The following is a 144,179-nucleotide window of genomic DNA, read 5'->3' as shown; positions in this document are numbered from 1 at the left end:
GAAAAAGCCTCCTCTACACAATGCTATATTTGTTTTCATGCATCGTCCTGTTTACATTTAGTCTGAACTAATTTAGGTATTGGTGTTAAGATAGAAATTACTACCAAGTATCTTGAAATTTTCACACCAGTCACCAGAAAAATATTTCAAGTGAGACTGTCTCATTTCAAGTGACTCTATATAACGCCCAACCACGCAAATGGCATATTAGCTACAATTTCTGAGACTTAAGTTTTTTTCTTCATTAAGCTAGACAATTTCAATTTGGATGAAAATATGCAAACATGCACAAGGGTAACCACTGATGCAGAATATACAGGTATGTCCACAGAAATATGTGCCTATTGCTTAATGTGTGGTTGGGTATATAATCGAATATATATGTTGGTAAATAATGTTCTTTGTGTATGTTTAGGATCTGAGTAATATTTATCTGTTGCAAAGATTATTTTATTTTGGACACGTGGCCGAAGAATGGTGTTTGGGCTTGCTCCACAGGGATCAGTGGACCACTACAGCAGTCACTATGCCTAGATATGATAATGATGGTGTCTGGGATGAAAGAAGAAATTCACATTTGCTTCTCTACTGTGGTAGATGACTGTGGGATCTTAAGCAGTTTAGTTGATACATGGTCTTGAACACATATTTTTGTTCACATTTTAAAACTGGGTCTTATGTAGCCCAGGCTGACTTGAATTAAGTATCTATTGAAGATGATTTCCATTTATGATCTTTTTGCCTCCCTTCCCCAAGTACTGGTTTAGAAGAGATGTGCCACTATGGCCATTTGATGGGGAACTGAGAATAAAATTCTTGGCTTCATAAAAGTTAAGGAAATACTCTATCTACTGAACTAGCATTTCCAGGTTTGATTCTGTCATTGAATGAACTAGACTACAGCTCCTTTAAATGTGATTTTTAGGTTTAGTTTTATTTTATATGTATGAGTGGTTTGCCTACATGTATGTGTATGCATCAAATGAATGTCTGGTGTCCCAAGATCCCAGAAAAGTGTGTTGTATATCCAGGAGCTGGAGCTACAGGTGATTGTAAGCCACCATATTGGTTCTGAGAACTGAAGACAGGTCCTCCAGGAGAACATCCCGCTTCATCCTGATCTATCTCTTCAGGACCCTCAGCTCTTTTACAAACTGGTTGAAAATGACATGACCACATACAATACCTAAAAAGTACCTCAGCTATCATCGGGACCCACAAATGCTTGTGACATCTCTGGGTGCCTGCCACTGCCATTTCTTCACTAACAACAGCAAGTGCTTCACTTAAGTATGTGTTTTATTCTAGTTATGATCCTTTTTTAAATAGGTCAAATAGTAGCAATGAGAGCCAACCAGAAGAGGGATACAGTAGTGATAACTGTTGTATTATGCAGACAGAATTGGGACATGAGTATTTGTAATTTCTAAAATTGTTTAAGCTTGTGTCAGGTACTGGTGACATCAGACTCAGAAACCTGCACATTTGAAGAAAAAGAGAAAGAAGAAGTAAGGGGAATGAAGGGAAGAGAAGAGGAGGAAAGAGAAGGAAGAGGAGGGAAGAGAAGAATGAGGTGAGCAGAAAGAGTAGAGAATGGAGATGGAGGGAGAAGGAAGGAGAGGACAGAGATATGCATCCACGTATTACCTTTTCATTCCTATTCCTTTGATATCTCTTGAGTAATTGTTCTGAATGACTGATACTCATGGCTTCCTGAACATTAGCTCTTAGTAGAGTTTGAGGAATAATTTGGACACCACAAGAAGACATACAGAGTCAAGCAACCTAGACCCATGAGAGCTCACAGATCCTGAAGTACCAACCAAAGAGCATGTGTGGGCTGGACTTATGCCTACACGTTTGTAGAAGATATCACCTTGGTTTTCATGTGGATCCCCCAACAATTGAATCCGGGGCTGCTCTTCTGACTCTGTTACCTGACTTTGAATCCTCTTCCCCTACCTAGGCAGCCTTATTATTATTAATTTTTTAGGTATTTTCTTCATATATATATATATATATATATATATATATATATATACATATATATTTTTTTTGTCAAGGAAATGGTTTATTTGGATTACATTGCCTGAGTCACAGTCACTGAGGGAAGCTAAGGTAGGAATTCAAGTAGGGCAAGAACCTAGCAGCAAGAGTCTTGAGGAATAAACCTGAAGGCAGGAATTGAAACAGAAGCCATGGAGAAATGCTGTGTATTGGTTTGTTCCCACTGCTTCTATTGGTACATTTCCTTTTTTTTTTTTTAATTAGGTATTTTCCTCGTTTACATTTTCAATGCTATAGCAAAAGTCCCCCATACCCACCCCCCCAATCCCCTAACCACCCACTCCCCCTTTTTGGCCCTGGGGTTCCCCTGTACTGGGGCATATAAAGTTTGCAAGTCCAATGGGCCTCTCTTTCCAGTGATGGCCGACTAGGCCATCTTTTGATACATATGCAGCTAGAGACAAGAGCTCCGGGGTACTGGTTAGTTCATATTGTTGTTCCACCTATAGGGTTGCAGTTTCCTTTACCTCCTTGAGTAATTTCTCTAGCTCCTCCATTGGGGGCAGTGTGATCCATCCAATAGCTGACTGTGATCATCTACTTCTGTGTTTGCTAGGCCGCAGCATAGTTTCACAAGAGAGAGCTATATCTGGGTCCTTTCAGCAAAATCTTGCTAGTGTATGCGATGGTGTCAGCGTTTGGAAGCTGATTATGGGATGGATCCCTGCATATGGCAATCACAATATGGTCCATCCTTTCGTCACAGCTCCAAATTTTGTCTCTGTAACTCCTTCCATGGATGTTTTGTTCCAATTTCTAAGAAGGGGCAAAGTGTCCACACTTTGGTCTTCTTTCTTCTTGAATTTCATGCGTTTAGCAAATTGTATCTTATATCTTGGGTATCCTAAGTTTCTGGGCTAATATCCACTTATCAGTGAGTACATACTATGTTAGTTCCTTTGTGATTGGGACCTCACTCAGGATGATGCCCTCCAGGTCCATCCATTTGCATAGGAATTTCATAAATTCATTCTTTTTAATAGCTGAGTAGTACTCCATTGTGTAAATGCACCACATTTTCTGTATCCATTCCTCTGTTGAGGGGCATCTGGGTTCTTTCCAGCTTCTAGCTATTATAAATAAGGCTGCTATGAACATAGTGGAGGATCTGTCCTTCTTACCGGTTGAGATATCTGGGTATATGCCCAGGAGAGGTATTGCTGGATCCTCCTGTAGTACTATGTCCAATTTTCTGAGGAACCGCCAGACTGATTTCCAGAGTGGTTCTACAAGCTTGCAACCCCACCAACAATGGAGGAGTGTTCCTCTTTCTCCACATCCTCGCCAGCATCTGCTGTCACCTGAATTTTTGATCTTAGCCATTCTGACTGGAGTGAAGTGGAATCTCAGGGTTGTTTTGATTTGCATTTCCCTGATGATTAGGGATGCTGAACATTTTTTCAGGTGCTTCTCAGCCATTCGGTATTCCTCAGGTGAGAATTCTTTGTTCAGCTCTGAGCCCCATTTTTTAATGGGGTTATTTGATTTTCTGGAGTCCACCTTCTTGAGTTCTTTATATATATTTGATATTAGTCCCCAATCCGATTTGGGATAGGTAAAGATCCTTTCCGAATCTGTTGGTGGCCTTTTTGTCTTATTGACAGTGTCTTTTGCCTTGCAGAAGCTTTGCAATTTTATGAGGTCCCATTTATGGATTCTCGATCTTACAGCAAAATCCATTTCTGTTCTATTCAGGAATTTTTCCCCTGTACCCATATCTTCGAGGCTTTTCCCTACTTTCTCCTCTATAAGTTTCAGTGTCTCTGGTTTTATGTGGAGTTCCTTAATCCACTTAGATTTGACCTTAGTACAAGGAGATAGAAATGGATCATTTCGCATTTTTCTACATGATAACCGCCAGTTGTGCCAGCACCATTTGTTGAAAATGCTGTCTTTTTTCCACTGGATGGTTTTAGCTCCCTTGTCAAAGATCAAGTGACCATAGGTGTGTGGGTTCATCTCTGGGTCTTCAATTTTGTTCCATTGGTCTACTTGTCTGTCACTATACCAATACCATGCAGTTTTTATCACAATTGCTCTGTAGTACAGCTTTAGGTCCGGCATGGTGAATCCACCAGAGGTTCTTTTATCCTTGAGAAGAGTTTTTGCTATCCTAGGTTTTTTGTTATTCCAGATGAATCTGCTGATTGCCCTTTCTAATTCGTTGAAGAATTGAGTTGGAATTTTGATGGGGATTGCATTGAATCTGTAGATTGCTTTTGGCAAGATAGCCATTTTTACAATGTTGATCATGCCAATCCATGAGCATGGGAGATCTTTCCATCTTCTGAGATCTTCTTTAATTTCTTTCTTCAGAGACTTGAAGTTCTTATCATACAGATCTTTCACTTCCTTAGTTAGAGTCACGCCAAGGTAATTTATATTATTTGTGACTATTAAGAAGGGTGTTGTTTCCCTAATTTCTTTCTCAGCCTGTTTATTCTTTGTGTAGAGAAAGGCCATTGACTTGTTTGAGTTAATTTTATATCCAGCTACTTCACTGAAGCTGTTTATCAGGCTTAGGAGTTCTCTGGTGGAATTTTAGGGTCACTTATATATACTATCATATCATCTGCAAAAAGTGATATTTTGACTTCTTCCTTTCCAATTTGTATCCCCTTGATCTCCTTTTGTTGTCTAATTGCTCTGGCTAGGACTTCAAGTACAATGTTGAATAGGCAGGGCAAGAATGGACAGCCTTGTCTAGTCCCTGATTTTAGTGGGATTGCTTCCAGCTTCTCACCATTTACTTTGATGTTGGCTACTGGTTTGCTGTAGATTGCTTTTATCATGTTTAGGTATGGGCCTTGAATTCCTGATCTTTCCAAGACTTTTATCATGAATTGGTGTTGGATTTTGTCAAATGCTTTCTCAGCATCTAACGAGATGATCATGTGGTTTTTGTCTTTGAGTTTGTTTATATACTGGATTACGTTGATGGATTTCCATATATTGAACCATCCTTGCATCCCTGGGATGAAACCTACTTGGTCGGGATGGATGATTGTTTTGATGTGTTCTTGGATTCGGTTAGCAAGAACTTTCTTGAGGATTTTTGCAGAGATATTCATAAGGGAAATTGGTCTGAAGTTCTCTATCTTTGTTGGGTCTGTTTGTGGTTTAGGTGTCAGAATAACTGTGGCTTCATAGAATGAGTTGGGTAGAGAACCTTCCGTTTCTATTTTGTGGAATAGTTTGTGAAGAACTGGAATTAGGTCTTCTTTGAAGGTCTGAAAGAACTCTGCACTAAACCCATCTGGTCCTGGGCTTTTTTTGGTTGGGAGACTATTAATGACTGCATCTATTTCTTTAGGGGATATGGGAATGTTTAGATCATTAACCTGATCTTGATTTAGCTTTGGTACCTGGTATCTGTCTAGAAACTTGTCCATTTCATCCAGGTTTTCCAGTTTTGTTGAGTATAGCTTTTTGTAGAAGGATCTGATTGTGTTTTGGATTTCTTCAGGATCTGTTGTTATGTTTCCCTTTTCATTTCTGATTTTGTTAATTAGGATGCTTTCCCTGTGCCCTCTAGTGAGTCTTGCTAAGGGTTTATCTATCTTGTTGATTTTTCTCAAAGAACCAGCTCCTCGTTTGGTTGATTCGTTGAATAGTTCTTCTTGTTTCCACTTGGTTGATTTCACCCCTGAGTTTATTTCCTGATTATTTTCTGCCTTCTACTCCTCTTGGGTGAATTTGCTTCCTTTTGTTCTAGAGCTTTTATGTGTGTTTTCAAGCTGCTAATGTGTGCTCTCTCTAGTTTCTTTTTGGAGGCACTCAGAGCTATGAGTTTTCCTCTTAGGAATGCTTTCATTGTGTCTCATAAGTTTGGGTATGTTGTGGCTTCATTTCATTAAACTCCAAAAAGTCCTTAATTTCTTTCTTTATTCCTTCCTTGACCAAGTTATCATTGAGAAGAGTGTTGTTCAGTTTCCACGTGAATGTTGGCTTTCTATTATTTATTTTGTTGTTGAAGATCAGCCTTAGTCCATGGTGATCTGATAGGATGCATGGGACAATTGCAATATTTTTGTATATGTTGAGGCTTGTTTTGTGACCAATTATGTGGTCAGTTTTGGAGAAGGTACCATGAGGTGCTGAGAAGAAGGTATATCCTTTTGTTTTAGGATAAAATGTTCTGTAGATATGTGTTAAGTCCATTTGTTTCATCACTTCTGTTAGTTTCACCGTGTCCCTGTTTAGTTTCTGTTTCCATGATCTGTCCATTGGTGAAAGTGGTGTGTTGAAGTCTCCCACTGTTATTGTGTGAGGTGCAATGTGTGCTTTGAGCTTTACTAAAGTTTCTTTAATGAATGTGGCTGCCCTTGTATTTGGAGCATATATATTCAGAATTGAGAGTTCCTCTTGGAGGATTTTACCTTTGATGAGTATGAAGTGCCCCTCCTTGTCTTTTTTTGATTATTTTGGTTTGGAAGTCGATTTTGTTAGATATTAAAATGGCTACTCCAGCTTGTTTCTTCCTACCATTTGCTTGGAAAATTGTTTTCCAGCCTTTCATTCTGAGGTAGTGTCTATCTTTTTTTCTGAGATGAGTTTCCTATAAGCAACAAATTGTTGGGTGTTGTTTGTGTAGCCAGTTTGTTAGTCTACGTCTTTTTATTGGGGAGTTGAGTCCATTGATATTAAGAGATATTAAGGAAAAGTAATTGTTGCTTCCTGTCATTTTTGTTGTTAAAGTTGGCATTCTGTTCTTGTGGCTGTCTTCTTTTAGGTTTTTTGAGGGATTACCTTCTTGTTTTTTCTAGGGCGTGGTTCCTGTCCTTGTATTGTTTTTTTTTTTTTTTCTGTTATTATCCTTTGAAGGGCTGGATTCGTGGAGAGATAATGGGTGAATTTGGTTTTGTCATGGAATACTTTGGTTTTTCCATCTATGGTAATTGAGAGTTTGGCTGGGTATAGTAGCCTGGGCTGGAATTTGTGTTCTCTTAGTGTCTGTATAACATCTGTCCAGCTCTTCTGGCTTTCATAGTCTCTGGTGAAAAATCTGGTGTAATTCTGATAGGCTTGCCTTTATATGTTACTTGACCTTTTTCCCTTACTGCTTTTAGTATTCTATCTTTATTTAGTGCATTTGTTGTTCTGATTATTATGTGTCGGGAGGAATTTCTTTTCTGGTCCAGTCTATTTGGAGTTCTGTAGGCTTCTTATATGTTCATGGGCATCTCTTTCTTTAGATTTGGGAAGTTTTCTTCAATAATTTTGTTGAAGATGTTTGCTGGTCTTTTGAGTTGAAAATCTTCATTCTCATCCACTCCTATTATCCGTAGGTTTGGTCTTCTCATTGTGTCCTGGATTTCCTGGATGTTTTGAGTTAGGATCTTTTTGCATTTTCCATTTTCTTTGATTGTTGTGCCTATGTTCTCTATGGAATCTTCTGCACCTGAGATTCTCTCTTCCATCTCTTGTATTCTGTTCCTGATGCTTGCATCTATGGTTCCAGATTTCTTTCCTAGGGTTTCTATCTCCAGCATTGCCTCACTTTGGGTTTTCTTTATTGTTTCTACTTCCCCTTTTAGGTCTTGGATGGTTTTATTCAATTCCATCACCTGTTTGGTTGTGTTTTCCTGCAATTCTTTAAGGGATTTTTGTGTTTCCACTTTAATGTCTTCTACTTGTTTAGCAGTGTTCTCCTGTATTTATTTAAGTGAGTTATTTAAGTCCTTCTTGATGTCCTCTACTATCATCATGAGATATGCTTTTAAATCCAGGTCTAGCTTTTCAGGTGTGTTGGGGTGCCCTGGACTGGGTGAAGTGGGAGTGCTGGGTTCTGATGATGGTGAGTGGTCCTGGTTTCTGTTAGTAAGATTCTTATGTTTACTTTTCACCATCTGGTAATCTCTGAAGTTAGTTGTTATAGTTGTCTCTGTTTAGAGATTGTTCCTCTGGTGATTTTGTTACCCTCTATGAGCAGACCTGGGAGACTAGCTCTCTCCTCTGAGTTTCAGTGGTCAGAGCAGTCTCTGCAGGCAAGGTCTCCTCTTACAGGGAAGGTGCACAGTTATCTGGTGTTTGGACCTCCTCCTGGCCGAAGATGAAGGCCCAAAACAGGATCTTTCCCAGAAGCTGTGTTGCTTTGGCCTGTCACAGAAGCCGTTGTTTCAGTAGTCCACAGTTTCACCTGTGTAGACTACTTTCTTTGGAGTCCCAGAACCAAGGTATCTCCTGCAGAACCTGAGGCAGAAGCCTCTCAGGCCGGGCGGACACCTGTGCTCTGACCAGGAAGGTGGATAGTTGTCTGGAGCCAAAAATGGTGCCACCTCAGAGGCTCTGTGGCTCTCACCTGTCCCAGAGACTGCTGGCCTCTGTATTCCACACTCTTACTTGTGCAGACTGCCCACCGCGGAGTCCTGGAACCAAGATGGCTCTCGTGGAACCTGAGGCAGAAGCCTCTCAGGCCGGGTGGACACCTCCATTTATATTTCAAATGCTAACCCAAAGTCCCTCATACCCTTGCCCCCACTTCCCTACCCACCCCCTCCCACTTCTTGGCCCTGGTGTTCCCCTGTACTGAGGCATATGAAGTTTGTAAGTCTAAGGGGCCTCTCTTTCCAATGATGGCCAACTAGACCATCTTCTGCTACATATGGAGCTAGAGACACGAGCTCTGGGGGTACTGGTTAGTTCATATTGTTGTTTCACCTATAGGGTTGCAGACCCCTTTAGCTCTTTGGGTGCTTTCTCTAGCTCCTCCATTGGGGGCCCTGTGGTCCATCCAATAGCTGACTGTGAGCATCCACTTCTGTGTTTGCCAGGCAGTGGCATAGCCTCGCAAGATACAGCTATATCAGGGTCCTTTCAGCAAAATCTTGCTGGCATATGCAATGGTGTCTGAGTTTGGAGGCTGATTATGGGATGGATCCCAGGTGCAGCAGTCTCTAGATGGTTCATCCTTTTGTCTCAGCTCCAAACTTTGTCTCTGTAACTCCATGGGTGTTTTGTTCTCAATTCTAAGAAGGGGCAAAGTGATCATACTTTGGTCTTCGTTCTTGAGTTTCATGTGTTTTGCAACTTGTATCTTGGGTATTCTAAGTTTATTATTGAGAGAGGATGAACTTAGTCCTGCTGGAACTTTATGTGCCAGGGCAGGTTGGCAGCCAGGGGAGTGGGGCTTCCCCTTCTCTGAGAAGAATGAGAGTAGTGATTGTGGGACTGAAAGAAATGGAGGGAGGGAGGTGCAATCAGGATCTAAAGTGAATGAATAAAATGAATTAATTTTTCAAAAAAGAGGCAGTCTTTTTATACTGAACAGCATGCTCAAGTCAACACAGTTTGAATACTTGGTATTTACTGAAAAAAATAAGAGCTGTTTTCCTCTTTGCCTAAAACACTCTGATGCTTATGCATATGCTTGCAACGATGCTGCACTTTGTTCTGGGGCATTGTGAAGTACGTTGGCTTCCATATACTGCAGACACTCCAATGCAATGAATAGTAGACTCAGGTTCTCTATCTGAGGTACTTAATAAAAATACAGACCATGTGTAGTGATGTCAGCCTTATAAAGAACTTGTTTTCCATATGTGTAGGATGCAAAAGAAAGAATGATATATTCATCAAAAATTTTTTTAAAAGCACTGAACAACTTACTTCATATAGCTTTATTTGGAGTTATTTTCCCCTTTGAGACTAGGTCTCCTGGTTTTCCTGGAACTTGCTAGGTAGACCAGGCTATCCTTTAACTCACAAAGATCCTACAGCCTTTGCCTCACAAGTGTTGGGATTAAAGGTGTATAATCACCATGCCTAGCCACCCCTTCAGGCTGAATATATTTAATTTGACTTTTATATTGCAGGAATCATCTCAGAAAACAGAGCACTGCAGCATTTATTGTACTTATATTTATAAGTATGTGTGTGTCCACAAGAAGGCATTAGATCTCCTGGAGTTTTGGGAGGTCATGAGCCACCTGACTCCAGCATTGGCAACTGAATACTGGGCTTGGCTGCTGAGCCATTTTATGGAACATCAGAGACTGAGAACATTTTTTATAACAACCTATAATGAATCACCAACCATTTCCTTCCAAACTAGACATGCAGAGAAAACAGAGTAAACAGGCATTAAAATAAACCCTGGCCTAACAGAAAGTCACCTAGATTTGCATTCAAAATCTACATCCAAGTCTTATTGCTGAGTAGAGCATGGCAAGGTATTTAACCTTTGAACTTAATTTTCACAGCTGCACAAGAAGGAGTCTACATGAAAATACACAGGACAGTTTAGAGTGGCATTTATTCTACAGCATTTCTTCTAAACCTGTGAATCTCGCCATGACTACTACAAACATCAGCCCTCCTAAATGACAAAGTATTTTTCTTGTAACTGAAAAAATTAATAATAATATTAATAATAATAATAATAAATCTAATGCATGTGATATATCTAAATTTATCAAGTGTTCCCTTCAACTCCATCTAATATCAATATTATTTTCCTTTTATATTTCTCAAACATTTTTTTCTGTCTGAAAACTCCTAGGAAGGAAAGAAAAAGACAAGTGAAGCCCTTTGCTGTTTAGTTTGTACATCCTCTTACTCAGTGCCTAACTTCAGATATTCAATAATCTTGCATTCTCTGCTCTGTAAACTAGCACTAACTATATCCTTATTTATTTATAATATTACAGTGATTGTAGAGAGAATCTCTTTTATACTGTATGGAAGCACTATCTGTCAATAAAAAGCTGATGGCCTATTAGCTGAGGCAGGAAATGGCAAGTGGGACATCCTGTAGGACTCTGCGATAGAGTCAGGAACAGGTGGAGATTTGCCATGAACTCTAAGGAGACAAACTCATGGAAGTGAGGAGTGGAGACCATTCACGTGGCAGACAAAGAATAGAATAAATGGTTTAAGTTATGAGCTGTTGGGGGAACAATCCCAAGCTTAGGGCCTAGGCACTTACTCCTAAATAACAATTTTCAGGGTCATTATTTCAGGAACTGAGGTACAGTTGAAAAAGACCATGGTTACAAATGATAACTTTCCTCTTCTGTATCTACTCTGGACTTGTTTTATTTTTCTTTGTTTGCTTGTTACAGGAGTCAATGTATCTCTTCATCAAGGGAAATGTAATTGGTTACCACCATTTCCAATGTGGAAATCAACATTGGAGAGATAAGATGTTGGCAGGATCACACTCCCTGCTACAAGTTCTAGGAAAGCATCTTCTTGGTCCTTCCCAGCTTCTAGAAGACCTAGGAATGTGTGTGTCCATGGCCTCCGTCACTGCTCTCCCTGTCATATATGCTTTTGCCTGGAACTATGTCTTCCTCTCTAACAAGGCCTTGTGACCCAATGGTGTAACTGAAAAAAAACGAAACTCAGCATGTGTAACTCAAATAACCTGGAATTCCAAGCAAGGAACATCTTCAAATTGTAGGGTTTATAATACATATATTTTAGAAGCCTATATCTAGTTCACGACAAAAGATAGCTGAATTGTAAGGTGTAGGACATGTGGAACCATGCTACCAGACAGGCATAAGAACTGGCAAGTCCTCTACCAGCATCATGCCCCAGTACAGGGGAACGCCAGGGCCAAGAAGCGAGAGTGGGTGGGTAGGGCAGCAGTGTGTGGGGGGGGGGGTATAGGGAACTTTCAGGATAGCATTTGAAATGTATATAAAATATATCTAATAAAAAATTTTTAAAAAAGAACTGGCAAGTCTGAGTGTGCTCAAACCCCAGGAATGTCAGAGACTGGCAGGAGTAAATCTGCTTCTTCCCTGTCTCTGTTCCTGCTCTGGAACATGTAACCACTCCATTGGGAATACCTTAGGCAGCCAGTAAAGTAGCACTTGGAGTTCTTCTCCATGCTAATGAAGTATCCTTAGATACCCAGGTAGCCTTAAGCCTTTAGCCAATGAATTTCTTCTCCTGGGTATTCCCTACCCCAAAAGGGATTTAATCCCTGGTTTGCCCCCAAATAAAGTGTATGCATTCACATCCACCATCGAAAAAAACAGTGTGAACAAGCAAGGATCATCTCAGAGAGCTGCTTCATTAAGGATTGATGCTGGGGAGGCTTTCCACCAAAGAGCCATGCCTAAGACTCTGGAGGAAGGCTTTCTCCCCTCCAGTCCCTCTGATACACTTAGGCCCTCACTCCCAATCAACCTGATTCTGCTTGCCCCATGCTCTGGCCCCCATATCCCCCTTGCACGGAGATGCCCTGAGGGGAAAGGTACATCCAAGATGCCCTGGTCCTTGCTTCTCCTCCCAGCATCATACCAGCGGCACCTGGTACCAGGGAAGAGATGAGGAACCATTGTGGACTCCCATTTTCAGACTTCGCCCTGCCTTGCCCTGGCAGTGTACTGAGGACATCCGGGAACCACCAGCAGACAGTCAGGGCACAGTACTACGACAGTATGGTCATGTCATGAGTGTTCCTAGTTGAAGGCATTACTATAAAAATTATGGAAATGAGGCTGAAAGCAGTTGCAGTGGTCACACATGCATAGAAGGGACCTTGATTCAAATCAGTAGCTGTTTCTAGACTGCTCTCTGTAGACACTTCATACAGTTAATGTGTGATAATATTAATGGATGCCAATATTTTCTAAAGGTTAACAAAGAAAGGGGGGAAAACCAAGCACTCTACTATCACACAAGGAAGAGAGGTCTCCTGTTGGGTAAGCAGTGTGAGGGAAGGGCAAGCTGCTAGAAGCACTCAGCATGTCCTTAGTGTCTGCTGCTTTGTGAAACAACCTGTGACTTATATGCCTTATATGGATGGCATAAGGAAGTATAATGAATGGAACTCACATACGTGCATTGTGTGTTAAGCAGAGTCTGAGCAGAAACTGGGACCTAACATGGAAGGATAATAGAATCTAACTCTGGGAAGAAGAAAGAGTAGTCACCAGGTCCAGAGAAAGACACTATCTGTATTGGCACGCAAGGTCAAGGAAATGTCATGTTACTCTTTTAGTTGATTGATTTTCAATATACCATTCAATTTAAATATTGAAATGCAACTTTATTCTGAGTAGGGAGTGAAAGAGAACCCTGGGCCATGACCCTTCTTGAATCCATGCCATCTTGTCTTGTGCTTCAAGTTGTTGTTTACCATTTATCTTCTCTAACTTTGCTTTTCTCAACCCTAAATCTCTCCTGTGGTAGTGGACAAGTTTAAAGCAAGAGGGTGGCTTTCAGCACATCTGGCATCAGGAGAGGGGAGGCCCTTGGTCTTGTGAGGGCTTGATGTCCAGCATAGGGGAATTCTAAGGTGGTAAGGTGAGTGGGAGGGTGGGGGAACAACCTCATAGAAGCAAGGGGAGGGGACAATATAGGAGGGTTGCAGAGGAGAAACCAGGAAGGAGGATAATATTTGATATATAAATAAATAAAATAACCAATAAAACTTTTTTTAAAGAATTTGAATAACAATAACCCATGAAGTTACCACTGCTGTAAGTAATAGAAACTACTGTTCTAAAAATAATACTCCACTAAGGCTAATATGTTTTCCTTGGTAGCAGCTAAGCTGAAAAGTGGTAAGAAGGAATAAGTAGAGAATGTAAATTTCAAGTAGAGAACTCACAACTGCTATGGAGATTAACTTTTTAAATTGTAAATACAAGACGACACTCGGTTCTAAGATTACATCTTTCATGAGATCATAGCTTTCGTTTCTAATTCTAAAATAACCCAGCGCCTTCTGCTCACACTATCCCATTTCAACCCGCTTCCTCTATCATCATGGCCGTGTGGTTGGCCATGTACACTTTCCCAGATTTAAACACACTGCTGCTAACAATTTTGAGTTTCTTATCCCCAGTAAAAGCCAAGAATTTAAACATCAATAAAAATAACACTGAGCCAAAAATATTGGTCCCTAATGAAAGTACACACTCAGGTGGTGGTTTCCAAAAGCTTCAGCCTAGAAACCAAGGACAATGTGAAGTGATTTATGGAAAGAGAAATCTTTGGTTCTTGACATTAAACATTTTAATTAGAATTGCACATGGGCCATATGTTAAAACTGTATTTTCATGTCTACCCAGAGAAAGAGCAGCACCTCCTAGGATATAAGTTGAAAAGGGGAGATAAGCTGTCTTTGCTTCTTTTAAAAATGTGCTGGAATCCCTAGAGAGGGTCTACATAGGCCAAGTAGAGTTGAGCTGACTAACTTGGATTCTTACATTTATATGTTATCTTAACCAGCTATGTTGCAAGGAAGACATTCACCCAGGTCTCCAGTATGTTGTCAGAGAAGACAGAAATGGAGTTTTATTCACATACAGTGGTTTCATGTGATGTTTCTGTCTATCAATACAGCATTCAAAAACATTAAAAATACACCAAGAAAATATCAATGATGTACTAGAAAATATAAAAACTTACAAAATGGCATTGATTGACATGCCAACATGGATGGAGGAATTCTCACAAGGCTTCACCTCCAGACGGAGAGCTCTATAGGCAATTGATGGTTGCAGAGAGAAGGAGAATCTCAAGTAGGTTAGTCAGTCCAAAGAGTCAATTCAGAACACCTATGAGCAACATTAAATGATCTCAGCACATGTGTTTATAAATGCATACACACACACACACACATGCATGCACATGTGTGTATGTGTGAAATAATTATGATCAAAGAATAAGAGGCCATAAATTTGAGCAATGGAAGAGACATGAAGGAGAGAGGAGAGGGAGGAGCATGATGATGCGCACTTAGGAAATTCTTCAAGATAAAATACATAAAGTCTTCTGCATATGTTTGTTAACAGTCACTAGAATTCATTTGAAGAGTCAGATCACTTTCCATGAGCGTGATAGTGACATTTATGGAATTCACTAACGTATTTTAAACTGAATTCTGTGAAGCCAGCCTTCTATCAGTTTGGTAATGTGCGAGTCAGGAGGCAGTAATGAGGACACAGCTTAGATTGTCAAAGGCACATCAAGGTGAGTGACTTTGAGATAGCTCACAAACTCTGGGTTCTGGCTTATGATCGTGAAGTGCATTATGATTATGTAGTTGTTAGGCAGGATTCATTTCTTCTAAACTTTCAACCAGGTTTTAAACATGAAGTCATGTTGCCCGTAACTATGAGTAATGGTCAATAATGATCAACTGAACTCAAATAACCTATAGTTATTGATAATATGCTAATTTATAAACCCCACCTCAAACATAACACATTGGAATCCTCAGGCATTACTTCAAGAAGCCTACATTTTATACTACTATTATCCACACTTATAGATTCTATTTATAAAAGGATTATCTGCTTTATGCCTTGGCGTTCTTTCTATCTCTTCTTCCTGTCCATCCCACTCCTTCTCAAATACACTCTCCTTTGTTCATCAATTGTAACTGTTACACACATAGGTCTGTCTCTATGTCTGTGTTTTCATGTATATATTGATTTGCACTTACAAGCACAGCCTGCTGAGATAACTTAATGCTGCCTTATATTATTCTGGGCTGGCTTCATGGGATTGGCTAACCTACCCGGCAGATTCTTCCTTTCTCTCCACACATTAGCTTCCTGTAGCTCTTCGCCTAGAGGTGAAAACTTGTGAGAATTCCCCCATCCACACTGGCAGGAATTGCATTAGCAAATTAGCAACAAATATTAAAATAGAAGCTATGTGTCAGGATTCTGTTCTTGAGATCTAATTTTGAAAAAGCTGTTGTTAAAAAAAAATACTTCTTTAAAAATTACTACAGGAAGATTCATGGGATGTCCTGTTCTGGTTAAAATCAGAATGAATATAGGACAGTAGGAAACACAAGGGAAAGATAATGTTATAACATTAGTAATAAAAGTGACAAATGAACATGAAGACAGGACTAAGTCACAGCAAGCAAGACTCCGACTCCCCAACTCACTTGGTTAAAAAACTCCATTGATTTTACAGTAAAGCACTAATCTCACAGAACATCCTGTATCGAGGACAGTTTGCACCACATACATTTTATAGTTCATGTGCAGATATGCATAATATCTTAATGTGAAAAATAGATCACTTTCTCCTGTTCTTCTGTCTTTGCTCTAAGCAAACAAACCTATTTGCCTCAAGTAATCTTCACAGATCGCCTTAACTGGTATGAAGTTGGTGAACAAACATCTCAGGCAGTGGTCACAACTGATTTTTAAAGTCCCAGAATTAAATAGGAAAATAACACTGAGCCTGAAGGAGACCCTTAGCTGTTCTGCAAGTGTGATGGACATCGTTGACATGGAGCATACTGAGGACGACGAAGTAGGAAACTGTTTGCTGTTTAAGGCATCCAGCTGAGGTCCTTGGTGAGTGAATCTCTTGGCACCTAGACCAGAATGCAAGACTTGTGACAATTTTCTCATGTGTCCTGGGGACAGTGAGGTAACCCAGCTGACTGTGATGGTGAGCTGTTGCCTTTTCTCGATCCACCCTAGCTGCTGTGATCACAAAGCCCTAGCCCATAGTAGGCACCTTACCTCCCATGTTCCCGCTGCCTGCCTCATCTCCACTTTGGTTGTTTAAGAACACAAATGTAAGGATGTCTCTCCTCAGAGCTCCTAGACTTGCTCTGCTTTGTACCTGGAATGCTTTGCTCTGAGATTTTCCAAAGGCCACTTCTCCTCACTTTTACATTTCTGCCAAATATTTCCTCTGCAGAGATGTTCAGTTTGGTTGGCTCTGCTGCCCTGATTATTTTACTTATTTATAACGATTTTCCTGTCTGATGTATTGTACTCACTGGGCTGCATATATCCTCTTAAACCCTCTTCCACAGACATACAAGTGCTATTTTCTTATTCATGGCTGCTTCTAGTGTGCATATTGGTGGCTATGGCACGCCTTCCTCATTATGTGCTTTTAGACACTGGCTTAATAAATTTAAGAGAATGATAAAAGCAGCTAAAACACTGAGCATTTATCTTGCTGTCCCTGGGCTATTAACTTAATTTCAGTGTATCTTTATTTGTAACCCACAGAAGGGATCTGCATACATAAGAAGCTTTTAATATTGAATGGCTCACACGAAATAGTATATCATAGCTGGGTTTGTAATATGGTAAAAAAGTAATGAGTCTGCATGCATGTTTTATAAGAAATAAAAACATCATTTTCTTTTGCAATGGTTCAAAATTACCTCTATGGTTAAGGAGAGGAATCTGCAGAAACCTTGAATTTCTGTGATTCTAACTGCTTCCCTTCATCTCTTACTCCCATTGCCATGATTTCCTCTGTTGTTCTGAGGACAAATCTGACTTCAAACATCATCCAGGACTACACACAATGCTTTTGTTGCTGTTCTAAAATTATTATAGTAACCAAGAAAATAATGCAAATTATATATAAATTATGGAATTGTTTGGGATAGCTGTTTCTGCACAATTCTCCCAGCTCTCTAGGAAGCAGGAAAACATGATTCTTATCATTGGAATATAGAAAGACCTGCAACAGCATTAGTGCCACCTGTGCAGACCCACACTTTAGGCTGAAAACTCAAGATTAAATATTTTTTACTGTAGAGTTACAGTTTTTTAATTGGTGGAAGGGAAGCTGCTACATCTCTGTGTGAAATTCACATTTCATGGGTGAATAGCAAACAGGCCAGCCTTTCAGCTTTCATTATAAAGTAGCCCTGATCGAGTCATATATAGTCACTTCAAACATAGATGGCAGAATGTCACCACTGTCAGGCACCTGGGGCTTTGTCGTCAGGCTTTGTGGGGCATCTGAGATTAATATATGGTGCATTATTTTCAAAATGCTGAATTTTACATTTAGCTTAGCTAAAAGTTTTGTATGTTCACTGACAATTCCACTGTACGTATTGACAAATTTCTTTTCTTCCCTAAGAAAACCATTTATTTTTCTGAAAGAAACAGATATATTTCTACAGTTTAATCTCTCTCTCTCTGTCTCTCTCTCTCTCTCTCTCTCTCTCTCTCTCTCTCTGTGTGTGTGTGTGTGTGTGTGTATGTGTGTGTGTGTTACAGCTGAGGTTGTAGGAAGAAGCAAACCAGAGACAAACTTCCTATGTACGTGCGCACACATCATACATATATTTATACTTACAAGTACACAGTGTCCAGTATATATGTTTTACATTAATTTACAGTATAAGTTTAAATAAATCCAGTACATTTAAAACAGACTTACATGTTTTTATTTTATGTTTGTGAGTGTTTTGTCTCTGTGTGTGTGTGTGTGTGTGTGTGTGTGTGTGTGTGTGTATTTCCTGCATTCCTGGTGTCCAAGGAGGTCAGAGAGGATAGTAGATGCCCTGAAACTGTAGTTTAAAATTATGTGACCCACTATGTGGGTACCAGGAGCTGAAATTTAATGCTTTGTAAGAGCAGCAAGTACTCTTAACCACTGAACCATCTCCCCAGCCCCAAATCCTTTGCATTTTAACTTTTAGTTTGCATTTTCTATCTTTTTCTCTAGCTCTAACCAAAAAGCAATCCAAAACAAAAAGTTAAAAAAAAGAGTTCTATTGATAAAAATTGGGCCAAATAAATACACTTATGAATTTATTTTACCCCTTGCTCAGCCATTGCTAAAGTCATTAAAGTTTATGTTTATAAAAGAGAAAATTTTGTTTATTTATAGAGACTATGCTTTTCACATATTCACCTTGGAGTTGTTAAGAAGTAAGTTCAAAGAAAGAAAGGCAAATAACAACCCATTATATGTGCACATTAATCCAATCTGTGTAAGAGTATCCTTGCTGAGAAAATATATTCCTTAAGTATGACCTAAAGAATTACACATAATTAGTCACCATGGCAAGGTTGAAAAAAAATTCTTTGGCTGATTAATCTGGACCAGTTTTTCATATTTCCTCTGCAGCCAGTCCCATAACCAAAAGGAAGAATGCACGTGAGATAAACACCCCAGGAGGGAGAAAACATCCCATCTCAGGGTGTCAGAATTTTTCACATCTATGATCTTTCCTTGGCTTCATGATTGACGATGACTTACCAATTACACATTCATCCTAGTATAGTAGGGTAGAAATGGATAAGAAGCCCACTCCTTTGACAATAAGATTCAGAGTGTACATGCTCATTTGATCACTTCTCATTGTGTTTCAAATTACTGACATGGGTTTAAATAGCCATACATCAGATTGGTTGAATGGTTCCGCTTATTATAATGAAGAGATGTTGTTCTACATATTTTACATTGTGCAGTTTACACTAGTTATAGTTTTAGATTTGTAATAGTTGGCCTGTGGGAGGTTTAAAAACAATATTACTTTTGTTCTAATCTATGAGGTCATGAAGTCCACATTACAAGTTCCAGTGGACAAAGGTGCCACAGTCTCTGGATTTTGCTTCCTTAAATGTCATTTAACAAGTATGACAAGTTCAGATAAGGAAGGGTATTCTCAGAAAGGCACCCAAAAAATTCATCTAACTTTAGAAAAAGAGAGCTGCAGAAGTTCATATCATGAAAATGTGGTTTTATTACGCAAATAATACAGTAGCTGTAAATAAAGGTGCTTCTTTTTTATTTTTATATTTGCTTATTTTATATATTTATATTTCAAATGTTATCCCCCTTCCCAGTTTCTGCTCCATAAACCCCCTCTCCCCCTCCCACCTCTGTGAAGGCATTCCTCGCCCACCCACCCACTCCTGCCTCAGTGCTAGCATTCCCCTACCTTGGGTCATTGATCCTCCACAGGACCAAGGGGGTTCCCCTTCCAGTGATGCCATATAAGGCCATCCTCTGCTACATATCCAGCTGGAGCCATGGATCCCCCCTGATGTGTACTTTTTTGTTGGTGGATTAGTCCCTGGGAGCTTTGGGGTGTCTGGATGGTTGATATTGTTGTTCTTCTAAAGCAGGAATGCTGAGCACTCTGTACTAATGCCTCCTTGTCCATTTCTTCTTTTTTCTCACCTGTTGTCTAAGAATTTCTGGTTCTCACAGACTGCATTATTAACTCCTTCCTCCTTACTCCATTCACACTCATCTCTTCTTGCAAGAAAGAATCTCAGTTCTGTTTCTATGGCTACCCAAACACATCAGTGGTCCTCACCAAGTATGTAAATATTAGTATAGATGAGTAGTGGATCCTTGTGTCTATTTTATATTCTGTTATTTTTCTAAATGTCTGCTAGTAGTAGAACTTTATTTTATTTACTATCCTACACAAAATGACAATATCTCTGCAACTGAGGGTTTTTAAAAATCATCATCCCTATTTTACAAATGAGGAAATGTAAGTTTGAAGACTAGTTATCCATTCCACTTGTATAGAACTTGGAGATACCTCTGTTTCTGATTAATTAGCATTGTTTTACATGGCCTATCCTGTAATCTATTCTCTCTATTTTTTGCTCTTTTTCTTACAACTTGATGATAACCATCATTCTCTGTCTCTTTTAGCCTAGCAACAGATTCTTTCTACCTTGTCTTTCATTCATGATGTCAAACCTGACCAGATTAATTTAAAATACTCACCAACTACAAGTTTTCAAATTCATATCCTTTTTTCTTTAACGGGCACATACCTAGAGGGAAATGTATGTCAAATTGAACGTGGCTAGGGTCTCAACTCTTATCTGACTCAGGTCAGACTTGCCACTTTAAAGTCAGCCCTGGCTCAAGTTAAGGCTTTTGGGAAGACTGAGACAAAAGGCACATGTTTTGTAATTGCAAAGAACAGGGACTTGACAGATGCAGGGCATCATGGCTAGAATGTGTCTTAGGGAGTCACATAAAGTTTTATCTCAGAATGGAAGTGCTGAGAAGTCTGGAGGTGCCATCCAGGTCCTGAACACATAGCTCTCATGAATGAACTTGTTTTTATAAAAGTGTGGTGCTTTTAAAATTATGTGATACATTTCTTGCATCTCTGTCTTATGCTTTCTGTGGTCATCAGCCACGAGCTGACATAGAGAGAAGGACATTTCCAAAATTAAATGTCTCAATTTCCCAACATCCAGAACTCTGAGGAAGTAATCTTGCTCATTAGTCAGTCACCCTGCAGCATATTATTACAGCAGCTCAAGTCACAGAAAATGAATGAAGTCAAATTATGTCATGCCTTTCAATATTTATTTGTTTAAAGTTGTTTATTTTTCATGCTAAAAGTCACTGGAGTAAAAGTCTTTATGATATTATTAAAATATTAGTCAATGGCTGACAGTTGAGTTATATTTACTTATGTTGGAATGGGTTTATCTACTTTGGTTTTTTAGTTTATGTGTTGAAAGACTCTGATTATATCTACTCTTTTGCTCTTTAAAGGAATTCCATAAGGTGTGCAAATTTTAATCATGAAATTTAAAAATATATTATTTAAAGCATTCAAATCCTTGGAACAAAATCTTAATGTAGCTTTATTTCTGTGACTGTCACACTGTCAAAAAACAATATTTTAAAAAGTAAAACAAAACAAAAACATTTCTTTCCAAAAAGCTGTAATACACTACAGTTAGAATCAAATCTAAGCAAAAGTCCATCAGAAAGATCTTTATAGTATATACTAAAGACTTAGCCAAGCTCATACAGCTAGCATCTAAGACATTCCAACTGCACTATCCTTAGTAAAGATGACCTGAACCCCATTTCTTGCCTTCACTGTTTTCTCCAGTCTACAGCTACATTTCCAACATGAATAGCTTTCATTTGCAATGCAAATCTTTTCACGTATATGGCTGAATTATTTTCTATGCAGATGAATGACACCGCTGTATAGGAGGTATCAAACCTCACCCAGTTTTAAGTACACTTCTCGTATTGAAAGCTAACAGAGCTGAAAGTTGAATGTGAGAAAGCTTGGGCTCCAGTATTTACTCTTTTATTTGTGTTCTGAAAGGGCTGTGTGGAAGAAATCTCATAGAAATGTCAGAGCATTCCTAGCAGAGGGAAGTTAAAGGTAGGAATAGAAAAGACTGATTTGCTCCTGCTTTGTGGCTTCATAAGCAGTGGATGATGCTTTCAATAGGAGGGCCCGAGGCTATGTCAAGTCTTTAACTCCTCAGACCCTGCAAAGGGCATCCATCCCCCTCTCACTGGTCCCCAGAAAAAGTCTTATAAAGAAATCCCCTGTTCCAAGAACACAGATCCCTCCGCAGGATGGCAACAATGTCATAGGAAGTCTCAATTAAAGCCTTCTCTAACCCCACAACTAGGATCATACAATAATCACGTGAGATTGGGCTGAGTACATGTTCTGTTCACGTGAGAGCAGGCTGAACACATGTTCCGTGGTGTGGATTGTATTACCTGGTACTAGAGGTTCTGTCTTTAAAGTTCATGATCATTAGACAGATGCATCTCAGGAATGTACTGATACAAACAGGACACTTGCAAATCATTTCTTGTCAGATGCTCAGGGTTAAGTTCTGTATATAGAAAACACTCAGAGGAGATTCATCCCTCTCTGTCTTTCTACTGAAATTCACTCAGCTCTGGTGTGGATGATGACATGTACCGTAAAGACTATTACTCCTACTTTTCTAAACGAATGATGACTCTAAGATTTATATTAGTTCTATCATTTCAATATTTATTTTATATTTATTTACAATGTGGGTGTATCATGTGTGTGTATGTTTGTGTGTATCTGAATGTGTGTGTGTGTATGTGTGTGTGAGTGTATCTGCTTGTGTTGCACATGTATGTGCCAATAGAGGCCTAAAAAGGGTTTCAGATTCTCCTGGAGCTAGAGTTACAAGCAACTGTGAGAAACCTCCTGTGTGTCTAGGAACCAATTTCCTTTTCTCTGTAAGAGCAGCAAGTACTCTTAACTTCTGAGCCATCTCCTCAGTCCCTGCAGCTGCATTTGCCATATTTAAAATTATTTATCGTTACAGAATATTTATTTTTAGTGATTACATAAAAATAAAGATAGTCCTAAAAGTTCAGATCCTCAGAAGTCCATGCTGAGCCTCACTCATCCCTTGTTTAATCAGCAGAGCAACAGGATAACAACACAGGCATTAATGCTAAAATGACCTTTCACTGGACATTAGTATCATACAACACATATAGGATATAGCATAGATAATAAGATGAGAAAACAGTTTATGTAAAAGAAACAGAACTATGGCTTTCTCATAAAGTTAAGTAATAAAAAATCAAGAGTGATATAGACATGAGACATAATGTAGGACCAGTAAGAGAAACCATGTCCTTGGATTCTTGAGAGGATCCTAAATTTCATGTGAAACCCTCGGGCTTTGTCAGTAGAGCCTGACTCACTTTCTAAAGAGCTCTGCTCAGGCTTGGAGGCTGCTGGCTGAGATGGTTCTTAGGCAGAGGGCTCTGAGTTCATCCTCAGCACTGAAGAAAAGAGCAAAGCAATGCAGTAAACAACAAGACCCAAGTGCTGTAGGCGGCCCATTCTTAATATTACTCAAAATTGAGTTGTGACAAAATAAAAAACAGACAAAATAAGACATTTCACACACTAAACTGGCCATTTTTCTGCTGGTCTGTCACCAGAGCACTCTCGGGACAGAAGGACCATGAGCTCAAGGCCATCTTTGGGCTACACAGAAATGAACAGAAGGTCACTGAAGCACTGGTGTATAACACTTTCATAAGGATCATGAAATACGCTCAGTTCCAACAGATGCTCACTTTCTCCTTTAAAATAAATACAAAATTAACCACTAAAAATATTTTATACTTTTAACCATGAAATCAGTACAATTTCACAGGTCTGTGATATTCTTTTTTTTTTTTTTTTTGTACTGTATTTACTTTATCTTTAACATGGGCCAAAGGTTAAGAACAAAAACAGAATAAGAAGGGATAGTAAACGGACCCTTCTAGTGAGGCTTGAGGGTCTGGGCATGATGTAGGTGTACGTATCTCTGGCTGGAACTGGTGAGATGTCTTTTGGGGTACCCAGCTTGTTCGCTGTAGCCAATTGTGACCAGACTTTTTTTCTGCACCACCTGCAAGCTTTTTAACTTAACATACAGATTATTATTACAACAACATGTAGGTTTAAGCACATCATTTAAGACAGTGATGGGCATAGGGAAGGAGCACCAAGTCTGCACCAGTCTCTTTGGTTAATTTTGTCAATGTATCTTTTAGAATTCTATTCATCTTTTTTACCTGTCCTGAGCTTTGGAGCCTGTATGCACAATGTAACTTCTAATCAATCCCCAATATCTTGGCCAGTCCCTGATTTACCTGGGCAACAAAGGCAGGTCCATTATTGGACCTGATTACCTTGGGTATACCAAACCTCTGGAAGATTTCTTCTAGGATCTTCTTGGCTATCACATTGGCCGTCTCAGTCCTTCAACCTCGAGGCTACTGCCATCCATGTACCAGCTCGAACTCTCAGGCCAAGGCTGATCTGATCCTTCAGATCATTTCGAGTACCAGTTTCTTCTGCCAGAACATCAGTGCAGTGATGAGTAGGTGAAGTCTCAGGCAGTAGGGTAGCTCGTCATCTATCAGTCAGGGGGCTTTTGGGTAATGCTTTCAAAAGTGTGGGGTGCCAGTTGTTTGCTGTCCCAGAGTGAGCTTATTAGCATCCTTGACAAGCAGAGCTATGGCAGCAATGGCTTTCAGGCAAAAACCACCCGCTGGCAACAGGGTCTAACTTCTTGGATAGGTAAGCCACTGGCCTTTTTCAAAGTTCCAAAGTTTGAGTAAGGACTCCTCTGGCGACCCCTGATCTCTCTTCCACATAAAGAGTGAAAGGCTTGGTTAGGTCAGGCAAAGGCTGGCCATCAGTAGGGCCTTTTTCATTTCTCTAAAGGCTTTCTGGTGATCTGGGGTCCACACAAACACTTCCCCTTCCTTGGTTAGGGGGTACAACGGGCAGCTAAGGTCAGCAACCCAGGTATCTAGAGTCTGTAGAAGCCAGCGGTACCCAAGAATTCTCTTACTTGCCTTGGTGTAATTACAGTCTTTTTCTGGCTTCTTTTAGCCACTGTTTTCCACCTCAAAGGGTATATCCCAAATAAGTAACTTCATTCTGACACAGCTGAGCCTTTTTAGCTGAGGCTTGGTCTTCTGCTGCCGAGATTTCCTGTCTAGATCTTGTCTTTTTCTTTCTCTCCTATCACTGTGGCCAAGATTCTAGTCAAATTTCTCTCTTGTCTACGATCCCTCTTGTCTTCTCTTTCTTCTCTCTCTCTCTCTCTCTCTCTCTCTCTCTCTCTCTCTCTCTCTCTCTCTCTCTCTCTCTCTCTCTCTCTCTCTCTCTTTCGTAATACACCTTCTCTGCCTCTTACTAGTTCTACTCTAAATATTTCTCATTCGGAGTATCTCTCTCATCTCAGACCTCTCTAATCTCCTTCATCTCTATTTTCACTGTCTCTCCTGAGTCTGCTGGAGCTTTGCTCTTCCTTACAGTCTAAGCTCACCTTTTTCTAGACCTCTATACACATTTGTCAGAGCCTGGTGATTAGGGTCTCGAAGGGTCTCCTTACCTGGGACAGAAGTTTTAAGTGGGCAGATGTCTCCCTTGATGGTTAGCAGCTTAGGGTGGGGCCGCCCTAGAAGAGAAAACATGTGGGGCAGGGAAGGGAAGGCAGCTCTCACAGCTGGCTGCACCAGGCCAACTCTAGTAGGCCCCTCCCCAGCAGGCATCATGGCCACTCTAGGAAGCCAGGCAGGCCTGGTGTGGGGGGCCCCCGCAGGCCTCACCCCTCTTTCTTTTCTTGCCAGTCCCACATGTGGTGAAATGTGTGGTGGTGGTGGGGCGGGCATCCCGGGGAAACCTCCACATCAGTGTTCCCCCCTGGGCCAAGGTTTCCCACGTGGCGCCTCACCTCGGACAGCACATGCTGCTGCTTCTGAAGTCGGAAGTTCTCAGTCTGGCCCTGCAGCCAGAGACGTGCACCGAGTTGTTTTTCTTAACTATCACTGACAAATTCTGTCCTAACATCAGTCCAAGTCCACAGTTGGCACCACACACACAGTCTGTTCCATGACGAAAACCACAAACACAAACAAGACAGCAACAGAGAATAAAAAGAACCAAAACACCAGTATCTAAACACACTTGTAACTCATTCCTCACTCTGCCAGATGACAGTCAAACCTGTCTGACTGTCCCTCACCCTTGGAAAGTCTTCCAGGGGTCGCAGCTTGAGGGGCCTCTGGACATCTCCCTCCCACAGCTACTGGGTCCTTATGGCCCACAGTGGCAGCTGCCAGAATACAGAATACCAGAACTGGGGACCCAGGCGGTGGGACTCGAACCCACAATCCCAGAACTGTAAACCAAGGCACAAGGTGGGACTTGAACCCACGATCTCAGAACCGTAAAAGCAAGGCACAAAGTGGGACTTGAACCCACGATCTCATAACTGTAAAACCAAGACACAAGGTGGGACTTGAACCCACAATCTCAGAACTGTAAAACCAAGACACTGAGGTGGGACTCGAACCCACAATCTCACAACTGAGAAACCAAGACACAAATCCACAATCTCAGAACAGAAAAACCAAGACACAAATTCAGCAGTGCCACACTTAGACAACAGACAACATGTAAGACACACACAAAAAAATGTACCTCCAAGGGGTCTTTTGGGGTTCCTGGGTGTCACACAGATCTCCCTGGGGCCTCCAAATGAAAGAACCTAGTGGGGAAACCCCCACTCAACTCCCGATTCGGCGTGCACCCACCCAAGAATCATGAATAGAACAGAATGCCTTGATGTAAAAACATGAGGTAGTTTAATGGCGGAGCTCCGGACCAACACGTATCTCCTGCAGGAGACAGAGGTGTCGACCAGTCTGTGATATTCTTGTCATAACATTATTTTAGTTAAACATCACAATAAGTTTGTGTGAAATGTTAAAATAAGTAATCATATAAACTTCCCTAACTTTTCACTAAATAGTTTCTAAATTGGCCATGAACTCATGATCATTGTGCCTCTAGAGTGGCATGGATTATCACAACAAGGCTATTTGTAAAATATTTTATTTTGTCCACTTTCTAGTTTATTGTAACTGGATTTTCAGTCAGATTTTTAAAAATAATAATAAAGTTCAAAGAATGCCACATACTTCAATATTTTGGTTTTTTATAAGTAAGAAAAACAGAAAAGAAAGGAGAAGGTAATTTTTGTGGAATCAGGAAGAATATTTAGGACAATTAAGACCATTCTCCAGAGAGGGCAGAAAAGCAATTAGTGAAACAAAGTTGAGATAACAATTTGTTTACATTTTAATGTGCCATTGACTTTTGAACCATGTTAAAATTTCATATCCTCCAAAGTGAAACAGTATCTTAAAAGGTCAACTCCAAGTTGCATCTAAACATTAACAAATAAATGGCTGTTCCTCAGACTTCTCATAAAAACAACATAGAAACAAAAATACCATTGAATTCAAACAGCCTCAGAAAGAGTGGTCTACTTGTGTACATTTAGTGATAGGTAGCTGATGGTTAGTTATGAATACAGAAGGCTCAATGGCTTTGTTTATAATTGGGGTATCAACACAGTTATCTCAGCCTTTTATATTTAGTATAGGCCAGAGCTTAAAGGAAATTGATGTTAGGAGCTACAGTATTCAGTGTAGAAGGAAATACATGGAAATTGATAAATAGATATGAGGGTGAATATGGTTTTGTATGCCTTTAACCCTAGCAGGGTGAAGCTGAGGCAGGGGGATAACAAGTTCCAGGCCAGTCTGGGCCTCATAGTGAGACTTTGGCAAGGAGAAGAAGGGAAGAGGAGGGAAGGAGAGAGGTTAGAAGAAGGAAAAGGCTAAATAAAATAAACTACAGGGAACAAAGTGTGAAATGCAAAAGAGAGAGCAAAAACAGACTCTGTGTGTGTGTGTGTGTGTGTGTGTGTGTGTGTGTGTGTGTGTTTCTGTGTGTGTATGAGTGTGTTCATGGGTGTGAGTGTAAGAGAGTTTATTGTACTGTATTTTCTAGATTGTCCCTGAAAAGTCTACTAATTATGACATCCCAAGAGCCACATGTGTGCCTAGAACTCAGACTTAGGACTTGGAAATGTCATTTTATATTAAAGAAGACTAAGACTCCTTCAAAAATAGATAATTTGGAACAATAATTGAGCAGTTAGAATCCATTGGTCTGAGTTTGAATTTAAAGTAGATGTTTTATGTCACGTGACCTCAGCAGATCCACTAAAGTTATGCCAGAATCTCCCCATCAGGAAATCAAGATCCTCTCATTGCTCACGTTGATGCAGTATCAGTTCCCCGCCAGGAAGTTTCTTTTTTTTTTTTTCTTGTTATTACATATTTTCCTCAATTACATTTTCAATGCTCTCCCAAAAGTCCCCCATACCCTCCCCCCCCACTTCCCTACCCACCCATTCCCATTTTTGGCCCTGGCGTTCCCCTGTACTAGGGCATATAAAGTTTGTGTGTCCAATGGGACTCTCTTTCCAGTGATGGCCGACTAGACCATCTTTTGATACATATGCAGCTAGAGTCAAGAGCTCCGGGGTACTGGTTAGTTCATAATGTTGTTCCACCTATAGGGTTGCAGGTCCCTTTAGCTCCTTGGGTACTTTCTCTAGCTTCTCCATTGGGATCCCTGTGATCCATCCAATAGCTGACTGTGAGCATCCACTTCTGTGTTTGCTAGGCCCCGGCCTAGTCTCACAAGAGACAGCTATATCTGGGACTTTTCTATCCCTTTTGCACTGGCTTATTAGAAGTTGCAAATAAGAATTCAGAAATTATAAAATTTTGAATGTTTTACTTTCACATTTAGATATCTTGAAGTTAAAGGTAAAGCATAAAAATAAAACCCAGATATGTATTTCCTTATTCTTCTGAAGAAATTCTTCAAACAAACAAACAGAAAAAAACAAACAAAAAAAGATAACATCCTGAGATAACATCCTGGAGTGTTGGTTTGCCCTGGGAATCTGAGCACTTGGAAGGCTGAGTTGGAGGCCAGAGTGGGGATTCTATGAACTTTGGATTCTAGAACTAGTGAAAGGTACACTGGGCTTCAGAACAAGGCCCTGTCTAAAAATGAATGAGAACTGAAATTAGAGAAAAAGGTATCAATGTCCAAGAATGAAAGGGGCATGGTCCAGCAGTAGAGTCACCATCTCAGTAAGATGATGTAATGTGCGGGGCTAAGATGTCATTGAGATGAAGGCCCACTCTATGCCTTCATCTAGGGTTCACCAGCAACTCATGGAGACAGGCAAACTTTCTAATCCATTTGGCGAAGCCCCATAGAATCAGACTTAAGATTTTGCCATGATAATACAAACCCATGTTTTCCATCTATGCCAATGTCTCTACTTACTTTCAGTAGCTAAATTAAAATTTCTTTAATAAATACCCTTTTGTTTAAACTCTTTGCATTCTATGGCATAGCCTGGCAACCTCTGATCTTTAGTGCCTTGTAAATAGCTACAGAAAGATTCCTAGGGATTTTTAATGTTTACAAGATTTTCATTGCATCTTACTGCCCCTGTAATCCTGGCTATTGTTTACTATTGTTTATCATAAGAAAAGTAATTGTATCTGAAACCAAGGTTTTGTCTTTTTGATTGGTGCTTTTTCCGTGTCATTGGCTCCTGCTGAATAGAGCTCTATTCACAGCATTTTCTCTCTCAAACCATAAAAAGAGGGGATAGATCAGAGCTCAGTGCTTCATAGATCTGTATCAGGTTGTGAAGTGTTGCTAACATCTAGCTCTTAGTGCAAACTCCTGGGATTGACTCGTGGAGTTGAGATTTAAAGACTGAGCACATAATACTTTAATGTCCCAGATTTTTGGAGACTATTTTCACTACCACAAACACTTCCATGAAATGCATGAACATCACCCAGAGATGCTTCATGACAGAGAGCTGCTGCTGGGGCAGGAGGTATAAATGCAGATGCAGTCACTGAGAAGAGGACTTTCTAGAAGATTCTATCTGGTTTATAAATTATCCTGGAAAAGAACAGAATGGTCAGCAAAAAGATTCCAAGGTTTCTTTTCAAACTCCCATTGATAGTAGCAAAAGCAATTCTAACTAAACAACCACATTTTGACATATTAAATGTGTGTTTTCCTTAGAGTGAATAAGGGACTGAATTCCAACAAAGCCATATTTATAACTCTAGTAGCCAGACTGGCGGTAGTTCAACTAGGTTGTGATAAGAGCAGAAGATAAAGAGTCTTCATTTTCCTGTACTCATTTTTTTTCTTTTTCTGGAATGATTGGCCTATTAGAAAAACATCATTATAAGGCAAACATCTAAAACACTGCAGGATTTTCAGATAGTAACTAGAGCATAGTTAGTTAGGAGAGAATGGATTTCAATGATAAAGAATACTAATGGTTTCACTAGATGCTGGAGAGAAATTTTTATACAATTTTTATGTGACAATGATCCAAAGATTGTTTGACAGCTAAAGAATAACATAAGTTATAGCAAACACAGAAGAAAAGCTTGCTGTCCCTCAGTGTCAAGTACCTCTGCTCTCTTTAGAGAAATCATTTTAAACACCCCCTAGCCCACTTGTCATTGATGGAAACAACTTGTTTCTGTGAACTCTGATTGGGTGAAAAATCAAAATAATTTAGAAATGGTTGGATCTTATTTGATTTGATTTGATTTGTAGTATTTATTGTTTTATTGACATTTTATTGGATTAATTAAACACGTACATCTGGACAGCTCTAACTGAACTTCAGGAGTTATAAAAAAGTATATGAAGTTGAGGGGAGGGAATGTTGAGATCAACATGAGAGAACTTGGAGGGAATAAATAGAGGGCAGATAAAAATAATACTTTGTTGTACACAGGTATGAAAATATAAATTATAATTAAATATAAATTAGATAACTAGGTTTTATTTCCTTATACCATACTTAGCAATTCGTTAAGTGAATGACAGAGAGGGAAGTGGAAAATTAAATCTGGTATTCAATTATATGCAGTATTTGCAACAGTCACGTCTATGCATAGAGCACAAGGCTCTATCACAGCATGCTTAAAAATGTCTGACTTCTCTCTTAACAGTGTAGGGTCTAAAAACCTGACTCAGCATTTCCTGTGCACACAGCCAACTGAGAAAATCAGAAATTATTGGAGTTTCTTAAACTTTTATTTTGATTCACAAATTGTTGAAAAAAACTTGAAGGGATTACTGTCACAGCCACAGCAGGCATTTCTTTGCATCCTTTCCTCTCAAACAGACACTCTGAACAATTACTATGAATAGAACAGTGTTTCTCTGGTGACCACAAACACCCTGAATGGGCACTCAAAGCTATCCTAGAAAACAATAGTAACAAATAAGAAACAATCATATATGCAACTTAAAAGGCACAGTTCAAAGAGCTGTCTTTACTAATTTCCTAAAAGAATTTCCCCCCCCCCATATATATATATATATATATATATATATATATATATATATATAGAGAGAGAGAGAGAGAGAGAGAGAGAGAGAGAGAGAGAAAACATAAGACACACACACATCATTTTAAATAACACTGTAGGATATCAGAAAGATGCAGAGCAGACCTGATGGCAATTTAGCAAAGAAATATACATGTATTATTTTTAAAAATAATCATGATTTTCCTACCTTATAGTGGGTTGTGAAAACTCTTTGATCTTCACTTACATAACTAAGGGCTGTGCATATAAGGATAAATGCTATGAAAAGATCATTATTTCACTCCTTTTGTTCTTAATTAAAAAATAAAATGATCGAGTGACTACAGTTTCACATGGAAGTGGCCCACCAAGATGCTGTTTCAAATTAAACCCAAAGTATTGCTGGAGAGGCCATAAGAGTCATTGCCTCAATGAGAGCCTCTCTCAGAGAAGCCTCCTTTTTGTTTACATGCCAGCTACGGGTTCCCAGCCACCAACATTATTTCACTCAATTTAATTCCATCCCCATTCTCCATGGCTCATTGAGCAATTCCTAGGCATGGCTATTTGCACTCCTCTGGAGAAAGTGGGGATTTATAAAGACAAAGCAAGGGCTTTTAGCAATGGTCACTATGCTTCAGGTTCATAGTTCTCCTTAGGATCACATGTCTTTGGGGAGCTAACTTATTTATTTTGAGCTCTCAATAACCAATGCCAAAGTATGTCATGCAATAAATTGTTGACTAGGACCCAGACCAGGTTTCCAGGTGTCAGGGTTAATTACAAACAATGCCCAGAACATCTGTGCCTGCGCTTCTGATTCTACATCCGTGTCGGTGGGTTTAGTTTGGCTTCCAACATAACCTCCAGTTTCCTCCTTATTTGCTAGCCACTTACAGAATCAAGATGGTTCTAATCATCTAAAGTTTTCATTTTGTACTCAAGCAAGACTCTCCTGTCATAGTAAGTAGATGTGGCGTGGTTAATCAAAAGGTGCTGTTGATAAAACTAACCTGCAGTATCAGAAATCAACAATGTATGACTTGAGGAGGACTTGGGGAGGGTCCTGTGGATGATTCTCTGGTGCTGTGGCTGTTCAGATTCTCCTTCAGAGTACTGACCTCACAGGAGTGCTGGAAGAAGGTGCATCCTCTAGACTCAAGAATTGTCATGTGTTTGGCATCTGTGTTTGACCTTAATAAAATGTGAACTTAAAAATCAACACCTATTGAATTCTCCTTGGAGGCACAGGCCTATAATCCAGTTCTAGGGCAGCACAGACAGAAGAACCATCCGACATTCAAATCCAACATGGGCTATGCTGTGAGTTCTAGGCCAGCTAAGGTTTCAGAGTGAGGATTTGCCTGGTCATCTTGCCTGTTCTCATGCAGTGGATACTTTTACTTCATTCTAGATTCCCTAAAACAGATTCTGCAAACTCGGAAGCAGCAGTGTGTGCTGTGTACCCTGAAACACCATGGAAGCAATGATGAGAACAGGCAAGAACTCCAATCAGTTCCCTTTAATTGAGATAGGGAATGTTAGAATCTGGACGCTTGTCTGATTGCAGAAATATTCATTTCTTATATTTAGTGAGGCAATTATGGTATGTAGCATGCATATTTTATGTATCAACTTATTTGTGAGTTGCAGACACAGGCGTAGGTTCTGCTTGCTTCAGTCAAAGACACTTCACCTAAGTTCCCCTTAACCCTCTCTCAGCCATTCAGCTCAGATTGAAAGTGAGGAGCTAAACAGAACTCAAAATTGAGATCAAAGTTATCACCAACTGAAGCCCAAGATCTATGGCGAATGACGTGCAGTTTCCCCCACAGCCTGGTCTACAAAGTGAGTTCCAGGACAGCCAGGGCTATACAGAGAAACCCTGTCTCAAAAAAAAAAAAAAAAGAATTTCTTTATACTTTCAAGAAAATATAAAATGAACATCTTTCTTGATTCAGAAAATGATGTTTGGAGCAATTACAATCATTTGCAAGGAATATTTGACTCCAAGATTTAAAAATTAGTCATGTCATTTCTCATCAGTCCAGTATAGATACCTTTCAAAAAATCTACTTTTCTTTTTTATAACTGTATTAAAACTTTTGAATTTTGTTTAAAGACATTTTCAAAAATATTCCAAATCTTTATTAAGAAGGGATCACACAATGAGATATGTTAACACTTCATTTCTTTTATTAAGAAGGGATCATACTTCATTTCTAAGGTTTTAAATACCAGAAATAATACACAAAACCAATGTATAAAAAAAGAGTTTTGATTCAAACTCAGAACTTCTATGTGGCTGTGGAGTTAAAATAAAAGCTTCAAGCAACAGTAAAGTCAGAATCCATTAGACACATTCCTTACAATGAAACAGTGTAATGTGCTAATTAAATCAATGTAAGAGAAAGTACCACAATAAGCCTTAACCCGGGAATTATATAAACACTACATTAAAAGGCACTTGAAATATACTTGTTAATTGGCTGTATTTATTCCCCAAACACAAGAATGAAATATAATGAAATCATTATGGGAAAGAGAATGAATGGAAGTGACAGCTGAGCTCCGCACACTGCATGCTTAACTGCATGGAAAGACCACATTCACCAACAAGCCATAAGCGATGATGCTCACATACTAAGGAGATTCCTAAGATGAATCTTGTCTTCAAAAATTATCATTAATGTTCAGTGTAAATTTAGTAAATCTGTGTTTTCGAGTGTTCTCTGCAGCTCGATAACAAGACCTTAGCCCACCCTCAAAAGCAAAGCTTTCAGATTATCTTACTTATGGCTAGAAAACCATCTGGTTTGTTTCTCTTGCATAAAGTCACTCAATGGCTCACATGGTGATATATTGTTTGGTAACAAGCAATTATTAACACCGGGTACAGAATAACAAATGATGCTTCAATACCTTTAAATCAGCCTGTTAAAATGGTATGGCTTGCCGGGCGTGGTGGCGCACGCCTTTAATCCCAGCACTCGGGAGGCAGAGGCAGGCGGATTTCTGAGTTCGAGGCCAGCCTGGTCTACAAAGTGAGCTCCAGGACAGCCAGAGCTATAAAGAGAAACCCTGTCTCGAAAAACCAAAAAAAAAAAAAAAAATGGTATGGCTTGAATCTCCTTTTTAACTCAAACATTGCAGACACTAATAATAATTCTTGAGACCTGATACATTTTTGTGCATTTATTTTGGTTTTGTTTCAGTTCGGTTTTGCACAGATCTCAGTTCATCCTCATAACATCTCTGGGGTCTAGACTATTACACACGTACTGGTCTAGATCAGAACACTTAGAACTGGAGGACTGGGTTTTAAAACCTGGTGAGTGTGACAGTCTGATTTGAAGACAGTGTGTCAACCTTTACAACTACAGCTTCAAGATGCGTGCAGACGCTGCTGTAATTGGAACATGCATACTACAGAAGAGTTGCCTGTTTCTCTACACCCAGCACGAAAAATACTCCAGGAGAGTGTGCGCTACACTGTGTTAAAGTCAAATAACTATTAACAGCAGGCTTGAGGAAGCTCAGTAAAATAACCCAACAGAGTCCTTTAGTTACGCAGTTCTTGTTTCTGTTTTATTACATGCTCAGAATGCTGTACCTGCGTGTCACTTCTTGTCATTTTTATACAACCAATGCACTGAAGATGAAACAGGCAAGTAATTGGAAGTACTTTCTACTCTTAATGTGGTATAAGAAAAAAACATTTTGAATGTTTTAAAAATCCATATTATTCTGTAATTCAATGAGAGCTAAACTAAAGAAAATAATGAGGGCGAGAAAAATAGGAATATTTCCTGAGGGGAGAAAGAGAATAACAAGTGTCAACTCTCCTAAGACCAGAGAAAATCAGTAAATTGAGGAAGAAGATAAAATTAAATAAAAAAAAAACCTCCAGGTAATGCAGATGCTCTAATTTTTGAATGTTCATCTTCTAAATACTTGCTTTGATGTTTCTCACGTGTATCTTAGATTTAATCTGAAGGAGAAAAAGTAGGTTTTGGCTGATTTGAAAATCTTATGGATCTGTTCCCTTTTTTGGTAAAAAAAAAAAAATCATGTGTTTTTATTTGCAAGCTACAGATTTTTCTGAATCAATTTATTGTTTAATTTTAGAAATTGTCAGCATCAATAAACATGAGTGTAAGAAGCATTCTTTTTCCATAAATGAACATTTCTCTAGTTCCCTGTCTGTGAGGCACTGGCTAGACAGAATGGACACCAATCTCAGTAATTTTTATTTCTGTTAAATATTCCCTATAGATCTCCACATGACAACACTGTGGAAAGAGACAGAAGTGTGGTACACATGCCTCAATCCCATTTAATCTGGACATTGAGAAAAGGAGCCAGTCAGAGCTACAGAGCAAGTTCTGGACCATTTAGGGACAATTAACCAGGCTGAGTCTCAAGTGAATGATTTTTAAAGGTCTGGGGCTAAAACTCAGTAGGGTAGCACTTGTCTTATGGGTGTGAGAGTAACAGATAAAAGGGCTTTCTGTAGGTTACCCAGGATCACCCAGTCTTGCCAGCTCAGAGTCAAAGGTCCAGAGAACCTATGTTCTTGCCTTGGCGCATTCTCAGAGTTTAGCCATAGACTGTACATTCAATGACTGACACTACCCATATGCTTGACACATTCCAGTACTTTTGACGAATTCCAGAATGAGCTGTCAAACCAAGCTCCCAGGCCAGGGTGAAGAGACTTGAAATCAGAGGCAGCCCAGGCGCTGCTTCAACTACTGCCAACCAACCATCTGCTCACTGCTGTGGTCTGTGCACCCTTGCAGTGTCTTGAATTTGACAGTGTGCCACAGCCATCTTTCTCTTATGGGTACTACCTTCCTGGAGAGAATGTTTGCCTGCCCATCCTCCATGAAGGTTTGGAATATGCAACAACATATTCCTCTACCAAGCCCTACTCCCTTTGACTATGGCTTCCTGATGTTTTAGATTTTGTTGTTTTTGTTGTTGTTGTTGTTTTGCTTTGCTTTGCTTTGCTTTCATAACATGTTGCACCTGGGGATGATCTATGGTAGACTCTCTAATTTAATTTTCACTACTACCTAAAACCCACACCCTTATCCCGAAGTGCTCTCTAAACTTTTGTGATACACATTACTTTTTAAGATTTTTCAGATACAAAGGAAAGCTTAGCCAATCAATCTGAGTCATACTTGAAGAGGCATCTGTGTCACTATGCAAGATAAAACACGGATGTTTTAGTCTCTGTTTGTACAGCTTCCAACTTTAGAAACCCTGATATAGTCTTAGAAATAAATTCTCATGCATTAACTTAAGTAACAAAAATGTCATAATTTTGGCTCATTATACAACTCAGGCAGACACCCAAGGGTGACTTTCACCAAGATGGACAAGGTATCGCACCCACCATTCCTTGTCTTAACTGGACAATAAATGCTAGCTTGTGGTCATATGCAAGTTCATGGCCCCCTCTCCTGTGCCGAAATGTTCTTGGATACAGTTGAAAGAAAATGGCCACATATGGCCCATTAGTTTAAATGAGGTTGGGGAAGAACGGACTGGATTATTAATGACAGTAACTCACCCTTGCTCTGTGTCTCTGTGCTGTTGCCTTGGCGGGAACCTGGCAGTGCTCACAGACAAATGAAGTCTAAGATTAAAGGTTGAACCATGTCAGATGCATGTTTAGTTCATAAAAGGAAAATGATGTAAATTGGGCTCTTAAGGACTTCCTATTTGTACTTGCATAGTACAGCCTAACCTTTAGACTAACATTTCTTACATGGCTTCAAAAGTATCAAAGAAAAATTAATTTGGATAGTCTTCACTGCCCTTTTATAACATCCTTACCAAATGCCTTATCATGATGATGGATGTAAAAAGCTGTATGTTTGAGGCTGTCTATCAATTGTCAAGGCAGCTATTGATGGGGCTGTAACTTGGACAACTTCTAAATTAATGAGCAGTTGGTGTGGAGTAAGAGGAATTCATGAAAGTGTGTGCGGGGCTCTTGAACCCTGAATGGTGGAAAGACAGGAACTGGTGGGTTCCATGTGGGGAGCTCAAAATCATCTCCTCTTAGATTTCTCAATCCAATAAAAAGTTCTGAAAGTCTAAGGATAAGTCCCCACAGTAATGTCATATGCCCCTTCACTTGACAAGGTAATCCTCAAGATCAGTTTGTTTGTTTGTTTGTTTGTTTGTTTAAATACTCTTTGAAGGCTGGAGAGACAGCTCAGTGGTTAGGAGCACATGCTTCTCCTGCAGAAGACCTGGTTCACAGCATCCCTGCCAGGCACCTCACAAGTGCCTGTATCCTAGTTCTTGGGATCCTGAATTCTCAGACCTCAAGGAGCATCTGCAATCACATACACTTATCCCCACACACATGCATGCAGATAATTAAAAATAAAAATGAGTCTTCTAAAAATAACTTACAGTGTGTGTATAAATAAAAACCCACATCATGGATTGGGTTCAGGTCTCTAAGCAGTAAGTCCTTGTCACTTACAGAATGTCTCAAATCTCCAACATACACAATTTTTATGAAAGCTGCAGAAGTTAACTACAAAAAATTGGATAATTGGTTGCACAAAGGTTCAAAGTTTTTGTTTCGGAAAACCCTTAGTTATTGTAAACCACTATCTAGTTACAAGAGAGAAAACAGTTGTATTAATTCAGTGTGTGTGTGTGTGTGTGTGTTGAATCCCGTAGAGTTGAGTCATACGTGGTTGTGAGCTGGCTACCTCCATTCTGGAAACCCCAAGCAGGTCCCCTGGAAATTAGTAAGTGTTCTTGACAACTGAGCTATCTGTCCAGCTGAGGGCTGAATATTTTGATACCACTAATGTGAAAAGAAAATGCTGAAAATCAATTTTCTTGAAGAGTAGCCCTCCTTCTCACACTGAGTTAATACTGTCATTGTATTCTCCTTCACCTTGCATGGAGGTGAGAATTTGGTTTTTCAGAGAGGCCTGTGGAGCCCAGAGAAGGCAGCAAGTGTCCTGGCCACATACCCATGGAAGACTATAACTGCTGAAGCAAACTGTTCTGAAGTCCCAAGCATGTATGATTATTTTTTTTACTCCTAGTAATTTAATCATAAAATCTTTGGAATTTTTTCCAGTTACTTAGAACTTACTAAACATTTGATGCAGATACAGTTCTTAAGACAACTTTTAAGCAATGAAGTTGTGGATGGAAATGGAATGTGTTTTGCAGATCTGCAGATGAGAAAACAAAACCTAAGACCTGGTGGGTATTATATTTTCAGTCACTTTTCCCTCTGAGGATCATATTTATCTGGGTCATAAAATAAAATTATAGAAATGTTAAGAGGGCCAAATTCACATTAACAAAATAATCAGAGCTCTTAAACCCTTCAGTAATAGTCACTAATAGCTATGCGAAAAATAAATGTTTCCCTGACATATATCAATGCTGGGGAGACTATATGCAAGGTCTTGTTACACAGTTAATGCTCAGGCATTCTAGGAGATACGACCAGAGTTAATATGAAGTTCTTGTTTTGCATACAAATTTTATATGGAAAGGGCTTAGAAAATACAAGAAGATAGCCTCTGATCCTTTGTTTATCCTAACCAATCCTGTATCAGCCATTGAAGCTGAAACTGGTTAACAATTATTTATGTGACGGTGCCTTAGTCCATTTTACATCGCTGAGCTATGGAGGAGAGAGATTTACTTGGCTCCTGGTTCTAGAAACTTAGAAGTCTAAGACTGAATTGCTGAATCCACAGGAAGAGTAATATTCAACCTGGCAGGGCTTGAGTCACTCAACTTGGAGACTCAACTCTGGGTGTTTCTGTGAGGAAGTTTCCAGAGAGGTTTAACTCAATCCATCAAAGCAGTCCCATCCTGAATCTTTATGCAAGCACCCCATAATCTGGGGTTTCGAGACTCAATGCAGACAGAAAAGCAAGCTAAACACCAGCTTCCATCCCTCTCTGCATCCTCTCTGTGGATTCAGTGTAACAGACTACCTCATGCTGCTGCAGCCGCAGCTTGGACACCTCCATGGCCATGATGATCTGTTTCCATAAACTGTGACCCAACCAGAACCCACCCTTCCTTAAGTTGTTCTCATCGAGTATTTTGTCACAACAGCAAGAAAGCACAGTACCAATTCATGCTCAGCACACAATCAAAGTTCTTAGAGTCAAAATGCAGGCAGAATTTGAATCCAAATATGTGTTCAAAGAAAGGGAGGATTCCTGTTAGGCAAGCAACTGGTTGTAGGTAAAACATTTAAACCAAAGTATTTGGTATTTATTAAAGTCATCAATCTATGTAAAACTTTGAATGTCTTAAGTTGTTGGCAGCGTGGTCAGACTTCTTCTGGCGGAACTTAAAACTATTTTTCAACCTTCTGACGAAAGTGGCTGATTATTTTTTGATTAAATGAAGACTTAGGCAAAATAGAATGAGAGCAATAAAATAAAACCTTCTAGAGACCATGACTCCATCCCTCAGAACCACAGGGAGGAAGGCAAAGAAGTATGGACAGAGGAAGGGAGAACTGAGAATCTAAGAATGATGTTTTGATTAACAACCCCTGAGAAAAATAAAATAAGGCAATGATTGTTGCACCAAATTACCATGAAATTACAGATAAGACACATAAATGCTAGCATACTTCTTTATCATTTCAGTATTGATCAGACATGATTTTTAAATGTGGGTCTGGTGCTCAGAGAAAGCTGTCTGGAGTCAGCTCTCTCTTTTGATGGAGCCCCAGACACTGAATTTATTTTGTCATACTTACTGACCTACACCTTTGCAGGCTGATCCTCTCTCAGGAGGCCAGACCTGTTTCTTAAACAGTATTATATTTATATTTTAGTTTCTTAACACACTATAGAAAGTGGCTGCTTGGAAATGTCTTGCATAAGCACACCTAATAGACAACTTGAAAGATGGTGTTCTCCCTAATTATTCATTAGTGGAGAAAAATAAATAAGTCAAATTTAAAAAAGAAAAAGATTAAAGTACAAACAATGCCAGAAATGTTTTAATGATTACTTTCGTTACAACTAAGTATACAAAATAAGCAAAACCTGCTACAGCCTGCTATGCTACGCATCAGTACGAGGCTCTGATTTGCAGTTACACAGAATCTACAATTAGATTAACCATGCTATATTTCAGTCATGACATTTTCATTATTTCTTTGCCAACACCCAATTTATGTCATCTGAACAAGAAGGCATACATTCCCCCATCCACATTATATATGTTGGTAAACTCAAAAACACAGAAATCACATTAGTAGTGGGTCTTTGATCACATCTCTGTAAATCAGATTTTACAAACATAAGACTCATGCAGAAACTGGCTAATAACCAACATGCTCACTGTCAAATTAACCGGTCCCATCTGAGGTGATAAATGGTAGGTCCATAGCTGCTAGCCAGAGGGTATGAAAAATGGATCCTTGACATCTGCTCTTAACATCTGGCTTAGCAATCTATGTGCCCCTGTGAATGGAACATGGAATTCCATTTTGCCCCTCAAATATTAGCTTCTGTGATAATTTGTGTCTAAATTATACACCCCTGTAACATCCACTACATGAAAGGATTTACTGTTAGATTAATAAAGACCAAGTATTTGGGATCAGAAAGGTTTTACCCTCTGCATTTATGCAGCAATAATTCAGAACCAGTAACCTTGGGACAATATTCATACAAGCCTTCCTTCATGCACACACATACACACATTGCCTCAAATGGTTCTGTATAGGAAGGCTCCTTTAAAACCAACTATGAATTTCTTTTCAAAGGTACTGGTAAGAGACATTTCTATGAAGTTTTTCAAGGACAATGGCAACCATGTATTAGATATGAGTACATACTGATTGACTCTGCTACAATATCTCTCATAATTAGGATAAAATACAATATACAGACCTATGCAAAGAAAAAACAAGTTAAACAAAGTGCTGAGCACAAATGCATTGGCAGCTAATATACTAGGAAAATTCAATGGATGTGGGGACAGATCTTAAAAAACTCAAAACAGCACTTGCTTCATAAGGCACATGAGTAATATGATTAATACACATAGATGCAGTTTGTATAACATTTTAAGTGATACAAAGCGTTGATTTTATTCATCTATGGTTTTGCGTAACAGCTTGTATATACTCTGAAAATAGACTATGGGGCTTTCAAAGTATAACTTTGTCAAACAGTAATGTTTGGTCTAAGTGAGGCTAGAAAGAGCACTGGAAGTGTGGCATAGCCAGAAACATGGGATTTTTGTTAGATCTGCTCTCATCCACCAGGAGAATTAAGTGACACATACATCAAGAATTTGCAGAGCACAGAACTTTCCAGTCCACACACCCACACCTAAGACCTTACAGGATAGAGATCTAACAGAATTGAAAAAATATTGAGAGCAAGAGCAAGCCTAACGTCTAAGGTAACAATAGGTGAACACCCAATAGTACCCAGCTCCAATTAGAGGGTTTTAAGCACTGCTAACAGAACTAGCTCTAAGGGGGAATCGAATAAACAAGAAGTCAGGCAAGGGGCAGAATGGTATGTCCTAGGTACAGGGAAAGTGTAAGATACCACTAAATCAGGAAACAGCACAGTAGGAAGAGACAATGCGAAGTACTCTTGGATGGCATGTCTTTTGGAAAAAGGAGGTGGCATGATGGGAGCTAGAGGGGGTGCGGGAAGAAGTAGAACACAGAAAACTGTGTGAGGCCTGGACACAGGTGAAAGGATTCATACTTCATCTAACAGAACAGGGAAAGGTGGGGCTGCTGAGTGAGTGCTGTGCAGAGAAGGTCTATACTCAAGGCAAATACTGAGTGGCCAAATATATACAAATACAATCACGCCCAGATTTAACATGCACTATGCATGTTTTACATTATGCAAAGAATTGTTATTTCATTTTATTTATTTTTTGTTTTATTATTCTATTTTATATTTTGAAACAGGCTCTTATTAGATAACTATGACTACCGTGGAACTACATAGGCCAGGTTTGCCTCAACCTCATGTAAAGTGTTGAAGATTTTTTGTTGTTGGTGGTTGGTTGGTTGGTTGGTTGGTTGGTTGGTTGGTTGGTACATGTGTGTGCATGCACAAACACACACACACAGAGAGAGAGAGAGAGGGAGAGAGAGAGAGAGAGAGATCTGTGTGCCTGTGCACACAGAAGTCAGAGGAAGATATCAGATGATTTCTGTTGTCACTGTCCATCTTACTCCCTAGAGACAATGTCTCTCACTGAAGCTGGAACAGAGCTGGCAGCCAGAAAGTCCTAGTCACCCACCCATGTTCCCTCTGGGACAACAGTATATTATTAACAATGTTTGCTTGTCATATTCCTTAGTCTTGATACCTAACATATTGTTAAGAAAGTGGTTTATTATGAAAATACACTCTAGCTCCCACCATGCCACCTCCTTTTTCCAAAATACACTTATATCTAAAATGTTTCTTGTATTTATTTATCGCTAGTGAGATCTTTCTTGGAATGGACAAACAAGGGAGGAAAAGAGCATTGGAACCAGTACAATGAAAATGAGGTCTGTGGAGATCAGTGGAGTGAACATTCAGGTCTAAGTCTTTGAATTGACAGCTAGTAGAAACTGCATGCGCAATATTAGAAACTAGTTTAATCCACAAACTTTTTCAGGTTCAATCATAACGGAGATGTCATTGTAGATCTTCAGGTCATTAACTTTTATACACCTAATTTTTCAATTTGTATAGGCGTGGGTCTATGTCTGGATGCAGCATGGAATGATGCAAGTGTGGAGATCGGGGAAATCTGAAGGAGTTGCTTCTCTCTGCCCACCCTGTGAGTCTTAGAGAGCGAGCTCAGGTGGTGGTGCCCCTTCCCACAAAGGCATTTCAGGAGCTCATGTATGATTCTTAACAACGTGTTCTTTGAACGCTAACTTCACTCTGTAATTCATCACCATAGCTATGCAGAGGATGTGTGAGCCAGCCACTCTCTCCAAACTCAACTGTTAAAATTTTCATTTTCTTTAAGTGCTACATATTTTGAAGACTGTTCAGATAGGAGTCAAGGAACTTTGGGCATAGTAAAGTTGAATACAAATTCATTAGCAGCAGCAATATCTGACAGCAACTTGAATTGTTCAGTTGGGGAATATTACTAATGTAGAAAGCTGTGCAGGCCCAGCCTTATGGGTAAGGACTGATAAACGTGACATCTTTAACGTTAATACTTAGGGGAAGAGATTTTAATCAACACAGTAACTCAGTCTAAAGTGCTCTAAAATTTGTCATTGTGAATCTCATTGTCTAGTGGACCCAGGGAGCTGAAGTGTCAGCTTGGCCTGGCTAGCTATTGCAGGAATAAAAGGCTTAAGCTCCTTGGTGATTTGTAATCTTAGTGAGTGGGACAGGACTGACTCCCTACTACAGCAAAGTGTCCTTGAAACTTCAAAGATGAACTTCCCAGGAAAAAATAAACAAGCAGAATAAAGGAAAAAAAATAAGATAAAATGCTTTTAAGACTGCAGCCAGTCATGTGACTTTTATGCTTGAGAAGAATATACTACATAGGGAGACAGGCTCTGTATTTCTTTTTTTTTTTTTTTTTAAGATTTCTTTTTTTTAAATTTTTAATATTTTTATTACATATTTTCCTCAGTTACATTTCCAATGCTATCCCAAAAGTCCCCCATAGCGCCCCCCACTTCCCTACCCACCCATTCCCATTCTTTTGGCCCTGGCATTCCCCTATATTGGGGCATATACAGTTTGCAAGTCCAATGGGCCTCTCTTTCCAGTGATGGCCGACTAGGCCATCTTTCGATACATATGCAGCTAGAGACAAGAGATCCGGGGTTCTGGATAGTACATCATGTTGTTCCAACAATAGGATTGCGGATCCCTTTAGCTCCTTGGGTACTTTCTCTAGCTTCTCCATTGGGAGCCCTGTGATACATCCAATAGCTGACTGTGAACATCCACTCCTGTGTTTGCTAGGCCCCGGCATCGTCTCACAAGAGACAGCTATATTTGGGTCCTTTCAGCAAAATCTTGCTAGTGTATGCAATGGTGTCAGCGTTTAGAAGCTGCTTATGGGATGGATCCCTGGATACGGCAGTCTCTAAATGGTCCATCCTTTCATCACAGCTACGAACTTTGTCTCTGTAACTCCTTCCCTGGGTGTTTTGTTCCCAATTCTAAGAAGGGGCACAGTGTCCACACTTAGGTCTTCATTCTTCTTGAGTTTCATGCATTTAGCAAATTGTATCTTATATCTTGGGTATCCTAAGTTTTGGGCTAATATCCACTTATCAGTGAATACATATTGTGTGAGTTCGTTTGTGATTGTGTTACTTCACTCAAGATGATGCCCTCGAGGTCCATCCATTTGGCTAGGAATTTCATAAATTCATTCTTTTTAATAGCTGAGTAGTACTCCATTGTGTAAATGTACCATAATTTCTGTATCCATTCCTCTGTTGAGGGACATCTGGGTTCTTTCCAGCTTCTGGCTATTATAAATAGGGCTGCTATGAACATAGTGGAGCATGTGTCCTTCTTACCGGTTGGGACATCTTCTGGATATATGCCTAGAAGAGGTATTGCTGGATCCTCCGGTAGTACTATGTCCAATTTTCTAAGGAACCGCCAGACTGATTTCCAGAGTGGTTGTACAAGCTTGCAATCCCACCAACAATGGAGGAGTGTTCCTCTTTCTCCACATCCTCGCCAGCATCTGTTGTCACCTGAATTTTTCTTGGACATTCTGACTGGTGTGAGGTGGAATCTCAGGGTTGTTTTGATATGCATTTCCCTAATGATTAAGGTTGTTGAACATTTTTTCAGGTGCTTCTCTGCCATTCGGTATTCCTCAGATGAGAATTCTTTGTTCAGTTCTGAGCCCCATTTTTTTAATGGGGTTATTTGACTTTCTGGAGTCCACCTTCTTGAGTTCTTTATATATATTGGATATTAGTCCCTTATCTGATTTAGGATAGGTGAAGATCCTTTCCCAATCTGTTGGTGGTTTTTTTGTCTTATATGGTGTCTTTAGCCTTGCAGAAGCTTTGCAGTTTCATGAGGTCCCACTTGTCAATTCTCGATCTTACAGCACAAGCCATTACTGTTCTATTCAAGAATTTTTCCCCTGTGCCCATATCTTCAAGGCTTTTCCCCACTTTCTCCTCTATAAGTTTCAGTATCTCTGGTTTTATGTGAAGTTCCTTGATCCACTTAGACTTGACCTTAGTACAAGGAGATAGGAATGGATCGATTCGCATTCTTCTACATGTTAACAACCAGTTGTGCCAGCACCATTTGTTGAAAATGCTGTCTTTCTTCCACTGGATGTTTTTAGCTTCCTTGTCGAAGATCAGGTGACCGTAGGTGTGTGGGTTCATTTCTGGGTCTTCAATTCTATTCCATTGGTCTATTTGTCTGTCACTATACCAGTACCATGCAGTTTTTATCACAATTGCTCTGTAGTAAAGCTTTAGGTCAGGCATGGTGATTCCACCAGAGGTTCTTTTATCCTTGAGAAGATTTTTTGCTATCCTAGGTTTTTTGTTATTCCAGATGAATTTGCAGATTGCACTTTCTAATTCGTTGAAGAATTGATTTGGAATTTTGATGGGGATTGCAATGAAACTGTAGATTGCTTTTGGAAAGATAGCCATTTTTACAATGTTGATCCTGCCAATCCATGAGCATGGGAGATCTTTCCATCTTCTGAGATCTTCTATAATTTCTTTCTTCAGAGACTTGACGTTTTTATTATACAGATCTTTCACTTCCTTAGTTAGAGTCATGCCAAGATATTTTATATTATTTGTGACTATTGAGAAGGGTGTTGTTTCCCTAATTTCTTTCTCAGCCTGTTTATTCTTTGTGTAGAGAAAGGCCATTGATTTGTTTGAGTTAATTTTATATCCAGCTACTTCACCAAAGCTGTTTATCAGGCTTAGGAGTTCTCTGGTGGAATTTTTAGGGTCACTTATATATACTATCATATCATCTGCAAAAAGTGATATTTTGACTTCATCTTTTCCAATTTGTATCCCTTTGATCTCCTTTTGTTGTCGAATTGCTCTGGCTAGGACTTCAAGTACAATGTTGAATAGGTATGGAGAAAGTGGACAGCCTTGTCTAGTCCCTGATTTTAGAGGGATTGCTTCAAGCTTCTCACCATTTACTTTGATGTTGGCTACTGGTTTGCTGTAGATTGCTTTTATCATGTTTAGGTATGGGCCTTGAATTCCTGATCTTTCCAAGACTTTTATCATGAATGGGTGTTGGATCTTGTCAAATGCTTTTTCTGCATCTAACGAGATGACCATGTGGTTTTTGTCTTTGAGTTTGTTTATATACTGGATTACGTTGATGGATTTCCGTATATTGAACCATCCCTGCATCCCTGGGATGAAACCTACTTGGTCAGGATGGATGATTGTTTTGATGTGTTCTTGGATTCGGTTAGCAAGAACTTTATTGAGGATTTTTGCATCAATATTCATAAGGGATATTGGTCTGAAGTTTTCTATCTTTGTTGGGTCTTTTTCCGGTTTAGGTATCAGAGTAATTGTGGCTTCATAGAATGAGTTGGGTAGAGTACCTTCTGTTTCTATTTTGTGGAATAGTTTGTGAATAACTGGGATTAGATCTTCTTTGAAGGTCTGATAGAACTCTGCACTAAACCCATCTGGTCCTGGGCTTTTTTTAGTTGGGAGACTATTAATGACTGCTTCTATTTCTTTGGGGGATATAGGGCTGTTTAGATCATTAACCTGATCTTGATTCAGCTTTGGTACCTGGTATCTGTCTAGGAACTTGTCCATTTCATCCAGGTTCTCCAGTTTTGTTGAGTATAGCCTTTGGTAGAAGGATCTGATGGTGTTTTGGATGTCTTCAGGATCTGTTGTTATGTCTCCTTTTTCATTTCTGATTTTGTTAATTAGGATGCTTTCCCTGTGCCCTCTAGTGAGTCTGGCTAAGGGTTTATCTATCTTGTTGATTTTCTCAAAGAACCAGCTCCTTGATTGGTTGATTCTTTGAATAGTTCTTCTTGTTTCCACTTGGTTGATTTCACCCCTGAGTTTGATTATTTCCTGCAGTCTACTCCTCTTGGGTGAATTTGCTTCCTTTTGTTCTAGTGCTTTTAGGTATGTTGTCAAGCTGCTAATGTGTGCTCTCTCTAGTTTCCTTTTGGAGGCACTCAGAGCTATGAGTTTTCCTCTTAGAAATGCTTTCATTGCGTCCCATAAGTTTGGGTATGTTGTGGCTTCATTTTCATTGAACTCTAAAAAGTCCTTAATTTCTTTCTTTATTCCTTCCTTGACCAAGGTATCATTGAGAAGAGTGTTGTTCAGTTTCCACGTGAAGGTTGGCTTTCTATTATTTATTTGTTATGGAAGAACAGCCTTAGTCCATGGTGATCTGATAGGATGCATGGGACAATTTCAATATTTTTGTATCTCTTGAGGCCTGTTTTGTGACCAATTATATGGTCAATTTTGGAGAAGGTACCATGAGGTGCTGAAAAGAAGGTATATCCTTTTGTTTTAGGATAGAATGTTCTGTAGATATCTGCCAGATTCATTTGATTCATAATTTCTGTTAGTTTCACTGTGTCCCTGTTTAGTTTCTGTTTCCATGATCTGTCCATTGGTGAAAGTGGTGTGTTGAATTCTCCCACTATTATTGTATTAGGTGCAATGTGTGCTTTGAGCTTTACTAAAGTTTCTTTAATGAATGTGGTTGCCTTTGTATTTGGAGCATAGATATTCGGGATTGATAGTTCCTCTTGGAAGATTTTACCTTTGATGAGTATGAAGTGTCCCTCTCTGTCTTTTGTGATGACTTTGGGTTGGAAGTCAATCTTATCAGATATTAGAATGGCTACTCCAGCTTGTTTCTTCATACCATTTGCTTGGAAAATTGTTTTCCAGCCTTTCATTCTGAGGTAGTGTCTATCTTTTTCTGTGAGATGAGTTTCCTGCAAGCAGCAAAATGTTGGGTCTTGTTTGTATAGCCAGTTTGTTAGTCTATGTCTTTTTATCGGGGAGTTGAGTCCATTGATATTAAGAGATATTAAGGAAAAGTAATTGTTGTTTCCTGTTATTTTTGTTGTTAAAGTTGGCATTCTGTTCTTGTGGCTATCTTCTTTTAGGTTTGTTGAGGGATTACCTTCTTGTTGTTTCTAGGGCGTGGTTCCCGTCCTTGTATTGGTTTTTATCTGTTATTATCCTTTGAAGGGCTGGATGCGTGGAGAGATAATGTGTGAATTTGGTTTTGTCATGGAATACTTTGGTTTCTCCATCTATGTTAATTGAGAGTTTGGCTGGGTATAGTAGCCTAGGCTGGAGTTTGTGTTCTTTTAGTGTCTGTATAACATCCTTCCAGGATCTTCTGGCTTTCATAGTCTCTGGTGAGAAATCTGGTGTAATTCTGATAGGCTTGCCTTTATATGTTACTTGGCCTTTTTCTCTTACTGCTTTTAGTATTCTATCTTTATGTAGAGCATTTGTTTTTCTGATTATTATGTGTCGGGAGGAATTTCTTTTCTGGTCCAGTCTATTTGGAGTTCTGTAGGCTTCTTGTATGTTCATGGGCATCTCTTTCTTTAGATTTGGGAAGTTTTCTTCTATAATTTTGTTGAAGATGTTTGCTGGTCCTTTGAGTTGAAAATCTTCATTCTCATCCACTCCTATTATCCGTAGGTTTGGTCTTCTCATTGTGTCCTGTATTTCTTGGATGTTTTGAGTTAGGATCTTTTTGCATTTTACATTTTCCTTGATTGTTGTGCCGATGTTCTCTATGGAATCTTCTGCACCTGAGATTCTCTCTTCCATCTCTTGTATTCTGTTGCTGATGCTCGTATCTATGGTTCCAGATTTCTTTCCTAGGGTTTCTATCTCCAGTGTTGCCTCATTTTGGGTTTTCTTTATTGTGTCTACTTCCCTTTTTAGGTCTAGTATGGTTTTGTTCATTTCCATCATCTGTTTGGATGTGTTTTCCTGTTTTTCTGTAAGGACTTCTACCTGTTTGATTATGTTATCCTGTTTTTCTTTAAGGATTTGTAACTCTTTAGCAGTGTTTTCCTGCAATTCTTTAAGGGATTTTTGTGCTTCCTCTTTACTGTCTTCTACCTGTTTACCAGTGTTCCTTTGTATTTCTTTAAGTGTGTTATTAAAGTCCTTCCTGAAGTCCTCTACCATCATCATGAGATATGCTTTTAGATCCGTGTCTAGCTTTTCCGGTGTGTTGGGGTGCCCTGGACTGGGCAAAGTGGGAGTGCTGGGTTCTGATGATGGTGACTGGTCTTGGTTTCTGTTAGTAAGATTATTACGTTTACCTTTCGACATCTGGTAATCTCTGGGGTTAGTTGTTGTCGTTGTCACTGTTTAAAGATTGGAGCAGAAGCTGTGTTCCACTCACCAGCAGTCTCAAAATCCTGTGGCGGGGGTCGTGGGTAGCTGGCGGGTGTCAGCCGACCCTGCGCTCTAGCTACCTTGGTGCTGGTCCGGCCGGAAGAGGCCTGTGGTCCTACTCAGGCAGGTTTTCTGCTTCCCTAACTAATGCAGTCTCAGGTCCCTCGCGAAATTGGATTGGAGCAGAAGCTGTGTTCCACTCACCAGAAGTCTTAAGATCCTTTGGCGGGTGTTGTGGGTAGCTGGCGAGTGTCAGCCGACCCTGCGCCCTAGCTACCCTGGCGCTTTTCTGACCAGAGAGGCTTGTGGCCCTGTTCAGGCCGGATTTCTGCCTCCCCAACCAAAGCAGTCTCAGGTCCCGCGTGATTGGACTGGAGCAGAAGCTGTGTTCCACTCACCAGCAGTCTCAAAATCCTGTGGCCGGCTCTGTATTTCAAAATAAGATAATTTTTATCACTTCTGAGCATACATTTAGATCACAAATGCTAGTGGACATCCTGGATGCTTTAACTACCAGAAATACAAATAAAAGAATCCAGAAGTGATTAAGTACGTCCACAGCCTCTTTCATTATAAGACATAATTGCAGCTTTATTTTTTTATTTATCCACTGTCTTAGTTGTATTGCTCTAAAAATGATCATGTGATCAATGATAAAATATAACCACATTCCTTCATCTAATATAGATCAATTCATTATCTGATAGTCAATGTCTATTTTATTCATTGGTATTATTTGTAAAACATAAAAATAGCTTTTATAGTTGGTACATTGATAATACTCTTTAATGGAGGGACTGAAGGCAAATATACCAATTCCAAAGATACCAGTAAAGAACAGCTATGTTAAGGACGTTGAACAAAGCAGGCATAGCCAGAATACATTTTCATTTTATCTCACTACTCCCTAAGAGTGACTACTTCAGCACAGTACTTAACACTACCAAAAGTGATCAAACTTACATGTTCCCTGCCTCTTTTGCCTTTATGCTTTAATATAAAGATTTATTCTGGCAAGTTCAGGGCACAGTAAAAGCATTTTGCTTTCAGTCATGTTTGTTTTAAACTCCAGCCATCGACTGTAGAAGAAAGAATAGAAGTATTCTTTGTGTCAAAGATCACTTCAAAAGCTGCAGTCAATCTGTATATTAACATGTTAATAAGTTCTGACTTACAGTACTTCTAATCTCTGGGGCTATATTAACAGGGTACTTCCAGGGCATTGCTCAGCTGGCTAGCAACTTAGTAAAGAAATAGGATGTTATATCAGTGGTGCCAGAGATGACTTCAGATAACAGAGAGACCAATAAGAGAAGTATGATTTTAGTTATTTCTTTGACAAGAACAAATACCACATTTCTAATAACTGAAAGAGAATTCTAGGTATTCATGAGTACCTATCTAGTTCTACTGTTTTATATATGTATGTATGTGTGTGTGTGTGTGTGTGTGTGTGTGTGTGTATCAACCATTGCTTTCTTCCAAAGCAATTGCTATGCAAATGTGATAATTATATTTGTTCCCCCCAAACTTATGTTAATAAAATATATAAAGAAATTGATGGAGAATCTGGGAATGGTCACAGGCTGGCAAGTCTCAGCATGGGAGAGGTACAAACAGGCAAATTGTTAGGGCTCAGTTAGCAGCCAGCCTGGTCAAATCAGCCAGCTTCAAGACAGTTAGATGCTCACATCAGAAATCAAGATGGACAGTTGCTGAGAATGACAGCTGAGGTGAGACTCTGGTCTGCACGTGTGTGTGTGTGTGCGCACACACACACACACACACACACACACACACACACACACATACACACACACTGAAACTGTTTAGTTTAAGGGCATAAATGTGCATAATTGTAAAATTATCACCTTATACAAAAGACATGATTTCAAAGCCAGAACAGAGTTCAGTGTTACTGCTATTCACACTGCACACGGCTGGTTACAGTCTTAAGATGTGATCTAGGGTCATTCATAAGATGTTGCTGGAAATCCAAATCGTTTCTCATATTTCAATACTATTGATAAAGTTTCACAAGAATTCTCAATAATAATGATCTGGATGCAAATAGAAAAAGAAAGAAAAGAAGGAAGAAATGCTTGCTACTTTTCCAGAGAGTTGGTCAGATCTGAGTGTCGCATCCTATTGTGACGAGGCAGGTCTTCCCACTAACTTGCTGAGAGTGACTCACCCAACCTACAATAATCAGATGTTAGATTAAAACAAAAATAGGAAAAATACTTTCTTCTTTGTGCCCAGCTTCAGAGATGTTCCAATATTTTTTCCCAAATATTAGGCAGCCTCATACCTGCCCCACCAAAGGCAGGCACATTTGCATGATTGTCTAGAGTCTGTCCATCTTACATGCATAACAATAATTAGGATTTTTGACATCTCAGGAACTTTCATGGATTTGGGTTTAAGTGTCTGTCTTCCAGCTATTTCCCAGATATAATGGGTTAGCTCAACGATCTGTTTTTGTTGTCTCTTATAACATGTTCACAGTCTCCGGATTAGGGCAAGGACATCCTTGGAAGTACATTCCACCATCCATGACTTCTAAAGAAACCTAAGAATATTACATGAATAAATAAATTAAATTAGTATAAAAATTTGAGAATATTTTTGTCATTTCTGACATAGTACAGTACTACTTATAGGAATACTATTTGTAATTTGTCTAATTCCATCTTCAGTGGCACCTTTCTTCCTTGTCCTAATGTAAAATTAGGGTGGAATAAAGTTCTTAAAATTAGAAGTTCTCCAATGGGTTGATGAACGTTAGGATGATATGAAAGACAATGCCGTTCAAAATGCTCCAGAAGAACCCTGCTCACCACATTTCCTAAATAACTGTGCCTTAAACATATGTGTTCACAGAAGAAAGAAAAAAAAAACACTTATTCAAAACCCTCTGCATAGGTAAAGATAAAAAATGAGAACTGTCATCAACAAAAATAGTTGAATGGGAATGATTTTTTTGGACTATGTAGCCTAAACAAAGATAAAACCATTGTGAAACTTAGAAGTTGGGGAAAATATGATTAAAATTTGGGAAATCATCCTTAGCCTCTTTCCTTTGGCTTTTGAAAAGACGTTTGTTCAAGATGCATGAACTGGTGCCAAACAAAAACAGGAAGCGCAATGGAAGCCACCCAGACTTTCCTCTCTCATGACAGCTCAGAGTTGATAAAAGCAAGTGTACAAAACAAGGCCAGTCCAAAGAGTCGGAGAGCCAGAGAGCCAAAGCTGAGCTGGCCTCCTTTTGATCTCCCCAAACCAAATTCCCTCTTCTGATTTAATATCTACTGAAAACTGACATGGAACAAAATGTTGGCATCTGTTTATTTCATAAGGACGTTTTGCTAAAAGCCAAATAGTAAATGCTTAGTTCTTGCACTCCAATGCTAAAGGAAATAGTGACAACCATGAATCTTTTCCCAGCAGTTCTTACTCCACAGAAGAGCATGCTCCCATAAATCTACAGTGAAAAATCATGCTAATCACTGTATACTTTGAAGTATTAAATGTGCCCAAATTGGATACATAGACATTATCTAACATGACTTCAAACAGCAAACTGATCTTGCAATACATTGAAAATGTGCTTAATGGATGTAGGTAAAAAGGACAAAAACTTCTAGAAACAATTGTTTTGTTTTGGTCAAGTTTAGACTTTCCATGAGTGAACACAGATGAGCAAACTCTACTCTTGAGACTCAAATTCAAGAATGAATACAGAAACATTTGAACAAGACCCATACAGCTCTAGTACCTCACTCATTACCTTATGGAAATAGTCAATCATAGCATTTATTGAATATGAATACAAAGATTACAGATCAATAATTATTCTGGAGGTTTCACTGAACATTTACCACCTAAACAGCAATACTGCATTACACCTGTAGTGTGTGTGTGTGTGTGTGTGTGTGTGTGTGTGTGTGTGTGTGTGTGATGTATTTTCATGTGTTAAGTGACAACAGAATCTATTAGCCATGGGGACATGTAACAGTGACTTCACTAGAAGTAGGTATTAGAATGCCATAATCCCTAACACACTGAATAAGAGGGTAGCTATTTCCACTGAAACAAACTTATTTTCTTGGCCTAGTAAACTCGTGACTTTGTTGCCACAGCTCTTCTATGCAACCATGACTGTGGAGTCATCTATCTCACAGAGATTCTTACTGGCCTCCTCCATTTACGTTATTTTAATTGAGATTTTCCTAAACTTTATTTCTTCCAGAAACAGAAACCTCTGATTCTTTACCTTGAGAATAGCCATCTAGGCCCAACCAGATAAGCTCCAGTCACAACTGGAGTTAGCTCCCATCACACGGTTCTCTGGAGGACTTTTCTGACCAGTATAGATCGCATTCTGCCATCTGGCCTCCAGCCCTCCTCAAGAAGACTCTGAGCAAGGCTGCTGGGTAGATTTCAGAGCCAGAAGGCAAACACACAAGCAGCAGGCGGCACGGGCTTTGCTTTCCAGGAACACAGATAAGGAATTAGATTTTAGGTCTGAAGGGAAGCTGAAACTCCTGAGGCAATTTGTTATAGAAAGTGAAAAGAAAAATAGACTTTCTTCACAGGACTACACAGGGCTTCAGAATGCAGTAATAAAGCAACCTGAATTATAAGGAGAATTCTGACTATATCTTTGAGGTTTGACTGCTGATAGCCATTAAGCTCTGTTTCTTCCTCTCCTTCATGTGCTCTCACCCACCAAGCTGAGCAGAGCCCTAGCTTCTCTATGCCTTTCTCTATTACTTACATCATCTGCACTGAAACTGCTCAGCAGCCCAGACCTGAAAACTTTCACTCATGGCCGAGCCTGCAAGGCTAAAACCTAAGCCAGTTTCCTCTGTCAGCTCCCTCAGGTCAGGCTTCAAGCTTCTCTATCCTCCTGAGAAACCTTGATTAAAGATGTGACCAACTTTCCGCCATTTTTGTGTGGATATGTATCAGTCTCAGCATGAGCCAACTGTGCAGTCTGCTTCTGAAACTTTCTCACTTCTGTAGAGTATCCATTTAGCTTTAACTGTCAACTTGACACAATCTAGGGTCACCTGAGAAGGGAATGTAAATTGAAGTAGTTCCCAGATCAGAATGTCCTAGTTGGGCATGTGTGGGGAATTGTCTTAAATGATAATTAATAAAGGGAGACCTAGTCCACCATGGGCAGCACCATTCCCTTTAGATAGTTTTCTTATATATTCTTGGAACCACCCAAGCTGTCCAGGGAATTGACTTAGAGTGAGTCAAAAACAGCTTTCCATCATCAATTTTACATCAAGCTCTGGCTTGAGTTCCTGCACTCACCTCCCTAAATGGTAGACTGTGACCTGGATGCTGAAATAAAACTTTTCCTCCCCTAAATTGCTTTTGGTCAGATTTTTTTAAAAATTAATTAATACACTTTACATCCTGATGACAATTTTCCCTCCCTCCAGTTCACCCCCACTCTGTGTCCCTCCCCTATCAACTTCTCCTCCCTTGGATATACATATCTATTGGATATCCCTTCCTTGGATAACCACCAGCTCCATCCTCCCTTGGATAGACTACAAGTTTCAAGTTGCAGTAAGACTAGGCATATCGTCTCCTCTTGACACTAGAGAGGCACCCTAGTAGAGGAAAAGTGTCAATGGCATTCAACAGAGTCAGAGACAACCAATGCCCCTGCCATTAGGAGTCCCACATGAAGACCAAGCTACAAAGCTGTTACATATGTGCAGAGGACCTAGGTCAGTCCCATGCAGGGTCCCTGGTTGGTGGTTCAGTCTCTGTGGCCAGGTTAGTTGATTCTGTAGGCTTTCTTGTGGTGCGATTTTGGTCTGATTTTATCACAGCAACAGAAAGGAACTGGAAACCAGTGACTATAAAGTATGGTTCCATCTTTGTCTAATTGGTGATGACCCCCACACACACACACACACACTGCTGAAACTCTTCCATCTTCTCTTTAATCCCAGTCTTAGCCCTGTTTGTCCCTTTATCCCTTATTCAATACACTTGGACATTTAGCTACAACACATTCAACTCCCCTTATTGTCAGTGATTGGTCACTGAACAAAACCTAAAACAGTGCTCAAAATAAGGGAGCCAAGTCTGAACAGCACATCTCAGCCTACTGAGCTCCATGTGTCCTATCAGTTGCACTAATAGGTCATCAGGTAGTTCTGAGAACTCAGTCAGAAACACCCCACAGAGAAATTCCCTGACTCTGCCTCTTCTAATTCCCAATGCTTTTTTGTTTTTCAAAAGCCTGTTTGAACTCCACCCAGCATCTCTTGCATCTTTGTTCTAGAAGGATCCGTCAGCTCACTTAGCTTTGCTTGAGTGCCCATTTGGATGTGAGAAGCTTCTCGCGGCATGGAACACTTCGAGTTTTACACCTCCCCAGCAACTGTATCACTTGCTGCAGTGATTTATTTACAAGGGGCACTTTATTCATCAAGATTTTTCTTTTTTGTGTAATTTAATTTGTTTCAATGTCTCCCCAAAATGTGTTCCTCTCTAAACAAAATGTTAACAGACAGAAATTACAGTCGTTACGGAGTCACGGTTTGCCACTTGGTTCTCTTTTGCAGATTTTGCTAATAAGCATCTTCTATACAGAATAAAGACATTAAGCAGCTTGGGAAAGCTGACGCATTAGGACAAGTGTATAAAAGGCCTGGGAGAGGAAGAACTGTGATGTGATGAGTGCCATTGCTTTTATGTAAAGGTGTGATTTTCCTTTAAGGGGAGCCACTGTGGCACAGCAACGGCATCCACTACACACAGAGTTGCTGGTTTCTGTTCTCCCCACTCTCTCCATTACAAGGCCCACTGCAGATTTCTAGCAGATACGAACACTTCCAGCCAGGTTGGCTCTACCCCATGACCCTCATCTGACCCACCCCTCCAAAAAAATAAAAGTCCTTTTGCCTTTATGATTCAGAGGTAGCACGGCTTTCTTCAGAACGCCAGACCAGCCTAGAGCCAGTAATGGGTTGTTAAGATTTAATGAGAAATGTAAGGGGACCATTAGAAGGTTAAAGTGGCTTGGCTGAGAAGGGGGTAGAATACAAAGTTTAAGAGATTGGAAGTAGCCACGTCAGAAATAATTTTAACAATCAGCTTTAAAAATAGAGTTCATTAAATATAGTATGAGAGGGAAAAAAATCTTCTAAATCTCAAATTGTTAATTGTGTATTACAAAAGTGAAACTTGCCAGATAACGTTAAAGCACCTGACCAAAGCCCATTCTCCTGCACTGAGGACCTTATCCCAGGCTGTAGATATTCATTGGCAATAACTAGCTGGTCCTATGACCAATTTAGAACATTTAACAGAATGTCTATCAGCCTTCATGATGTGCATACTGACACCATCACTTTTGTCTCTTTCTACCAGGGTGACATGAATATAGTTTGGGAGGGAAAATATGAAACCTGGACTTTTGAATCTGCAGCTCCCCTGGGCACTCTATGCCTAAGCCAAAGAGCTTGCTCTATTTCAGCAGAACTTTAATAGACATTCCAGACTTCAGTATTAATTTTTAATGTTTTTGTGCTAGTTAATTCAATAAATTATAAAATTAACGTGCATCAGAGATAGTCCCTGTGAAGATGCTCAGGTCAGCAATATGTCTCAAACGCAACCTGAAATGTATATAGTCTTTAATTAACATTTAATCCACTGCAGAAAAATCCCTTTTTTCCCCCAACATAGTTCTGCAGGTTCTAACAAATCTATGTCTCCTTACAGCCATTTTCCTGGTGGAAGCGTGAATAACTCAGTCACCTCAAACTTTCTTCTATAGACCACAGGTCATTCGAAACACTCTGAAGCCCTGATCCATGACAGAGTTCCATATGTTGCTGTGTTTCCTTGGTCTTTAACTAGCACAACACATCAGTTAGGATTAGACTTCACCTCTCTTGACTTTTGTAATAAGGATTACTCTCTCCCCTCCTCCTCTTTCCTTTTTCCTCCTTCTCTTTCCCCCTCCATCTTCCTCCTCTTCCCCTTCTCCTGCACACCCCTTTCAATCCCTCTCTAAAAAAAATATGTTCCTTCTTCATTCCAAAATAAATCAGTATATGTGGTTTTATTTATTTTTTTCTTTTCTTTATATAAACAGCCACTCTACTGATTTGTATTAGCGAGAAAGAACGACTCTACAAAACAAAAAATGACATTACCTCACAAGCAAGAATGTAGCACTACATTAGTTCTTCAAAATGGGATGAAGCATGTTTAAGCTAAATTTGGACATCAGCAGTTTTAAGCTCCAAGCCTGATGCATCTGGCTCTTTATCGTCTTGGAGGAGCCATCAGTGGATGCTTAAAGTCTTTCTCCTGGCAGCAGAAGTCTCCAGTGAGGTTTTTATATGATTTGTTAAGAAATGCTTGGTTTCAGAAGTCATTCATTTCAATCCCTAGGGAAGTCTGTCTGGAGGAATAACTCTGCCCTCATGCTACCTGTTAGATGGCTCCGGGAAAACTTCTCCACACAGAAGCAGAATGTAAATTTAAAAAGACAGTTGGAAAAACCTGTTTTTACTTTGTGTATGATAAGAGTTCAAACTCACAGTGTTTGGTTAGCTGATAATTGCCCCTGCTCTCTGTTTTGTCTCTTGTGGGTTTTTTCAACTCATTCTGAAAGTTGAGGGTGGGGAAGAAGAGGTGGGGGCTGTTTGGAAATAATAGTTTCTTTCATTACAACCCTGAACAGCGTGACCACTCAATCGAGGTGCTTTTCCTAAACTGATGAAGTTTTATGCATTTGACAGAGAAGAGGATCTACCTGCCCCCCACCCCATATGGCTGAAATTCCTATATTAGGAAGGGTACCAGAGAACTGGACCAACCACACAGGGGATTTGAGCTGCATCCGTGTTCCACATTCTATACATTTTTACATCTTATATTAGAACCAGACTCATTTACATCAATTCCTTTTAATACCTTTTGGACGAGAATGCCAACTCATTTCTGCTTTAATTCAGTCACCGACCTTCCTGCTCTAAGCTATTATTCTGCAAAATGCAAAGCCTTTCTGGCTCATTTCCTTTTAATTTCTTCACCCTGCCCAGCTATTCTTGGACAAAATCTCCAGTCATTTTAGATTCAAGTAAGAGCATATAAAGCTTTGAGCCCATTTTCCCCAAACTAGAGTCCAAGTAACATCCATGGAATATTCTATGCAAATCCTTTGCACGCATGATTTTCCAGGCAGTGTCCATCTGAATCATCTGGGTAACATAATGAAATGAGATTCTGGCACCGCCAGCCTTTGATTGATGGATGTATCTAAGATTTCACCTTACACCATGACCTGCAGCTGCTTCTGAGCAAAAGACTCTTCTCCAAGAACCATGAGCCACCCAAACCTTTCTCATAACTAATTATAGATGACGGTTGGTGGCATAAAAGACACCCTTTTGTGTTTTTCCCCCTTTCCTCCAACCCAAGATGGCCATTCACTCTTTGTTCCCTCACTACTGTAATTTAAGTATATCGTAGTATGCTTTCTAAATTCATTTATCTTGGAGAAGGTACCATGAGGTGCTGAGAAGAAGGTATATCCTTTTGTTTTAGGATAGAATGTTCTGTAGATATCTGCCAGATCCATTTGATTCATAATTTCTCTTAGTTTCTCTGTGTCCCTGTTTAGTTTCTGTTTCCATGATCTGTCCATTGGTGAAAGTGGTAAAAAGGACACATGCTCCACTATGTTCATAGCAGCCCTATTTATAATAGCCAGAAGCTGGAAAGAACCCAGATGTCCCTCAACAGAGGAATGGATACAGAAATTATGGTACATTTACACAATGGAGTACTACTCAGCTATTAAAAAGAATGAATTTATGAAATTCCTAGCCAAATGGATGGACCTCGAGGGCATCATCTTGAGTGAAGTAACACAATCACAAACGAACTCACACAATATGTATTCACTGATAAGTGGATATTAGCCCAAAACTTAGGATACCCAAGATATAAGATACAATTTGCTAAACGCATGAAACTCAAGAAGAATGAAGACCAAAGTGTGGACACTGTGCACCTTCTTAGAATTGGGAACAAAACACCCAGGGAAGGAGTTACAGAGACAAAGTTCGTAGCTGTGATGAAAGGATGGACCATTTAGAGACTGCCGTATCCAGGGATCCATCCCATAAGCAGCTTCTAAACGCTGACACCATTGCATACACTAGCAAGATTTTGCTGAAAGGACCCAAATATAACTGTCTCTTGTGAGACGATGCCGGGGCCTAGCAAACACAGGAGTGGATGTTCACAGTCAGCTATTGGATGTATCACAGGGCTCCCAATGGAGAAGCTAGAGAAAGTACCCAAGGAGCTAAAGGGATCTGCAACCCTATTGTTGGAACAACATGATGTACTAACCAGAACCCCGGAGCTCTTGTCTCTAGCTGCATATGTATCGAAAGATGGCCTAGTCGGCCATCAATGGAAAGAGAGGCCCATTGGACTTGCAAACTTTATATGCCCCAATATAGGGGAATGCCAGGGCCAAAAGAATGGGAATGGGTGGGTAGGGAAGTGGGGGGCGCTATGGGGGACTTTTGGGATAGCATTGGAAATGTAATTGAGGAAAATATGTAATAAAAATATTAAAAATCAAAAAATAAAAAAAATAAAAAAAATAAATTCATTTATCCCCACTCTGTTAAACCATCTCTACATGGCAAAGACTTTTTTAAAATCTACTAATATTTCATAAACCTGCCAGAAAGTCTCAAGTTCCCCAAATGTTTAAATGCAAAGAATAAGAAAATGCTATTGTTTTCTAGTACCTTTGAGGAATGGTTGGTGACACACATAGGAAACCAATGTGGCATTTTAGCTTTCTAACACAGATACTTTGGGGACAGAGCACACACTCACTGGTGGCTTTTCTGTGATCTATATGCATCCATTGGCAATGATGGCACCTTTCCTGGCTCTATCTACCATTATACCCGAGGTCCTGGGGCTTTAGTATGGCTATTGCTTTAAAATAATTTATACAAGAATTACATAGGTGGCCTGCTTCATAGAGCTGACCCATGTTACATGATATAAGCCATTGTATCTGGGAGAAAAGTGAAATTCGGAAGCAGTTGTTGATGTGGGCTATTATGGCCTCCTACAAACATGGTAGGTATAAAATAAAACCTTACAGCTTTTTCCCCTTTTACACACATCAAATTTAATCCTGTGATGAAATTCTTCTGTAAATCAGGCACTAAAGAATGTAGATAACCCAAGAATTGACAGTTTATATTGCCTGAGTGTGTAAGAAACTAAAAGCTGTATTATTAATGCAGATATGAAGCATATATTTAAAAGGTTTTCACTAGCATATACTAATTACCCACAATGATAGGATTTACAGCATCTCATACATGCATAAAATACCTATCCTGTAATGTGTCTGTTCTAACTGTTGTAGAAAAGAATCTTTATTTAGCAAGCCAATACATTCTGTTGAAAACAAACAACAACAAAGCAAGGAACACCTACACTTCAGCAAGTCCAGCTTTGATTTTTTTAAAGAATTGACTCCCAGGACCTATGACCATTAGAAAGCCCCAGTGTCTGCATTGGCAAGCCTGGGAAAACTAATGTTATGTTCTATAGAGTACTCTAATTTGAAAATGAAATATCTGCTGGTCCAAGTGCCTGCATGGTTGCAAAAGGCTTTCCCCTGATTGGAAACTTGTGACTGAATAAGAAAAAGAATGTAGCCCAAAGTCAGATCATGAAAAGATATTCCACATGTCCATATTGTATCCACAGGTCCACTGCCTCAGGTGCTGCTAGGGTCCTCACTGTGTCCACACATCCTGTGCACAGATGTTCTAAGAGAGACCTCAGATCTTTTCTTGGCTGGCATTTTCTCCATCAGTAATATGAAACCAAACCATAAACTGTCCGCAGGACTGCATAGAAACTTAGCAAGCATAAGATTAGAAGATGTACAACAGAGTGGTCTTTAACTCTGTTGTCTTTGCCATTCTGGGCTTTGTGGCATACTCCATTAAGTTGGCACTCTCCATCCTGAGGAAAGAAAACTGGGGCTGTGAGGCTAGCTTGGGCTACATAGTAAGACTGTCTAAAATAAATCAAAACCTTAAGACATTATTCCAAATCAATCCCTCTTGGAGGTCAAAGTACGGAGCTCAAGTCTGTGATTAAATTTCTTAGAATTTAAACTGTTTCTCAGATCATTACTTTTTGTCTAAATTATAGAAATAATAAATTATTTGGAAGAGAAATCTAAAGACATTTCACTAACAATGCAAAACACACACATATACAAACAAACAAAATTAATTCAGTTATTTTACAAAAGGTGTCTTTACATGATAAAATGTTTACACATATATGTGGGGCAGCAGTCATGGGGGAATAAAGGGGATAGAAGAGAACCCACTTCCCACCAGAGTTCCAGTATTCTGGGCAGGCAGACACAGAGGACCCTAGCACACTCTCCACATGGCCCCGGTGGGTGTCTGGCTGTGTGCAGCCACTGAACCCCAGCCCTCAGGGGTGAACGGGGGTACTCTGAGGTCTCTGGGCCTCACGGAGGCCAGAAATAACAGGTTCCCAGTCTCAGACATCCCAGATGCTGCTGGACACCACGGAAGAGCTGAAAACAAACTGGGGTATCCAGGAGTGACTCAGCCAGCCTCGGGGTCGAAGGGAGGAGAGGGCAAGGAGAGAGAGGGTGCTGGGTGGTTCCTACTTGGGCAAAAGTCTTTATCCTGACCCGTGATTGGAGCGCAAGAAGGACTTCTGGCGGGAGGTTAGATGCAGCTCTTTAGAGGAAAACCTATTCCATCGGTTCAAGTACTGCAGGTCTTGATGAGCAGAGACAGTCTATGATTTTAGAGCTTTATTGTAGAAAGACAGAGAGAAAGAGAGAAAATAGAAAGAAAGAGATTGGCCATGGCCACGTGGAGATGGGGAGAGGGAGGGGGTAGAAGGAAAGCTAGAGATAAGAATGAGGGGTCAGTGCTTAAGAGGAGGGGCCTAGGAGCTCCTTTTATAATAGGTTGGGCTACCTTGCTGCTGCCAGGTAACTGTGGAGAAAAGCAAAACTGGCTATTGTCAGGTAAGTGTGGGGGTGGAGTCTAGCCAGAATTCCAGGAGCTTTGGACATTGTCTGAGTGACTTACAGTCAGAGAATTATGGAATTGGAGTCTCCGTGGTGTCAGACGCCTATGTCTGGGAATGTGTCTCACTGTTCCATCCCTTGTAGAGTTCTCTACTGGGTCTCTAGAGCAAGCTTCACTCAACCAAAACAGGCTGCCTTTCATGGTCATATATATATATATATATATATATATATATATATATGATATTTATTAAAAACAGATCCTTTCATTACCACAAATTGAAGCGACAAAAGGTTGATGCCCAAGTTGTGAAATCAACAGACACACATGCATGACACCCTCCACAAGCTCCTTTGGGGCTTGTCAGTTGGAAGTTACTTGAAATCTCTACCTAAGCCAGTAAATAATTAAAAGTGTTTTCATCTTGGGACCAAGAATTCCATATGATTTGATACCAAATTAACACCATAAGGTAGAAAAAGGCAAAGCAGGGGTGAAGTGGATGGTCAATTTCAATGTCTGCTTTCCTAGTGTGTCCACAAAGACTCATCAGATACCCACTGGGAATCCCAGGCCAGAAGCTCTGTTGTGCTTCCATAGCTCAGCATCATGAGGGGGTGTTTAGAGACAGGTGGCATGCCTTCATTTGCAGTGTTTGCTTTTCTGAGCACAACACATACAGTACGTGCCCCGGGTACCAGGAGTCCTGTTGCTAAAGTCCTTACATATAACATGCCCTCGAACTGCCCCATCTGTGGCCACAACAGCACATTGCTCTTCAGCTATGTGTTTAATGAGCATTTACTGAAAATCTACGAGGTACTTGGTGATAATTGATGATGATGATGTCAACAAGGACACTCTCTCAGCCAGCAGTAGAAAGTTTAAATGGCAGAGAGATGGCACTTAGCAGAGAATACAGCATAAGTCATGTGGGAAGAAATAAAGCCAGGGAATGTTTTCCAAAAAAAGAAATCCCCAAACTGCTCTGAAATAAGGCTTGCTCAAAGGAGGAGCAAACAGGGTGAAAAGCCACTCCTAGTTAGAACTCTTAGAGGGGGTACTGGGAATGGGGACAACATTTGGAATGTAAATAAATAAAACAATTTTTTAAAATTATGATAATCAACCCCACATCGCTGGAGCCCAGGGACCAGCGGAAGCAAAGAGCAATTCTGCTGGAGCCTCCTCAGTCACTGCTCACCAATGTTTTACCCCAAGGAAGCACCCAGACAAGGATGTGGAAATGCAATCACACACTTCAGAAATAATGCCTCAGAATCATTCCAGGTCATACCCAGAGGATCAGTTGTAAAGCAGTCTGGGTAATGTAGTATTACCAAGATGAGAGGAATGGATGGCAGAAGGCCTGCTCCTTCACCAGATTTCAAAGTCTTTGTATATTTACATTACATTTATATAATGTCCTTTTTAATATATAACTTAATACATAACTATATATTAAAATAGTAATTTTAGAAATATCAGTTTAAAGTCATGCTACCATTAATGCCACATATTCTTTTTCTTGTTAATTCCGCTGCTAATAGTTTGTAGCACATATTAATCATCAGTTAGACAACTTTGTACACACACAGTGGGGATGTTTGAAGTGCTCAGTCATTGGTGAAAGAGTTACAAAATATTTGTATATCTCTAATGTGGGAAAAAATGATGGCCTGGGCATGCATCTTAGACTTTGATTAAAAACAAGAATTAGAGAGATTGATTTAAGCCCAGCAGTTCTGGAGGAGGTAGATCTAGCCTGGTAGCACAGCCCTTGATTTTCACTGAGTGCAGCTGAGTTCTAGCAAGCTGCCCAGCTCCTCAGAGCCATCAGGCAGCAGAGACTCAGGCCTCATCAAGTAGAGGGTGCACAGTGTTACAACTGAAATTGAGGATGCATTCATTCCCTTTTTTGGGTGATCTTTGAAATAAGCCACACCAAGAAACCACATAACAATTTCCTCACAGAATAAAATCCTTAACCGAAGCACCAAAGAATCTTGCAAAGTTGCAGAATTTAAATGAGCAAGCAGATGTCATCAGAAGAAAAATGGAGTCTCTTAGAAACCTAAAGAGGAATTAAACCAGGCTTTTCAGGCTGCGTAGGGAAATTTTCTTCAAAGTAAAAGTACAAAATTGTCAAATCAGGCATGCTAGAAAAGAGCTATATTTCTAATATACATTAAAATGTATGATTATACAGGAATTCAAAACCAAGATCTTTCAGGGAAAAAAATTCAGCAACAGTAAAACGGACTAAAATCTGTCACCCAACACACCCTGGCTCATCTTTCAACTGGAGAAAAATAATCAAGAAAAGAAAAGTGAAGTGAAGTGAGATTTCTATGTAGCTGGATCCCAAAAGAAAAAGTCAGGGATGAGCAAAACAAACATGGAGTGTGATCAGGTCCAGACACACATTCTCTCAGAACACTGCCCCTAGGCTGGTGTATCTGAACAGGACACATTGTGCACAAGGGTGGGGGTTTTGAGTGTTCTGAGACCAGTAGCTCAAGCAAGAAGACACTGAATTTATTCTTTTCACCCCTGTAATTATGCCAGTCCCTGAACTGAATTCTTAGGCAACTTAATAAGTGAGGCAAGAGTAGGAAAGTCAACTTTATAAAGAAGAATCATTCAGAAGGCTTGGATTATGCAAATTGTTTTTTATACAGTGTAGGTTGCAATAACCCTGGTGTTTGATGGGATCTGTGCTATTCTGGTAAACTCAATGGAGGCAGGGAAGTAAATTCAGTCAGCAAAGAGAACATATCTTGAGCAGAGCATCCGTGCCCATCTCAGCCATTGCTTAAGCATAGACGGTGAATGCAAAGCTAAGCTACCACACCTGGGGGTTGAGTACAGCTTATTTATAACCACTTTAATTTTACTTTTTAATGTCAATTAAAATAAATCACAAGTGTTAGCATAGAAATACACAGACTCATAGTTTCTCACTGGAAGGACTTGGGGGTAATCACATGCATGGGCCTTGTAGTTGTAAGCCGCTTGCGGCCTACAAGAACCGGGTACTCCTGAAAGGCAGGCTGGGGCTGAAAAAGAGACTTAGACTGCGAGAGAAGAATGAGGCCAAGACAATTTTTTCTCTGATCAAGGCCCGAGAGTTTACTAAGAGACTGTGCTTATAAAGGGGGAAGGCCCATCCCCCCCACCAGTCCATCCTTGGTGCCCGGAGTCAGCCCGAAGATGCAGCGCACAACGTGGATTGTCTCAAAGGTGTCTCAGCATGCAGCAGGATCTCTGAGAAGAGCAGGGCAGTTGACACACCAAAACCCAGCCAAGTAGGAAAGCTGCACCTCAGGTAGCCCCATCTTAGTGGCAACAAGGTCTGCACAAGCCTGCTTCAGGCTGGGGGAGGCTACAGGGCCTGCTGTCTCCCAACAGGAGACTTGCAAAGTATCTTGTAGAGGATACTCTACACTGACTTTTATTTGGAGGCATGAATACTAACAGATGTTAAATAGATATTAGCATATTTAGATATAAGCATATACCTAGAAAAAATTGTCATGTGATTTAAAGGTAATGGTATGCTAAGAATATAAACCAGTAATGTGGCCTCCTCTTAGCAAAAGTCTTGCAGTATTGTGTCTACAATAACTTTACCAACCAGCCATGCAGAATGGCTGCTGCCACCATTACTCAAGTAGGTGAGCGCTGAATTTTGTATCTCCTTGCAATACTATGATGTCACTGGTGACACAAAGTTCTCGGCTTCTTTAAAAAAAAGTTACCCTGGAGAAACAACCCGAGACCATGGTCATCTCTGAGCATCTAACTATGTAGGGTTACAGTATTCTAAGCATGGAAGAAGAATGTTGGGTTTCTGTTCCTACTTAACTAACACAATGATTAAACATTGATAGTTCTGGGCTCTGTATTCTATCTGTAAAATGTTACTCTACCTCATCCTAATTTAAAAATATGAATAAATAAAAGTTTAAAATGTGTAGTAAATAATTTAAGCTCTGAAACATAGCATTTCTTATTTAAAACAAGGAATTTAAATCAAATTATAAACTGCTTTTCAATAACAAATAATTAAAGTATTGATTAACCCCATTTGGGGCCCCAAGTATAAAGTCTAGCAAAATAAAAAGACCACTTTAAAGTGTTGGGGTTTTTTTTTGTTTTGTTTTTTTTTTAATTATTGTTAACAGGGGGTTTCAGTTCAGGGCAGGCTGAGTCTCCATCTTGTCATCCTCCTGCCTCTATCTCCCTAGTGCTAGTATTGTAGATGTGTGCTACCACACCTTGATAAAAATTCCTTTTATAAAACTTATACACTGAGATCAAGAAACTATGAAACATACTGTTGCCGTTTGCATACATATAATTATTTTATAATAGCGATGATAAAGGATTTATGGTTTTTAATAAATAGCAAGAATCATTTTTAAACTTACAATTTTATGTTCCAAATTATCTCTTAAAAATGTAAAGTCTCTTAAATTCCCATTATATGTAACTCTTCTAAAATTGAACTTGAGTGTAATTTGAAGTAATTTACAACATTTTACTGGAAACACCATCATTTATTACTTTCCATATAAATAGACCATAAAATCTTCTCATTTAATGTTACCTTTCTGGTTTAAAATATGTACTCATTTTTTAATTTTACCAGTGTCCAAAGGAAAAAAATCTTTCTGTAATAATTTTATTGGCCTTTTGCATAATTTTGAAACCCTCAGCAGTCCTTCTTTCCAAGAATAACACCTTACTGCCATAGTATTCAGTTATGGCCCAGATACCCTATATCAGTGCCAACAAGCCTGCCTTATCAGGTGAGGAGTGCAGGGGAACCAGCTACCTCTGAAGGCTCTGTCAATGATAATGGGAATTGGAGGTCACAGGAACTGCCTCCTCTCTCTCCAGCAGTAACTCTGAGAATATTCTACAACTCTTCCAATGGTCTTCAAAGTCAGTCTTTCCTCTTGCAATGGTCTTCAAAGTCAGTCTGTCCTCTTCCAATGGTCTTTAAGTCTGTCTTTCCTCTTCCAATGGTCTTCAAAGTCAGGCTGTCAGCCCATTGGGTAGGAACTCATCATGTCCTGCTATGAAAACATTGCCTTCCATTGTGTCGGGGGCTGACTCTCAGATACAATGCTTACATTGATACTGCTGAAAGGAGAAGATAAAGTTGAGATAAAAGCTTGGATTTTTTTTCCTCTGCAAGTGTAGAGAACCATGTGTACTGGAAAAAAACCAAGGTGGAACTTATGTAACACAACAAATATATATTATAGAACAGTGGATTGGAACCCCCTAAAGAGATTTTTCTTATCTACAGTTACAGTAAGACAGAAGAACAAAAGGCATTTGTCAGCACATCGTCTTGCTCCTCCTCCTCCTCTTCCTTTTCTTCTTTTTCTTCCTTTTATTCCTTCTTCTTGTTCCTTCTCCTCCTCCTCTTCCCCTTCTTCTTCTTTTACTTCTCCTTTTATTCCTTTTTTTCTCTCCTCTCCTCCTCTTCCTTCTCACTCCTCCTCTTCCTCTTCTACCTTATTTCATTTCATTGTATTTTAATTTCCTCACACATAATGGAGTTTCAGACGGTTCCGCATGTATCCTAGTTTCTGTTAACCAATCCCTATCCCCCCTTTTCCCTATTTCTCTGCCCCTAGCCCTACTTAGACCTTTAACTCCCTTTATTCTGCACCCTTGTTCTTCCATATCATATGTATTCTGCTATCTCCTAGCTATGTTTTTCACTTGGACTGCAAGATCTCCAAGTGACTACACACACGTTATTTAGGTTCCTGCTTTCCCTCATTACAGACACTCTACTACGAGCATGACTCCTTTGTCTCCAAGATGCCCCTTCTCCACTTTTACTTCACCTGTATTCTATTATTCCCCTCTCTAAGTACACAATCCCCAAAAAAACCCATTTCTAGCTTCCTAACTGTTGCACGTATTCCAGAACTTGAAACTAGGAGCCACATACAAGAAAGCCTTTAATTTTTAATTATTTTAAAGCTTTTTGATGAATGGATCCATAAAATAAAAATGTGTAATAGTGGTATAAAATAAAGTATATTGTATGCATAAATTATGCATTTATTTTAATTTAATTTCCAGTGTTTTATATTTTACTAATATGTTGTTAGCTTGATATATAAAATTATTGTATGCTTATGACAAAAGCAGGAAGGGTGATTTTGAGAAATGTGACTCCTAGGTATTTTAGTCATATTCTTGTGATTAAAAGTATAATTTTATTACATATTACAGTGTACATTAAAAATTATTCCTTGGTGTTGGAGAGACAGATCAGATGTTATGAGCATTGGCTGCTTTTCTAGAGTAACCAAGTTGCATTCCCAACACCCACCTGATGATTTACAATAATTTTTATCTCTAGTTCCAGGGGATCTTTTTTTTAATGTTCTTTTTTTAATTGGGTATTTATTTCATTTACATTTCCAATGCTATCCCAAAAGTCCACCACACGCTCCCCCACCCATTCACCCACCCACCTATTCCCACCTCTTGGACCTGTTGATCCCCTGTATTGAGGAATATAAAGTTTGCATGACCAATGGGCCTCTCTTTCCACTGATGGCTGACTAGGCCATATTCTGATACATATGCAGCTAGAGACATGAGCTCCGGAGGGAGGGGGGATACTGGTTAGTTCATATTGTTGTTCCACCTATAGGGTTGCAGATCCCTTTAGCTCCTTGGGTACTTTCTCTAGCTCCTCCATTGGGGGCACCGTGATCCATCCAATAGCTGACTGTGAACATCTACTTCTGTGTTTGCTAGGCCTCAGCATAGTCTCACAAGAGACAGCTCGATCTGGATCCTTTCAGCAAAATCTTGCTAGTGTATGCAATGCTGTCAGCATTTGGAAGCTGATTATGGGATTATGGATCCCTGGATATGGCAGTCTCTAGATTGTCCATCCTTTTATCACAGCTCCAAACTTTGTCTCTGTAACTCCTTCCATTGGTGTTTTGTTCCCAATTCTAACAAGGGGCAAAGTGTCCACATTTTGGTCTTCGTTCTTCATGAGTTTCATGCATTTAGCAAATTGTATCTTATATCTTCGGTATCATAAGTTTCTGGGCTAATATCCACTTATCAGTGAGTACATATTGTGTGAGTTCCTTTGTGATTGGGTTACCTCACTCAGGATGATGCCCTCCAGGTCCATCCATTTGCTTAGGAATTTCATAAATTCATTCATTTTAATAGCTGAGTAGTACTCCATTGTGTAAATGTACCACATTTTCTGTATCCATTCCTCTGTTGAGGGGCATCTGGGTTCTTTCCAGCTTCTGGCTATTATAAATAAGGCTGCTATGAAAATAGTGGGCATGAGTCCTTCTTACAGGTTGGAACATCTTCTGGATATACCCAGGAGAGGTATTGCTGGATCCTCCAGTAGTACAATGTCCAATTTTATGAGGAACCACCAGACTAATTTCCAGAGTGGTTGTACGAGCTTGCAATCCCACCTACAATGGAGGAGTGTTCCTCTTTCTCCACATCCTCACCAGCATCTGCTGTCACCTGAATTTTTGATCTTAGCCATTCTGACTGGTGTGAGGTGGAATCTCAGGGTTGCTTTGATTTGTATGTCCCTGATGATTAAGGATGTTGAACATTTTTTCAGGTGCTTCTCTGCCATTCGGTATTCCTCAGGTGAGAATTCTTTGTTCAGCTCTGAGCCCCATTTTTTAATGGGGTTGTTTGATTTTCTGGAGTCCACCTTCTTGAGTTCTTTATATATATTGGATATTAGTCCCCTACCTGATTTAGGATAGGTAAAGATCCTTTCCGAATATGTTGGTGGCCTTTTCGTCTTATTGACAGTGTCTTTTGCCTTGCAGAAGCTTTGCAACTTTATGAGGTCCCATTTATTGATTCTCGATCTTACAGCACAAGCCATGCTGTTCTATTCAGGAATTTTTCCCCTGTGCCTATATCTTTGAGGCTTTTCCCCACTTTTCCTCTATAAGTTTCAATGTCTCTGGTTTTATGTGGAGTTCCTTGATCCACTTAGATTTGACCTTAGTACAAGGAGATAGGAATGGATTAATTCGCAGTCTTCTACATGATAACCGCCAGTTGTGCCAGCACCATTTGTTGAAAATGCTGTCTTTTTTTCCACTGGATGATTTTAGCTCCCTTGTCAAAGATCAAGTAACCATAGGTGTGTGGGTTCATCTCTGGGTCTTCAATTCTATTCCATTGGTCTACTTGTCTGTCGCTATACCTGTACCATGCAGTTTTTATCACAATTGCTCTGTAGTACAGCTTTAGGTCAGGCATGGTGATTCCACCAGAGGTTCTTTTATCCTTGAGAAGAGTTTTTGCTATCCTAGGTTTTTTGTTGTTCCAGATGAATTTGCATATTGCCCTTTCTAATTCGTTGAAGAATTGAGTTGGAATTTTGATGGGGATTGCTTTGAATCTGTAGATTTCTTTTAGCAAGATAGCCATTTTTACTATATTGATCCTGCCAATTCACGAGCATGGGAGATCTTTCCATCTTCTGAGATATTCTTTAATTTCTTTCTTCAGAGACTTGAAGTTCTTATCATACAAATCTTTCATTCCTTAATTAGAGTCACACCAAGGTATTTTATATTATTTGTGACTATTGAGAAGGGTGTTGTTTCCCTAATTTCTTTCTCAGTCTGTTTATTCTTTGTGTAGAGAAAGGCCATTGACTTGTTTGAGTTAATTTTATATTCAGCTTCTTCACTGAAGCTGTTTATCAGGCTTAGGAGTTCTCTGGTAGAATTTTTAGGGTCACTTATATATACTATCATATCATCTGCAAAAAGTGATATTTTGACTTCTTCCTTTCCAATTTGTATCCCCTTGATCTCCTTTTGTTGTCTAATTGCTCTGGCTAGGTCTTCAAGTACAATGTTGAATAGGTAGGGAGAGAGGTTCAGCCTTGTCTAGTCCCTGATTTTAGTGGGATTGCTTCCAGCTTCTCACCATTTACTTTGATGTTGGCAACTAGTTTGCCTGTCCCAGAAGCTGTTAGCTTCTGTAGTCCACACTCTCACCTGTACAGACTAATTTCAGAGGAGTCCCAGAACCAAGATGGCTCCCACCAATGCTGAGGCAAAGCCCTCCAGGGCCGGTGTTCCAGGGGATTTTATGACATTTTCTGACTTTCACAAGCACCAGGCACACATGTGGTACACAGATATGCACGTAAGTAAAATGTTTAAACACATAAAATAATTTGTTTAAGAAAAATACTTCATCTTGATCCAACTCTTAAATGTTTGATGCTGAATTCATCAAAGTAATCAATTCTATTAATTTGCATGATTGTTCTTCACATATAATGAATCTACCAGTGTCTTTGCTAGTGAAATCAGTTTACTTAGGACATAGATGCATGAAGACAATGAAACTTTTGTTTTTTCATCATGAATATTTTTTAGGGTATATAAAGATTTCATTCTCTTCAAATTCAAACAAAATCTTTATTAGAGATTTTGTTGAAAGATTGCTCTTAGAACTAGAAGTACTGTTGAGGTACTCCAATAAAATCTTAAGTTTTTAACACTATGTTTCTTACTACTACATGTTTTATGAAAATTAGTTATAAAATTAACAATCATTGGCTATGAAACTAATAGTAAGTATTCATTTGAAATTCAACATTAAATACCAAATGTCCCAAAAATCATATAGAAGTCCTCTCTTTATTTTGATTTAATTTTATATGACTTTTCATTATAGTATTTAAAATAATTTGTTTTAAGTTTTTGATGTTACTGATAATTAGTAGATAATTGAGTTATACATTAGTATGATATGACATATTACTTTGAAAGGACTTTAATTCTTTTTCCACGATTATAAAATTTATAATCCTATTAAATACATCTTTATAATATCCTTGCTGTAAACCCTGTTAATATCATATACTTCTATTTTTTCCACAAAAAATTTTGATTTATAATCAATGTAAAATTTTAAAATATTAAGATATTTAATAATTTTCTGTCTATCTTAATTTTTATCCATTAACTTCTCCAGTGTCTCTTTCTTTTTATTCATATTTGTACCTTTAGTTGACTTGGAAATTTAGGCATAATAAGCTTCAAGTGAAAAATTAAGCAATATTGAAAAGATCAATTCATTGGGCTTAAGAAAAAAAAATCTATCAGGAGACCATCACAATTCAAAATGAAGACAGACCAAAGTCAGCTCATGATATTTCATAATAAGAAAGAAATTAAAAATAAAACAATCTTATTCAAATTTCAAAGACAATTTCCCAGAAATAGAGTGAATGGATGAAGTAAAACGCCCATACAATAAAAAGATAAGTATTTAAAAACAATACAAAACAAACTCTTAATTTTATTCATCAAAAAAGAGCTAAGAACAAATGTTTAAAACACATTAATATGCATGGCTAGACACTAAACTAACACAAGAATGCTTTACAATAAATCTTACTCCTTTAAATGATATAGGTCATTTTGAGTATTTTAATGTAATTAAGGAAGTTAGTAAGGACAAAAACAGCAACCAACAAATTGAGAAAAGATCTCTACCAACCCTAGATCTGATAGAGAGCTAATATCAAATATTTACAAAGATCTCAAAAAGTTAGACTCCAGAGAAGCAGATAACTCTATTAAAAATGGAGTGCAGAACTAAACAAAGAATCTTTAACTAAGGAATATCAAATGGCTGAGAAGCACCTAAAGACATGCTCAACATTCTTAGTCATCAGGGAAATGCAAATCAAAACAACCCTGAGATTCCACCTCACACCAGTCAGAATGGCTAAGATCAAAAACTCAGGTGACAGCAGATGCTGGCAAGGATGTGGAGAAAAAGAAACACTCCTCCATTGTTGGTGGGATTGCAAGCTCGTACAACCACTCTGGAAATCAGTCTGGTGGTTCCTCAGAAAATTTGACATAGTACTATCTGAGGGTCTAGCTATACCACTCCTGGGCATATACCTAAAAGATTCTCCAACATATAACAAGAACACATGCTCTACTATATTTATGACAGCCTTATTTATAATAGCCAGAAGCTAGAAAGAAACCAGATGTCCTTCAACAGAGGAATGGATACAGAAAATTTACACAATGGAGTACTATTTGGCTATTAAAAGCAATGAGTTCATGAAACTTTTAGTCAAATGGATGGAACTAGAAAATAACATACTGAGTGCGGTAACCCAATCACAAAAAAAACACACATGGTATGTACTCATTGATAAGTGGATATTAGCCCAAAATCTCCACATACAACTCACAGATCACATGAAGCTCAAGAAGGAAGACCAAGTGTGGATGCCTCAGTTCTTCTTACAAGGGGGAACAAAATAATCACTTGAGGAAATTCAGAGACAAAGTGTGGAGCAGAGAATGAACGAAAGGCCATCCAGAGACTGCCCCACCTGGGGATCCATCTCATATACAGTAACCAAACCCAGACACTGTTGTGGATGCCAACAAGTGCTTGCTGACAGGAGCCTGATCTGCCAGAGCCTGACAAGTACAGAAGCAGATGCTCACAGCCAACCATTAGAATGAGCATGGGATCCCCAATGGGGGAGTTAGAGAAAAAAACTAAAGTAGCTGAGGGGGTTTGCAACCTCATAGGAAGAATAACCATACTAACCAACAGACCCCACCCCAAGAGCTCCCAGGAAAACCAACCAAAGAGTAAACATGCAAGGAAACCATTGCTACAGCTGCACATGTAGCAGAGGATGGCCTTGTCGGGCATCAATGGGAGAAGAGGCCCTTGGTCCTGTAAGGCTTGATGCCCCAATGTTGAGGAATGCTAGATCAGGGAGATGGGAGTGGGTGGGTGGGTAGGTGGGTGGGGGAACGTGTCATAGAAGCAGGGTAAGGGGTATGGGATAGAGAGTTTCAGGGGAGGACTGGGAAAGGGGATAACATTTGAAATGTAAATAAAGAAAATATCCAACTAAAAAAAAGAAGAAAAGAAAGTTAACAAAGCTGTTAAGTGGGAAAAAAGAGAGAGAACAACACAATGAAAGGAAAGGAGAAAGAATAAAAGAAAGATAATTGAATTGATGACACTAGAAGAGAGAAAGATCTTGCTCATAGATTGTCAGAATTAATATTGTAAAATAGTTGTATTACCAAAAGTAATCTAGAGTCAACACTATCCCCATCAAAACTCCAATGGCATTCTTCATTCATGTAGACAGAATTCACATAGACAAGACCCCCCGAATAGTCAAAATAATTCTGAATAAAAAGACCAGAGGAAGAGGCATGCAAGTTATTAGTCATGGTTACAAGAACAATCCAGTAGGGGTACAAAATTAGAGAGATGAAAACAGACATTTGAGAAGAGATAGCCTTGTCAACATGTGGTACTGTGAAATCCCTATTTCCACATGGAGAAATCTGATAGTGGAGTTTGTCCCTCACCTTGTACAAAAAGCAATACAAGCTACATCAAAGACCTCAAAAACTGAAAACTCGGGAGCTAGTAAGCAGTGCAGATTACTTTTCTGCCAACCTGGTATCTACATTCAATCCCTAGAACGCACATGAAGAAAAAGGAGAGAACTACCTCCATAAGAACCTCTAGAGGCACATGTAGCAAATGTACCACACATACTTAATGTACATGCATGTCTGCACAGAGAGAGAGAGAGAGAGAGAGAGAGAGAGAGAGACTGAGAGAGAGAGGCAATGCATGCCTATAAACTACACCAGAGGGGAAACTGGGGAAAGATGGAGCCTGGCATAAAGAGAGAAAGGGGCTGCTCTGGCATGCACACTAGAAGTAGGAGTCGGGGGAAGATGATAAATATACTACAAATGTACGATAAGGTTTAAAGTAATGTACTTTGTTAAACCCAACACTATGCACAATAAAATGTTCTTAATGCAAACAAAAGAAATGTGGGTGCCACATATAAAGCCGCATGACTTAGAGGCTGGTATAAAGAGAAGGTAAAACCTGAACAGCTATTTCTCCTGTTTCTGGCTTGTTTCGAAGGTGAAAGGGAGAGAGTTGAGAGAGAAAACAGATGATCCAAACCCTTATCTTAAGTTCAAACCTGATGAAAAGAGATGCTGCATTATTGTGGTCTAAGTGGAAGACCTTGGAAGAGAGAAGACAGCTCCGTTTTATGGGTTCCTTGCTGCATTGTTCATGGAAACTCAGGCTCATGTGTTATCTTTATCTTTAGGTTTTTCCTAATCTGAAAACCTTTAGTTGTCTGCTTAATATTTCCTTTTTATGGTTCACATAAAATGCAATCAGAGGGAAAAGAGAATATGCTTTCCATTATCTAGTTGTTGCCTGTGTTGATGTATAAAAATGGAAAACATCTTGAATTCCACACACTCAGATAATCATGTAGGACAGAAGATAAAGCATTGTTGTGTCTACTGGTGGTAAAGCCACAAAAATTAATAAATGATTATTAACCAACATCAGAAACAATCTCACTCAAAACATATGTGCACAACCAAATAATGAATGCAATTGAAAGTATATTAAATTGGAAAGTAAAATATTTGCATGTGGGATAATTGAACTTGAAAGGCACTTTATGTATTAATGACTAAGGGTTAAAGGTTAAGAAAAATGCCCAATTAATGGTACCTTAGAGCTGAACTTCTATTGAGCTCAAGTTAATTCAGTCCAGATCAGCTGGTGCTTAGAGAAAGTGAAAGCAACATCCACTGTGGTTTGGGCAACCTCTGTGATGGGGTTGTGTTGGAATACCTGATGCTCAACTCCACGAAACCATGGGTCAGGAACACCACACCTAAAATTTATTTTCATATTTATTTATTTTATTTCGTATTGATTTTTCTCTCAAACTTCATTCTGACAGTACAGGACAGAATTTGTGTTAGGAAATAAAATCACTCCTCATCACCACACTGTGTCTAACAAACATATGAAATACAGTTTTCTCTTCTTCCACGCAAGCAGTCCCATTGTCACTACGCTCACATGGTGACTAACATTTGGGCTTGCTATGCACCCAAGGAAGCAGTCCTTACATATAGGCCCAAACCTGAACATGCAAAAACAAAAACTCCATTTTTCAAAATGCTTAGTACACATTCAGAATGACACAGGTCTTTACAATTTATTCAGGAATAATTAACCTTTGGTCTACCCAAAAACAATCAAGGAATTCATCAATATTTGAAACAACTGTAGCTAATGGGATATTGGTGCCCAGTAATGTAGAGGTGTGAACATAGGGTGAGGTCAAATTGGGCTATCCACGCCCTCACTCCCCAGGGGTTCTAGACAGAAAGTGTGCTTCAAGAGTACCCATCAGTCTTCGCTTTGGTGCCTTTCTGAGACCGTGGGGGATATTTCCAAGTCTCCCCACACAGTGAGAGTCGTCGAGCTATTAGAGCTTCTACTAACATCACCACCTGTGCAGCAACTGAACACAAACCCCTTGAAGGCAAAGAAATTATTTTGTAAAGGAACTTGGAATGAAAAAATACTTTGGTGCAGAATTCACTTTCTGTGCTCCCTAATCACTCTCAACCTTTTGATCTGTATCAACCTATTCCATTTGATGCTTCCTGCTGAGCACTCTAAATGCAGAGCAAGCTATTTGAAAACCAACAAGGCTAAGAGTACAAGTCCACACGTAATAGAATAATTTACCTGTACTCATCAGTTCTCTGGAGCAAGTTCTAACTCAAATGCTCAAAAGCCTGAGGCAAACCAAAGGAAGACCCCAGGCTACAAGGCACCACTTGGGGAGGCATGTGTGTGTGTGTGTGTGTGTGTGTGTGTGTGTGTGTGTGTGTGTTTTCTATGGTGCTTGTTTAATGACCTTTAGACCACTAGGTTCTTGGGGCAATTGATCCTTTTCCAAAGACTTGATGAATAGAGGTTAGTCACAATAATAGAAATAATATTTTAAAATGTAAAAGAAAGTATTCAAAGTGCCTACAAAGAAGGTTTTGCTCATGCACTTTTAAAGGCTTTGCCAAATCACACTGAAAGAGCTGAACTAATATACTGAACTCAATCTCACTGGCACGGATATTAGCATGTGGTGATGACACTCAAGTTATATAAGAGCTGTATTTTAGCATGTTCTAAATTAATACTCAATCTTATCTTTTTATTAACAGATAAATGGTTGCAATATTAATACAAAGCTACAGAAAGATTTAGAGAGAGATAATGCAAATGCTGACATGCCATTTCAATGACTAAATTGTATGACTTCATGCAATAATTTCATAAAGCAGTTTAAACCCATAAAATTTTTCAATAGTCTAAAAGTGAACACCAACTTCTATTTTTCTGAACAGTATTTTCTAAGACAACTCATTATTATCAGGGTTGAGTGAATCAAAGTAGTTTTACTCTGGAAACAAGAAATAAAACAAGTGAGATTATCAGTAAGATTGCTCAAAGCCATGTATTAGACAGAACAGAATCAGATAGCTCTCAATCACACATTAGACTCCAGTGTTTTGGGTCAGTCATGTAAATGATGGGACTCCTTCATATGTAATACCACTACTGAAAATACGTATGTGTTAAATAAAAATTCTCAAACCATACTTATCTGACTACAAATAAAATATCTTGGCAGCTTTCACAGGGTGCTTATGACAAGATTTCTAAGATCATATCAAATAGGAATTTCTTAATATTTTATATATAATCACATGCATATTCTTTGTGTATATTTGCATGTACAAATAACTATATGTGCATGGATGTATTGTATAATTAGGACAGTACCTAACAAATGATACTGAATTACTTTTAAGAGCTAGAGTCTCTGGAATGTCAGGAAGTAATGTGTTCACATAAAAGTCTAATTTTAACTATTCATCACATGACAACTCCCAGTCTCTCTTCCCCTCCTGCTGAAAACATATTCTTTCTTATGCTTGATGTAAAAATGAAAGGTCAAAGCTACAGGCAAAGGAGCCTGTAAGGAGAGACATGTTGGAGGCAGATAGCTTCCTAGGAAGAATGCAGGTTTTAGAGCCTAAGTTACTACCTATCCTAGCGATCACTCCACAGCTAAGTCTCATTCTCTTCCTTCACATTCTAGAAGAACTCTAATTCCTCCAGCTAACACTCAGCTCAACCTAGCACCAGATGCCACATCTCATATATGGTCTCCTGGATACACACGATGGAACTGGGTGCCCACTGAGGGTTACTACCCAGTCCCAAGACCCTACTGTTCCTAACAGGTACTTTTGTAATTAACTTCAGAGTACATTTGGGTGAATTAATTAATATATGAATAGGACAAAATGATAAAGAAAACAACAATAAACCAAAGAAATGTCATCTTTTCTCTAATTCCTTGTTTAAAGGACTTGACAAGATGCCCACAAGATAAACAGACCTCTCACCCTGAGAAGGCCACTGTGAGACCTGGTCTCTGAGAGATGTATCAACTGACCTCTCTGAGACTTGACCTTGATCAAACTGGCCTGAACTCACTGTGAACTTCTGATCCTCCTGTCCCATCTTCTACAGTAGCTGGGATTACTGGCCTGTGTCATCCTGCATTTCCATGCCTTCTTTATAAGTAACTTTGTCATGTGACTATATGAATTTGTTAAATGTATATGATATCATATGTTGGGAACAAAAAAAAGGGAGACCCCAGGGAGGGAGCCCTGGGGAAGAGGGAGAAAGGAAAAGGGGCCTAACATCAGGCCAGAGTTCCTGTGCTGGGGAGCTGCTGGGACACTTTCCACACAGCCCCAGGTGAGCATCAAAGCCTCTGACCCACACTGCGGGGGGGTGGAGAAGGGGCAGCCACCAACCTGGGGGCCCCAGGGCCACACCCTGTAGCCCCATGGGTATGGGAGAGAGGGATAATGGAAAAGAGGTTCCCAACACTGACCAGAGTGCTCAGAGGAACTTGAAGGTGCAGAGACTGTCTATGGTTTAAGAGCTTTATTATAGAAATGCAGGGGGAAAGAGAGAAGATAGAAGGGGAGTGAGAGAGAAAGATAGAAAGAGAACGGAGAGAGGAGAGAAGACAAAGAGAAAGGAAAGAGGAGAGAGAAGTGAGAGGGAAAAGGACAAAGGAGTGAGAGAGTGTGGTGGGGGCTGAGCACCCCTTTTTATGGTCTTCACTGGTGCTAGGTAACTGGGAAGGAGTTTAGCCTGAAGGTTAGAAGCTTGGGTCATTGCTTATGTGACTACTGACCATGCTTCTCTTGTGGGGAGTGTGGGAGGGGGTACCTTAGGCAGGGGCCAGAGCTCCAGGAGCCGAAGGGAGCGCCTACCATGTCATGTAGGTGAATTATGACCATTGGGGTTCAGACCTCAACTCGAATGGAGACCAGCCTGCAATTCCCCACAATCATAATAAAATTTAAAATTTAAGGTGGCAATATGAAAAATGTAGAAGGGCTTTTGGTTTTTTGGTTTTTTTTTTTTTTTTTTGGTTTTTTGAAACAGGGTTTCTCTGTGTAGCCTTGGCTGTCCTGGAACTCACTTTGTAGACCAGGCTGGCCTCAAACTCAGAAATCTGCCTGCCTCTGCCTCCCAAGTGCTGTGTGCCACCACACCCAGCCTAATTTTTTTTTAATTTCACCTCAAAAATGGTTTATTTTCTTACTTTTGTCACAATATTTGACTATGAAGGACCTGTGTTTGGATCATCAGTAGGCACATAAAAATTCAGGAGCAGGGATATACAACTGTGCCTTAGGGTCTGGGAGGCAGATACAGTAGGATCCCAGGAGGCATACTGGCCAGCCAGTCAAGCTACCCAGTGAGATCCTGGTTCAGTGAGGTACCCTGTCCAAAAGGAAGGAGAAGCATGATAAAGGACCACACCTGCTTGGCCTCTAGCCTCCACACACATGCAAGGATCAGTGAACATACATGCACACATGAAACATAGTGTCAAGTATCACATTCACACCTATCAGAGTCGATATAGTTAGTGTCTATGACTGTGCATGTGTGTAGTCAGCAAGGGTCCATGGCTGAAATCTGCTTCACAATGAAGTATATTAAAACTAATTTAGCCAACATTCTGTAACAAAGATGAGAGAGACAGACAGAGAGATACAGATAGACAGAGAGAGAGAGACAGAGACAGAGAGAGAAAACATCACTGAGAAGGAAGAGTGGACTGATTTTCAGGAAAGGTTCTGTCTGCTTCTCTGCAGAATGTACTAAGGCTTGGATTCAGTGGGCGAGGGAAAATCAGAATGAACACTGTCACTGTTGCTGGTAAAGCCTCCAGCCAGGAAGACACCCAGGACATGCTTTGAACCAACAGTTCAGCAGCATGTATATGGCAAAGACAATGCAGGATAATGTTAAGAGATCTTTGCCATAAGACTGATACAAGTCTTGAAAGAATAAAAGCACTTCAGGGCAAGTTTCAAAAAATATATATCCATTAGCTACATAGGAACACAGGTTCATAAAGAGGTAGAAGGTATGGAGAAAAGAAATAAAAGGCAAAGAAACTCAGGTAGGTACAAAGATAGTTTAGACTCAGACTTAACCACAAAGATATCCAGGAAGCTGGCAGGACTGGGCACACAGTATCTGGGCTGTGGAGGAGCCACCCCACCCAGACACCACTACCCCATTGAGAAGAAATGCCACACACGAAATATGTTTGTGACTTTACAGTTCACAGTGTCTGTAAAAGAGTTCTTATTACCTTAATTTCCACAGGAAACAGCAATATACATTTCAAAAATACTACATTTGTAAGTGGCCAGAAAGCCTAATTTATGTCATCCTCAAAAATGTCCTGCAATAAAAGATGAGAAAGGGGCCTTCCTGGGGTGTTTAGAAACAGATGAGCAGCAGGGAGAAATTTTCCTTTTCCTTTTAAACAAATTAGAAAATGGGCTTCCAACTCATAAAAGGATTGTTTACGTCTCCTGGGCCTAACCCAAAGATCTGGTTACATCCCTGGGCAAAGCCTCCTCGCAGGGATAGTGTACACCAATCAGAACTACTGATAAGCTAGGCAGGAAACCTTCCATGCACATAAGTGCAGGGCACTCAAAACTATTACCAAGCATGGCATGTGCCTTAATCCCTCAAAAAAGCTCTTTTACTTGGAGTAGGCGAAATTAATTAAAAGCAGCCTGGTTAATACCAGCAAGTCCTCAAAAAATAAGGATTCATGACATCATCAGAAAAAAAAGACCCTGGGCTTACTTCTTACCGCTCACTGTATTAGTGGCCACTGGTATCAATTTAGGGCATCAGGAGAGATCAGTGAGTGAGTCTGCAGAAACCTCTTTGCTGCCATCTACCACATTCTGTTAATTAAAATCTAATACCCAGGCTCAGGATGAAATTCAGTAGTATAGCTTCAAGTTTAGAATTCATAAGACTGGGAGAAAGAAGTAGAAGAGAGATGGATCAAAACCAGAAAGAGGCAGAGAAGGAGGGAAAAGAGGAATCACAGGAAAAGGAGGGAGGAAAAGAAGAGGAGGAGGAAGGAAGATAGGAAGAAGAGGGGATAAAAGAATAGAGGAGAAGAGAGAATTCACTATTTATGTGTTGTGTTCTATAAGAATAGACTGCAGTATAGACCACAAGTTACATGTGTTTTAGACCTAGTCTTAGCTCTAGAGTTTGTGTATAATTATGAAGTGCTTTTAATCATAAAATGAAGTGGGGGAAGCGTCGTCCTTCATTTTCCTCCCTAAGCATGTAGCATTTTATCAAGGAGATCCCAGAAGGAGTCCTATGTGCTAAGAGGACAGCTCTTTCTCCTCTCTGACCCTCTTTCTCTTCAATCTAATGATCCTAAAAATCTCTTCTGCAAAACTTGGGTCTCCTTGAATACAAACCCCATTTGTCTCCCGTACTTCTAAGAAATCATCAGAAGCAGCACAGTGGCTGTGTGAGCACACACCCCGACCTAGAGAACATCACAGATTTGAAGTGCCCCAACAAGCAGCTAAACGTCTTTATGCTTCCTTCTGCATGTAGATGTGCAGTCTCAACACCTATGAAGTCTAATTATAAAGCTCCTAGGCACTGCCATGATGTTTTAAAAAGTATTCAAATCCCAGCGCCTCAGCTTGCTTGCTACCACTACTTTTTAATGTGTGTTCAGTCTTTCCTCCTAAGTGTGCCAGGCAGACTTGTTGTCATGTGACACCCATCGAGAAACAGTTTGGAGGACGAGCGTGTATTTGGATAAATGGTCTTAGCCCCTGGCTCTCTGGCTGTAGAATTTTGGGCCTGACAGGAAACAACACATCACAGCCAAGTTCATACAGTGGAGCAAAGCCCCTCTCATCACAGTGGGCAGGATGCAGAAAGACAAACATGAGTCCATCAGTCCAAAGTGTACTGAAATTAAGAATCTATCAGGATCTTAGTCCGCTGTGGGGAAGAAAGCCCAGCTGACCATCCATTTCCCAAGTCTGTCACTGCTTTACCTGGGACCAAATCCTCCCCAGAATGTTAATTTCGTATCCACACATCCGAACCATGACACATAAGTAGGTAGTCACACTGCCCAGCCTGCTTCTCTGAAATCTCATGTTTGCTAAGGCTGCTTTTATAATGGAGGTTGTATAATGGAGTCTTTCTCTTTTTTTGTCCTGTAATCACTTGGTAAACAGTAAAAAAGTGTTAAGCCAGATTAATCTAGGCTGGTGAATCCATGTGTAAGCACTTGAAGAAAATGCGAAAGATTTGACAGTAACCTCAGGCAGAGCTGACTCAAAGGCACAGTGAAACAAGGAAAGTGCTAGGAGTCCTGGAAATCCAACACATTACCTGCACAGGGTCTGTGAGCCAGGAAGTGTCGTTGGCCCTCCTGAAATCTTGCCATCTTGTCATGTATTCTTAACCATGTTTTCTCATTAGGAAGTTTTTGTTGTTGTGTTTGTTTGTTCATTTGTTTGTTTGTTTGTTTTTCTCTAGGGCCTTAAAAATGTTTATAACAAGAATGTTTTCCTTACCCCCTAGCAAGGGGCAAAGAGACACCTTGGTGGTGGTGGTCAGGAGCAGAGCAGATGGCAGTCCTTTGTTCATTCTAGCTTGATGCCCCTGGTTGATGCTTTATGCCTAGGATTCATAAAAATCAAATCAAATCAAATCAAATCAAACCAAACCAAATCCAGACATCATGGCACACACAAGAGAATAAAGACAGACAGAGACTTGTGGATTTCCATGCCTCCCACATACCTGACAGGTAGGTTATAGGCATCTGCCTGCTGTACACCACACAGTGTATATAGAAAATGTCACCTAGGGGCCTACCAGCCACCTAGCCAGCCCAAAGCTGTTGACACCACAATGAGCGAGTATGTAGCTATCAGATGAGAGAGAGAGAGAGTTAGAGCAGTTTAAGCAGTATGAAGAAAGATGTAACTTCAGACTCAAGGGTAGAGAGGAGTACCCTACTATGAGTGGCCAGCCCTGCCACCTGGGGCCACAGTGAGGTCCCAGCTCAAGCTGCTGCTGAGGGCCATGTTCTAGTCTGTGGCTACTCAGTGGCAGGGGTAGGTATCAATGACCTTGGCTTATCTTACCACTAGAGAACATGAGGATGTACCTAGGCAGGGCAGCTGGCAGGGACCATGTGGATGTCGAGGGGCTATGCAGAACAGGCCCCGCCCCGTACTGGATGTGGCATTCTGGGAAACTGACCTCATCTCTCAGAACCTGCAGCACTCAGGAGAACAGCCCCTGCACCTCACCCAGGCAGCACAATCGAGCTGGCCCTAATCTTTTGGGAGTGGGATGGGTAGGACTGCCCCAGAACATTAATATGAGAAAGCTGACCCTGCCACACATCTGCCCTGGGTGGCACTGGTGTAGAGGTACCCCCTCACCAGTAAGCACACACACCCCTCGCCATCTCGGGCCATCAGAAAAGCTGCCCACAGCGTTATGAGCTTAGGAGAGCCCCTCACCAGCTGCAGCACTTGAGAGAGCAGGCCCTGAACTTAGGCAGGAAAGCACAGCAGAGCCGACTCTGGTGGTGGGAACACAGATGAACCATCCCTGAGGGTAAGAGTGTGAGTGAGTTGGCCCAGCCCTGCAAAGGCTGCAGCACTAGGGAGAGGAGGCACTTCACCTTGACTGGGCAGCACAGTGGAGCTGGCTATGGAGGTATGGGTGCTGGTGAGCAAGCCCTAGGAGCATGAGAGCAAGAGAGCTGACCCTGCTTCCAGTGGATGGAAGCATTGGGTGGCCTAGCCAGAGCATTGCTGAAGAGATTGCCCTGGTACTGTGGATAAGGGAGGGCTCCTGGACTGACCAATTCTGATACCACCTATCCCCAGATTCAGAACTCTGAGATCGCCCACCCCAAAATCTATATCATCTGCAAACAGTTGAGACACCAGAAAAGGCCAGTCCTGCTGTTCTAAACACATGTCTCCATGACACAGTACAACAACAGGGTAACTAGAATGAATCCTAATGACTATAATATTGAAGGTGTCAGAGAAGCCAGAGGCCTAGAACTATTGGAATGAGCATTTGCAAGCGAAGATGTGTGGACAGAGGGATACACTGTGAGACACACTGTAATACACTACAGCTTCTACAATGAAACGTTTTCTATGCTTTGTTATTATTGTTTATAGGCTTTTGTATGTTTTTCATCTTGTGGGGAGAGGTTGCAAGGGTAAAGGGTGGATGTAGGGGGAGGGGAGATGAGTGAAACAGGGGTACATGATGTGAAACTCACTAAGAATCGATCAAAAGTTTTTAAAAAGAGAAATTTTTTTTCTTGATATTTTTATTATGGTATAAGGCCAGGCTCTGCTATTTTCTTGCTAGGTACATAGACATCTGAATTTTCTGAATTTTCACCCTCTTTTCTTATCATTGACTCATTAGGTTAATTAACTTGCTATTGATAAGACTTGTCTAGTTTATATTGATATCAAACTGAGTCAAAATAGCTAGAAAAAAAACCATATTCATGTTAATGCTATCTCTGACCAGTAATGAATTATCTATAGTGAAGTCAACCTTAGGGTTGAAAAGATCCTATCAGGTTACATAGATTTCCAGGGTAGCAGCTGGAATATAGCTCAGTGGTAGTACACTGGCTTACATGCCAAAGACCCTGAATTCCATCTAAGCATCAAAAAGACAACAAAATGCAGAAGATTAGCCAAATAGGTCATCCGTGCAGGTGTCCAATGACAGCAGGCCAGCAGGTCTGAGTAAGAAATTAACTTAAGTTGTCACAGACCAGTCAGGTGTTGTAGGAAATATTAAAAAGAATGGCAAGTTCCTACACTTGACCCAACTACTGTCATCCCCAGGGGTCTCACTGGCCTGTTCTTATCTTGTGGAGACTCTTTTACTCAGAGCTCCAAAATCTCTCCACCCAGTTCACTAAGTTCCCTCTGACAGATTGCTTCCACACTAGTCCCATGCTTCAAAACCCCCATGACCTTTGTAGTGCACATCTGCCAAACTCACTCTTTGCCATCATACCTTTCTCTCTGGAACCCAATTGAGGCCCTTGTGAATCACAAACTTAGTTCAGAAACAATAGTAACTCAATCTTTGGACCCAACAACTGGAATCCTAATCTTGTAAGCAATATTAAATCTAAATCCTCTGGTGGAAAATTCTAGCAGATTCACCAAAAGCTGGGAAACACTAGTAGCTACATCTTGACCTCAGGCTATGCCCATCCCAAAGGGCCTTGTCCCTTTCCTACTTCCTCTCTTCCTCTAGCCAACCCAGAAGTCCCTCCTACTTGGCCAGTGATTGATTCCTTTATTCATTAGGGGATGGTTTACAAGAAGTCACCTGAGTATGTGGCTTACTTTATGTCTGCAACCCCTCCCAGGAGAGCAGAATTAACATTAAAATACAAACAGCACCAGGCCCATCCACAACACTTCTCCCTTATTGTTTACTTAAAAGACTCTTTTATCTTAGATATAAATTGAGCACAACTATTACCATTTTGTAATTTATAGAGTACAAAATAGACCTAACACCCAGTCCATCATTTTTGTCGACAAAACAGAACACTGTCATTTATTCTAACTTAAAAGACTTATAATTCTATACCTGACTTGTGTCCTGGCTTTAGATTGTATGCCATCTGAAAACCATCCTCTCAAATCTGTTCTCTCAATGTAAATAGCTGGGGTTGGCTATAAGACTATAAGTAGTCTTTCAACCTCATCAGAAATCTGAGAATGACCAACATTAACCAAAAAATATATAGGAAGCATAACACAGCTTCCAGAACTGAGACAAATTGTAGAGACAGCTACCTTCCTATACAGCCTCAGTAATTTAGGAAGTTGGAGCATCTGTCTTCAGGCTTCTGGCCCAGGATCATCTGACAGACTTTTGAAAAACAAGAGTTTTTAAGGACTAGCCTATTCTGTCTCAGCATAACTAAGCTGTCATAACCTGTAAACAGTATCCTTTCAAGAACAGTACAGGTCTGCAGGAAGATTGGCAATTTCTGCCTAGTGGTGACCTAGCTACAATGTACAGCCTCACCTAAAAGTATGGATGCTCAGTTGCCCCTCTGAATCCATGAATGGGAAGCTATTAGGAGCAGATTTGTCTCAACAACAAGTGAATAAATGACATGAAATGTCACATTCTGTGGATTTCTGATGTTTTTGAAAACAAACTATCTATGTAATCTGGACTGTTCTCCATTAACTACTCTCATCTATTTCTAACTGAAAGACCCCCATTTTGGGGAGACCCTTGCTCAAGTCCCAGGATGACCTGACACCCCAATAACTGGAGAGAGACAATTCTTGATGCAATATCACATGAGGTTTATACCACAAAGAAAGGGGAAGCTGAGTAAACATCATAAGAATGGGGATGATGAATTACAACTCATCTCTTACAGAAAGGTTACAAGCTATCTTTGGCAAACATTCTTGGTCCCTTACACAATGAGTCAGGCACCTGGGTGGGTCAAGATTGTGATGAGCCAGTCCTTGAAATTAGGTGGGTCACCCAGTGGTCATCAGTTTTTCAGGCTGAAGGCGAAAGAACAAAGAACTCCATACTGGGCTTTGTTTCTAAGGGTCTAAGAAACACATTGAGTTGGCGTCTTACATTCCCCACTCCTACTTGTTAGTAGTTCTAATCTTAGAACTAGACACTATCTTCTCCCTGATGCACTTGATCTTTTAGGGCATGATACTGTTGTCTCAAAACTAAAGGGGCACTGTACTAAGTCTTGCTCTTTAACACACATGGACCTATAATTAAAAGCAGAAGCAAAATCAAAAGGGGTCCCATAAGGGTAGAAAGTAGGGTGGTCAAGAGTACAAGCTAAGGGACTTTCCACTGAGTCTCAAGGTTTCCTGCACAGTGGCATCTAATGTAGACCAAATCTCTAACTTGGAAGTGATGTGAGGCTTGCAGGTCTCCTTCTCTTGAGTAGGCCTTCTGGAGCCACTTCCATGCTCGCTGTCTCACCCATTTGAGCGCCTTGAGCCTAGAGAACAAAAGCTGGGAAAGCAGCATGTCAGCACTATGTACAGAGGCTATTTTTGCCAGTGGAGAGGGCCTCCCATAGAGTAATTTATACAGGGATCAATCCAAACTGTCCAGGGGTCTTTCTAACCCTGAAGAGCACAAAGGGTAGGAGAGCTATCCAATCATTAGCACCAGTCTCCACTGTCAATTTGGTAAGGTCTCCTTAATGGTTTTATTTATCTTTTCTACCTCTCCTGAGCTTTGGGTCCTGTATGCACAATGTAACTTCTAATCAATCCCCAATTTCTTGGCCAGTCCCTGACTTACCTGGGCAACAAAGGCAGATCCATTATCAGACCCGATTACCTTGGATATCCCAAATCTCAGGAAGATTTCTTATAGGATCTTCTTGGCCATCACATTGGCCATGTCAGTCCTGGTAGGAAAAGCTTCTACCCAGCTTGAAAAGGTGTCTATAAACACTAATAAGTACTTGTTACCATACTTGGCTGGCTTCACCTCAGTCTTCTCTCAGGAGGCATTCTGGAAGGATTAGCATTAACCAGCTAGCAAGGCACACAGTTTGATGACTGAGTCAGCCACTCCCGGTAATCTCAGAACGTGATAAGGGAATGTTCTAACCAGTTTCTGCAGATGTTTAGCTCTTAGGTGGGCTGGATGATGCATCTGTTGGACATATTCTAGTCCTTTCTGTAGGGTAAGATCTTCTTCCCTTCTGAGGTTTAGCAAGTCCTCTCTGGGATCCTAGAGAACTGGTCTATCTTTTTATTTCTTGCCAGTCTTCCAGGGTGTACTGCTGCTCAGTTCCTGGGGTTTTGGCCTTTTCTGCTACAGGCAGAAAGTAAACACTCTGGGCTGTCTGCTTGGCAGTTAGGTCTGCCATCTGACTCCCTTTAGCCATGGCATCTTAGGTCTTTCTCCTCAGATGTCAACAGCCCTCTTTGTCTGTATATTGCTTCGTGCAGTGTCAAAAGCATACCTGCTGTCAGTGTGTATGTTGATAAACTTTCCTTTTGCCATTCATAGATCTTGTATCAAAGCCACAAGTTCAGCTTTCTGGGCCGATGTCCCTTCAGGGAGGCTACTAGCCTAGATTACTTGCTTTCTGCCCACCACCGCTGCCCCAACTTCCGCTTACCTTCAACCACAAAGCTACTGCCATCCATGTACCAGCTCAGACTCCAAGGCCAAGGCTGATCCTTCAGATCATTTCGAGTACCAGTTTCTTCTGCCAGAATGTCATCTCAGTGATGAGTAGGTGAAGAATCATCAGTCTCGGGCAGTAGGGTAGTGGAATTGAGGACAGCAGGTGGAGTGAAGGTCACTCAATCAGTCAACAAAAGCTCTGGTAATGTGTCATACGAGCATTGGTCATCCATTGGTCAGGGTCTGTCAGATAATGCTTTCAGGAGCGTGGGGTGCCACTACAGTTATTTACTGTCCCAGAGTGAGCTTATTAGCATCCTTGACAAGTAGAACTACAACAGCAATAGCTTTCAGGCAAGAAAACCACCCACTGGCAACAGGGTCTAACTTCTTCAAAGGCTTTCTGGTGATCTGGGGTCCACATAAACACCTCCCCTTCCTTGGTTAGGGGGTACAACATGGCAGCTAAGGTCTCAAAACCCAGGTATCCAGAGCCTGCAGAAGCCAGCAGTATCCAAGAATTCTCTTACTTGCCTTAGTGTAGTTAAGGTGGGGATCCGAGTTACAGTCTTTTTTTTTTTTTTTTTTTTTTTTTTGCTTCCTTTAGCCACCGCTTACCATCTCAAAGGGTGTATCCCACAGCTGAGCCTTTTAAGCTGAGGCTCGGAACCCCAACTCGCCTAATTCTGTTAATCACATTGGTCTTTTGTTGCCCAGGTTCCCTATCTGTCTAGGTCCTGTCTTTTCTTTTTTCTCTTACCACTGTGGCCAAGATTCTAGTCAAATTTCTCTCTTCTCTAGGATCCCTCCTGTTCTCTTTCTTCTGCCTCCCGCCTCTCTCTTCTGTCTCCTGCCTCCTGCCTCCTCTCTCTCTCTCTCTCTCTCTCTCTCTCTCTCTCTCTCTCTCTCTCTCTCTCTGTCTGTCTCTCTCTCTCGTAATACACCTTCTCTGCCTCTTTCACTAGATCACGTAACTCGGCCTCCTGTAACCCTTCAAATTTCTGAAGTTCTTTTCTGATATCCATGGCCAACTGCCTTATGAAGGCCAGGGCCACTGAGGACTTCTGGGCTTCTGAGGTAGGATCAAAGAGAGTGAAGCACCTGAAGGCTTCCATAAGCCTTTCAAGGAACACAGAAGGAGGTTTGGTCAGCTGCTGCATTACCTCTTACCTTAGCCAAATTAGTGGGCCATCTAGAGGCACCTTGGAGACCAGAACCTGGCAATAGATTTCAAGCTCTCCCTACCTTTAGCCATGTTGTAGTCCCAGCCAGGCAAGTCAAAGGGAATCCCATATTGATCTCATTTTGCAGCTGTGTAGACCGCCCATTGGCTCCTGGGATATTTTTCTAGCCTCTAACAGAATTCTCTCTCACTCTTTGGTTGTGAAGAGCATCTACAGCACCTGCTGACAATCATCCCAAGTAGGCTGATGAGAGAACATAAGGGACTCCACCAAACCTGTGAGGCATTGTGAATCCTCTGAGAAAGGGGTGTATGTTGTTTTCCAGTTATAAAGATCAGCAGAGGAAAATGAACAGTACTGAAGTTGTTGAATGTTGGGCAGGTCCACTGGAGTTCGTCTGGACTCTGCACTCTCCATCTCAGTGTACCTGCAGTGGGTCCACCTCCTACCTCCCCAAGGGGTTCGGGGTTCCCTGTTGGCAGTTGTTGAGGCTTTAGATAAGGGGGAGGTAGTGAACGAGGCCACTCAGGAGGCTTCAAAGATTTTTGGAGGAGCCAATGGATTTAGCGGGTGGCTTAGATTTGGGAGAAGCCTTCACTTTTGATTTCTCTTGTAACACCAGAGCACAATCACAATTTTGGGAAGCAAAACCCAATTCAGGTGTATCTTTAGAAACCTGTTTCCTAGGGTTGTCTCATGCCACATGTTATAGTTCTAAATTACTCCAATCCAGAGTTACCAGCTTTAAGCCAACTTTCTGTTACCAATGGTACAAGTTTTTAATCATAATCAATAACTTATGAGCCAATAACCTATAACCAAGACATATAAAACATATTTATACCTTTAAAACTATTCAGAAACAAACATGAAATGGCTGAATATATTTGCTTATTAAAACCAAACAAAATTCTTAATTTTTCTAGCTTTAATTTCAAGAAAGGAGCACCCTGTCAGCTGATGAATTCAATAATCACAAGCACAAAGATTTTTGTAGGAAAAACAGCCAACAGTTTCCTTACCATAGAACTTGAGAAGCTGCTGATCCCTTTAAGAGCAGCATTTACAATCAGCTCCTAGCAGGGCTTCTCCAGCCACACTAGACTCCTAACTACAGGTGCACCAAATCCCTTTTTGACATCTACAGATAGATTGTGAGCCCTACTCTTAATTTCAATCCAATGGTCAAGAGTCAGTCCAAGGGGAGTGCAAATGGTCTGTCCAAGGGGAGTGCAAATGGTCTGTCCCATCATCTGAGTCATGTACAGGGAGACAAACAAAACACACAAAAAGATTACGAAGACCGAGACCAGGACCTGCCTTCTGAGGGACTTCCAACACCAAGAAACAGAATCAGAAGGCCAAGTGGGCACAAAATCTCTCCTCTCCAGGAGGGATTCAGTTTCCAACTTGACACCCATATGGGAAATCTCTAGGCATCCATGGAGCTCCTTCAGACCTCCTGGGATGTCTGCCAGGGTGGCAGTCAGTTATCCCCTGACACATCTGTTGCTAACCCTCCATTCCATCCCAGACAAGTAGGTTGTTGCTCTCATGAGCACGGAGGACTGGAAACTGAAAGTACCAAATTCAGACACAGCCAGCAAACAAAGACATAGACAAAGACAGAATCTTACCTCCATGAGGGGGTCTCTGAGAATTGGGGTGGCCGCAAAATCCCGGACGAGCCCCCAACTGAAAGACTCTGTTTAGGGAAAACCCTCACTCAGGATGAGCCGATGCCCCAATAACTCGAGAGAGACAATTCTTGATGCAATATCACATGAGGTTTATTAGGAAATCAGCATACTGAGGCCGGGCTCATAACCCACACAGGGGCAGAGGAGATTGACCCTCAGCAGTTGCAGTTGGGGGTTTTTAAAGGAAAAACCCACAAAGAAAGGGGAGGGTAAGACCACAAAGAATGGGGAGGCTGAGTAAACATCATAAGAATGGGGATGATGAATTACAACTCATCTCTTACAGAAAGGTTACAGGCTATCTTTGGCAAACATTCTTGGTCCCTTACACAATGATTCAGGCACCTGGGTGGGTCAAGATTGTGATGAGCCAGTTCCTGGAATTAGGTGGGTCACCCAGTGGTCATCAGTTTTTCAGGCTGAAGGTGAAAGAACAAAGAACTCCATGCTGGGCTTTGTTTCTAAGGGTCTAAGAAACACATTGAGTTGGGGTCTAAATATCTTGAAAACCCCCTAATAACAAACTCAGAGTCATGAATTTGCTAATTTCCCTTAACTCACAAGCTTAATCATCTCAGAATTATAATAACAGTTATAGAAGGACTGGGTCTAAACCTTGTACTTTTTTTTTTTATCAATAGAAGAAATTTATACCAATGAAAACCTTGATTTTGCATCAAAATAAATTCTGTAACAAAATAAGAAATTATGACTACAACTTAGTAATAACTATAAAGATTTCTCCCAAATGAGATTATGGCTATACAATCAATTCTAGATATTTCCTTTCTGTTCCAATTATGACCATTTCTAAATTCCCTATAAATGCACTCTTAGAACAACCACCTCCAGTACCAAAGCCCAGGGAACAGGGACAACAACTCTTCATAATTTCTTCAAGCTGAATATGGACATTGAGATATTTTAGAAGGGGAAGTAGAGTTGGGAAAAAGGGGGAGTTTGTTGGCTTTAAGAAGACCACACCAATGATTGTATAGTCTCTAATATCTACATCTTAACTGGATCTGGCTGAAAGTCCAAGACATCAGGAATTCAAGCAGATCAGTTCAGCATGTTTGATGATGAGACTCACCAAGGCTGTATATTCTGTAATATACAAATCTCAAAATAAAATTTTAGCATCATCAAGGTAACTTTTTTGTTTGATTCTCTGGAATCTAGTTCTCTGGGAGTATCCCTCTATCAAATCTGATCAATATTACTCTGGAAGGTGTATAGACACCAATCACCTTTTCTAAAAATGCAAAGACAAAAGCTTTCTCCCAAATCAGCATATCCTTGAGCCAATAACCAGAAAAATCTTTATATTGACATTTCTCCCAGAGGAATAATATAACCACAAAACTCAAAATCATAACCATTTTGAAAGCTAAAACAATCCAAAACAAATGAAGTAAACTAAAATAATGTATGTGCCTATTCTTAGGTCTTTTCTATTTTGCCATGTGTGATAATAACCCAGAATTCCCATGGAGACCACATTAGACAGAATTTGAGTATCCTGTAAGGCATATTTGAAAAAGCCTAAGAATAGGCCTCAGGTCTCTAGATGGCGATATTCTCTACAGAGTCACTTTGTCACAGTTCAACACCACTATCATGACTTCAGTCTTACCCCCTCTTCTTTTTTTTTTTTTTTTTTTTGCTTTTACGAGACAGGGTTTCTCTGTATAGCCCTGGCTGTCCTGGAGCTCACTTTGTACCCCCTCTTCTAAAAGCCCTCAGAGGGAATGACGGGACTCTGCTACATTCCCAGGTGCATCACTCCACACCTCTCTCCATTCCTCAGACCTGAGCACACAGATGTCCCTCTGTGTGGTTCACACCCTCCCTCACACTTCCTTTTTCTTGTCAGTGATTGTTCATCACACTTGGTCTCAACAAAAAGCACTTCAAACAAACCTCCAATGACCTCTTAAGAAAGGCTTGATGCTCTTCCAGAATCCACTGTTTTCTTGCTTTCCATCTTTCATGTGCTCTTGTAACATAAATTGGACCTGGTGGTTTATTTAAAAGATGCAAAAGGAAGACCATGAAAACCAGAAAGGAGGTGACTGAGTGAAGGGTGGGCTTGTGGGGAGGGATTACAAGGAGGAGTGGGAAGTAAATATAGTTAAGATACATCCCACAGAATTTTCAAAGGACTAACAAAATGTATAGTAAATGACAGTTGTGCATCCTTTATAAATAGATAACCCAAAGCTGAAAAGCTAGCTCAGCCATGTTTGATAGGCAAAGGAGAAAATGGGGGTTCTTTGCTCAAATTGTCTTAGCTTAGAGCTCTTAACAATGTGTTCACTGCCCCTAAAAGGATCAGAATGTGATTTCTACCTGTGCAACCTTGGTCCTCCATGCAAATAAGTAGATCACAAGAGAGCTTGCACTGTGATCCAGTGCCAGGACAATTATCCAAAGTTAATAAAAATTTCTTTAATGCCCCTTCCATAAATTGACATAAATGCTGTAGCTTTGGATCTAGTCCAAATGGTTTTTGAAAGGGAGTCCACAACCCTAAAAGCTATGAATACTAGAAGTGACAGATGAAATAGATGTTGCAACACTGTGAATCTGAACATCTCACCAGTCTCCAGTACTTCCTCAGATGCTTATTTAAACCCCAGGACCTTGAGGGAAATAAGGACGGGATGAGTTTTTATTCAGGTTGTCTTAGCAGTTCAGTTCAGAAACCCCACCATGGCCTATGGGACACCAAAAATTAAGTTTCAACAGTAAAACAATTGTTAACAGACCCTGTGCTTCTGCGTAGAAATAGAATCCATGGAGAAGTAACCCCTGAATATTCTCAGAGGGATCTACAGTAACACACACACACACACACACACACACACACACACGAGAAGTAGGGTAAAGGTGACCCTGGGGCCATTACCAAAAGCAAAATGGAACTTTATAGTTTGGGCTGACTGAAATATACCTGTCAGACTCAGGTGCCAACATCTCCCCACTAGAGGAAAGCCCTAAGATCTTTCATTATGCCCTGAAACAAGTAGGCATCAGGAATGTGTCAGGGTTCATGCTTCTAGTAAAAGAAATAACATTCATCAACACATCCTAACTTAACCGACACTTCCAAAGTTGGAATAAAGTATGTCATTCAGCCTACAAGTTCTGTGGTCCAAGTTAAACAAACCCAGGCAGAGAGCCTGGTTCAGAAAATGCTTATTTTATCTCTAGTAGAACAATTCTCTCAACAGTTGAACACCCAGGTGCTAAATTCACTTTGTTATTTTATTTTGAATAACTTAATTAAAAGGCAAATTTATTCATATAAGAAAAACATGGTATCAATATTGAATATCAGGCACATACACCATCACACCATGTGGATGCTTATTTTCATAATAGACTTTGCTACTCAATTACATACTTTGTGTCTGAAGCATATGTTTCAGATGAGTTAACAGTATAATAGGTAGTTGTAAAAGGGGATGGGGTATCATAAAACTTGAGAGATGGCTGTGAGCTTAAGAGCATGCCTACTCTCTTGCAGAGTCCCACATAGAAGCTCACAATTATCCATAACTACAGTTCCAAGGAATCTAATACACCTTCTGACCTCTGTGGGCACCAAACACATATATGACGTGTGTGTGTGTGTGTGTGTGTGTGTGTGTGTGTGTAAACAAGAGAATTGTAGAGAAAATATCTTGTGTATTGTATTGATGCATCACCTGTCAGTTTAAAAGCCTATGGCCTATGGCTTAGACATGAAATAGAAGGTGGGACACATCTGGGACACAGAAAGACTTCTTGGAGGGAGCCACAAAAGAAGATCCACCTGGAAAGATGTGAGGAAACAGACATATGGTACCTGAGCACAGAAAACCAGGCATGTGGCAGAATGTAGATTAAAATAAATGGATTGTTGTCCCTCCTATGGGGCTGCAAACTACTTCAGATCTTGAAATCTTTCTCTAGTGCCTCCACTGGGGACACTGTGCTCAGTCCAATCGTTGGCCGAGAGCACCCACCTCTGTATTTGTTAAGCACTGATAAAGTCTCTCAGGAAACAACTATATCAGGCTAATGTCAGAACCAACCAATACCCCCAGAGCTCCCAGGGACTAAACCATGAACCAATGAATACATATGGAGGGAACCATGGCTCCAGCCACATATGTAGCAGAGGATGGCCTTGTCGGTCATCAATGGGAGGAGAGTCCTATGAAGGCTCTATGCCCCAGTGTAGGGGAATGCCAGGACCAGGAAGCAGGAGTGGGCAGGTCAGTAAGCAGGAGGAGGATCCCAGGAGGAAAAGGCACTTACAAGGAAGTAGAGAGGAAGTTTTTGCCATGCATTGGAGGGAGAAGATGCCAGCAGCCATGTAAGGTCTCTAGAGGAGCTGGGGCCTTTGGCAACTACTACAAGCAAGTGTGGTCATGGATGTTTGGCATGGGTTACGTGGTACTAGCCACTGAAGTTTAGGGCAGGTTGGAGGAATGGAGATAAAAATATTATTAAGGGCACACTTTTCTAGGTAGGAGATAGTAAACCCAGCAACTGTGTCCTAGGGCAATTAGTAAAGGAACAAACTGTATGTATGTCTTTTGTCTGAGGACAAAAGCCAGGTAGGAGCTGGTAGTGTGGTGACGTCCCAGAGTAAAAGTAGTAGCATAAAACTACATAAAGCATACACATGCTCAGAACAAACTGAAGAACCCTGAGGTTCCCACTTTCAGTGACTCTGCAGCAACACAGAAGCAGAAGAGGCTGTCTGGTTGGCATTGTTTGCATTCTCAGTACTCAGTCACATGGGCCTTAAGCAGTTAGGAAAACTGTTTTCGGGTCTAAATATTCAGGAAAGCTCCATTCACACATCACCTTGACCACTTCCTGATATAATTAGAGACTTTAAGTCACAATAAAGAGCAATGTTTGCCCAATTCGTTCAGAAAAATTAAACACTGATAGCTGTAATAAGCAAAAGGAATAAGCATGGAAACATTCAAATGTTTACTTTCAGGCAAAAGATACTACCTGCCAAAATAAAACTGAAATTCGAGAACCCTGGACAGCTACCCAAGGTGGGGTAAGAAAAGGCAGCGTGAGCACAATAAACTATCCATCTGATCAGCATTTGATGGAAACTGTAGGTAATGCTGACCTGCAGTGTTTCTCAGACCATACACTTGCTTTTTTCATGTCATCAGTGTTACTCTTCATGAGGAAATATCTCCAAAGCATAGAAAAATGACAAGATGCATTTGAAGTTATTTATTTGTTGGGGAAGAAGACTGTAATAAAGAAATTAGAGAATAGTATAAAAGACAGGAAGCACACAGGTAACAGACATCTCAGGAAAGAAAGAAATTCTTTTCGACAAAATAACATTAAATATAAGCAGATTAAAATTTCCAATAAAAAAGCATATATTGAAAGGTGGGTAATGAGATTTGAAAATATTAAACATTTGCTTTAGACTTAAAGAAATAAAATGGTTGAAAGTAAAAGGGTAGGAAAGTATACTCCATGCCAACTTATTCAAAAGATATCTGAGGTGACATACAAATGTACAAAATAGACTTTAGAGGGAAAGTCATTTAACTCAAAGAAACCTACTATCTAGTAATAAAATCAAAACTCCACCCTAGAAGACAAAACAATTTTAAGTATGTATTCTCCTAACAACATTGCTCCCAATTTCATAAAATAAACTTAAGAAACTTGAAAGCAGAAATTGACGGTTCCTTTGCAACATTTAAATATTGAGATGCCCTATGTTCAGTAACTCATACAACTAGACATGAAGTAGTGAGGAAAGAAAAGATCTGCCAACACCACCTCCCATCTAGACACAGCAGATGTGTACTAAGCAGGCTGTGTACCAGCATATCCAGGGCACAGAGAGAAAATGGTGGCAGGGCTCTGGTGAACTCAAAAGGAAGCAAGATGTGTGTATATGTGCATGTCTTTCTGTTGTGGCCGGCCTGCAGCTCTCATGTCTGGGTTCGAGCCTGGAAGGCATCTTGGAACTGGAAGAGAAGAGGGAGCCTAGGCAGGTTGAGAAATAATGAAACCAAGACAACTAGTCTGCTCAAGGTTCAAAGGTTTAATGGCGGACACGCTTTATAAAAGAGGGGGGAAATCCATTCCCGCCAATTCATCCTTGGAGCCTGGAACCAGCTGCAGGTGATGTGCAGGATAGGGTGTAGTCTCCTGAAAAGCTCCTGGGGCCTCTCAGCAGGTAGCAGTATCTTGAAGAGGAACAGCGACAGTGGCTGAACAATAGAGTGATCTAGGGAGGAAGGCTCCACCCTAGATAATCTCCTTAGTGGCAGCAAGGTCAAGTTCTGGCTCAGCCTGCTTCAGGCTTGTGGGAGGCTACATTTTTCCATCCTTCAAACCATCTGCCTGTGTGTCTGAGTTTGTCTGTGTGTGTATGCATGTACATGTACATGTACATGGGTGTTCATGTGCATATGTATATGCATGTGCCTATTGAATCCCAAAGTGGGCTTAGGATCCCATGTTGTAAACTGAACTGAGTCTGTTGCAGCAGTATGCATTGCTAACCACTGCACCATCTCTCCAGCCCCCTGCTACCAGAGTCTGCTACTAGAGTTATTACTTACAAGTTATATTTTGCATTTTCTAACTGAAATTTAAATATGTTTGCCAGTAAAATTACATTCGCATGATTCACTAAGAAAGTATTAAAAGGTATGCAGAAAGAGTCTCTGTCCTTTTGCACAGAGATCTCTCTAGACCCCCATAAACAGGATCTCATTTTCTATACTTTCTACTGTCTGCTTGCTCATTCTGTGTTCTCTTTCACACACACACACACACAAACACATGCATACACACGATGCTTAAATTGTCAAGCCATAAAATTTAATATAGTTCCTCTTGCTACATAAAATTCCCCCTTTTATACGTGTCCCTCAACTTCTAAACCAAAGCACAATTGTGAAGCAATTTTACCTTTTTTTCTAATTTATTGTCTTTGCTCAGATTCAAAAGTAATCTTTGAACTTTATCATTTTCAGTGGTATGAGGCAATCTGCATATGAAATTTAAAAAGAAAACTGCTGAGTTAATAATTGACAATGCAGATGCACAGATGCCATGGATGCATACTTCCTTAGTTAGGTTTCCATTGCTGTGAAGAGACACCATGAAAACATTTGTAACTCTTAAGAGGACTTTTAATGGAGGCTGGCTTACAGCTTCTGAGCTTCAGTCCATTATCACCATGGCAGGAAGCATGGCAGCATCCAGACAGGCATGGTGCTGGAGGAGCTGAGAGTTCTACATCTTCATCCTAAGGAATCCAGGAACCAACTGGTTCCAGGCAATTATGAGGAGGGTCTCCAAGTCCACTCCCCTCAGTGACACACTTCCTCCAACAAGGCCACACCTCCTCATAGTGCCACTCCCTGGGCCAAGCATTTGCAAACCAGTAAGTGAATCCTTTTTATTTAACCCCATAATTAGAATCTAATCAATTTAGACTCTAGGAAACCAAATGTGTGAAATACAGTGCTATGGTATAAATTAGTGAAAAATCAGCATTTCCCTCTGCACTTCAGCTAGAACAAGTAAACAACATCAAAGGAAAACTGTTCCAAATAATTGTTAGCTGAATCTACGAAGAGCTGTGACCTCTGTACCTGTCCACTCCCAGCCTCTGGAGATCACCAAGCTTCCTGCTCCTAATGCACACTGCACTTCATGCACAGGATACAGCTGAGCAGATCACACTCTGTTGAGAACAAATCCATTGGTCAGCAGCATATAACTCTTAGACTCTTAGGTTACATGGTCTGCCTGAAGCTGAGGACACATGCTTTCCTTGCTGTCCCTCCATTGGTTGAGTCATCCCATTTTCTTCTTCAGCTAGCCATGCGTGAGTGTTCATCTTTCCACATTTCCAAGCCAGTTATAATTGAATTTCACCACACTGTACTATAACAGATCATAGAGCAGAACCCTGTGTAATTGTCTGTAGCTAATGTTTGGACATAACTGACTTACTTAGAAGCACAACATAGCCTGTGCTTAGATCATTGTTGGCCTACACAAGAGCCCCTGTTCCCTTTTCTAACTCTGAACTTGATGAAGTCACTCTGGGATCTTAAATCTCAGCAGAGCGGGGCTCACAGTACACAACGTGTAGCTGACCCTGCTCTGGTGCAACCATCTCAATGTCTCCAGAGCCCTGGGTGACAGTGTGGCAAAGTCCCACATCACATCATGTTATGTAGACCTTCTTCTGGCAGTTCCTGCCTCTGCACTCTGTGATGTGCTTGTCCCCTAAGTCCTATCCCATCCATTGGCTTCAGCATGTAAAAACTTTAAAGGTATCTTGGGAAACTCAAACTGTTCTTTCAACACAAATCAGTACATTATAACATCTTTAAACATGGGAATCTTGCATTTCTAAAGCTTGCAAGGCAAAAAATGCTGTTAGAAAAAAAAAGATTATTTTATTCACGTTTCTCTATGGGACTTCACTTTATACATGTAATTCCTGAAGATTCTGGTACATATTATAATATTGTGGACTTGTTCCAGGTCTTAATTAACTGGCTTCAGTTCTCTGAGAATTTGGGTGCTTAAAGTATTATTGGAAATAACCTTCTGAGGCTTAGGGACATGTCTCCGTGGTTGCACTACTCAGGGTTGCCTACAAGAAAAGACCTGCTAGAATGAATGTGGATAGAGGGGAGTTTTTTCAGAATGGTGTGCAGGCTTTGGTCCAGGTCAAGGGCTGCCTACCAACCGAATGTCCAAGAATCCTGTAGTTGTATCTCAGTTGGTATTTACTACACTCCAGAATTCTGAAGAGGTAAGCTAGAACCATAACACCAATGAAGGGATGGACTTCCCAGCTAAAGCAACAGCAAGTAAGTAGGAAAGGGACCAAGCTTCTTCTTCCATGTCCTTTGTATAGGCTGCCAGCCGAAGATACGGCCCAGATTAAAGGTGAATCTTTCTACCTCAAAAGATCTGGATTCAAAGTGGAGCTTCCCACTTCAAAAAATTTAATTAGGAAAAAGCCCCACACAGACATACCTAACCACTTGGGTTTTGTTAATTCTAGATGAAGTCAAGTTGAAAAAACAAGACTAACTATCACAGTGGTTAAGAACACTGGTTGATCTTCCAGAGGACCCAAATTTGTTTCCCAGCACCCATACATTGGCTCAAACTTCAGTTTCAGAGGATCCAATGGCCCTTTCTGACCTCCATGGCCATCAGGCACAAACAGGGTACATATAAATACATCCAGGTAGACAATCTTACACATATGGTAAAAACAAAACCAATTTTTAAGAAATAAATAAGTCTTTGGATTTCAAATGGAAAAACAGCTAACCTTATGAGGGACATTTTAAAAATGACTACTGCATACCAGACACAATCTTGGACATTGCATCATTAAGGACCTATCACACAGCATCAACAATACTTTCAGACTCACTATTAGTTGGGTGCTGAAAAACATTCAGACTGATAAGAGCTTAATTCAAATTTTTCTATAACTTGAAAATTTAGAGTTTGCCAGTTCCAAATAGTTCTGGCATTATAGAGAAGGCTCATGTCAATAAAGTAAGATCTCAGATGCTCTGTGTTTCTGTTTTTAAATTGTTAATACAAATTTTTCTTTACTGTGAAATAATGAACACTCTACAGTTCATCTTTGAACTACTATAGCAAAATACATGAAGACATAAAAATTTATTAAGAGAAAAGGTTTATTTTTAGCTCATAATTCTGGAAGTTTCTGTGCAACATCAAGTAGCCCCATTGTTTTGGGTGTCTTTCAAAGACAGCATGTTACAGCTTGAGGATGTGACTGGCAACAAAGGATACATCCTAACCCTGAAGTGAGATAATGACTCCAGAGTAATATAGTCACGTGAGAGGACACATGACCAATAACTGGAAGACCTCCCACTAGGCCACCCTGAGAGTCATGTCTTTCCCCCACAGACCTTTGAGGATAATAAACATTCAAAAGACAGCAATCCATTTAGTAACTGAATAACGTGTTACAAAGGAGCTCTTGCCAAGAGTAACTAGAAAAACTGGGGCATGGTTTTAATGTTCCAAATATCAGAGAGCTGCACAAACCATAGTGATTTAAAGGGCTGTGACTGAAAAGAAAAAAGGAGAAGAAGAAGAAGAAGAAGAAAAATAGCTCAGAGAGATGAGATTGACATCATGGTCAGTCTTGATGGTTCTTCTAGATGGTTGTCATTTGCCTTTTGGCAGAAATGTAGTACATATTTTCTTTTCTTCTTCTTTTTTCTCTCTCTATGACTCTCTGTCTCTCCTTGCCTCAATCTGTTCTTCCATCCCTCCCTCCTCTCTTCCCTCCCTCCCTCTTATCTGTACTGTTTCCCACATAAGCTTTAATGATTCATATATTTCTTCTAAGATTGGGCTTCCTGATTCGCTGAGTCACCAACCTTCGGTGCTATGTGCTACTGCTAACCCATATATTTATTTAGTTATCATCCCAATTTTACACACAGGTACAGCTGAACAAAAATACACATCTTGATAGTGTGGATGAAGTTTTGACATATGCATATGAAATGAATGGCTTCAGCAGAAGCCATTACCATTTCCATCTTCTTACATGGTTGCAATCATTCCAAACCTATTCTCTGTGCAGATTTCAGAGCTGGAGCATTCTATAACTACAGTCAGCATGCTGCACCCTCCAGCTCTCCATAGCTATCATTTTGCCTTGGGTTCCACACACAAGTAAGACCTGCCACAGCTTTCTATTGTCACTATCCCTGTGATTGATTTTTAATCATGTAGACCAATGTTCCTTGAAGTCATTCATCTTGTTGAAAATTATGGAATGCCTGTCATTTTTCAATTAATATTATGAGTTCTTTCTTCCTTCCTGCCCCCATTATCCCATTATGGTGTATCCTACAGTTACTTTCCTCGATGAACACTTAGGTTGAGTTCACATCTTTCCCATGCTAAACAATTCTATGGTGAGTCTAGGTGTACAGGTGTCTTTCTGAGACTCTCATTTCATTATATTTGAGTATAACACTAAAGTAAGGTTGCTAGGTTCTATAGTGGATCTACTTTTAACTTTATGAGGACTACCTGGAGCACTAGCTGCAGTAAATCTTCTTGATCACACTCTCTGGGGTCATACAGGATGATTCTCTTCCCAGCATATGCTTGACAATTGTTTCTCTTTCCTCCTGCTAAAACCCATCTTCACAATTTTGAGAGACAACACATTGTAGTTTTAATTGTAAAGGCCATGCATGTCCCTGGAAATTTTTGTAAACTCCAGTTGGTCCTCCCTGTATATCTTCCTTTAAGAACTATCTTCAACTTATTTGCTCATTTTAAAATTACATCATCATCTAAGCCGGGTGTGGTGGCACAAGCCTTTAATCCCAGCATATGGGAGGCAGAGGCAGGTGGATTTCTGAGTTTGAGGCCAGCCTGGTCTACAGAGTGAGTTCCAGGACAGCCAGGGCTACACAGAGAAACCCTGTCTTGAGGAACAAAAACAAAACAAAACAAAAAAAAAACAAAACAAAAGTACGTCATCTAATTTTATACTTTTGAGCCAAGTTTCTCATTTATTTTGGATATTAACTTTTTATCAAATACAGTATGCAGATATTTGGTCCAGCTCTATAGATCACCTTATCATCAAGTTCCCTTTGATGGGTGGATAGTTTGTTTGTTTATAATGCAATCCAATTTTTTCTATTTTAGCTGTATTGACTATGTATAAAAGATTAAACCATGGCAATAATCAGTCCCACAAAGCCTCTCTGTATGTTGTCCTCTGGAACATGTACAACTTCAAGCCTTATGTTTTATAGATAATTTTTAGATGATTTACTTGTGAATAGTGGAAATTGAAGCTCAAGGTATACTTGTATTCATGTGGATATCCACCTTGTGTCTGTAGCACTGATTGACAAGAATGTCCTTATACATTTCTGTGTTCTTGGATCTTTGTCAATTATCATTGGACCAATTGCTGCTCATTTGTCTCTGGATTCTTGTGGTCCATGAGTGATGTGAGAACTACATGGTTTCAAAGGTTTTGATAGCTCTATATTTGAACATGACTTGGAAATCAGATAACTTGTTACTTGACGCTTTGTTGCTTCTTTAGAAACATTGTAAAGCCTTCATCACTGACTTAGGAGCTATTTTTTGTATTTGCTTTTCCCAGTGGTGATGTGATCCTGTGAGCACATGCACATGCCTACATGATAGAAAAGGGAAACACGATACCAGACAACATGGTAACATGACAAAACATGTTAAGTAAAGGAATAGCTTCAGAACTATAGTACATATTATACAATTGCAAACTTGTTCCAGGTCTTAATTACCTGGCTTCAGTTCTCTGAGAATTTGGGTGCTTAAAGTATTAGAAATAACCCTTTGAGACTTAGGGACATGTCTCAGTGGTTGCACTAGTCAGGGTTGCCTAGAAGAACAGACCTGCTAGAATGAATGTGGATAGAGGGGAGTTTTTCAGAATGGTGTGCAGGCTGTGGTCCAGCTAGTCCAACAAGGGCTGCCTACCAACTGAATGTCCAAGAATCCTATAGTTGTTTCTCAGTTGATCTTTACTACATGCCACATGTAGTAACTACCACAGCCAGGAATAGTTAGATTTCCTTCAGAAAATAAAAACAATAAAAGCAAATTCAATGATACTAGGAGAAAGACCATAACTATTTTGCTAACAGAAAAAAATATTTCATTCTATTGAGACATAAAAATAACATTTTTAAAATGGAGCATTTTCTTGACCAAAATCATATTTTCCCATATAACATTTTCAATTAGCATTTCCATTACATATGAATGTGGGTCTGAGGGGAGATCCAAAATTACAAAACCAATTTTAAATGTGTAAAGCAGAGAAGGTCAGCTATAGGTCATGAGAGTAACAGCCTTTATGTAATACTAACCTCCATTTCTTTTGATTTCCATTGTTCCCACCAGTGTCATGGCTGTCCCTGAGTAAATTTCCACATGGTACTTAAAAGCCATTCTTCTTTGTTGCATATAAATGGACAGTCATAGCATTTTGCTTATTTTGGGCTTGTGGATAGCTTTGGATATCGCTACGACTTTTGACTCAGTGAATACCTTCCTAACCCCTCATTTCCCACATTCTTAGATCCTGGGATTGTTCTCTCAGTCCCACTGTCTTCCTCATTATGAGTCCCATGATTATATGCTTCAGATCCTCCCTCCATTTACTCCATTTTTTATCATACTAAAGTTCAATTCCAAATAACTACCTTTCTGTTATTTTCTCATGTACCTCTAAGACCTAATTCCTCCTCTTGTGCATTTTCTGCAGTGCAAATGACTCCATAATGTGGTTATAATATTAGTGAAAGATAAAATAGGGGTAAAGCCAAATGGCTTACCAATCATTTGGAAAATATAGCATATTATTTCCAATTGCATTGTGTAATGATTTAGCAATGAGTCCAACACAGGAACAGACTAGGTTAGAGAGATTATCAACTTCTATGAAGAAAGAAGGCTGAAGTTATAGAGAAGGGCTTACCCCTACCTCACTTCAGTGAGATCTTTGACAAGAATGTTTGGCTTAAACCTTGCCATGTGGATGTATCAGTTGGAGATAACATTGCAGAAAAGCAGATTCTTCCAGAATTTCAGGAGCATATGTAAGAGAGACAAATTGTGGAACAATTCAAAACCTATCAATAAAACATGACAGATAAGGTACATTGATGAGTGGATGGAATCCTGGACAAAATATAAAAAAGAAAGAAAGAAGGAAGGAAATAACGGAAGGGAGGGAGGGAGGAAGGAAGGAAGGAAGGAAGACAGAAAGAGAGAGAAAGAAAGAAAGAAAGAAAGAAAGAAAGAAAGAAAGAAAGAAAGAAAGAAAGAAAGAAAGAAAGATTGATTTTGTAAGATCAATTAGAGAAATTTGAACAGTCTGTGAGCTGAGTAACATGTATACCACTGTTAAGCTATTAATGGGATAACTAGATAATGAAAATTTAGGACAGAAATATTTTGTTTGTGGAAGAAAGAGGTCAGAAAGAACAATTGCCGTATTGTGTTAACCATGGGAGACTCTAGAATCTGGGGGTTCTTTATGAAGAGAATATGGGAATTCTTTGTAGTATCTTCCAAAGAATATGTAAATTTGAAATAAATTTAAAACAGATTAAATAGAAATAAAGAAACACAACAGTAAAGAAGCAGTCCAGTAACTATACGTCCCGTTCCATGAGACTTAAGAGTCCAATGCACCATTATTGATCTGGATTCTTGGCAAAGATGGAATAATCTTTGAACCTTTTTTCTTTCTGTCCTCCCAACATTGATGAAAACAACATCATTTCTTTTGGTCCCCTGTGTAATGTTCTTCATAACTTGGCTTCAGAACACAGTGAATTTGTTGGAAGGCCCTCCAGAGCTTAAGGAATAGTCAGGTCCTCTCCCTCCCAAGATGGAACTCCACAATACAAAGCTGACTGAGGCTCAGTAGCTGAGTTCACTTGTTTATCAAATGTTGGCTGACTGATGCATGACCTTTTGGAGCTGGCCTAGTCCCTCTGGCTGGCTGTTTGGCTGAACTTCTGGTCTCCTTTCCCTCAACCCTCCCCACCAACTCCTGTTTCTGCCTTTGCTCTCATTGCTGGTTGGCTGCCCTCCCTGAGGCTGCTAGATGCTGCCAAAAGATTGAGAGTCCCATTAACGATAATAAAATTGACTCAATACAAGCAGAGACCTCAGATAAAAGTGACACACAAAAACTCACAGTGAAATGTCATTACCGAACACTGAAATGTGTAGCAGTGAATTCTTTTAATCTTTGAAGTGGTTAACTTTACTCTCCTTACAATGTAGTAGAAGAGTTCAGTCATGATTTTGTGTGTAAATCTTTTTGGAGCATGACAATTATTACTTTTACCCAATAATAAATTTAAAAATCTAAGAGCAAGTGCTGTGTAGAAAATCAAGATAAGATTTAAGAAATAATAGGTATCCTAAATATAGGCATCATGGAAGGTTTCTGAAATGATCTTTATACCTTTAGATTCCCACTATACAATGAGGGAAAGATAGGCCTACAGGAATAGACCACAATGGCATCCATGTAAGATTCTGTCAGATCCCAGCTCCTGCAATCAGCTTGGCAAACAATGAATTTGACTGTGAATGAATTTGACTGTGGTTCATCTCACATTGCACCAAGAGTCCTTAACCCACTGTCAATCCTAACCAAAGCCACCTTCCAGATAAGCAACCATTTAGTTAAACTCTCCACATTACCCATAGCCCCAGATGATTAGCACTTTTCTTCAATTTTTCTGCTATTCTGAGCAATACTGTCACCCTCATTAAGATCATATGAGTATGTGAGTTCGCAGTAGAGTCAAGTCAAAGGGCACTGTACAATGGCTGCCTACTAACCTTGCCTGAAGACATATTCTACATTCCATGTTCCTTAAAACTTGCATAGGCACTTAAATGATAAGTGGTCAAAGTTGCTTGCAGATTAAACTGTTGTGTGCTTAGTCATCTTTTCCTGATGGCATCTTTTTATTTAAGGCATTTGTTGAAAATTTTTCCTGTCACTCTCTTCAGCTCCAGGGATAGGAAAAGATGTGTTTTTCATTGAATATGCTCCCTTAAGTCAAAGAATGCCATACCTTCTAACTTCAGGAGGAGAGAAAACTCAACACCAGGTAGCAAATGGGACCACTGGAGAGCCTGCAACGGGGAAAACCTAAGATGTCTTCTGAGGTGGGCATAGAAAGTCAAGTACTTCTTTGAAGTCAAGTACTACTTTGATGCATTTGATTGGAATAGAGTTCACTGTGTCTGTATTATATCAATGGTTAAAATTGAAGTCATTTCCTTGTTTATAAAGCAGTTCTTTAGGAGACAGGACTTAATGGTACCCTGATTCTCTTTCTGTCTTGTCTCCAGTTAAACTCACGAGAGCATTTTTATAAGGAGAGATTTATATGAAACAAGAGCCAAAATCAGTAGCAAAGGAGAAAACTTGGATTTAGCTCCCATCGTGTCACATTGCCTTCACATTCCATTTGAAAGCACACTCTTCTTTACCACATCTTGAGAAACAGAAAGTTTTCCGTTTTAACCATGACACAGAAATATAAATATTATCTTCCAATATGTAGAGTATTCTAAGTAATAAATTTCATTAGAGTGAAGTATACATTTCTTATGATTTTATAGAAAACTTATATTATGTATCATTAACAATTACTCGGTTATAGAAAAGAAAAGAAGTGAAATGAAATTAAAAGAAAAGAGAAGAGAAGAAAAGAAAGAAGGGAAGGGAAGGGAAGGGAAGGGAAGGGAAGGGAAGGGAAGGGAAGGGAAGGGAAGGGAAGGGAAGGGAAGGGAAGGGAAGGGAAGGGAAGGGAAGGGAAGGGAAGGGAAGGGAAGGGAAGGGAAGGGAAGGGAAGGGAAGGGAAGGGAAGGGAAGGGAAGGGAAGGGAAGGGAAGCACTCACTTGTAACAGAAGCAGTAAATAGATCTAAGTAGGGCCTAAGCCATATCACAGAAAATAGGTCAACCCAAGACAGCTTAGAAATTATAACTTAAGATTTTAATGTTAACTTTGTTTATCAAAGCATAATCACATGTAGATGTCTTCAGCCACCAAAAAGACCATCAAGGTATGCAACTTATTCAGAAGAAATAGGCCCTTAGTATTGTACTTAGAGACTGAAAATGTAGCATTCTACACCACCAGCCTTGTCACTGTAGCAAAATAAATATCATCTTTAAGTTTGCACTGGGATCCAAAAGCTATTGTTCATTCTACCTGCGATAAATTCTCTTGAGCATACCAAAAAACAATCCTATAGAGTTAACACTTACTAGCTAAGAGTCCAGGGCCACCTAAAGAGAAAAGTTGGAAGAGTAGAGATCATTCTTCTTTCCTATTCTACTCTATTATGTTCCTTAGATCAATCAACTGGGAAACAAGATGGGTGCATTTCTGTGATTTACAGCACTAGGTAAATATAACTATGTACATGAGAACTGTATTTGGAGATTGTTCTAGAATATTCATTATGCATCGGGAACACTAAGTGGATGGTCTATAGTTTGCATAAAGGCAAGTTGGGGAATCTGATGAAAGAGAGATGTTTGTTTGAACAGGAAACAGAGTGGAAGGCGATGTCTATCTCTAAACCCATCTGAAAATTCTGTGGGAAAGTGAAATGGTAAAACCAGTGTTGCTAGGGAGAGGTTAATTCCAGCCTCACCCAGCCACTGTCAGAATGTTACATCCTTTCTACAAGACCTCCTCACACTGCTGTGTGAATCGTGCACTCTGTAGCACTGTGATTTCCTAATGTAACTTAGTGCTGTTCAATGTGTTAAGCTATGGCTAAAAATTCCATTAAAGGAAATAGACTTTCCAATCCTATTCACATTATTTTCTAATTTCACGCCTGGCTTACTCATGTTGTTTGGTGCCATTCTCTGAACAGGATCAGAAGCTTGAAACATAATGGATGTTAAAAAAAACAATGAATGAAACAATAAGTTAATTGAATTGTGCAATAGGCCCATTTAAGCAAGGACTTTATCTAATAGGAGAACCTTGGAGGTCAGTGATTAAAATACATGAAAAAATATGGAAACCCAAAACTTAAGTAAATAAAGGCAGTATTAGTATTCCTTTAGATGAAAAGTATCAACTAAAGTGCAGCAAATAAAACTAAACTGGATAAACCTATTTTTAAAAAAAGAATGTGTTTCATTCTTCTATTGGAAATTGTGATATTTTAATAAACATTATAGAAAATGCAAGGCAAGGGAGCTTACAAACCACTGCCACTGGGTTACAATGTGTTACCTCCCTTACATAGAGTAAGGATTCTGTACCCTTAAAAATTAGTTATATTCATTAATATATTAAAATTAAAATAACATTTCCATTTATAATCTAGATTCCAGTGTTTGAATTTATATTCATCATGTTTGAAATCAAAGTTAGCTCAAATGGAAATTTTATTTTATTTTTTACTAGATATTTTCTTTATTTACTTTTCAAATGTTATTCCCTTACCTAGTTTCCCCTTTGAAAATTCCCTATCCCATCTCTCCTCTCCCTGTTCACCAACCCACCCACTTCTGCTTCTCTGTCCTGGCATTCCCCTATACTGGGGTATCGAGTCTTCTCAGGACCAAGGGCCTCTCCTCCCATTGATGTCCAACTAGGCCATCCTCTGCTGTATATGGAGCTGGAGCCATGGGTCCCTCCATATGTACTCTTTAGTTGGTGGTGTAGTCTCTGTGAGCTCTGCGGTTATTGGTTGGTTCATATTGTTGTTCCTCCTATAGGGATACAAATTACTTCACCTACTTGGGTCCTTTCTATAGCTCCTCCATTGGGGATCTTCTGTTCAGTCCAATGGTTGGCTGATAGCATCTACCTCTGTATTTGTCAGGCAATGGCAGAGCCTCTCGAGAGACAGCTATATCAGGCTCCTGTCAGCAAGCACTTGTTGGCTTCTGCAATACTGTCTGGGTTTGGTGACTGTATATGGGATGGATCCCCAGGTGGGGCAGTCTCTGAATGGTCTTTCATTCAATCTCTACTCCATACTTTGCCTCACTATCTCCTCCCATGGGAATTTTGATCCCCCTTCTAATAGTCTGAAGTATCCATACTTTGGTCTTCCTTATTCTTGAGCTTCATTTGTTCTGTGAATTGTATTTGGGTATTCCCAGCTTCTGGGCTAATATCCACTTATCAGTGAATGTATACCATGTGTGTTCTTTTGTGATTGGTTTACCTCACTCAGGATGATATTTTCTAGTTCCATTTAGTTGCTTAGAATTTCATGAAGTCATTGTTTTTAATAGCTGAATAATATTCCATTGTGTAAACATATCACATTTTCTGTATCCATTCCTCTGTTGAGAGACATCTGGGTTCTGTCCAGCTTCTGGCTGATATGGCTGATAGGAACATAGTGGAGCTTGTGTCCTTATTACATGTTGGAGCATCTTCAGGGTATATGCCAAGGAGTGGTATTGCTGGGTCCTCAATTGTACTATGTCCAGTTTTCTGAGGAACTGCCAAACTGATTTCCAGAATGGTTGTACCAGCTTGCAATTCCACCAGCAATGAAGGAGTGTTCCTTTCTCCACATCCTCACCATCAGCTGCTGTCACCTGAGTTTTTGATCTTAGCCATTCTGACTGGTGTGAGGTAGAATCTCAGGTGTAACTCTAACCAAACAAGTGAAGGATCTCTATGACAAGAACTTCAAATTTCTGAAGAAAGAAATCGACGAAGACCTCAGAAGATGGAAAAATCTCCCCTGCTCACTGATTGGTAGGATTAATATAGTAAAAATGGCCATTTTGCCAAAAGTAATATATAAATTCAATGCAATCTCCATCAAAATTCCAACTCAACTCTTCATAGATTTTCAAAGAGCAATTCTCAAATTCATCTGGAATAACAAAAAACTCAGAATAGCAAAATCTATACTCAACAATAAAAAAACTTCTGGGAGAATCAGCATCCTGGACCTCAAGCTGTACTACAGACTAATAGTGATTAAAACTGCATGGTACTGGTATAGTGACAGGCAGGTAGATCAATGGAATAGAATTGAAGACCCAGAAATGAACCCACACACCTATGGTCACTTGATCTTTGACAAGGGAGCCAAAACCATCCAGTGGAAAAAGACAGAATTTTCAACAAATGATGCTGGTTCAACTGGTGGTCAACATGTAGAAGAATGCAAATTGATCCATTCTTATCTCCTTGTACAAAGCTCAAGTCCAAGTGGATCAAGGACCTCCGCATAAAACCGGAGACACTGAAACTAATAGAAGAGAAAGTGGGGAAGGGCCTCAAGGACATGGGCACCGGGGAAATTTTCCTGAAAAAAAAACACCAATATCTTATGCTCTAAGATCAAGAACTGACAAATGGGCCCTCATAAAATTACAAAGCTTCTGTGTTGCAAAGATACTGTCAATAGGACAAAATGCCAACCAACAGCTTGGGAAAAGATCTTTACCAACCCTATGTCCAATAGAGGGCTAACATCCAATATATACAAAGAACTCAAGAAGTTAGACTCCAGAAAACCAAATAATCCTGTTAAAAATGGGGTACAGAGCTAAGCAACAAATTCTCAACTGAGGAATATCAAATGGCCAAGAAGCACCTAAAAAAATGTTTAACATCCTTAGTCATCAGGGAAATGCAGATCAGATGGAAATTTTTATAAAAACTACACTTAAGAGAATTATTGGTTACATATACTTGTCATGGTTCAGCCATATCAAATCCCGTCTTGTTTTTCCAGACATCATGAGAGAATTTGCTTAGATATTCTAGAAGACTAAGTCATAGAAAAATCAAGTTTCCTCCCAAATGTTTCTCTAACATTCTCCCGTTTTACACTAGAGTGGACTTGAAGGTCAGTGAGCACACGCCATGCTCTTAGGGCTGGAAGAAAGCAGTGGCAGTTAAGAAGTGTAATGCTTTCTGGGCACCTACCCTGCTTGCCTGGCTGCTCATGGAGTCATCACTGATTTCTTCAGTAACTTTAAGAGACATCCCAGAAACCAGAATCCAGGGCTGCTCTGGAGAAGTGTACTGACCTGTTCACTTCAGCTGACTTAAGAATGGGGATTTAGATAGTTCCAGAGTATTCAGTCTTCAAAAGTGTGAGTTCTATGGAAGGGGAGAAGAGAAACATAGGGCAGTCCAAAAAGTAGAAAGAGGGGGAGGAAGAAGAGGAGAAGGGTAAGGATGGGATTGAAGACAACTATGATGACAAGGTCAATGGTGAAACTCACACCCCAATGCCTTTCAAAGCAATGTTGTTTATGGAATGAATGGAGACATAACCCTGTACATACCACATGCTTACCTAACTCTGCCCTTCTTGTGATGCTTTGGGAGTAATTTGAGGGTTAAAGTATTTAGAAGCTATAAAAAGATCCAAAACTTTACTCACGTTAACAGCACTTTCTGTCAAATCTAATCACCTAAGCTACATAGTGTGACATCTTGCCATCCCTCTTACTCCAAAAAACAAACAAAAAACAAAAAACCCAAAAAACAAACAAACAAAACCATAAAATCAGCAGTTCTAAGCTGAACTGTGAGTGATCAGACTGTCATGGCTGTATTCAGAAATTTAACTGAGTCTCTATAAGGGAAGGCCAGTTCAACTTAAGCCAAATTAATGAGATGGGAGGAGTAATTACCCTTTCAGTAGATTTTGTCCTCCCCAGTATTTCCACTGTCTGTCCAGTCCAGCAGCCATGTGCTCTGTTTGCCGCCTTTCCCATGTCCTTACTCAGAAAAGTAATACTTCCCAACTCACAGAGCTATAGAAAGCTAAATGATTGATTTAACTTATCTGAGTTCTTAGGAGAGTTTCAGTAATGCTAATTGAACTTAATGACGCATGATATATTATTAGCGGGGTACATACCACCATCCAGTAAGCCATCCACACAGGCATGGAAGTGTATTCCAATTGAAAAGCTGAGAGATTCAATTTCAGTCTGAATTGAGTGTGCAAACCTGTAGTTAACTTCTTGTAATTACTGTAAATTATATTTTATATATGAATATATGTGTGGGTGAAATGTATGTGTGTAAAGATATGACAATTATACACACATTAATTTATGAACAGTATAAATAAACTATATAAACTTCCCAAATATTTTAATCAAATACTCTATCTAATGAAAAATATATTGTGTTTAATTTGATGAAACTTTTAATAGGTAAAAAGTCTACATTTACTCTAAACTGATAATAGGTTAATATATATATATATATATGATAATAGGTTAAAATATTATCTACTTTAATATAATCATAAATTGGAATAAAAATGACTGGGAACACTTAGTCCCCAGATAAGTTAAAATACAGAAGATTAATGCAAATATTTGTGTTTAAATTATTAGAAAGTTGAGATCATTTTCTTAGGGAGAACCTAAGAAAGAGATAAACCTTCCAATATGTTGGCTAGAGGAGCAAATTCCTTAAATTTAAGTCACAGGTCAGTGTTGAAATATTTGAGTGATGCTTTAATTTTAGCTGAGAGCCAAAGCTTTTCCTCATCTACTGTGAAGCTCTGCCTTTGACATGCCAATGGCTCATCCCTTTCCATCTTGAACTATGAGAGCTTCTATTTGTTGTTGAAATCAGAGAGCCACTGAAATGAACACTAAGTCTTAAAAGGGTGAAATAATGGTTTGCAGGTGAATCATCTCAAATGACAAGCAACAGTATCACAAGAATCACAAATTTATCTGCTGCCTGTCCTGATCAGGTGATCAGGCCATGAGCAAAAGCTGCCTAGAACCTTACTTCTAAGCCTGTGTGTCAACATAATAACCTCTCCATCAAGATGTTTCCTATCAGATGAGTAAGGATGGGTGATTTTCTGAATCTTAATTGGAGCCAGCATTGTGAGGCCCCAGCCAGCCAAGTTTATCTGGTTATATATAACAAACCACTGCATTTCAAGAATTCAATCCAGCTCAGCGGAAGTTGCCACAAGTTTTTAAATTATGTGCAAAACACAGAACAGGCATTGTTGGAGTCCTATCCACTGATTGGCTGACTACAGGGTTGGAAAACCCCTCATCATCTAGTGTTTAGTGTCTCATTACCAGAAATTTGTCTTGCCAGCCAATCAGCACTCAAGGTAGTTTTATATTTGATGAAATTAATGTGGAGTAAATCCCAGTCCAAACCCCTGTCTCCAGTGTGTCAGAGAGAGTAAATATTTCTCTGCATTCTCTTCACCCTCAGCAGGCAGTGTGGATAAGCATGTTCAGGGACAGCTGTGAGGAGCAAGACAACATCCTCTGTCTGCTGCTCATGGGATGTGGGAGACCCGTGGTGACTTCACTCAAAAGTCACGGGTGGTTGTGTTTCTTGGTAATAATGAAACACTTTTTAAAAATCATTAGAGTGAGTTGCAAAGGAAAAAAGAAAATTACTGTGAATATTTTTGTCCTAAATTTTAAAAATTACCTGAAGTTAGATGTTCTGGTATTATTTGATTGAACAAAAATAAATAAAAAACTGTCTTGTGCCAGAGTGTATGACATTGTATACTCTCCAACTATCTCAAATTATTCCAATGAGACAGCTCTAGTAAATTCTCAACTCTAACTTAATACAGCTTGAAATTCTGGTTTTCATTCAAACTATAGGGGACACAATGTTCACAAATCATAATATACCTTTTTGAGGTTGCAATCTGTGTTTTGTGTGTCTGTCCATCTATCTCTCTCTCTCTCTCTCTCTCTCTCTCTCTCTCTCTCTCTCAGTGTGTGTGTGTGTGTGTGTGTGTGTGTGTGTGTGTGTGCATGCTTGTGGGATTCACAGGCATATGTACATAGGCATGTGGGGTCCAGAAAACAACCCTAATTGTTGCTCAGGTGCGATGCACCTTGGTTTTTTGTTTGTTTGTTTGGTTGGTTGGTTTTTTTTAGACAGGCTTTCTTCTTTGACTATGTACAGGAAGGGGTCAATTGGCAAGGAGGATTTCCATGGAGACAGAGAAAGTAGACATCACCTTGGGCTCAGGTCCTTTGTTTTGTCTCACCCCATTTCAGATCTGTGTATGGTTGGATCAAGATTCCTCCAGCAGGCATAGGAGACCATGGCTATTTACTCTACATTGCATTTTTTCCTCTATTAGATTCACTTCCACATCCCCCACACCCCATGGATCTATCTGCCTGTCTCTTAATCCCTAGTATCAAAATTACAAGTATATACTGCCATGACCAACTCTGTCACATGGGAGCTGGGGATCAAACTCAGGTTCTCATGTCAGCAGGGCAAGCACTTTATCCACCAAGCTGTCTCCCCAGCATGCAATCTGTATTTAAAAAAAATAGGTTGTGCCTAAGAGAAGAATTCTATTAATAGGACTTGGGGGATTATAGTAAAGTTATTAAAGGAAAACTATATTCACCAATACACCTACAATAAAACACCTAAAAGTTAGGGCAGTGGAATTATATTAAAAGACAAATAGGAGGTGTTCTTTTTTCCTTAAGAAGAGGCATGGACTTCATAAACATCCAAGGCAGATGCAGACCACACAAACTGACACTCTCAGGAGTGTTCAGAGACATCACCAACTTGTGCTTTTGTGTTTCAGTAAAACTATTGTTTAGCATTCTTCACAGAACTAGAGGGTCTGTAGACACATAGCACACCAAAGGCTGCAGTCTACACTTTCAGTGATCCACCCACTCTATTATAAATTCAAACTGACACATACTAGTGGGGCCTTGCCTTGTGCAAAATAGAGCTGAGTCCTTTCTTTCTCTGGGGCTGGTCTGGCACAAGTTGTGGCTTCCTGTCCAACTGAATCATTTCAGGTATTCAGTCCAGCACTGTAATTCAGATCTGTATGTCATAGCTTATCTGTGAGATGATTACATCACAGAGAGAGAATTTTTTAAATATAAGCTGAATTTAGTTCATTGTTTGTTCTTCCAGCCAGCAGTCATGAAACAGGTTTAGCTAAGTGCACATTATCAAATCACCAGCCTTGAGTATAAATACTTAAGCTTGGATTAAAATCTGACTGTGCTAATCTGGATTCATACTGCACTGATTAAGGTAAGTTTCTGTTTCCTTCTGAGGATGCAAAACTATCTAACTGAACTGATAATTAGCTTACAAAATACAAGTGCCCATTGTGGTGGCATAGGCCACAAATGAGAAAGGGGGACTCCCTCAGGACCTCAGCTGCTCACTGTGATTTTGAGTAAACATTCTTTCAATTGAGTTAGCCCTCTAGAGATGAGAGACAGGTCAATTGCAGTCCATAGCTGACATCCCGTCTCTTCTTTTTGGCAAGGACACAGGAACACTTTCTTTTATTAAAGCAAGCATGCTTTTCACCATGAGCCTCAGCATTGCTTGCCTTGTTATTTACCAAAGGCAATGGAGAGCTGCAGACACTCATGCAGAAAGCCTGAGCATGTGCTAGAAACCGTTTATCACAGTAGCCCAAGTGTGGGAGTGACCAACAGGGTAATCAGATGAGAGAGAAGAAAGCAGCATTTTATCCAGATACCAACCACTCTGGTTTAGCCACATACTCTTTGGCTTAACTTTATAACCTTTTATTGTATTTGTCCTTCAGTGATTTTCTACAAGCATCAAATGCATTCTGATTGCCGACTCCAGGAGACATTTCAGTCTTCTTCCCATCCCTAAACCTCCGCCCCCTGCCCACCACCATCCTACCAAACCAAGTCTTTCTGCACCGGCATGTAAAGTGGACATTTCTGGTTTCTCTGGAGACTCAGTTGTGTCACGTGATACTTTTCTGGAACTTGCCTTATGAGAAGACATGTTGCTGAAGCAGGGACAACATAGGAGGTTGTTTTGCTGAAAACAGACATGTGGTGTTTTACTGGAAGCTGCCTGGGAAAGGGGAATGTTTTGGTGGAATGGATTCTTCAGAGGACACTTGATGTTTGGATAGGGTATAAGTATAAGGAGACAGACAGTGGATGATGTTGTGGCATTGGTTTGCTTTGCCACCTCTTTGCTGGTATTTATTGGGCTTTGCTGATGCTGATCTTCACTGATGCTATGGCATTGGTTCACCTTGACTTATTTGCTGATTGTCACTTTTTGTGGCACCAAAGAATGTCTCATGATATTCCAACAGCTTTTTGCCACTGCAGACTCTGGCTGATTGGCAGAGCCTTATGGTTTCTTCTGGACTGAACTACCCTTGCTTATTCATGAATGTTGTTTAGGGGTAGAATGAACTAGTGCTGCTGAAACATGTAAACTGAACTGTTTTATATCCTGACAACAAAGGTTGGAATTGCCCCAGATACCTATTTCTAAACAGGTCCACATTTGCTTTTGACCTATTTACCTTTCATTTTCACTAACTCTGGTGAGGAGTGAGCTAGAAGAGAGGATAAAGCATTTAAGAACCCTTATTAAAGTAGGTTTTGAAAAATCCAAGCCTACAGATGGCACCCAATGTGGCTTAAGCATATGGTTAACACTTCTTATATCCTAGAGGCAGATTTTGATAGGTCATCAATGTTGGCTAAGGAGGTTGTCAAAATAGCAGTAGCCACTGCTGAGTGGTCTCCTGCCTTGTTCCCAGAGAGCATTTTCTGGTTTTGATTCATAGTCTTCATATATACCACTTTGAAAAAGATTGGGGGAAATCTGACAGTTCTCTTGCATTACAAAGAATTGCAGAGTTGACTATGCACTTAGAGAGTTTGTAGATAGAGGTAGAAGTGCTTGCAGAATGAAAAGAGACAGTGGGAGAAGAACAGGGTCCAGGATTGTTGTTTGAGACTGGGAACTTACCACATGATGAAAGTGGGAAACAAACCAGGCTGGAAGGTAAACTGCTGCCCCACCCTGATCCACACACTTTCAGTGCCAGGTACCCAGAGCACCTCAGTGAGACAAGAGGCCAGGAAGAGCAGAGGGTACTATAGATTCAAGAGGGTCTGCCAAGTGTACCACCACAGAATTTGTTTGGGGCTACAAAGACACCTTCAGCCTCCCCAGTCTTTCTGCAGCATATGCTTGCTAATGATGGTATTCTTGCCTATAATGAATTGGCCTGGCATCTGATATAAATGCTAGATCTAAAGCATTTTAAAGAGAAATGTATTGTATGGATTGCATTCTCCATTTGTTAAAGAAATGCTAAATTACTGGGCTATGTAGAATAGGGTTGTCCCCCATGATTGGAAAGTGTTGGTATAGCTGTACTAGAAGCTGGACAACAATTACAATGGTTGTTGTGGTGGAAGCACAAAGCCAAAAAAACAGAATAATGTAATTTAGTGAGGGACATAAATGTTACTAAGGACCAGCTGCTTGTTGAAGGGAGTTGGGATGATTTATGAGGTATGAATCTGACCAATGATGTAATTATTGACCAATGTCATTTTTGCAGTTTTAAGAGCCTAGGATATGATTGAGAACCCTGGGGGAAAATCCACCTCATTTACTAAGATAATACAGGGCTCTTCAGAGATCTTTACTGATTATTTTACAGAAGTGGGTTTAGCTGTAAATAGAACCATATCAAACCCTTAAAACAGACATACATTGATAAAAATATTGGAATTTAAAATGCAAATACTGAATTATGAGATCAATCAGACCACAGAAACAAAAGGATCCCCAGTAGAAAAATAGATAAGAGAGACAACTGGTATTGGTTCTCAGGAACGTAATGCAGACATTGTAAGATAAACTGTAGCTAGAAACTTCAGGAATCAAAATGCCCAATGCTTTTATTGTGGTGAATTTGGTCATTTCCAAAGATATTGTAAAGCCAGAAGATTCAGACCTCAAAAGAGCAGATACATCATTGACTCTAGAGAATATGGAATTCATTGAAGAGAGCAAGCTGGTTCAGATTGCTATGAGCCACAAAGGCTTCCAGGGTATTGTAGCCTCTTTTGAAAAGGCAAGCATTGGCCTAAGAATTGTCAGTCCAAAAGAAACATAAACATTCCTGCTTGTCTCCTGGGTCCCTCTGAGACCAGACTGCACAGATCAACTCTCGGACTGCTGAGGGTGAGCAAGTAGACTGCAGAAGTGACACAGCTTCTGGGACAGGCAGAATCTACACAGCTTCTGGGACAGATGCCCATTTCTGGCTCAAGACATCAGGGCACCTTCCCCGCCAGAGGAGAGGTAACCACCTGGGAGGGTTCTGACCATTGAAGCAGGTAAGGGAGCCATCTTGGGTCTTGGGTCCCTCAGAGACCAGTCTGTACAGGGGAGTGCACAGACTGCAGAGGCAACTCATCTTCTGGAACAGACCCTGTTTTGGGCCTTCATCTCCAGCCAGGAGGCAGGTCTGAACACCAGACTTCTGTGCACCATCCCTCCAAGAGGAGAGCTTGCCTGAAGAGAGTACTCTGACCACTGAGACTCAGAAGAGAGCTGGACTCCCATGACTGCTGACAGAGGCTAACAGAATCACAAGAGGAACAGGTTACAACCAGAGACAACTATAACAACTAACACCAGAGATTCACAGATGCTGAAAGGCAAACATAAAATCTTACCAACAGAAATCAAGATCACTCACCATTATGAGAAATCAGCACTCCCACCTCAGACAGTCCTGGATACCCCAACACACCTGAAAACCAAGATTCAGATTCAAAATCATATCTCATGATGCTGGTAGAGGACCTTAAGAAGGGCATTAATAACTCACTTAAAGAAATACAGGAGAACACTGCTAAACAGGTAGAGAAATCCTTAAAGAATCACAGGAAAACACTGCCAAACAGGTAGAAGTCCTTAAAGAGGAAATACAAAAACACCTTATAGAATTACAGAAAAACACTACCAAACAGGTGATGGAATTGAATAAAACCATCCAAGACCTAAAAAGGGAAGTAGAAACAATAATGCGAGCATCAGCAACAGAATACAAGAGATGGAAGAGAGAATCTCAGGTGCAGAAGACTCCATAGAGAACATCAGCACAACAATCAAAGGAAATGCAAAATGCAAAAAGATCCTAAATCAAAATATCCAGGAAATCCAGGACACAATGAGAAGACCAAACCTATGGATAATAGGAGTAGATGAGAATGAAGATTTTCAACTTAAAGGGCCAGCAAATATCTTCAACAAAATTATAGAAGAAAACTTCCCAAACCTAAAGAAAGAGAAGTCCATGAACATACAAGAAGCCTACAGAACTCCAAATAGACTGGACCAGAAAAGAAATACCTCCCGACACATAATAATCAGAACAACAAATGCACTAAATAAAGATAGAATATTAAAAGCAGTAAAGGAAAAAGGCCAAATAACATATAAAGGCAGGCCTATTATAATTACACCAGACTTCTCACCAGAGACTATGAAAGCCTGAAAACCCTGGACAGATGTAATACAGACCCTAAAAATTAGAAAGAAAGAAAGAAAGAAAGAAAGAAAGAAAGAAAGAAAGAAAGAAAGAAAGAAAGAAAGAAAGGAAGGAAGGAAGGAAGGAAGGAAGGAAGGAAGGAAGGAAGGAAGGAAGGAAGGAAGGAAGGAAGGAAGGAAGGAAAGGAAGGAAGGAAGGAAGGAAGGAAGGAAGGAAGGAAGGAAGGAAGAAAGGAAGGAAGGAAGGAAGGAAGGAAGGAAGGAAGGAAGGAAGGAAGGAAGGAAGGAAGGAAGGAAGGAAGGAAGGAAGGAAGGGAGAGAACACAAATGCCAGCCCAGACTACTATACCCAGCAAAACTCTCAATTACCATAGATGGAGAAACCAAAGTATTCCATGACAAAACCAAATTCAAACAATATCTTTCCATGAATCCAGCCCTTCAAAGGATAAGAACAGGGAAACACCAACACAAGGACGGAAACTACACCCTAGAAAAAGCAAGAAAATAATCCTTCAACAAACATAAAAGAAGACAGCCGCAAGAATAGAATCCCAACTTTAACAACAAAAATAACAGGAAGCAACAATTACTTTTCTTTAATTTCCTCTTAATATCATTGGACTCAATGCCCCAATAAAAAGACATAGACTAATAGATTGGCTACACAAAGAGAACCCAACATTTTGCTGCTTACAGGAAATCCACCTCAGGGAAAAAGACAGACACTACCTCAGAGTGAAAGGCTGAAAAACAATTTTCCAAGCAAATGGTCCAAAAACCCAAGCTGTAGTAGCCATTCTAATATAGAATCTACCAAGATGAACTCTCAATTCTGAATATGCTCCAAATGCAAGGGCAGCCACATTCATTAAAGAGACTTTAGTAAAACTCAAATCACACATTGCACCTCACACAATAATAGTGTGAGACTTCAACACCCCACTCTCACCAATGGAGAGATCCTGAAATAGAAACTAAACAGAGATACATGGACATGAACAGAAGTTATGAAACAAATGGAATTAACAGATATCTACAGAACATTTTATCCTAAAACAAAAGGATATACCTTCTTCTCAGCACCTCACGGTACCTTCTCCAAAATTGTCCATATAATCGGTCACAAAACAGGCATCAACAGATACAAAAATATTGAAATTATCCTATGCATTCTATCAGATTATCTATGGACTAAGGCTGATCTTCAATAACAACATAAATAATAGAAAGACAACATTCACGTTGAAGCTGAACAACAGTCTACTCAATAACTTTGTCAAGGAAGAAATAAAGAGATTAAAGACTTTTTAGAGTTTAATGAAAATGAAGCCACAACATACCCAAACTTATGGGACACAATGAAAGCATTCCTAAGAGGAAAACTCATAGCTCTGAGTGTCTCCAAAAACAAACTTGAGAGAGCACACACTAGCAGCCTGACAGCACAGCTAGAAACTCTAGAACTAAAGGAAGCAAATTCATCCAAGAGGAGTAGACATCAGGAAATAATCAAACTCAGGGCTGAAATCAACCAAGTGGAAATAAAAAGAACTATTCAAAGAATTAACCAAACGAGGAGCTGGTTCTTTGAGAAAATCAACAAGATAGATAAACCCTTAGCCAGACTAACAGGAGGGCACAGGGACAGTATTCTAATTTTAAAAATCAGAAATGAAAAAGGAGACATAACAACAGAACCTGAGGAACTCCAAAACATCATGAGATCTTACTACAAAAGGCTATACTCGACAAAACCTGAAAACCTAGATGAAATGGATAACTTCCTAGACAGATACCAGGTACCAAATTAAATCAGGATCAGATTAAGGATCTAAACAGTCCCATTTCCCCTAAAGAGATAGAAGCAGTCACCAATAGTCTCCCAACTCAAAAAAGCCCAGGATCAGAAGGGTTTAGTGCAGAGTTCTATCAGACCATCAAAGAAGACCTAATTCCAACTCTCTTCAAACTATTCCACAATATAAAAACAGAAGGTACTCTACTCAATTCATTCTATAAATCCACAATTACTCTGATACCTAAACCACACAAAGATCCAACAAAGAAATGGAACTTCAGACCAATTTCTCTTATGAACATGATGCAAAAATACTCAATACAAGAACACATCAAAACATGTAGGCTTCATCCCAGGAATGCAAGGATGGTTTAATATATGGAAATCTATCAATATAATCCACTATATAAACAAACTCAAAGACAAAAACTACATTATCATCTTGCTAGCTGCTGAGAAAGCATTTGACAAAATCCAACACCCCTTCATGATAAAAGTCTTGGAAAGATCAGGAATTCAAGACCCATACCTAAACATGATAAAAGCAATCTACAGCAAACCAGTAGCCAACATCAAAGTAAATGGTGAGAAGCTTGAAGCAATTCCACTAAAATCAGGCACTAGACAAGGCTGCCCACTTTCTCCCTACCTATTTAATATAGTACTTGAAGTCCTAGCCAGAGCAATTTGACAACAAAAGGAGATCAAGGGGATACAAATTGGAAAGGAAGAATTCAAAATATCACTATTTGCAAATAATATGATAGTATATATAAGTGACCCTAAAAATTCTACCAGAGAACTCCTAAACCCGATAAACAGCTTCAGTGCAGTAGCTGAATATAAAATTAACTCAAACAAATCAACGGTGTTTCTCTACACAAAGGAAAAATGGGCTGAGATAGAAATTAGGGAAACAGCACCCTTCATAATAGTCACAAATAATATAAAATACCTTGACATGACTCTAATTAAGGAAGTGAAAGAACTGTACAATAAGAACATCAAGTCTCTGAAGAAAGAAATTGAAGAAGATCTCAGAAGATGGAAAGATCTCCCATGCTCAGGGATTGGAAGGATTAATATAATCAAAATGGCTATTCTGCTGAAAGCAATCTACAGATTCAATGCAATCCCCATCAAAATTCCAACTCAATTCTTCACTGAGTTAGAAAGGGCAATTTTCAAATTCATCTGGAATAATAAAAAACCTAGAATAGCAAAAACTATTCTCAACAATAAAAGAACCTCTAGTGGAATGATCATGCCTGACGTCAAGCTGTACTACAGAGCAATTGTGATTAAAACTACATGGTATTGGTACAATGACAGACAGATAGATCAATGGAATAGATTTGAAGACCCAGAAATTAATCCACACACCTATGTTCACTTGATATTTGACAATGGAGCTAAAACCATCCAGTGGAAAAATGACAGCATTTTCAACAAATGGTGCTAGCACAACTGGTGGTTATCATGTAGAAGAATGCGAATTAATCCATTCTTATCTCCTTGTACAAAACTCAAGTCTAAGTAGATCAAAGAACTCCACATAAAACCAGAGACAGTGAAATTTATAGAGGAGAAAGTAGGGAAAACATTGAAGATATTGGCAAAAGGGAAAAATTATTAAACAGAACAATATGAGCCATTTTCTTTTGGTCAGCCAGTAAATATCAAGCAAGCAAGAAAATCAAAACTGATTATTTCTGATCTTATACATGCTACAGAAGGAAGTATAATTCTGGAGGTGGTCACAGATACCCTTCTTACATTACCCCCCAAAGCTGAATATTGTAAGTTAACCTCTGGTGTTTATGGTCCTTTTCCATCAGAGACAGTAGCAATAATATTATGAAGAGGTGGATTCACTTCTCAAGGATTTATTGAGTATCCAGGTATAGTAGATGGGGATAGCAAGGAAGAAATAAAAACCATGGCATATGTGGAAAATAAGATAAAAATTGATACAGAGGATAGAATTGTTCAACTGTATTGTTTCCTAATATCAAGGACCAGGCCATCCCAGCAGAAAGGACAAGAGCTTTTGGGAGTACTGGCAAAATGTGGTTTATGAGAGTGGTTTATCAGAGGCCCAAATTAATGGTACAAGTGAATGGTATTGACAAAAAATATTTTGTGAATACAGGAGCTGATGTTATTATACTTTCACAAAAGTCTTGAAATCCAGAATAGCCACTTCAGAAGGCTTACACAATTTATAGGCATTGGTAAATTATGAATAAGATAAAGTGTCTAATGGATTACCTATTTTGGACCAGAAGGGCAAACAGGGAATTTGAGACTTTATGTGGCAGACATACATATAAACTTATGGGGATTGATCTTTTACAACAACAGAGTACACAAGTTAATATTACTGCAATTCCAGGGACAGCAAATAAGGACATTAGGGGTCATTTGGTACATGCTCCTGGGGAAAGTATTGATATGGGTGATTGAGAACAAACACAAGCTGTGTCTGTTGTCCAAACACCCAACATCACAGGGCTTGAATTTCCAAAGGTATAAAAGAAGCCTTACACCTGAAGTGGTTAACAAACAGACCTAAAGGGCAAGAGAAGAGGCCCATAACAAAAGAAATATTGAAGGCATTTGAACAACTGATACAAGAGCAGCTGGAGGCTCATCATATAGAAGAGTGTACCAGCCCATGGAATTCCCCTGTGTTTGTTGTTTAAAAAAAAAAAGAAAAGAAAAAGAAAAAGAAAAGGAAAAAAGAAACCAGGAAAATGGAGAATGATAAAAGATTTAAGAGAAGTCAATAAGATAATTCAACCAATGGGTCCTTCACAGCCTGGACTTCCTTTACCGCATTTGTTAGTGAAATCATGGCCTATAAGAATAATCGACTTGAAAGATTGCCTATTCACATTACCCTTGCATGAGCAGGAAAAGGAAATGTCTGCCTTCTCAGTACCTACTCTTAACAAGAGTGGTACATTGAAAAGATACAACTGGGATGCACTTTACGTCCCACTTTGGTCTATTAAGCTTTCCTTTCCACTACCTCTGGTGGGTGATGGACCGGAGGAGAGTTTAAAGCATTTAAAAGTGCTTATTAAAGTAGGTTTTAAAATTTAAGTTTTGATATTCATTTCTGTACTAAAGATATAGGATATTTTTTCCATGTAATTATTGACCATAAGTCTACAGGCATGGCCTTCTGTTCCTCCTTCTTTTTTTAACTCATTGAGTTTACTCTAGACCATCTGTGTGAAGCTGGCTTTGCAATTATCCACTGAAGCCTAAAGGGTTCTTCTGTGGGCATATCATTGAAAATAATGGCTGCCCTGATCCCCAAGCATTAACCCTTCAAAAGCCTTTACAGAGAAACAAACTACTGAGATGGGTTTTGAAAGATGAGCAGAGTATCAGAGAGACACAATGAAGTTGTACTCCATGATAGAATCATCTAAGGAAGCACAAAAGGATGTATATGCAAACAGATACTGGATATGCTACAAGCAGTTGGTACAGGTTCATATAGTGTGCATCCCTATTAGAAAGGTCAGGCCTTAAGCTACATTTAATCATTTATCTGTCAGTAGCCAATAGTTCAGGGTGGAGTGCTAGAATCACAAAGCCCCAGGATCCATGATTGACAGTGGATAGGCCTGATCTTGTATAGACCTGCAGCAGGCAGCCACAACTGCTGGGAAATCATGGCCTACTGGCTGTGCCCAGCCCAGAGGAGGGCATTTCAGCATCAGTGGCTCCCTGCGGCTGTTATTATGTTTTGGTTTGGGTTTTTACATTATTGGTTGTTGTTGTTGTTGTTGTTGTTACTGTTGTTTGTGATAGCCATTTTGGACTAGGGTGCAATGGAATCTCAAATTAGCCTTTTAATTATATTTTATTTTCTAACTGTGTGTGTGTGTGTGTGTGTGTGTGCATTATTGCAGAATTTAATGTATATCCATAGAACCTAGAGCTGAAATTACAGGAGGTTTTGAGTTCCTTAACAAAGGATCTGGAAATCAAACTTTGGCCATTTAAAAGAGTATCAAGTCTTCATACCCACTAAACCACCTCACCGGCCCCTCAATTTTGTTTTATTTATTTATTTACATCCAAAATGCTGTCCCCCTCCCAACTTCTCCACCACAATTTAGTTTTGATATGCATTTCTATACTGAAGATATGGAATATTTTTCCATGTAATTATTGACCATTTTTCCTTTCTTGCTACATTTTTTTGAGGTAGCTTGCTGAGAAAAGTCACTTATAAGTTTAAGTTCATGCAGGGAAGTGATCTCTTTTTTCTTTCAGAAGTCCCCATACATTATCATAATACACTAGTAAATCTATTAACCCCAAAGAATGCAATTTCTAAAACTGAAATGTGTTCCTAAAGAAACCAAAAACATGGTATTAATAAAATAGCTTTACATACTACTTAGTATGTATTGTAGCTAAGATAAGATGTTTATTAGATGTGTGACACTGTGTTTTTTTGAAAACCATTCCAAGTATTATTCCTGTGTCACATGCTGACTTAAATACCAGAGCACCATTGATGGCTGCAGCTGCATTTATATACTGCTTAAAGCCATTATGTAGATTACAGCAGACAATTTCCATTCCATCTCTTTCAGTTAATGCCTTAATCTCTTCTTCATAAATGAAGGACCCGAGGCATGGAGAAGCTAAGTGGTTTGCTGCCGATAACTTCATTTACCAGTCTTATTCCAAAGTTCTCTTTCTTATCGCTTTATAGAAAAGCATGAGGTGATGTATAGTCTTGAAGTGTCCTTACTAAGTAGAATTGGCAAATAAAAATAATAAAATGTCATTAGTTTCTCCAGAGAAAGGCAAATTCATGACTTTACAGAGAAACAAGCTACTGAGATAGGTTTTGAAAGGTGAACAGTGTATTACAGAAGGACACAGGGAGTTACACTCCATGATATAACCACACCAAGAGGCAAGAAAGGATGCCCCCAGTGAGTAAACACTAGATACTCTATGAACAGTTGGTACAAGTTCAAACAGATGTGTACTAATGCCCAGGTGTTCTTACGCACTGGCTCTCAAGAGAACTTCTAACTCTGCTGTCTACCTACTGTATGTGGAGTGTTTTTCCTAATGAAAGGCTGAAATACGACATAGCCAAACTGTACCCCTTCATGCACATTTTATCACTGTGTGTAGCAACTCCACAATACATAGTATAGAGTCATCATCTCATTTCACAGATAAGCAAAGACGCTGAGGGAGCATGCCAGTTGGCACAAGGCATCCTTAGCATGCAAAACAGCTTTGATTTTGACTCCAGCAACGCATCTACTGAACATGATGGGGCCATTCTGTAATCCCTGCACTCAGGCAGTGTATGTATGAGAGGACTTCAGAATGTATATGATTAATCTGCATGTGTGCCTCCCGCACCCATACACACATACAAAGAAGTCTCTTCAGAATTTGCTTAGCATCCGGCAGTAAGGGCACCTATAACAGCCCAATCCTGTGATGATGAAAAGCTCGCTTCTCAATCGCTCCCCAGATGCTTCCCTCTGCCACTACTTGTTAAAACATGAAAGGGGAGAAGTTACTTTTAATTTGAAAAGTGGCCTGTAAAGTTCCTGTGGGAGAGAGGGACAATTTGCTGAGTGATTAAGTCCATGTGTGAAGGGCTGAGGAAACTTTCAGGATGTCCCTTATTGCTATTTTCACTTCTCCCCCAATTTACACAACCACGTGGGTGGGCCTTGTGTCTATCTGTTTTCCTTGTTTTTCAACAAGTGAGACCAGAGGTTGGGAGGGAGAGGTCAAGGGGCATGTTTTTTAACGCATAGAAGCCATGGTTTTATTATTTTCAGATTGAGCTGGTGTGTAATTTAACAAGTTCTCCCATTAGTCAAGCCCAGAAACAGATGGTAATTGTGCCTCAGATGGTAATTGTGCCTGTGAGGCTACATTGTTCGGTTTATGTATTTGAGAACATTTTTATCTATCATTTTGCTTACACAACATTATGCCCCCCACACACACACACTTATGCAGCTGGCATAGTAAATATATAGTCACAATACAGATCGTTAGAGATGGCATTCCTAGAGAGAAAAGGGAGAATCCTTACACATCTATGCTAGAACTGTTATCTCTGCAATAGCATTTACAGAATGGAATTAAAATGTTGTTCAGGGATCAAACTCACGTTCTCACACTGGCCAAGCAAGCACTTGACCACTGAGCTACATGCCCAGAGCCCACCTAAGTTTCTTTGTATAATTAAAGGAAAAGAAATCATGGACTTGGATGTTTTTAATGGCCTTACTTTTAAATCTAAGGAGTAAATAATCAAATGGAGAAGAGCATTCTAAGAAGTCCATCTTTGTTTAATACACCCAGAAAGCTCTGTACTTGGTTAAAGAAACAGACCCCGGGACCTCTAAAAGGCAAATGGAATATTCCGAACCTTCTCCAAGTGCAGTTCTGAAGGGTAGCATGGCTTCCATTTCGAAGGGCATAGTTCAAGAGAACCTTTGCATCTCTTTAATAGTTCACTCTGGGAAAGAACTCTACCTAAAAGATTTTGCCTTTCCAACCCTACTGGATTCCACGCCTCCTTGTGAGTGGAAAAGGATAAGGCAGTGTGGGAGAAGACATCCAGAAATAAAAGCTTGGTGCCGAACAATGCAGAATTTATGATGGGATTTATCAATGCAGTATTTGCTTTAGCAGATGTCTGCTTACCCTTGCTGGCAATAATTGAATGTATCACATTTTTTGCTCATAGGATATAGGCAGATCTACAAGAGCACTCTCTGTTTGCTATGTTTTTTTTTCATGCCTTTTTTTGTTCCCTCATTCCTCATTAAAGTTTCATGCCCCCATATCTTTAGATTGTAATGTGATTTATCTATTTTATAAATCTTTATAAATTTTAAAAAGTATTTTTATACATGTGTTTACTTGGACATAAATCTCATTTTTTATATTTTATGATTATTTTTAAATTTTACTTTAAAATTTTTGTGGGGGTCAGAGGACATCTAGAAGAGTCCGGTCTATCCTTCCATCCTGTGGATCAGGGGATCAAGCTCAGGTGATAGGATTTGACTGACAGCCAGTGTCTCTCCTAACAGAGCAAATTTGGCAGTCTGTAAATTTAATATTAACATCAGGTTTCTCTAGGTAGGTGTATTTAAATTATTTGTTATGGCTTATTCATAACATTTTTAACATAAGCTTTCTTTTTACCTATTTTCATAACAACAAGCACATAGGCTACTACAAGTTTCTCACTGGCAGTCTAGTACAAGTATAGGCATACTTTTGACCTTATGAACCTAGACAAGAAATTACCCATAATATGTCTCATAATTTTCATATAAAAGTATAAACTCTTTAGGTGCTGTCCCTTGATCTCCAGAAGGAGAACTCTCGCCATTGTGCACAGGAGCTCTAGGTTTCCCAACCCCCAAGTGCCCTTAAGATTAGCTTAAGAAATTAATGGTTATAAATCTTGTTAATCTGGATGAAAATTAAACAAACAAACCCTTCTGTCCCCCGTTGATTGATATCTCCTCTGTAAGCTGGTCATTCGTACACTCTACCTAGTGTTTACTTGGTCATTTTAGATTTCTGACACCACGATAAGAGACCTAACACTGTCAGATTGTAGAAAGGGAAGCCTTAGTCTGAGCCAGTGTCTGTTTTGCAGTTCCTGGTCAGTGGTCTCCTTCTTCCTGAGATTGTGGAACATCACAGTGGAAATGCATGTGGGGAGTTCACCAAAGGGCAAAGCTGATCATTTGCTGACATCCAAACAGAGAGAAGAAGGGAAATAGAGAGGGAGAGAGAAGAAGGAGAGGGAGAAAGAGACAGAGACAGAAAGGATGGAGTTCCAAGACAACCTTCAAGGAGCAATTTAAACTCCTTTCTGGAAATTTATATTTTGAAATTAGTTCACTAACTACTGGGTTTCCATAAGCCTTTTTTATATATCCTTAGCTTTTTTACATTCACCCATCTCTCATGCAAACAAAACTCCCTTATCCAAACAAAAATTATTAAACCACACATAGAATTTCTCCTCCCACATTACTGTGAGCAATACCCCAGAAGCACCCCAAACTACACAGCTGATTGTTGCTCCTTTTGTTGATCCACTGTAACTCTATGGTAAGACACCATTGCAAAAGACACCACAAACTTTGGCTGTAAGACAAAGAACTCATTCTCAAACTGACTGGGAATCCTCCTTTCTGGTTAGCTTTCACAGTTCCGGAAGGTGCTATGCAGGCTGGTCAGGAAGAAAGCATTAATGATCACACCCAGCACTGAACTATACATACTGTGATACCCACCCACAAAATAAGATGTGCCTACTTAACTCTCATGGGATACCCAACTGCTTTCTGGTTAGATTTTAGGCCTGCTCCACAGAAGGGATTCCATGTTATAAAACTAATCAAAAGCTTGAAAGTCATAGCACCTTACTATGTGCTTACTACTGAATCTACCATTATAGTATTAAATGCCCATTTTGCTAAAAACACCTTCTTAATATTTAGGTGATTACCCATAGACATGGGCCACCCTCACCCTTGATTTGAAAAGATTATTTTTGTAGTGGGTAGCAATCAACATAGAGCTCATAACTGATCAAAGTATTAAAAATTAATGACTGCTAATGTTCATCATTATGTAGGGCACCTTCATCAACAACTCTGCCAGGGCTCATGGAACACTGGGGAAGAGAAGGAGGAAAGAATTTAAGAGCTAAAGGATGAGGAGGAATTTTATGAAACCACATCTTTTGCACATGGCATGGCATTACACTCATGAACACAGCAGCTGTGGCTGCCTACACAAGACTGGCACGAGATCGAGCCAGAAAACATCACAGCATGGATGAGGAAGGAACTCAAAACCACAAACCAGAGAGATATCAGCAGTTGACCATGGCTGGAGGAGGGAGAAGCACTCTTCTTTTGAGACTGTGGCTACCGCTAGGTTTCCCATGCTTCAGTGGATGGTCCCACACCCATGCACATATGGGCAAAAACTAATTGTATTTAATGGATAATTGGGGGGAAACAAGACGACATGAATCTGGGAAGGGAATGTGTGTGAAGGGATCCAGAACTTAGAAGGAAGAAGTAGGGTTTGGTATGGCTGCATTTCACTGTACATGTGCACAAAATTCCCCAAGAGTAGTGTTTTTTAAATAGCACCATTATTTCTCCAGGATAATACAAGGCCATTAGAATGATTTAACTCTATTACAGCCTCTTTCTTGTGCCCTAGCTTCTGCAGTTATGTAAGGTTGTTAAATCTGAAAGTCGTTATTATTTTTAGAGTGGTCACAGTTCATCTAGATTTATTCATGTATTCCTTTTGTTTGCCGTTCATCACAGCTGCCCAAGTGCTTACCCATGATTCACTTCTAGCTTGAGGGATGTATTCTATCATCTACTGTATTAGAGATCTAATTATTAAAGAATTTTCTGTGTATCTGAAACTGTTTTTTTGTTTGTTTGTTTGTTTGGTTGGTTGGTTGTTTGTTTGGTTGGTTGGTTGGTTTTATTGTTTGATTGGTTTTTGTGCTCAATAAGGCTGTACTGGCTATTTTTGTGTCAACTTGACACAGCTGGAGTTATCACAGAGAAAGGAGCTTCAGTTGAGGAAATGCCTCCATGAGATCCAACTGTAAGGCATTTTCTCAATTAGTGATCAAGGGGGAAAGGCCCCTCTTGTGGGTGGGATCATCCCTGGGCTGGTAGTCTTGGGTTCTATAAGAGAGTAGGCTGAGTAAGCCAGGGGAAGCAAGCCAGTAAAGAACATCCCTCCATGGCCTCTGCATCAGCTCCTGCTCCCTGACCTGCTTGAGTTCCAGTCCTGACTTCCTTTGGTGATGAACAGCAGTATGGAAGTGTAAGCCAAATAAACCCTTTCCTCCCCAACTTGCTTCTTGGTCATTATGTTTGTGCAAGAATAGAAACCCTGACTAAGACAAAGGCATACCAATTCTTTATATTCAGATAACTTTCTCTGACTTCATCAGAGCTGAATCACAAAAATACCAGATGCCAAGAAGGGCAGGTTCCTTTAAAAAGAGACAGAACAGATTGTCCTGCTTGTGATGAACAGGAAGACAAAATGTAGCTGACATGTGAAAAGATAAGGAAATAAATTCTAAAATTTCAATGTCTTTGCAGAACTTGCAGTGTATTTTTAGACAATTATGTAGCAAGCCCAGGCACCATCGGACACTAGGGAGGCCAAATTCAAACTCACAACATCCATGAGTCTTAAGCTGGGAAAGACTGTGGAAGCTAGACATGGGGGTTAAAAAAAACTGATCCAGGGCAGAAATATGAACAGTACCTGCTGTGGTAAGAAACAAAACTCTGCACACAACATGTACTACCTTGTTCAGTGGATCAAAGAGGTAGACATCTTCATGGATAGAAGGGTTATGAGCTGCTTGCTCCACAGCAGACACAGACTCTGTTTCTAGAGAAGTACATTTTTCTCTGTTGATTTCTGAAAAGCATTTTCAAAACCCAAATAGCTCACCATTTCCTTATATTGTCCTAGAAACACAATTTTGTGGTTCTTTGTTCCTTATACTTACACACACACACACATATATATAGATATGCATATATGTATAAATGCATAAGTATATATATATGCACTTATATATGATTATATATGAAATAAATATGTGTGGATATATAGTATAAATAAGTATATAATTCTGTTCCGTATATCAACAGTTTTGAGTCTTATTTTTGCCCTTTTGAAAGTAATCAAGTAAAATGTTATGAATTTTAGCATTGTCTTTGTTTTTAATTTACACTATAGTGCTGAGAAAGTCTTTTTTACACTGAGCATCTTTCAAATGTTTTTTTTTTAATTTGTCATATTGTAGTTTTTATTTTTATACGTGTAGTGTGCTGTATATGTCTCCACACACATGGAGGTGTTATAGTGCCCATGTATGAGTGGGAACACCAGAGAAGGGCATAGGTGTCCCCACTCACTCAGTACCTTGTTCTTTTCCAACAAGGTTTTCCTCCGGAAACTGGAACTGGCAATTTCTCCTCTGCCAGCACATTCTTCCTGTTTCTACTCTACCTTCCAAGCCCAGTGTAGGTATGCCCCCCACCTACCTTTGTACTTGTGTCCTGGGATCTAACCTCTGGTGCTCATACTTTTGGGGCTAGCACACTTGCTCACTGACCCCTTTTACCAGCCTTAATTCTTACATTTCTGGTAATTCTCAGAATTGCCTGCCTCTCCACAGTTCGCATACCCCAGACACCACAGTTTTCATCCATTTAAAGTCTTTCTTCTCTGGTTTTCTCTTGCTTTGCTTCTGACCTTTGGGTTCTCTGAGTCTTTCTGAATCCTCTCATTTCTGGAGTAATACTGTTTTATACTCTCGCTGTCATATCAGAGAAACCATAAGGTTTGCCTAGAGAATGTTTAATTGCAATAAAGAGAACAGAAGCTGCAATACACCCCATGGGAAAAGCCAAGACTGTATTTCTCAGACAGTTTGAGTCTGCTTTTCTCTCTAGAGGAATCCAGGAGATATGGCTGGGAAGTTCTTAGCTTCTTCCTTTTATCAGACCTCAAATGAGATATCACAGTCTCAGGGCACCTATCATAAGAACATATTCTAAACAAGCCCTCCTAATAATATTACTGTTAATCCTGAGATTCACAAGAGAAAACCCAGTTCCACAATTCTGACCCATATTTGAAGCAAAATACTGGCCAGAATGGACTCTGATCAGGTCTACTCTATGTGATCCTAGCAAACAGCAACAAGACTGGATTTAGGGGATTTTTAAGGAAAAAACCATATGGCTACCGTATTTCCCATGTACCTTTTTCCATTCAAAAACTATACAACTCTTAGCATTCTGAGAAGTTACCTGTTTCTTGAGGGGATGGGGAAAACTACAAATCCCCATATTGTGGGAAGTTGCCTATTTCTTGGGAAAGTGGGAAGAACTATGAGTCCCAGCATTCTGGGAAGTTACCTGGTTCCTGGGCAGGTGAGGACTTACAGGTTGACTTTGGCTCTGACATTACCAATGGCATTTCATTTCATTAGTGCACTTCTCACCCTTTGAAATGGATTCTCTACTACATGCTTTCTCATTCTGAATCATTTGCTTGAGAAAAAACATGGCCTTTCTGTCTTCTTATTATATCAATGGGAGCAGTACTGGACATGCAGTAGGTCTTGGGTCCTCTTTTGCTTTCTGTAGAACCTTGCTCTGTTGTCTGCTTGAATGTTAAACTCTAAGTCTCATTTCTACTGTTTCAATTCTTAGCATATGCCCTAGCTTGCTTCCATTTGCTGTGGTAAACTCCATCACCAAAAGCAACTTGGAGGGGGGAGGCTTTTTTTTATTGGATATGTTATTGTTTTACATTTCAAATGTTATCTCCTTTCCCAATTCCCCCCTCAGAAACTCCCTATCCCATCCACCCTCCTCCTGCTTCTGTGATGGTATACACCAACTCACCCACTCCAGCCTCCCTGCCATCACATTTCCATACACTGAACCAATGGCCTCTTTTCCCACTGATGCTCTACAAGGCCATCCTCTGCTACATAAAGGCTGGAGCCATAAGACTTGAGTTTTGTAAGGAGATAAAAATAGATTGATTTGCATTCTTCTATATGATGACTGCCAGTTGAACCAGCACTATTTATTGAAAATGCTGTCTTTTTTCCACTGGATGGTTTTAGCTCTTTATCAAAGATCAAGTGAACATAAGTGTGTGGGTTCATTTCTGGTTCTTCAATTCTATTCCATTGATATTCCTGACTGTCTCTGTACCAATACCATGAAGTTTTTATCACAATTGCTTTGTAGTACAGCTTGAGGTCAAGGATGGTGATTCTCCCAGAAGTTCTTTTATCATTAAGAATAGTTTTTGCTGCCGGGCATGGTGGCACATGCCTTTAATCCCAGCACTCAGGAGGCAGAAGCAGGCGGATTTCTGGGTTTGAGGCCAGCCTGGTCTACAAAGTGAGTTCCATTCCAGGACAGCCAGGGCTATACAGAGCCCTGTCTCGAAAAACCAAACAAAAAACAAAAAACAAAAAAAAAAACAAAAAACAAGGAATAGTTTTTCCTGTCCTGGGTATTTTGTTACTCCAAATGAATTTGCAAAATGCTCTTTCTAACTCTATGAAGAATTGAGTTGGAATTTTGATGGGGATTACATTGAACCTGTAGACTGCTTTCATCAAGATAGCCATTTTTACTATATTAATCCTGCCAATCCATGAGCATGGGAGATCTTTCCATCTTCTGAGATCTTCTTTGATTTCTTTCTTTGGAGACTTGAAGTTCTTATCATACAAATGTTTCATTTTCATGTTTAGAGTCACACAAAGGTATTTTATATTATTTTGTGACTATTATGAAGGGTGTTGTTTCCAGAATTTCTTTCTCAGCCTGTTTATCCTTTGTGTAGAGAAAGGTCACTGATTTGTTTGAGTTAATTTTATATCTAGCCACTTTGCTGAAGTTGTTTATCAGGTTTAGGAGTTCTCTAGTGGAATTTTTAGGGTCACTTATATATACTATCATCTCATCTGCAAATAGTGATGTTTTTACTTCATCCTTTCCAATTTGTATCCCTTTGACCTCCTTTTGTTGTCTAATTGCTCTGTCCAGGGCTTTGAGTGCTATATTGAATAGGTAGGGAGAGAGTGAGCAGTCTTGTCTAGTGCCTGATTTTAGTGGGTTTGCTTCCAGTTTCTCACCATTTAGTTTGATGTTGGCTACTGGTTTGCTGTATATTGCTTTTAATATGTTTAGGTATGGTCCATGAATTCCTGATCTTTCCAAAACTTTTACCATGAAGCAGTGTTGAATTTTGTCAAATGCTTTCTCAGCATCTAACGAGATGATCATGTTTTTTTTTTCCCCCTTTGAGTTTTTTTATATAGTGGCTTATGTTGATGGATTTCCATATATTGTACCATTTCTGCATTCCTAGGATAAAGCCTACTCTATCATGAAGGATGATTATTTTGTTGGGTTCTTGGATTCACTTTGTTCAAATTTTATTGAGTATTTTTGCATCAATATTCATAAGGGAAATTGGGCTGAAGTTCTCTTTTTTGTTGTTGTTGAGACTTTGTGTGGTTTAGGTATAAACATAATTGTGGCTTCATAGAATGAATTGGGTAGTGTTCCTTCTGTTTCTATTTTGTGGGATAGTTTGAAGAGAATTGGTATTGGGTCTTCTTTGAAGGTCTCATAGAATTCTGCACTAAACCCATCTGATCCTGGGCTTGATTTGGTTGGGATACTTAATGACTGCTGCTATTTCTTTAGGGGGTATGGGACTGTTTAGATGGTTTGTCTGATTCTGCTTTAAATTTGGTACCTGGTATCTGTCTAGAAAATTGTGCATTTCATCTAAATTTTCCAGTTTTGTTTAGTACAAATTCTTATAGTAGGTTCTGATGATTTTGGGGATTTCCTCAGTTTCTCCCTTTCCAAAACTTTTCCCATGAAGCAGTGTTAAATTTTGTCAAATGCTTTCTCAGCATCTAATGAGATGATCATGTGGGTTTTTTTTTTCCTTTGAGTTTTTTAATATAGTGGCTCCCTTTTCAGTTCTGACTTTATTAATTTGGATACTTTCTCTGTGCCCTCTGGTTAACCTGGCTAAGGGTTTAACTATCTTATTGATTTTCTCAAATAACTAGCTCTTGGTAGTTTTGTTGATTCTTTTTTTTTCCCTACTTGGCTGATTTCAGTCCCGAGTTTGATTATTTCCTGCTATCTACTTCTCTTGGGTGTATTTGTGTCTTTTTGTTCTAGAGCTTTCAGGTGTGTTGTGAAGCTGCTAGTGTATGTTCTTTCCAGTTTCTTTTCGTAGGCACTTAGAGATATGTTTTCCTTTTAGCACTGCTTTCACCATGTTCCATAAATTTTGCTATGTTCTGTCTTCATTTTCATTAAATTCTAAAATCTCTTTAATTTCTTTCTTTATTTCTTCCTTGACCAAGTTATTATTGAGGAGAGTGTTGTTCAATTTCTACATGTATATGTGGGCTTTCATTGATTTTGTTTTTAGTGAAGACTAGCCTTAGTCTGTGGTTATCTGATAGGATTCATGGGATTATTTCAATCTTCCTGTATCTGTTGAAGCCTGTTTTGTCACAAATTATATGATCAGTTTTGGAGAGGGCAACATGAGGTGCTGAGAAGAAGGTATATTCTTTTGTCTTAGGATGAAATGTTCTAAAATATATGTTTGTTTGGGTTTGTTGTTGGTGTTGGTGGTGGTGGGGTTTTTTGTTGTTTTTTGGTTTTTTTGGGGGGTTTTGAGACAGGGTTTCTCTGTATAGCTCTGGCTCCCTAGTGCTGGGATTAAAGGCGTCCACTACCACACCCAGCCTAAAATATATGTTAAATCCATTTGGTTAATAACTTCTGTTAATTTCACTGAGTTGCTTTTTAGTTTCTGTTTCCATGATTTGTCCTTTGCTGAAAGTGGAATATTGAAGTCTCTCCCTATTATTGTGTGAGGTGCAATGTGTGCTTTGAGCTTAATAAAGTTTCTTTTATGAATATGGGTGCCCTTGCATTTGGAGCATAGATATTCAGAATTGAGAGTTCTTTTTGGTAGATTTTTCCTTTGACCAGTATGAAGTGTCCTTCCTTATCTTTTTTGATAACTTTAGGTTGAAAGTCAATTTTATTCGATATTATTATGGCTACTCCAATTTGTTTCTTGGGACCATTTGCTTGGAAAGTTGTTTTCCAACCTTTTACTCTGAGGTATTGTCTGTCTTTGTCACTAAGGTGTGTTTCCTGTATGGAGCAAAATGCTGAGTCCTGTTTATGTATCCAGTCTGTTACTCTATGTCTTTTGGGGGGAATTGAGTCCATTTATGTTAAGAGATACTTTGTGATTTCTTTTAAAGTGATTGTTATTGCCTGCTATTTTCATTGTTAGAGGTAGAATTATGTTTGTGTGCCTATCTTCTTTTGGCTTTGTTGAAAGATTACTTTGTTGCTTTTTCTAGGATGTAGTTTCCCTTCTTGTAGTTTTCCATCTATTGTCCTTTTTAGGACTGGATTTTTGGAATGATGTGTGAATTTGGTTTTGTCATGGAATACTTTGGCTTCTCCTATCTATGGTAATTCAGAGTTTTGCTGGGTATAGTAGCTTGGGCTGGCATTTGTGTTCTCTTAGGGTCTGTGCATCATCTTCCCAGGATCTTCTAGCTTTCATAGTCTCTGTTGAGAAGTCTGGTGTAATTCTGATAGGACTGCCTTTATATGTTACTTGACCATTTCCCCTTACTGCTTTAAATATTCTTTCTTTGTTTTGTGCATTTGGTGTTTGGATTAGTATGTGCTGGGAAGAATTTCTTTTCTGGTCTAGTCTATTTGGAGTTCTGTAGGTTTCTTGTATGTTCATTGGCATCTCTTTCTTTAGGTTAGGGAAGTATTCTTCTATAATTTTGTTGAAGATATTTACTAGCCCTTTAAGTTGGGAATCTCCACTCTCTTCTATACCTATTATCCTTAGGTTTGGTCTACTCATTGTCCTGCATTTCCTGGATTTTTTTGGTTAGGAGCTTTTTGTAATTTGCAATTTCTGACTGTTGTGTCAATTTTTTTCAATGGTATCTTCTGCTCCTGAGAGTCTCTCTTCTATCTCTTGTATTCTGATTGTGATGCTTGCATCTATGACTCCTGATCTCTTTGCTAGGTTTTCTATCTCCAGGGTAGTCTTCCTTTGTGATTTCTTTATTGTTTCTACTTCCATTTTTAGATCCTGGATAGTTTTGTTCAATTCCTTTACCTGTTTAGATGTGTTTTCTTGTAATTCTTTAAGGGATTTCTGTATTTTCTCTTTAAAGGTTTCTACCTGTTTACCTGTGTTCTTCTGTATTTCTTTAAGGGAGATTTTTATTTCCGTCTTAAAGTCCTCTATCATCATCATGAGAAGTTATTTTTAAATCTGAATCTTGATTTTCCAGTTGGATGGGGTATCCTGGACTTGCTATGTTGGGAGGTCTGGGATCTGATGATCCCAAGTAACTTTGCTTTCTGTTGCTTATATTCTTGTGTTTGCCTATTGCCATGTGGTTATCTCTAGTGCTACCTACATTCACTATCTCTGACTGAAGCCTGTCCCTCCTATTATCTTGGCTGTGTCAGAACTCCAGAGAGTCTAGCTGTCTCTGTGGTCCTGTGATCCTGAGATCCTGGCTATGAGAGTTCCTTAGTCAAGCTACCTCTAGAATTCTGAAATTCTTGTGTGACCAAGCTCCTGAGATCCTGTGATCCTATGATCCTTGTTGTGTTACAGCACCTGGGAGTCAAGCTTCCTCTAGGTATTGTGGTATTTGGTGTGGAGCTAATGCCCAAGGTCTGCTCAGGGCAGTGGCTCAGACCAGAGAATCTGTACCACTGGTCAAGCAGGGGTTCCTGTGTTCCTGGATTCCCAGGGGTCCTAGTTACTCTGGGTTTGGAGTGGGTGTTGTGGCCTCCTCACCTATGATCCTAGGTATGTTAGATCTACTGAGAATCCAGCTTCCTCTGGGTGTTGTGGGATTGGGTACAGAGCTTACACCCAAGGTCTGCTCAGGGTACCCACTCAGACCAGAAAGACAAGAGTTTTATTTCATCTAACACTCTATAGTCTGTCACCAAGGAAAGCCCATCATCAAGGAACTCAAGGCAGAAGACTGACACATAGGCCATGGAAAATACTGCTACCATTTTCCTTCGCTGCACATGTTCACCCTCATTTCTTATACAGCAGAAATCTACCTGTCCCGGAATGGCTCTGCCCATGTTGGGCACTGCTCCTATGTTTATCAGTTAGCACATAAGAAAATTCCCCACAAATGTGCCTACAGGTTAATCTGATCTGGGCAATGCTTCAGTTGAGGTTTACTGTTCAGATGACTCTAGGTATCTGTCAAGTTGACAGTTAAAATTGAGTAAGATAGCATACTTGAGGTTACTAAAAATGTTATTTTTTTTAAATATATTTTTATTACATCTTTTCCTCAATTACATTCCCAATGCTATCACAAAAGTCCCCCATACCCACCCCCCCCCAATTCCCTGCCCACCCATTTCCATTTTTTTGACCCTGGCATTCCCCTGTACTGGGGCATATAAAGTTTGCATGTCCAATGGGCCTCTCGTTCCAGTGATGGCCGACTAGGCCATCTTTTGATACATATGCAGCTAGAGTCAAGAGCTCTGGGGTACTGGTTACTTCATAATGTTTATCCACCCATAGGGTTGCGGATCCCTTCAGCTCCTTGAGTACTTTCTTCAGCTCCTCCATTGGGGGCCCTGAGATCCATTCCCTAGCTGACTGTGAGCATCCACTTCTGTGTTTGCCAGGCCCCGGCATAGTCTCACAAGAGACAGCTATATCTGGGTCCTTTCAGCGAAATCTTGCTAGTGAATGCAATGCTGTCAGCGTTTGGATGCTGATCATGGGATGGATCTCTGGATATGGCAGTCTCTAGATGGTCCATCCTTTCGTCACAGCTCCAAACTTTGTCTCTGTAACTCCTTCCATGGGTGTTCTGTTCTGAATTCTAAGAAGGGGCATAGTGTGCACACTTCAGTCTTCATTCTTCTTGAGTTTCATGTGTTTAGCAAACTGTATCTTATATCTTGGGTCTCCTAAGTTTTGGGCTAATATCCACTTATCATTGAGTACATATTGTGTGAGTTCCTTTGTGATTGTGTTACCTCACTCAGGATGATGCCCTCCAGGTCCCTCCATTTGGCTATGAATTTCATAAATTCATTCTTTTTAATAGCTGAGTAGTACTCCATTGTGTACATGTACCACATATTCTGTATCCATTCCTCTGTTGAGGGGCATCTGGGTTCTTTCCAGCTTCTGGCTATTATAAATAAGGCTGCTATGAACATAGTGGAGCATGTGTCCTTCTTACCGGTTGGGACATCTTCTGGATATATGCCCAGGAGAGGTATTGCTGGATCCTCCGGTAGTACTATGTCCAATTTTCTAAGGAACTGCCAGACTGATTTCCAGAGTGGTTGTACAAGCTTGCAATCCCACAAACAATGGAGGAGTGTTCCTCTTTCTCCACATCCTCACCAGCATCTGCTGTCACCTGAATTTTTGATCTTAGCCATTCTGACTGGTGTGAGGTGGAATCTCAGGGTTGTTTTAATTTGCATTTCCCTGATTATTAAGGATGTTGAACATTTTTTCAGGTGCTTCTCTGCCATTCGGTATTCCTCAGGTGAGAATTCTTTGTTCAGTTCTGAGCCCCATTTTTTAATGGGGTTATTTGATTTTCTGGAGTCCACCTTCTTGAGTTCTTTATATATATTGGATATTAGTCCCCTATCTGATTTACAATAGGTAAAGATCCTTTCCCAATCTGTTGGTGGCCTTTTTGTCTTATTGATGGTGTCTTTTGCCTTGCAGAAGCTTTGCAGTTTCATGAGGTCCCATTTGTCAATTCTAAATTTTACAGCACAAGCCATTGCTGTTCTATTCAGGAATCTTTCCCCTGTGCCCATATCTTCAAGGCTTTTCCCCCACTTTCTCCTCTATAAGTTTCAGTGTCTCTGGTTTTATGTGAAGTTCCTTGATCCACTTAGATTTGACCTTAGTACAAGGAGACAGGAATGGATCAATTCGCATTCTTCTACATGATAACAACCAGTTGTGCCAGCACCATTTGTTGAAAATGCTGTCTTTTTTCCACTGGATGGATGGTTTTAGCTCCCTTATCGAAGATCAAGTGACCATAGGTGTGTGGGTTCATTTCTGGGTCTTCAATTCTATTCAACTGGTCTACTTGTCTGTCACTATACCAGTACCATGCAGATTTTATCACAATTGCTCTGTAGTAAAGCTTTAGGTCAGGCATGATGATTCCACCAGAGGTTCTTTTATCCTTGAGAAGAGTTTTTGCTATCCTAGGTTTTTTGTTATTCCAGATGAATTTGCAGATTGCTCTTTCTAATTCGTTGAAGAATTGATTTGGAATTTTGATGGGGATTGCATTGAATCTGTAGATTGCTTTTGACAAGATAGCCATTTTTACAATGTTGATCCTGCCAATCCATGAGCATGGGAGATCTTTCCATCTTCTGAAATTTTCTTTAATTTCTTTCTTCAGAGACTTGAAGTTCTTATCATAGAGATCTTTCACTTCCTTAGTTAGAGTCATGCCAAAATATTTTATATTCTTTGTGACTATTGAGAAGGGTGTTGTTTCCCTAATTTCTTTCTCAGCGTGTTTATTCTTTGTGTAGAGAAAAGCCATTGACTTGTTTGAGTTAATTTTATATCCAGCTACTTGATTGAAGCTGTTTATTAGGCTTAGGAGTTCTCTGGTAGAATTTTTAGGGTCACTTATATATACTATCATATCATCTGCAAAAAGTGATATTTTGACTTCATCTTTTCCAATTTGTATCCCCTTGATCTCCTTTTGTTGTCTAATTGCTCTGGCTAGGACTTCAAGTACAATGTTGAATAGGTATGGGGAGAGTGGACAGCCTTGTCTAGTCCCTGATTTTAGTGGGATTGCTTCAAGCTTCTCACCATTTATTTTGATGTTGGCTACTGGTTTGCTGTAGATTGCTTTTATCATGTTTAGGTATGGGCCTTGAATTCCTGATCTTTCCAAGACTTTTATCATGAATGGGTGTTGGATCTTGTCGAATGCTTTTTCCTCATCTAACGAGATGATCATGTGATTTTGTCTTTGAGTTTGTTTATATAATGGATTACAGTGATGGATTTCCATATATCATACCATCCCTGCATCCCTGGAATGAAACCTACTTGGTCAGGATGGATGATTGCTTTAATGTGTTCTTGGATTCGGTTAGCAAGAATTTTATTGAGTATTTTTGCATCAATATTCATAAGGGAAATTGGTCTGAAGTTCTCTATCTTTGTTGGATCTTTCTGTGGTTTAGGTATCAGAGTAATTGTGGCTT

The sequence above is a fragment of the Mus caroli genome, unplaced genomic scaffold (assembly GCF_978045245.1).
Source record: "Mus caroli unplaced genomic scaffold, Mus_caroli_1 scaffold_3, whole genome shotgun sequence".
NCBI lineage: Eukaryota > Metazoa > Chordata > Mammalia > Rodentia > Muridae > Mus > Mus caroli.
This window is presented reverse-complemented; position numbering follows the sequence as displayed.